General features: G+C 46.4%; 8 protein-coding genes across 8 annotated transcripts; 7 read left to right on the top strand and 1 right to left on the bottom strand.

Annotated features, from left to right (window-relative positions):
- Window positions 1-11,885: 11,885 nt before the first annotated feature.
- Window positions 11,886-12,839, top strand: LOC123346961 (olfactory receptor 6N1-like). The gene has a single exon (XM_044984396.1). It carries the CDS (start codon window positions 11,958-11,960, stop codon window positions 12,837-12,839), a length of 882 nt encoding a protein of 293 aa, XP_044840331.1. The 5' UTR covers window positions 11,886-11,957.
- A 25,001-nt stretch (window positions 12,840-37,840) lies between these two features.
- Window positions 37,841-44,563, bottom strand: LOC123346960 (olfactory receptor 6C4-like). The gene is made up of 2 exons (XM_044984395.1): window positions 43,677-44,563; window positions 37,841-37,877 (listed from the first exon to the last, which is right to left on the bottom strand). The coding sequence occupies exons 1-2, from the start codon at window positions 44,489-44,491 to the stop codon at window positions 37,841-37,843; spliced, it is 852 nt and encodes a 283-aa protein (XP_044840330.1). The 5' UTR covers window positions 44,492-44,563.
- Window positions 44,564-69,809: 25,246 nt separating this feature from the next.
- On the top strand, window positions 69,810-70,744 carry LOC123344831 (olfactory receptor 6P1-like). Its single transcript, XM_044981308.1, has one exon. It carries the CDS (start codon window positions 69,825-69,827, stop codon window positions 70,707-70,709), a length of 885 nt encoding a protein of 294 aa, XP_044837243.1. The 5' UTR covers window positions 69,810-69,824; the 3' UTR covers window positions 70,710-70,744.
- Window positions 70,745-79,132: 8,388 nt separating this feature from the next.
- LOC123346958 (olfactory receptor 6N1-like) lies at window positions 79,133-80,104 on the top strand. The gene has a single exon (XM_044984394.1). The coding sequence runs from the start codon at window positions 79,133-79,135 to the stop codon at window positions 80,102-80,104; it is 972 nt and encodes a 323-aa protein (XP_044840329.1).
- A 9,772-nt stretch (window positions 80,105-89,876) lies between these two features.
- On the top strand, window positions 89,877-134,838 carry LOC123346954 (olfactory receptor 2AP1-like). The gene is made up of 2 exons (XM_044984390.1): window positions 89,877-89,969; window positions 133,845-134,838. Exon 2 carries the CDS (start codon window positions 133,873-133,875, stop codon window positions 134,836-134,838), a length of 966 nt encoding a protein of 321 aa, XP_044840325.1. The 5' UTR covers window positions 89,877-89,969; window positions 133,845-133,872.
- Window positions 93,620-94,516, top strand: LOC123346957 (olfactory receptor 6N1-like). Its single transcript, XM_044984393.1, has one exon. The coding sequence runs from the start codon at window positions 93,635-93,637 to the stop codon at window positions 94,514-94,516; it is 882 nt and encodes a 293-aa protein (XP_044840328.1). The 5' UTR covers window positions 93,620-93,634.
- Window positions 114,938-115,834, top strand: LOC123346956 (olfactory receptor 6B1-like). Its single transcript, XM_044984392.1, has one exon. It carries the CDS (start codon window positions 114,953-114,955, stop codon window positions 115,832-115,834), a length of 882 nt encoding a protein of 293 aa, XP_044840327.1. The 5' UTR covers window positions 114,938-114,952.
- Window positions 119,974-120,951, top strand: LOC123346955 (olfactory receptor 6N1-like). Its single transcript, XM_044984391.1, has one exon. It carries the CDS (start codon window positions 119,974-119,976, stop codon window positions 120,949-120,951), a length of 978 nt encoding a protein of 325 aa, XP_044840326.1.
- Window positions 134,839-143,797: the final 8,959 nt, after the last annotated feature.

Here is a 143,797-nt window from a genome sequence, read left to right as displayed (position 1 = left end):
AGAAACTGAACAGTCACAGGTCACGCTGCTCGCTGAGGAACCTAGCTTTCAAAGCCTCCCGGATGCACAGCGCTTCCCGCTGGGCTCTTCTAAGCGCACGGCTGTCTGGCTGAGCGTAATCAGCAGCCAGGCGATTTGCCTCAACCTCCCATCCCGCCATAAAGGTCTCCCCCTTGCTCTCACAGAGATTGTGGAGCACACAGCAAGCTGCAATAACAATGGGGATATTGGTTTCGCTGAGATCAGAGCGAGTCAGTAAGCTTCGCCATCTCCCCTTGAGACAGGGGTGAGCTGCAGACGGTTCGCAACGGTTTGCGCGAACCGTTTGCTAAAATTAGACGCCGGACAGCGAACCGCTTGCTAAAGTTCTCTGTCCGGCGTCTAATTAATTCTGCCTCCACCTCCTGCCATGAAGCTCCTCCTTGCTTCTCCTCCCCCACGGCTTCCCAGCGAATCAGCTGTTCGCTCGGGAAGCCTGGGAGGGCTGAGAAGCAGGCAGGCTTCCCCGGCCCAGGAAGACGACCCTAAGGTAGGAAACTGGGGGGGGGGGGCGTGTGCCCCGCCGGTCCCTGGCCGTGGCCCGTTCCCGCCTCCCCGGCCGCGACCCTGCCCGGCCCCGCGTCCCCGACTCCCACCGAATCCCTCCCCGGCCGCCCGGCTCCGGCCGCACCCCCCCCCGCCCTGCCGTGCCCCCACCTACCGTCCCCGGGTCCCCGCCCGACCCTCCCTGGCCGCGTCCCCCCCCCCGCGTTCCCGGCCGCGACCCTGCCCGGCCCCCCCCCGGCCCCGGGTCCCCGCCCGACCCTCACCGGCCTCCCTGGCCGCGTCCCCCCCCCCGCGTTCCCGGCCGCGCCCCTGCCCGGCCACCCGCCCTCCCGGGGCCCCGCCCGACCCTCCCTGGCCGCATTCCCCCCCCCCGCGGCCCTGCCCGTCCCCCCCCATCCCCGGGCCCCCCCCCCCGTCGCGGCCCCGCCCGGCCCCCCCCGTCCCCGGGTCCCCGCCCCCCCCCGCGTTCCCGGCCCCGCGTTCGCGGCCCTGTCCGCCCCCCCCCCGCGTTCCCGGCCCCGCGTTCCCGGCCCTGCCCCGCCCCCCCCCCGCGTTCCCGGCCCCGCGTTCGCAGCCCTGCCCGGCCCCCCCCCGCGCGTTCGCTGCCCCGCGTTCGCGGCCCTGCCCGGCCCCGCCCCGTGTTCCCGGCCCTGCCCCCCCCCGGCCCTGCCGTGCCCCCACCTACCGGGATGCTCGGCTCTGGACACGGCCCCCCACCTCCAGCCCGGCCTGGCCCCGTGGCTCCAGCCGCCCCTGCTGTTTTGCCAGGGGGCCGGGCTCCGGCAGCGCGGGTCTGGGCATGGCGGCGGCCCCGGCTGCCCGGCTCCAGCTCTGGCCGCAGCCCTCCCTGGCTCCACCCAGCCAGCCACCTGGCTCCGGCCGCCGGGCTCCCTCCGCATCCTCCGGCTCCGGCCGCGCGACTCCTTTCCTGGCCCAGCCATGTCCAGGCAGCGCGGTAAGGGGGCAGGGAGGGGGTGTTGGAGAGAGGGTAGGGGAGTTTGGGGGTGGGGGGGTCAGAGGGCAGGGAACAGGGGGATTGAATGGGGGCAAGGGTCCCGGGGAGCAGTCAGGAAAGAGCAGGGTTGGATGAGGTGGTGGGGGCACTCAGGGACAGAGAGAAGGGGTAGTTGTATGGGGTAGGGGTTCTGGGGGGCCATTGAGAATGAGAGGAGGGGTTGGGTGGGGCAGCAAGGGGTTAGTCAGGGGACAGGGAAGGGGGGGATGGGTCAGGGGTTTCGGAGTGTGTGTGTCAAGGAACATGAGGGGTTGGATGGGGCACGACCCCCCCCCCGGAGGGGGGGGGGGAGGGAACCCGTTGTTAAAATTTTGGAGGGAGGAGGGAACCCGTTGTTAAAAATTTGGCAGCTCATCACTGCCTTGAGAGGTCCGAAAGCACACTCCACCACCATTCTGCACTTGCTCAGCCGGTAGTTGAAGAGTTCCTTGTCACTGTCCAAGGCGCCTGTATAGGGCTTCATGAGGCAGGGCATTAGCGGGTAGGCTGGATCCCCGAGGATCACTATAGGCATCTGCACATCCCCAACAGTTATTTTGTGGTCCGGGAAGAAACTACCTTCCTGCAGGCGTCTAAACAGACCAGAGTTCCTAAAAACACGCGTGTCATGAACCTTGCCCGGCCATCTGACGTTGATGTTGGTAAAACGTCCCCTATGGTCCACCAGTGCTTGCAGCACCATTGAAAAGTAGCCCTTTCGGTTAATATACTGGCTGGCCTGGTGGTCCGGTCCCAGGATAGGGATGTGATTTCCATCTATATCCCCACCGCAGTTTGGGAATCCCATCGCGGCGAAGTCATCTATGACGACCTGGACGTTTCCCAGGGTCACTACCTTTGAGAGCAGTAGCTCAACGATTGCGTGGGCTACTTGCATCACAGCAACCCCCACGGTAGATTTGCCCACGCCAAAGTGGTTCGCTACTACCGGTAGCTGTCTGGCGTTGCAAGTTTCCAGAGGGCTATGGCCACTCGCTTCTGCACACTCAGGGCTGCTCGCATCCGGGTGTCCTTGCGCTTCAGGGCAGGGGACAGCAAGTCACACAGTTCAAGGAAAGTGCCCTTACGCATCCTGAAGTTTCGCAGCCACTGTGATTCATCCCAGACCTGCAGCACTATGTGGTCCCACCAGTCCGTGCTTGTTTCCCGGGCCCAGAATCGCCGTTCCACAGCATGAACATGACCCATTGCCACCATGATCTTCGCTGCGCGGGATCCCATGCTTTCTGAGAGGTCTGTGCCACTCTGAGACTTCATGTCCTCACCTTGCTGCCGGAGCCTCCTCGCCCGATTTCTCAGCAGCTGACTGTGGAAGAGGTGGACGATAAGGTGTGAGGAGTTGACAACGGCCATAAGTGCAGCGATGATCGCAGCGGGCTCCATGCTCGCAGTGCTGTGGCATCCGCGCTGTCACTGACCAGAAAAGTGCGCGAACAGATTGCCCGCCGGCACTTTCAGAGAGGGAGGGCGAGAGTGATGGTTGAATGATGACAGTTACCCAAAACCTTCCTCGACACATTTTTCCCCCAGCAGGCATTGGGGGCTCTACCCAGCATTCCAATGGGCAGCGGGGACTGCGGGAACTGTGGGATAGCTGCCCACAGTGCACCGTTTCCAAAGTCGACGCTTGCCCCGTTAGTATGGACTCACAAAGTCGAATTAGTGTCCTTAGTGTGGATACACAAATTCGACTTCGTAAGGTCGATTCCACAAATTCGACTTAAGTTGAATCGAACTACTCTTGTAGTGTAGACATACCCTAAAAAGGCCAGGGAAGCCAGAAGGGTCAGTCTCCATCTGCAGAGGGAGATGGGCCTGGCTGCAGGGAGCTAGAGACAGGGTACCTGAGTGGAGCAGGGCTGGGGAACTCCAGCCTGGAAAGCCACAGGCTGCGGCCTAGCACAAGGCTAACAGGTACTGGGTGTTTCAGGGGAGAGCCCAAGGGTAGTCAAAGCCAGTGGGTCCAAACCTAACCTTGCCAGTGATGAGTAGGCTGATACGGCAGTCTGCCCCAGGGCGTGGGCACTAGACGATTACTGGCAGTAGCCTGATACTGAGGCGAGGTGGGGATAGTGGGTTGGGGGTTCCCCTGGGAGGGGGAGACCCAGAACTGTGGGGGTACTGCCAAAGGGCAGCACCCCAGTTAAAGGGGAACCGGGATCCAGGTATGGACAAGGGGACCAGAGAGCAGGTGAATCACCGGCCTGCAGAGGGTGCCCCTGGCTGGTAAAAGAGCTAATTCCCTGAGAGACCAGCAGGAGGCGCCGCAGGGGTGAGTCCACATGTCTACACCATGATCTAAAATATTTTCCTCAAAAGATCATTACACAAAAAATGATGTACGATGGTAGTTGTATAATTGCAAGTCACGCTGGGCATTGTTAGCTACAAAGCTTTGGAGGCACAAAATGAACCAAGTGGGAGAAAGGTTGAAGTGGGACCATATTGAAAAGCATGAAGAATACAAATATGAGAGAGCATTTACACTGATTAAATCGAGGGGGAAGCCCATTTTCCAAAGGTAGATCACATGCACCAGCTCATCAGTGTTCTAAGACAGATCACAGCAGCTGCTTGTCCATTCAGGTAAATGCAGGTGTCTTTGCTGAGCAGTTTCTACTGAATGATGAGACCCAGTTACTTCAGTGGAAGAAACTGAGTCCTGGCCACCAAACACTGAGAAATAAGAGGTCATCACTCAAAACTTGAGCTGTCCTGTGGTTACAGGTGAGCACCCTCTTCCGGATTGCGTTTCTACATCACCTGCCAAACAGGGGCATAAATGTGCTTTGTGAATATTGTTTGCAGTGTTGTTGTAACCGTGTTGGTCCCAGTATATTAGAGACACAAGGTGGGTGAGGTGATATCTTTTACTGGACCAACTTTGGTTGCAGAGAGAGGTGAAGCCTGGATTAGAATAATGGAAATCAAAACTAAGTGAAACTGATAAAAAGGAACATTAAAATGGGTTGTTAAGTGGGTAAAGTGTAAGAATGAAATTAGGAGGATGAGAGGGAATTTGAAAAATAAATGATTTTAGTTAAAAGTAAATAAACTGTTTCACTGTATCTGAGTCAGGCAGGTTGCAAGAGAATCCATGAGTCAGCTGAACCCATGTAATAAACAAGATATAGGCATTGCTTAGGTGCTGTGGGTGAGATTTTGAAGCCACCTAGGAATTGGGTGTCCCACTCTCCTATTAAAATTAATGTTGCAATCCTATAGACAGTTTGACATCTCCTCTCAAATGATTTTTGTATCGATCTTCACCAAAAAGCATTATGAAGTAATCTGCACCAGTTCAGCTGTTTTTTTTTCAGGGAACAGCCTGGCAGAAGCTGAAATATCAAAAGAGCACATTATTGAACTAACTGGAATTTGGGGTTTCTCTGTACTGCTTTAGGAGAATGTAGTAATATACGAATTCCCAGATTAGATCAGACCCAAGGGCCAACCTGGCGAGTATTTTTCTCAGAGAGCAAACAGTACTAGATGTTTCAGAGGCAAATGTAAGAACACTGCAATAGCAGTTCTGGGATAATCTCCCCTCACATGTGTCGTGTTGGTCTATAATAGTTAGTTTTGGAATGGATATTAAACCTCATGGTTTGGGGGTTAAGCCAATCTCTATTGTTGCCATTAAGTCTGGATATTTATATGACTATCAGGAACAACCAATCTCTTCTGGAATCTAGTTAAGTCCTTCATATCAGTGACTTCCTGTGGCAGTGAGTGTGATGCTCTCAGTGAGGATGCAAGAGTGTGAGTGCCAAACCAGGGCACAAAACCCTCATTGGTTGTCAGGTCTAAACTTAGATTTCACCTACCAACTTCACTGAGTGCAAACACCTCAGGTACTTTAACAGCTTTGAGAGAGTCCCCCCAGAAATTCCCCCCAGTTATTTACAAGGTTAAAGCAAGAAAACAGACCCATGAATGAGTCACAGTCTCAGCTTTCAAAAGGTAATACAGGCTTCTCTCAGCAGCAAGCTGTATTTACCTTTAGGACTAACCCAGGCTAAGCAGCTGAGGATCTCTTGCTAATGTCTAGAAACTCTCTGCCCCAAACGTCCAATCAGCATTGAGATCCCGAGTTCCTTTTGCTTGGGTTTTTTCTCCCCCTCCTGCCATCTGCTCTGAGCTGCAAACTCAATCCACTTCCATGACTCATCTTCACAGGGAGGAGAGCAGAAGAATAAGTCTCTAGTCCTTTTGTTGATTGTTTCTCAATCCAGTTGTAGGGAGATTATAGTTGCAATATCCACCCATTGCCCACCCAGTATTAGGGTGACCAGATGTCCCATTTTATAGGGACAGTCCCGATATTTGGGGCTTTGTCTTATACAGGTGTCTATTAACCCCCACACCCCGATCAACTGTCCTGATTTTTCACACTTGCTATCTGGTCATCCTATCTGTTACTGATGGGTTTCCTTTTTCATGAGAGGCTTCATGTCTGTGGAAGAGCAACTCTTCACACTCATTAACATCCCTCTTCTGTGTGGTGATTCATACTCACGTAAGCTCACTACAATTGCTCAAATATTAAATTACAATATGTAACAGACGTTACAAGGAGATTAATGCAGGCAGCAACCAGGGGCGGCTCTAAGTATCCGGCTGCCCGTGGGGGGCGCACAGCCGGTCGCCGGTCCCGCTGCTCCGGTGAAGCTTCCGCAGGCATGCCTGCGAGGGGTCCACCCGAGCCGCGGGACCAGCGGACACTCCGCAGTCATGCCTGAGGGAGGTCCACTGGAGCCGCGGGACTAGCGGACCCTCCACAGTCATGCCTGCGGGAGGTCCGCTGGTCCGCGGCTCTGGTGGACCTCCCGCAGGCATGACTGCGGAAAGTCCGCCGGAGCCGCCTGCCATCCTGCCGGCAAAATGCTGCCCCAGGCACGCGCTTGGCGCCCTGGAGTCTGGAGCTGGCCCTGGCAGCAACTGACCAGCATTCAACAGAGTCCAAACATTAAACCCTTTTTTATAATTCTAGTACCATTTTATTAATATTAACCCACAAGTGAGCCAGACTGATTCCACCTTTGTATCTGTTAGTGTCTTGCTGAAACAGGGGGGACCTTGGCATGACCTAGCACTTGATCTGCCAGCATCCCTGTGAGTTACACAGTTTAATTACAATTGGGGTGAAAAAGTATTTCACTTTATAGATTTTAAGTTGCCCACTGTGTGTGTGGCGGGGGGAGGCAATGGCTCACCATCAAGGTGCCTCATGCTGGTTGTCTTGGGAATTAGCTCTTCCAGCCCAGAGCGCCCTCTGCAGGCTGGTGTCTCGCCTGCCGCTAGCCCCTGTATCCCTCTCAGACCATGGTGCCCCTTTATCTGGGGGTGTTGCCCCCTGGCAGTGCCCCCACTCTCTGGGTTTCCCCTCCCAAAGGAACCCCCACCCTCTATCCCCACCTTGCCTCAGTGTTACTGCCAGTCATCGTGTATCCCCCACTCCCTGGGGCAGACTGCAGTCTGTAAATCACTCATCATCGGCAAGGGGGTTAGGACCTGCTGCCTTTGCCTATCTCTGGGCTGCCTCTCTGCAGCCCCGGTATCTATTTGGCCCTTTTAGCAAGACCTGCAGCCTGGGTTTTACTTGGCTGGAGTTCCCCAGCTCCCTCTGCCCTTCCCCAGCTCTGCTCCACCACAGGTGCCTGTCTCAGCTCCCAGGCAGCCAGGTCCTTCTCTCTCAAGAAGCTAGAGAGAGTGGGTGTTTTTCTTCTGGCCCACATCCCTCTTATAAGGGCCAGCTGGGCCCTGATTGAGCTGGCCACAGCTGTGGTCAGCGAATCACTCAGCTTCCCCAGCTGTTCTGAATCCCTTTTACCCAGACGCAGCCCTCTCCAGGACTGCTTTTAACCCCTTCAGGGCAGGAATGGGGCAGCCGCCCCACTACACCCACCTTTTAATTCTGTTGTAAGTTCCCCTTGTTCTTGGAGTAAGGGTCAGGGAAATCAGAAGTTCCCCATTCTACCTTCTTCCAGTTTCTGCAGAAGGAGAGCATCAAGAACCTCAGCTGAGAATCCTGAGTCCTGGCTGCCGAACCCTGAGAAACAAGAGCTCATCACTTCAAGCTTGGATTGTCTTGTAGTTACAGGTGAGCACGGTCTTCCTGACTGCATTTCTATACCACCTTCTAAACAGTGGCATGACTTTGATTTGTGAATATTAGAGGGACAAGGTGGGTGAGGTAATATATTTTATTGGACCAACTTTTGGTGGTGAACGAGAGACGCTTTTGAGCTACACAGAGCTCTTCTTCAGGTGAAGAACAGTTTTAGCCTCTCCTTCCCACAGCAGTGCCAGTCAGCGTTCATAGCACCATTTCACAGACATGGACTGTGAGATCCATTTCTTTTGACAGGTCCTAAGTTGAGTATCTACTCCACTGACACAAATGAAGATACCTTGATTTACACCAGCTGAGGATCTGGCTTTGTGTGAGCACCAATCATAGAATCAGAGAACTGGAAGGGACCTCGAGAGGTCATCTAGTCCAGTCCCCTGCACTCAAGGCAGGACTAAGTATTATCTAGCCCAGTGGTTCTTAACCTGGGGTGCACGCACCCCCTGGGGGTGTGCGATGTCCTTTCTGAGGATGCCAGATTTTTTTAGAAGGCAAATCATCGAAAACACAAATTAAGCACAGGCACGTAAATACAACTACTTTGTTTCATCAAACCTTTGGTATTTATTAACATTATACATTATTAACGATCACTGTAATATACAAACAAAATATATTTTCACGTTTTTAAGCTAATTGTGGTAAAATTATTGAGACAATTCAGCTTGAGAATATCTTGTGTGCTCAACTAGCACTGTTTCCACAAGTGGCGAAGACAGCGCTGGAGATCCTTGTGCCATTTGCGACTTTCATCACTCTTACATATCAAAACAAAGATCAGAAGCTGCGTAAATGCAAGAGATGACATGTGTGGCTATTGCAAAAAAAGTTCCTTGTTTCTCACGCATCATTGAACAAAAGCAACAGCAGAAGAGTCACTGAGCTTATAAAATTATAAAAAGTGTGTAATTTTTCACATATTCTTAATTTTACTGCAAAATTAGAATAAATATATAATTCTCTTTCATGCTATAGTTAGGATACATCTAGGTTTAAAGAACTGACCTACTTCAGTGATTTTTCATAAGGGGTGCGAGAATATATTTTGAGAACCAAAGGGGTGCTGGCTGCAATACAGGTTAAGAACCACTAATCTAGACAATCCCTGAGAGGTGTTTGTCCAATCTGCTCTTCAAAATCTCCAATGATGGAGATTCCACAACCTCTCTTGGCAATTTATTCTAGTGCTTAACCACTCTGACTGTTAGGAAGTTTTTCCTGATGTCGAACCTTAACTGCCATTGCTAAAATTTAAGAACATTGCTTCTTGTCCTATCCTCAGAGGTTAAGGAGAACAATTTTTCTTCCTCCTCCTTGTAGTAACCTTTAAAATACTTGAAAACTGTTATATGCCCTTTCAGTCTTCTCTTCTCCAGACTAAACAAACCCAATCTTTTCAAACTTCCTTCATAGGTCATGTTTTCTAAACTTTTAATTATTTTTGTTGCTCTTCTCTAAAATTTCTCCAATTTGTGCACATCCTTCCTGAAGTGTGGTGCCCAGAACTGGATACAATACTCCAGTAGAGGCCTAATCAGCGCAGAGTAGAGTAGAAGAATTACTTCTCATGTCTTGCTTACAACACTCTTCCTAATACATCCCAGAATGAGGTTTTTTTTTTTTTTTGCAAGAATGTTACACTGACTCATATTTAGCTTGTGATCCGCTCTGACTCCCAGATCCATGTCTGCAGTACTCCTTCCTAGGCCGTCATTTCCCATTTTGTATGTGTACACAGGGCCGCCCAGAGGATTCCGGAGGCCTGGTGTCTTCGGCGGAGGGGGGGCCCTTCCCTTCCGGGACCCGCCGCCGAAGTGCCCCGAAGACCCGCGGCGGGAGCCCCCTGCCGCCGAATTACCGCCGAAGCGGGACCCGCCGCTGAAGTGCGGCGGGGGGGGGGTCCCCTCTGTGGGTCTTCGGGGCACTTTGGCGGCGGGTCCCGGAACGGAAGGGCCCCCCGCCGCTGAAGACCGGGCTGCGCTTTTGCGGCGGGTCCCGCTTCCCCCCCGCCCCGGCCCCGGCCCCAGCCCCAGCCCCAGCCTCTTACCCCCGGCTTCCTCCTCAGCCGGAGTCTCAGCGCCTCGCCGGAACAGCCGCAGCGTGTCCCCGGCGGGGCCTGAGCTCCATCCCGCTTAGAGCCGCGTGGTAAGGGGGTGGGGCTGCGAGCTCCACGCCAAGCGGAGGCAGCTGAGCTCACCCCAGAGCTCCCATCCCCATCCCCTCACCACGCAGCTCTGGCCGGGGCGGGGCTCAGGGGCCCCAGCGGAGACAGGGCGCTTGATGCGCTGAGGCTCTAGGAGAGGGGCGGAGGCGGGAGCCTCCGCTGTTCTCTTGGGGGCCCCTGCGGAGCCCAGGGCCCGGGGCAAATTGCCCCCTTTGCCCCCCCCCTCTGGACGGCCCTGTGTGTACAACTGATTGAATCCTTCCTAAGTGGAGTACTTTGCATTTGTCCTTATTGAATTTCATCTGATTTACTTTAGACCATTTCTTCAGTTTGTCCAGATCATTCTGAATTTTAATCCTATCCTCCAAAGCACTCGCAACCCCTCCCAGATTGGTATCATCCGGAAACTTTATAAGCGTACTCTCTGTGCCATTATATAAATAAATGAAGATATTGAACAGAACCAGACCCAGAACCGATCCCTGTGGGAGCCCACTCGTTATGCCCATCCAGCATGACTGTGAACCACTGATAACTGCTCTCTGGGAAAAGTTTTCCAATCAGTTTTGCACCCACTACATAGTAGCTCCATCTAGGTTGTATTTCCCTAGTTTGTTTATGAGAAGGTCATGTGAGACAGTATCAAAACAAGGCTTGTTACTCTGTGAAAGAAAGCTATCAGGTTGGTTTGACTCAATTTGTTCTTGACAAATCCATACTGACTGTTACTTATCACCTCATTATCTTCTAGGTGTTTGCAAATCTATTGCTTAATTATTTACTCCATTATCTTTCAGGGTACAGAAGTTAAGCTGATTGGTCTGTAATTCCCCAGCTTGTCCTTATTTCCCTTTTTATAGATGGGCACTATATTTGCCATTTTCCAGTCTTCTGGAATGTCTCCCATCTTCCATGACTTTTCAATGGGGTGGTGAGTGGTGATAGAGTCTTACTGAATCATACATTCCAGATTGTTTCTAGACTCCGAGTTCAGGGACAGCATCTTCCCCCCACCACCTCAGTGCCTTTCTTGCTCCTCTATTATCATCCCACATTTATTATGGAGTGAGGAGGGTTGCACATCAGCCTGGTTGTGCCTCTTCCTAAGACCCACCCTCTAGATAGCTGTATTTTATTACTGCTACATAACTAATGTTGGGAAAAAGAAAATTGATTGTCATTCCCTCACTGCATCACCATCACAGGAACTATGGGAGAATTTACACTATTTCATTATATAACAAACTGATCTCTTGTGAAGGGGTGAAAATTGTTCCTTTTCTACATGTACTGAAAGTCTGAATATACCAGGATATATTATTCAATCTATAGCGGTAGGGATAGCTCAGTGGTCTGAGCATTGGCCTACTGAGTCCAATATTATGAGCTCAATCCTTGAGTGGGCCATTTCAGGGTCTGGGGCAAAAAAGAAAAAGTTGAGGATTGAGCAGGTGGTTGGACTAGATGACCTCCTGAGGTCCCTTCAAACCCTTATATTCTATGATTTATTTCCATTAATTCTAACAGATGATCAGTGCCTACAGACACTAGACCACAATGGAAATCTCAGTCCAAGATTTCAGTTGATGTATTTATTTATTTTGACTCGTAAGGCATGGCACGATTCTGAGCATTGTCCGAAGTGAAATACAGCATTTAAGCATCAGTGTTACGCTCTGGTACGTCACCAGATGGGATATTATATGACAGATCATTTCTCTGTCTATCAGTACTTCACTGCCAGAGAACCGGGCTGTTATAGTAATCATTGGTATCCACATACACGCCCTCTTCCCCATCAGAGCAGTGTTCTGTCCTCAGACTGAGACTCCTGGCACTTTGCTCTGAAATCTACATTTAATTTTAAAATTTCAGCCCATAACCAGAAGAGGGAGTGAGTTTCTGAATATTTATGGAATTAATTCATGAGATTTGATTAACTTTTAACTCTATGTTCTTTCAATTCAATTGAACAGGGTGTTTTATTTTCCTGGACTAAAACCATGGCAGAGAGAGACTGGGGAAACCAAACGGCCATCACAGAATTCATCATTCTGGGATTTGGGGATCTCCCTAACCTGCAAATTCTTCTCTTCCTGATGTTCCAAGTGATCTACATGGCAACCGTGGCTGGGAACACCCTCATCGTGGTGCTCGTTGTGGCTGACCAGCACCTTCACACCCCCATGTACTTCTTCCTGGGCAACTTGTCCTGCTTGGAGACCTGCTACACCTCAACCATCCTGCCCAGGTTGCTGACCAGTCTCCTGACTGGGGACAAAACCATCTCAGTCAATGGCTGCTTCACACAACTGTATTTCTTTGGTTCTCTGGGATGTATAGAATGCTATCTCCTAGCAGTGATGTCTTATGATCGGTATTTAGCGATATGTAAACCCCTGCACTATTCAACTCTTATGAATAGTAGGTTTTGCCTCCAATTGGCTGCTGGGTCATGGTTAAATGGTTTTTTGGCTGTTACCATCGTTTTCTTATTCCTATCACAGTTAATATTCTGTGGCCCAAATGAAATTGACCATTTCTATTGTGATCCCATCCCACTGATGGAACTCTCCTGCAGTGACACCAACCTGGTCATATTGCTGGATTTCATATTAGTCTCTGTATTCACCCTGCCGCCATTCCTACTTACCTTGATATCCTATGTGTGCATTATCGCCACCATCCTTAGAATCCCTTCCACCAGTGGGAGGCAAAAGGCCTTTTCCACTTGCTCCTCTCACCTGATTGTGGTGACAATTTTCTATGGATCCATAATGATTGTATACCTGCTGCCGAAACATGATACACTGCGAGACCTGAACAAAGTGGTCTCTCTTTGCTACACAGTCCTGACTCCGCTGGTAAACCCCCTCATCTACAGCCTGAGAAACAGAGAGGTCAAGGAAGCCTTGTGCAAAGCAATCAGTAAATATGTGGCTTTCACCGAAACGTGCAGAGACTGCAAGAGAATAACTTAGCCTGAGGTTTTCAAAGCTGCCTGGGTGATTTAAGCAATCAGCCCCCATTAAAATTAACTTGAAATCTCCCATTAAAAATCTCAGCACTAATGTGAAAAAGAAAAGGAAAAAGAAAAGGAGATGATCTGCATGCAGTTACCGAGACAGTCTTTATGATTCCCTGCTGTGTGATCCAGGAAAGAGAGGATGTTGACAGCTCTGTCACTCTCTCATGTTCAGCACTTATACACACAGTATGAGTGTATTTTTCTCCAGGGTGTTGGCTAAGTGTTCACCCTCTGTGAGGAGTGTGTACAGCTTCTGAAACTACACAGAGCTGACATTGTGTAAGGCAGAAAATCCACTAACAAAGAAAATAAATCCCTGAGTATATCCCTTGTTCATTGTTTCTCTACGTAAGATAATAAAGTCTTGTATTCAAATTCAGCCTTTCTTAAGTTTCCATAGCAATATTTCTGAGTAGGGCTAAGGTTTCAAAGAATCATAGAAGTTTAGGGTTAGAAGAGACAAAAGAAGGTCATCTAGTCCAACCCCCTGCTCAAATCAGGACCAACACCAACTAAATCATCCCATCCAGGGCTTTGTCAATCCAGACCTTAAAGACGTCTAAGGGTGGAGATTCCACCACCTCCCTAGGTAACTCATTCCAGTGCTTCACCACCCTGCTAGTGAAATAGTGTTTCCTAATATTCAACCACTGCTTCATGTTCTGTCATCTGCCACCACTGAGAACAGCCAAGCTCCAGTCTCTTTGGAACCCCCCAGTTCCTGCAGCCTCTCCTCAGAAGTCATGTGCCCCAGCACCCTAATTATTTTCATTGCCCTCTGCTGAACTAATGCTCTTCAATTTGTCCACATCCTTTCTGTAGTGAGGGGCCCAAAACTGGATGCAATACTCCAGATGTGGCCTCACCAGTGCCAAATATAAGGGAATAATCATTTTTCTTGATCTGCTGGCAATGCTACTACTAATGCAGCCCAATATGCCATCAGTCTTCTTGGCAACAAGGGCACACTGCTGACTCATTTCCAGCTTCTCGTCCACTGTAATCCCCAGGTCCTTTTCTGCAGAACTGCCACTTAGCCAGTTGGTCCCCAGCCTGTAGCGGTGCATGGGATCCTTTCATCCTAAGTGCAGGACTTTGCACTTTTCCTTGTTGGACCTCATCAGATTTATTTTGGCCCAATCCTCCAATTTGTCTTGGTCACTCTGAACCCTATCCCTACCCTCCAGCATATCTACCTCTCCTCCTAGCTTAGTTTCATCTGCAAATTTGCTGAGTGTACAATCACTCCCATTATTCAGACCATTTATTTTGTCACAGATATTTATAGTAAAAGTCAGGGACAGGTCACAGGCAATAAAGAAAAATTCATCGAAGCCCGTGACCTGTCCCTGACTTTTACTATAATTATTGTGACAATGTGGAGGTATTGTGCAGCTGTTGAGCTAGCTCTGCCCCCACCCCCCACTGTTGCGGGCTTGGAGGTCCAGGGTCTCCCGCCACCCATGTCTGGCACGTCTCCCCTGCCACTCTGCCCCCCGCCCCCATCCTACAGTGTCAAGGAGCGATGAAGTCTGACTCACAAAGGCCTCCTCCCCCACCCCCTCCTTGAACCAAAACTGATCAGAAGAAAGACAGTGGGAGACACATCTAAGCCCCTCCAGACAAGAGTGATATGATTAAGGAACTCCCCAGCCTCATTTGCTTCAAAGATGGGAAAGGGAGGCATCTCTATTAGCATAGAGAATGGAGAACAGAGATTCCAAGGCAAGAACTGCACCAAACTCTGGGATCAGAAAAGCAGAGAAGCATTGCATGATGGGAAATCTGTGCTCCAGATGGAAATTAACCCATGCCTGCATACACCTAGCTCAGTAATTATCAGACCAATTCTAGTAATAAATCCTCTATTGATATTCAAAATACTGAAACGACCTAATTGCATTAGGAGCTCCCGTGAAGGAACACCGCCCATAGCCAGGAATGATCAGTTCTTATTGTGTAGCCTGGACCAAACGACTTTGTTATAGTCCCTTGAATCATCAATTTACCCATAAACAAATCTAGTGTTCATTGTTATTTCCCTACAAAAACCCTTTACCACCACCCAAGTAAATGTTCTGATGCCTGTATCCAAACTCTGCAACAGTTCCATTGGAACTTCATCTTTCTGATTCATTGTGCTGTGGTCTCTCTTCCTGTCTCCAGCACTCCGGACCACCCACGACTAACATCACCTGGGAACCCTGAGATTCAAGCTTCAGAGAGTGGTGAGATCTCTCTCTCTCACTCTCTCTCTCTCTGTATAGCCTCCTGACCATAGGCATGTGAAGCACATTTCATTAGGGTGTGCACCCAGGGAATTTTTTTAAATTATTTTTTAAAAGGAGAACATTTAGTGATATTCAATCATAAAGGACATTATTTTTATTCATCAAACAAACTAAAGAAACTAAAGCTTAACTAAACTTATTTTCTTTTAAAATTAACAACTAAACTTTAGTTAAAAAACACAAACTTAAAAAACGAGACACAAAATATGAAATTTTTGCTGTAGTGATAACCAGGTGTATACAAAGATAAAGATCATGAAAATTCACTGTATCTTTAACCAGTTAATGAGCTAACCCAAATTGACCAAAACAGGTTAAGGTTTCCTAGAGAAGGAGGCGTCGCTCACCAGGTGTTATGGACTTAAATTCTTCAATCACATCATTTTAATTAACTGACAAAGCCAATTCTTGTTCAATGTCCAAAATCATGAGTGAGTTGAGGTGCTGTTGGGACACTGTACTTCTTAGTTTGTTTTTTACATGTGCTAGTTTCAAAAAGTCTCTTTCACATGAACAGCTTGTAACAGGTAAGACTGCAAAGCACTGAATAGATTTGTAAAAGGCCTGGAATATGGAAGACCGATCCGATTCCTTTAGCTCAAGGTTCGGTGACCTTTCAGAAGCAGTGTGACGAGTCTTCATTCATTCACTTTAATTTAAGGTTTCATGTGCTGGTAATACATTTTAATATTTTTTAGAAAGTCTCTCTCTATAAGCCTATATATATCTAAGTAAGTGATTGTTGTATTGTAAAATAAACAAGGTTTTCAAAATGTTTAAGAAGCTTCATTTAAAATTAAATTAAAATGTTGCTCTTACGCCGCCGGCCTGCTCAGCCCGCTGCTGGTCTGGGATTCTGTTCACCTAGGCCGGCAGCAGGCTGAGCTGAGGGTGGGTGCGCACTGAGCACAGGGCTGGGGGTGATGGAGCGGGCTGGCGGTTGGGGTGTAGGGTCTGGCCAGGAGCTAGAATGAGGGAGGGAGCTCAGGGTTGGGGCAGGAGGTTTAGGTGTGGAGCGCGTACCTGGGCAGCTCCAATTTGGTGTGAGGGGTGCAGGTGGGAATGTGGGGAGGGAGTGAAGGAGCTTCCGTTTGGTGCTCAGGGTGGGGGTGGAGATGTGGGGGGTGCAAGAGTCAGGATGTGGGGGGTGCATGGGGTGGGGGTCTGGGTATGTGTGGGGGTGCCAGAGTCAGGACTGGGGCTGTGGGGGGGTGAAGGAGTCAAGCAGAGGACTGGGTGTGTGTGGGGGGTACAGGGCTCAGAGCAGGGGCCTAAGGTAATAATAGGAGATATACCAATCTCCTAGAACTGGAAGGGACCTCAAAAGGTCATTGAGTCCAGCCCCCTGCCTTCACTAGCAGGACCAATTTTTGCCCCAAATCCCTAAGTGGCCTCTTCAAAGATTGAGCTCACAACCCTGGGTTTAGCAGGCCAACGCTCAAACCACTGAGCTATCCCTCCCCCCACGCCTGGGGAGTGTGCGGGGTGTAGGGCTCAGGGCAGAGGGCTGGGTGTGTGGGGGTGGGGTCAGAGCAGCGGGCTGGGGGTGTGTGAGCGGGGGTCAGGGTAGAGGAAAGAGGCCTGGGGTGTGTGCGGGGCTTCAGGGCTCAGGGCAGAGGGCTGGGTGTGTGTGAGGTGGGGGTCAGGGCACAGGGCTGGGTGTGTGTGTGGGAGGATCAGGGCAGAGGGCAGGGGCCTAGGGGGGTTGCGGGGCTGCAGGGCTCAGGGCAGAGGGCTGTGTGTGTGTGAAGGGGGGCTCAGGGCAGAGGCCTGGTTGTGTGTGAGTGGGGGTCAGGGCAGAGGGCTGGGGGTGTGGGCTGGGGACGTGGGGTGCTCATGACAGGGGTCTGGAGGGGATATGCCCCTATTCCACCCCCTGCTTCCCCAAGGCCCTCCTCTGCTTCTTCTCTGCCTCAGCCGGGAGCTCCTCCCCGACCCCCTCCCTCGCAATGGCCATCAGCTGATCGGCCAGCTGGGAGGGAGGGACAGAGAACAGAAGGAGGGGCAGGAACCCAGCACACTGCAGGAAGAGGCAGGGGAGCCGGAAGAACCAAGCTTCTGCCCCCTTCCCCTTGCCCCCGCGGGAGGGAGTGGGGGGAGTGGAGGGCAGAGAAGAGTGGGCCGGGCCGGGCTGGACTTTTAATGGCACGCGGCTGCCTGCCAGGACTCCGGCAGGCAGCAGCATGCCATTAAAAATCCTCGTGCCGTCTTTGGCACGTGTGCCATAGGTTTCCGCTTCCTGCTTTAGCTAATCAAGACACTCTCTGGTGGTGTTCGTAGTGCTACCTTTAGGAACCGAGCCGTCATGACCCTGAAGCAATCCGACTTCATCTTCCAACTCATCCAAGGACACTTTCCATTTGTTGGCAATGATTCTCATATCCTCTAAGCTCGGCAGTTTTCCCATTGCAGTCACAATTTTACAAGTCTCCTCTTCAAATTGCTGGTCAATGCTGGTAATCATTGAGTCTAGGAGTGGGTAAAATGAAGTTATTCTCTCCTGCTCCTCAAAGTGATGCTGGGACTCAAATGTGTCATCAATACGAGTGGATGTTTTTCGCTTCTTAACTGGGGGAATCGATATATCATTCCTTTCACACTGTCATTGAGAAGAGATTGAAAATGTTCTTGGCCAATTCTCATCGCAGCCAAAGAGTTAACGCAAGCTTTTCACCCCTGTCATTGCAGTAAGTAAGTTGAGCTCTGGAGCTTGAAGAGCCTTACTGACTTTTACCACCATCTGGAGAATAGGGTGCATCATGTGAAGGGTAAAGGTGAACTTGAATGAGTTTAGTTCATGGATAAGGCCCCTGGCTTTTATTTTAGTGTCAGCAAGGTGAGTTGTTTCGGTAATCTCTTGTAAAGCTTGTAAAATGAAGGAGTAGTTTTGTTTTACAGCAGCCGCTGCTTCTGCTCTGCATGCCCATCTTGTGTTTGACAGTGACTTCAAAGTCTTCAGCTGGGATCCTACTTCTTGTGAAATATTCTCCATTACTGCATGTTGCACAGCACTCCCCTCCATGAAGGCAAGGATGTCATTTAACTGGTCAAAAATTGACTGAGCATCAACTGTTAATAATCTCTGAACAGACACAAAATGTTGAACTGCACTATATTTTTCATTGTCAAAATACTGCACCACAACGGATATCTGTTCATGGTGTCCACAGTCAGTAGTGTCGTCGGCAATTATTGAGACCATATTCCATTTAGTGAAGACACAATCTTTTGTTGCACAACGTTGTGCAATGCCACAATTAAATCATTTTGGATGCGATTACTCAGATAGGTAGCGTTTTGAGGAGATTGTTGCACATGCTTTGCCATTACAGGATCCTATTATTGGAGCATATTGACAAGATTTAAAAATAAACCTTTCTCAAAACTGTCAGTTTTTTCATTGTGACCCCGAATGGTCTCCCACCTTTCGCAAAACACAGAACAATGTCAGTCAGTCACTCCATTACACTTCGGTTATGGCACCGTTCTTCTTCTTGTTTAGACAGATAAGCCTGCTTGCCCTCATCCAACAAAACACCAATAGGTTTCCCTTGATTAAAACTTGACCATGAAGAACAGCTGAAAATATGAGATTTTGACAGTTGGTGGTTTTTAAAACATTCGTTAGCCCTATGCCAGTTTCTGAATCCTTTATCAATAAATGCTGGATCAATGTGACCTTGATTTGCTGCATCATTAGAGGAGAAGAAACGGCAGTAAAAGCAAAATGCTGCGTCCTTTGAGGGCTATATTCTAACCACCTATACTTTTCATACCATACAAATGATCTTTAACAATATGTTCTGACTAATCATACTAATCTCCTGGAGTGTGTTCACACACATACCCGGTGTCTGTTGCTTCTTAGGAGTTCCTGTGTATTAGCAATGCTAGTAATACCTTTGCCAAGGTCATGTACTGGACAGTGAACTTGTAAGCATCTGCTGTAATACATGGCCTGACTTTGGTTCATGGCGTGGCTGGACTATGGTTCAGGCCTCAAATCTTATATCAGGCTCAGTGTCCCAAGCTCTCTCTCTTGCCTACACAAACCAACCACCTCCATTGCATTTACATGGCCGGATGCAATCCGCTAGGCCCAGCAGTGACCCCTTGACACATCACCAGGAACAGCTTCATAGCTCTTATCTTGGCTACGCGTGGCTGTGACCAGCTCCAGCAAAGCAATAGCTCCAGGCTCACAGGGCTCTTGGAGGTGTGGAGGTTGGGCAAACAAAGAGGTAGACTCACAAGCCAGGGGCACAGGGACTGCCGAGACCCAAAGATAGTTTAATGAAGGATAGGTCCATCAATGGCTATTAGCCAGATTGGGCAGGGATAGTGTCCCTAGCCAATGGCACTGGCCACTGTTGGAAGACAGGATACTGGGCTAGATGGACCATTGATTGGACCCAGAACGACTGTTTTTTTGACCCTGCTGGGGTTTTTGCCAGGGTATCTGAGGCTGTTCCTAGGGTCAGGTCTGTCAAACAGTCATCAGGAGGTTATTTTATTAAAAAAAACTGGTTAAAATTTTGTCTCCACTCTGCCTGATACCCAGCTAAAAACTCCATGATGTGACCATGGTTATAGCCACTTCCGTCCCTGGTCCTTCCACTTAAACAGACAAAACTGACCCAATGGACACCAGCCAAAGTGGAAGGGCAAGAAAGGGGACATTATGTTGCCAAATGACCAACAGAGGGAAGTGAAAAGTGAGGTGAAGTTGTATAATGCTGTATAAGTGTTGAGCAGAGAGCCCTGAAGAGAAGAGGACCTCTGTGCTGCGTAATGAGCTGTGGCTAGTAGCAGATGTTATGGAGTGAGTTATGGGCTGTTAGTTATACTAAATAACGGCTACCAGGTGCCATGAGAGTCAAGAACAGGTAAGAGTCAGCTATAGCAAGAAGAATCCATAGAGGAAAGGAGAGCAATAGGCTGTTATTCTGGGAAATCTACACTAGATGGCAGCAGAGTAGAGGAAATGAGATGGGGGTGTCGGAAATACTGTCCAGTACCAAGACTTCAGTAGCCAATATAATAATGGGAAAGTTAATACTGTAAAATGGCCACTAGGTGGCAGCATGTTGTAGGCGTGAGATATAGGCAGCTACTTTCAAAAATGCCCATTTCAAAAATGCCCATTAGATGGCAGCATCTCTTGAATACTAATAAAGGGGCAGTGCAAGTACATTATAAGTGGCCATCACCTTGGACAGGCATCTCCCAAAAATGTGAGCTGGTGTTTGTCCATGTGTAGCGGGGTGACCACCCGCTCCAGCCTGAAAGGGGTTGGAAAAGCCATGCAAAGGGCTGGGGCTGGGCAAGGTAAAACGCTGGCTGATTAGGGGAAGTGGCTGCAGTTGGGGCCATGCACCAAGCTGAGCAACGGGGCCTTCTAAGAAGGCCAGGGAAGCCGGAAGGGTCAGTCTCCCTCTGCCTGAAGAGGGAGATGGGCCTGGCTGCAGGGAGCTAGAGACAGGGTACCTGAGTTGAGCAGGGCTGGGAAAGAATACAAATATGAGAGAGCATTTACACTTCTTAAATCAAAGGGGAAGCCCATTTTCCAAGGTAGATCACATTCACCAGCTCATCAACGTTCTAAGACAGATCGCAGCAGCAGCTCGTCCATTCAGGTAAATGCAGGTGTCTTCGCTGAGCAGATCCAGTTTCTACTGAATAAAGAGACCCAGTTACCTCAGCGGAAGAAACTGAGTTCTGGCCACCAAACCCTGAAAAATAAGAGGTCATCTCTCAAAACTTGAGCTGTCCTGTGGTTACAGGTGAGCACCCTCTTCCTCATTGCGTTTCTATACCACCTTCCAAACAGGGGCATGAATGTGCTTTGTGAATATTATTAGCAGTGTTGTTGTAGCTGTGTTGGTCCCAGGATATTAGAGAGACAAGGTAGGTGAGGTGATATCTTTTACTGGACCACGTTTGGTTGGAGAGAGAGACAAGTTCTCTAGCTCTCAAAAGCTTGTCCCTCTCACCAGCAGAGGTTGATCCAATAAAAGATATTATCTCACTCACCTTGTCTCTATGAATATTAGCAGTTTTAACCTCACCTTCCCACACCAGTGCCAATCGGTGTTAATAGCACCATTTCTCAATGGGGAAATTGAGATATATGCCTTGTGAAAGGTCCTCTGCTAAGGATCTGGCTCAGGATAACGAGGGTGAAGCCTGGAATAGAATAATGGAAATAAAAACTAAGTGAAGCTGATAAAAATGAACATTAAAATGGGTTGTGAAGTGGGTAAAGTGTAAGAACGAAATTAGGAGGCTGAGAGGGAATTTGAAAAATAGATGGTTTTAGTTAAAAGTAAATAACAAACTGTTTCACTGTATCTGAGTCAGGCAGGTTGCAAGAGAATCCATGAGTCAGCTGAACCCAGAGAATAAACAAGATATAGACATCACTTAGGTGCTATGGTTCAGATTTTGAAGCCAGTTAGGAATTGGATGTCCTAATATTTTATTAGAATTAATGTTGCAATCCTATAGACAGTTTGACAACCTCCTCTCAAATGATTTTTGTATCGATCTTCACCAAAAAGTGTTATGAAGTAATCTGAACCAGGTCAGCTTTTTTTCAGGGAACAGCCTGTCAGAGGCTGAAATATCAAAAGAGCAGATTATTGAACTAACTGGAATTTAGGGTTTCTCTGTATCGCTCTAGGAGAATGTAGTAATATAGGAATTGCCAGATTAGATCAGACCCAAGGGCCATTCTCTCCAGTATTGCTCTCAGAGAGCAGGCAGTACCAGATGTTTCAGAGGCAAATGTAAGAACACTGCAATATCAGTTCTGGGATAATCTCCCTTCACATGTGTCATATTGGTCTATAATATTTAGTTTTGGAATGGTTATTAAACCTCATGGTTTGGGGGTTAAGCCAATCTCTATTGTTGTTATTATTATGATAAGTCTGGATATTTATACGGCTATCAAGAACATCCAATCTCTTCTGGAATCCAGTTAAGTCCTTGATATAAATGACTTCCTGTGGCAGTCAGTGTGATGCTCCCAATGGGGATGCAAGAGTGTGAGTGCCAAGCTGAGGACAGACAGTTACAAACCAGGGCACAAAGCCCTCACTGGTTGTCAGGTCTAAACTTAGATTTCACCAACCAACTGCACCTAGTGCAAACTCCTCAGGAACTTTAATAGCCTTGAGATAGTCCCCCCAAAAATTCCGCTTGGATTCGCCACTCTGTCCTGCCACCCAGGTGAGCGTATCTGTGTTACACGACTCCCTATGCCAAGGATCAAGCAATATTCAGGTTACTCCTGACATCCCCCAGGTCAATTGCACTTTAGGCCTCACACCAAAGAGGACACTTGGAGCCAATCCTATAGTGAACTCCTGTATAGGAAGTTGTATTAAATAGGAAAAGGAAATGAGAGTTATTTACAAGGTTAAAGCAAGAAAACAGACTCATGAATGAGTCACAGTCTCAGGTTTCAAAAGGTAATACAGGCTTCTCTCAGCAGCAAGCTGTATTTGACTTTTAGGACTAACACAGGCTAAGCAGCTGGGGATCTCTTGCTAATGTCTAGAAACACCCTGCCCCAAGTGTCCAATCAGCATAGAGATCCCTAGTTCCTTTTGTTTGGGGTTTTTCTCCCCCTCCTGCCATCTGCTCTGATCTGCAAACTCAATCCACTTCCTTGACTCATCTTCATAGGGAGGAGAGCAGAACAATAACTTCTAATATTCAATAACAACTTGATTATTTCTCAAGGAGTAATGGTCTCAAGTTGCAGAGGGGGAGGTTTAGGTTGGACATTAGGAAAAACTTTTTCACTAGTAGGGTGGTGAAGAACTGGAATGGGTTACCTAAGGAGGTAGTGGAATCTCCTTCCTTAGAGGTTTTTAAGGTCAGGCTTGACAAAGCCCTGGCTGGGATGATTTAGTTGGGTTTGGTACTGTTTTGAGCAGGGGGTTGGACTAGATGACCTCCTGAGGTCCCTTCCAACCCTGAGATTCTATGATTCTATGATTCAATCAAGTTGTACGGAGATTATAGTTGCAATATCCACCCATTGCCCACCCGGTATTAGGATGACCAGATGTCCCATTTTATAGGGACAGTACTGATATTTGGGGCTTTCTCTTATACAGGTGTCTATTCCCCCCTCACCCTCTCATCTCCTATCCTGATTTTTCACACTTGTATCTGGTCACCCTATCTGGTACTGATGGGTTTCCTTTTTCAGGAGAGGCTTCATGTCTGTGGAAGAGCAGCTCTTCACACTCATTAATGTCCCTCTCCTGTGTGGTGATCATACTCACAGAAGCTCTCTACAACCGCTCAAATATTAAATTACAATATGGAACAAACATTACAGGGAGATCAATGCAGGCAGCAACTGACCAGCATTCAGCAGAGTCCAAACATTAAACCCTTTTTTATAATTCTAGTTCCCATTTTATTAATATTAACCCACAAGTGAGCCAGACTGTTTCCACCTTTGTGTCTGTTATTGTCCTGCTGAAAATGGGGGGACCTTGGTATGAGCTAGCACTTGATCTGCCAGCATCCCTGTGAGTTCCACCGTTTAATTACAATTGGGGTGAAGAAGTATTTCACTTTATAGATTTTAAATTGCCCTCTGTGGGCGGCAGAGGGGGGGCAATGACCCACTGGCACAGCGCCTCCTGCTGGTTGTTTCGGGCATTAGCTCTTCCAGCCTAGCACGCCCTCTGCAGGCTAGTGTCTCACCTGGTGTCTCGCCCTCTGCTAGCTGGTGTCTCGGACCCTGGTGCCCCTTTAACTTGGGGTGCTGCCCCCTGGCAGTGCCCCCGCACTTTGGGTCTCCCCTCCCAAGGGAACCCCCACCCTTTATCCCCACCTTGCCTCAGTGGCTACTGCCCGTCATCGTGTAGCCCCCACTCCCTGGGGCAGACTACAGTCTGTAAACCACTCATCATCGGCAAGGAGGTTAGGTGGTTAGGACCTGCTTCCTTTGCCTATCTCTGGGCTGCCCCTCTGCAGCCCCAGTACCTATTTGACCCTTTTAGCAAGGCCTGCAGCCTGGGGTTTTACCTGGCTGGACTTCCCCAGCTCCCTCTGCCCTTCCCCAGCTCTGCTCCACCACAGGTACCTGTCTCAGCTCCCAGGCAGCCAGGTCCTTCTCTCTTTCAAGAAGCTAAAGTGAGTGGGTGTTTTGCTTCTGGCCCACATCCCTCTTATAAGGGCCAGCTGGGCCCTGATTGAGCTGGCCACAGCTGTGGTCAGCTACTCACTCAGCTTCCCCAGCTGTTCTTAATCCCTTTTACCCAGGCGCAGCCCTCTCCAGGACTGCTTTTAACACCTTCAGGGCAGGAATGGGGCAGCCACTCCACTACACCCAACTCTTGTATGTTCTCCTTGTTTTTGCAATATGGGGCAGGGAAATCAGAAGTTCCCCATTCTACCTTCTCCCAGTTTCTACAGAAAGAGGAGCATCAAGAACCTCAGCTGAGAATTCTGAGTCCTGGCTGCCGAACCCTGAGAAACAAGAGCTCATCACTTCAAGCTTGGATTGTCTTGTAGTTACAGGTGAGCACCGTCTTCCTGACTGCATCTCTATACCGCCTTCTAAACAGGGGCATGAATGTGATTTGTGAATATTAGAGGGACAAGGTGGGTGAGGTAATATCTTTTATTGAACCAACTTTTGGTGGTGAACAAGAGAAACTTTTGAGCTACACAGAGCTCTTCTTCAGATGAATGTTAACAGTTTTATCCTCTCCTTCCCACTGCAGTGCCAGTCAGCGTTCATAGCACAATTTCACAGAGATGGAGTGTGAGATCCATATCTTGTGACAGGTCCTCAGTTGAGGATCTGCTCGACTGACACAAATGAAGCTACCTTGATTTACACCGCCTGAGGATCCAGCTTTGTGTGAAACTGAAAGGGATCTCGAGAGGTCATCTAGTCCAGTCCCCTGCACTCAAGGCAGAACTAAGTATTATCTAGGCCAGTGGTTCTTAACCTGGGGTGCACGCACCCCCTGGGGGTGTGCTATGCCCTTTCTGGGGATGCCTTTTTAGAAGGCAAATCATCGAAAACACAAATTAAGCACAGGCACGTAAGTACAACTACTTTGTTTAATCAAATCTATGGTATTTATTAACATTATACATTTATTAACGATTACTGTAATATACAAACAAAAATATTTTCAAGTTTTTAAGCTAATTGTGGTAAAATTATTGAGATAATTCAGCTTGAGAATATCTTGTGTGCTCAACTAGCACTGTTTCCACAACTGGCGAAGACAGTGCTGGAGATCCTTGTGCCATTTGCGACTTTCATCACTCTTACATATCAAAACAAAGGCCAGAAACTGCCTAAATGCAAGTGATAACATGTGTGGCTATTGCAAAAAAACTTCCTTGTTTCTCACACATCATTGAACAAAAGCAACAGCAGAAGAGTCACTGAGCTTGTAAACTTAAAAAAAAGTGTGTAATTTTTCATGTATTCTTAATTTTACTGCAAAATTAAAATAAATATATTATTCTCTTTCATTCTATAGTTAGGATACATCTAGGTTTAAAGAACTGACCTACTTCAGTGATTTTTCATAAGGGGTGCGAGAATATATTTTGAGAACCAAAGGGGTGCAGGCTGCAGTACAGGTTAAGAACCGTTAATCTAGACAATCCCTGTTTGTCCAATCTGCTCTTAAAAATCTCCAATGATGGAGATACCACAATCTCCCTTGGCAATTTATTCTAGTGCTTAACCCCTCTGACGGTTAGGAAGTTTTTCCAGATGTCAGACCTTAACCACCGTTGCTGAAATTTAAGATCATTGCTTCTTGTCCTATCCTCAGAGCTTAAGGAGATGAATTTTTCTTCCTCCTCCTTGTAGCAACCTTTTAAATACTTGAAAACTGTTATGTCCTCTGTCATAAAACAGTTAGTTAAGGGTTAAGGTCTCTTTTACCTGTAAAGGGTTAACAAGCAGTAACCTGATGAACACCTGACCAAAGGACCAATCAAGGGACAAGATAATTTCAAATCTCTGGGGCGGGAAGGCTTTGTCTAAGTTCTTTGTTTGGATTACCGTTCTCTCTTTGGATTTAAGAGAGGCCAGACATATTCTTCAAGTTCTCCAAGGTTTCCTGAAGTATTTTCTTCTATTCAGTATAGTGAGCATTAGAAGGCGGTTTAGTCTTATAATTGATTTCTCCATTTGCAATTGTGTGTTTGCTGAAGAAATATCTTTATTTCTGTTTGCTGTTACTTTGATTATTCTGAGAAAGGAGGGCAGGGGGGAGAGCCTCTCAAGGTTTATAAGTTAGACCCTGTATTTTTGCATCCTGGTAATACAGAGATAGTGTATTTTTTTTCTTTCTTTAATAAAATCTTTTGGTTTTAGAACTTGATTGATTTCTTCCCTTGTTTGGATTTTCAGGGGAAGGGGAGGGGGAAAAGTGAATCCCTCTTTGTTTGATTCAAGGAGTTTGAATCAAGGAATCTCTCCCAAGGACAAGGGGAGGGGGAAGAAGATGGGGGAATGGATTATTTTCCTTTGTGTTAAGATGAAAGGAAGTTGGGATCTGTGTTCCCCAGGGAAAGTTTGGGGGAATAGGGAGTGTACTAAACACTGGAATTTCTAGTTGGTGGCAGCTTTAACAGATCTAAACTAGGATTTAAGTTTAGAGGAGTCCATGCAGGTCCCCATCTTGTGGACGCTAAAGTTCAAAGTGAGGAATAAACCTATGACATACCCTTTCAGTCTTCTCTTCTCCAGACTAAACAAACCCAATTTTTTCAAACTTCCTTCATAGGTCATGTTTTCTAAACTTTTAATTATTTTTGTTGCTCTTCTCTAAACTTTCTCCAATTTGTGCACATCCTTCCTGACGTGTGGCACCCAGAACTGGATACAATACACCAGTTGAGGACTAATCAGCGCAGAGTAGAGCAGAATTACTTCTCGTATCTTGCTTAGAACACTCTTGCTAATACATCCCAGAATGAGGTTTGCTTTTTTTTTTTGCAACAGTGTTACACTGACTCATATTTAGCTTGTGATCCACTCTGACCCCCAGATCCATTTCTTCAGTACTCCTTCCTAGGCCATCATTTCCCATTTTGTTTGTGTGTAACTGATTGTTCCTTCCTAAGTGGAGTACTTTGCATTTGTCCTTATTGAATTTCATCTGATTTACTTTAGACCATTTCTTCAGTTTGTCCAGATCATTCTGAATTTTAATCCTATCCTCCAGAGCACTCGCAACCCCTCCCAGATTGGTATTATCCGTAAACTTTATAAGCGTACTCTCTGTGCCATTATATAAATAAATGAAGATATTGAACAGAACCAGACCCAGAACCGATCCTTGTGGGAGCCCACTCGTTATGCCCATCCAGCATGACTGTGAACCACTGATAACTAGTCTCTGGGAAAAGTTTTCCAATCAGTTTTGCACCCACCTTATAGTAGCTCCATCTAGGTTGTATTTCCCTGGTTTGTTTATGAGAAGGTCATGCAAGACAGTATCAAAAGCCTTACTAAAGTCAAGATATAGCACATCTACCACTTCCCCCCATCAACAAGGCTTGTTACTCTGTGAAAGAAAGCTATCAGGTTGGTTTGACATGATTGGTTCTTGACAAATCCATGCTGATTGTTACTTATCACCTCATTATCTTCTAGGTGTTTGCAAATTGATTGCTTAATTATTTGCTCTATTTTCTTTTTCCAGATACCGAAGTTAAGCTGACTGGTCTGTAATTCCCCAGGTTGTCCTTATTTCCCTTTTTATAGATGGGCACTATATTTGCCCTTTTCCAGTCTTCTGGAATGTCTCCCATCTTCCATGACTTTTCAATGGGGTGGTGAGTAGTGATAGAGTCTCACTAGCCTGGATCACACATGCCAGATTGTTTCTAGACTCTGAGTTCAGGGACACCATCTTCCCCCCACCACCTCAGTGCCTTTCTTGCTCCTCTATTATCATCCCACATTTATTATGGAGCGAGGTGGGTCACTCCCCAGTTAGGGTTGCACATCAGCCTGGTTTTGCCTCTTCCTAACACCCACCCTTGAAAGAGCTGTATTTTATTACTGCTACATAGCTAATGTCGGGAAACAGAAAAGGGATTGTCATTTCCTCACCACATCATCATCACAGGAACTAAGGGAGAATTTACACCACTTCATATTTTATGGCATAAACTGATCTCTTGTGAGGGGGCGAAAATTGTTCTTTTTCCTACAGGGCATTGAAATGCTGCATATACCAGGATATATTGTTAGAATTAATGGAAATAAATCTAACAGAAGGTCAGTGCCTAAGAACTCTAGACCACATTGACAAATCTCAGTCCAAGATTTTAGTTGTTTGATTTTGACTCCTAAGACATAGCATGATTCTGGTCATTGCCAGAAATTAAATACAGCATTTATGCATCATTGCTAAGCTCTAAGCAGGGCCGGCTCCGGAGCCCAGCGCGCCAAGCGCGCGCATGGGGCGGCATTTTGCCGGCAGGGCGGCAGGCGGATCTGGCGGACCTTCCGCAGTCATCCCTGCGGGAGGTCCACCGGAGCCGCGGGACCAGCGGACCTCCCGCAGGGATGACAGTGGACGGGGGCTGGTCCCGCGGCTCCAGTGGACCTCCCGCAGGCATGACTGCAGAGGGTTCGCTGGTACCGCGGCTTGGGGGACCCTCCACAGGCACGTCTGCAAGAGGTCCTCCGTAGCCGCGGGAACCGCGACCGGCAGCGCGCCCCCCGCGGCATGCCGCTGTGCTTGGGGCAGCCGGATTCCTAGAGCCGCCCCTGGCTCTAATATGTCACGAAAGGGATATAATGTCAGAAAAAGAAATAGTCTAATCCGTTATATCAGTACTCGTCTACCAGAGATATGGGCTGTTCCAGTAGTGATTGTTCTGATCATGGCAGAGGCTGTTCTGCATGGCTACAAATGTTCGGTTCTCAAATTGAGACTTCTGGCACTTTGCTCTGAACTCTACTTTTAGGTTTCAAATTTCAGTGTAATCTGAGTTCAGGGACAGCATCTTCCCCCCACCCCAGTGTCTTTCTTGTTCCTGTATTATCATCTCACACTCATTATGGAGTGGGGAGGGTCACTCCCAAGTTAGAGCTGAACATCAGCCTGGTTCTGCCTCTTCCTAAGACCCACCCCTCAAAGAGCTGTATTTTATTACTGCTACATAGCTAATGTTGGGAAACAGAAGAGGGATTGTCATTCCCTCACCACATCACCATCACAGGAACTAAGGGAGAATTTGCACCACTTCATAAATTATAACAAACTGATCTCTTGTGAGGGGGTGAAAATTGTTCTTTTTCTACATGTACTGAAAGGCTAAATATATCAGGATATATTAGTTAATCTGTCAGGGGAGGGATAGCTCAGTGGTCTGAGCATTGGTTTGCTAAGCCCAGGGTTATAAACTCACTTCTTGAGTGGGCCATTTCAGGTTCTAGAGCAAAAAAAAAAAGTTGAGGATTGGTTCTGCTTTGAGCAGGCAGTTGGGCTAGATAACCTTCTGAGGTCTCTTCCAACCCTCATATTCTATGATTTATTTCCATTAATACTAACAGAAGATCAGTGCCTACAGACCCTAGATCATACTGGAAATCCCAGTCCAAGATTTCAGTTGATGTATTTATTGATTTTGACTCGTAAGATATGTCATGATTCTGAGCATTGTCAGAAGTGAAATACAGCATTTAAGCATCAGTGTTACACTCTGATATGTCACCAGATGGGATATGATATTACAGATAAGATCATTTCTCTGTCTATCATTACTTGACTGCCAGAGAACTGTGCTGTTATAGTAATCATTGGTATCCACATACACACTCTCTTCCCCATCAGAGCAGTGTTTTGTCCTCAGATTGAGACTCCTGGCACTTTGCTCTGAAATCTACATTTAGTTTTAAAATTTCATCCCGTAACCAGGAGAGGGAGTGAGTTTCTGAATATTTATGGCATTATTTAACAAGATTTGATTAACTTTTAACTCTATGTTCTTTCAGTTCAATTGCACAGGGTGTTTTATTGTTCCTGGACTCAAACCATGGCAGACAGAGACTGGGGAAACCAAACGGCCATCAAAGAATTCATCATTCTGGGATTCGGGGATCTCCCTGACCTGCAAATTCTTCTCTTCCTGATGTTCCAAGTGATCTACATGGCAAACGTGTCTGGGAACACCCTCATTGTGGTGCTCATTGTGGCTGGCCAGCACCTTCACACCCCCATGTACTTCTTCCTGGGCAACTTGTCCTGCTTGGAGACCTGCTACACCTCAACCATCCTGCCCCGGATGCTGGCCAGTCTCCTGACTGCGGACTAAACCGTCTCAGTCAGTGGCTGCTTCACACAACTGTATTTCTTTGGTTCTCTGGGATGTACAGAATGCTATCTCCTAGCAGCGATGTCTTATGATCGGTATTTAGCGATATGTACACCCCTGCACTATTCAACTCTTAGGAATAGCAAGTTTTGCCTCCAATTGGCTGCTGGGTCATGGTTAAATGGTTGTTTGAGTGTAATTATTTTAATCTCATTTTTATCACAGTTATTATTCAGTGGTCCAAATGAAATTGATAATTTCTATTGTGATGCCATCCCACTGATGGAACTCTCCTGCAGTGACACGCACTAGGTCATACTGGTGGTTTTCACAATAGCCTGTGTATTCACCCTGCCTCCATTCCAACTAACCCTGACATCCTACATGTGCATCATCTCCACTATCCTGAGAATCTCTTCCACCACTGGGAAACAAAACGCCTTTTCCACCTGCTCCTCTCATCTAATTGTGGTGACAATTTTCTATGGATCCATAATGACTGTGTATCTGCTACCGAAATGTGATACACTGAAAGACCTGAGCAAAGGATTTTCCAAGGGACCTAATGGAGCTAGGCACCAAATCATTTTGAAATGGGAGTTGGACTCTTAACTTTCATAAAAAGAACAGGAGTACTTGTGGAACCTTAGGGTAAGTCTACACTATGGGATTATTCTGATTTTACAGAAACCGTTTTCTAAAGACAGATTGTATAAAGTCGAGTGCATGCGGCCACACTAAGCACATTACTTCGGCGGTGTGCGTCCATATACCGAGGCTAGTGTCAATTTCCGGAACGTTGCACTGTGGGTAGCTATCCCATAGTTCCCGCAGTCTCCCGCATCTATTGGAATTCTGGGTTGAGATCCCAGTGCCTGATGGGGCAAAAAACATTGTCGCGGGTGGTTCTGGGTACAGCCTCACCCCTCCCTCCGTGCAAGCAGCAGACAACCGTTTCGCGCCTTTTTCCCTTGGTGAACTGTGCAGAGGCCATAGCACGGCAAGCATGGACCCTGCTGAGCTCAAGACAGCAGTCATGGATGTTGTAAACACCTCATGCATTCTTGTGCAGTCAATGCTGAACCAGGACCTGCAAAACCAGTTGAGGAGGAGGTGGCTATGGCAGCATGGCGACGAGAGTGATGAGGACATGGACACAGAATTCTCTCAAACCGTGGGCCCCTGCGCTTTGGAGAGCATGCTGGTAATGGGTCAAGTTCCAACCATTGAACACTGATTTTGGGCCCGGGAAACAAGCACAGACTGGTGGGACTGCAAAGTGTTGCAGGTGTGGGACGATTCCCAGTGGCTGCGAAACTTTCGCATGCGTAAGGGCACTTTCATGGAACTTTGTGACTTGATTTCCCCTGCCCTGAAACACCAGAATACCAAGATGAGAGCAGCCCTTACAGTTGAGAAGCGAGTGGCAATAGCCCTCTGGAAGCTTGCAACACCAGACAGCTACCGGTCAGTCGGGAATCAATTTGGAGTGGGCAAATCTACTGTGGGGGCCGCTGTGATGCAAGTAGCCAAAGCAATCATTAAGCTACTGCTACGAAAGGTTGTGACTCTTGGAAATGTGCAGGTCATAGTGGATGGCTTTGTTGCAATGGGATTCCCTAACTGTGGTGGGGCGATAGATGGAACCCATATCCCAATCTTGGCACCGGAGCACCAGGGCACCCACTACATAAACCGCAAGGGGTACTTTTCCATGGTGCTGCAAGCACTGGTGGATGACAAGGGACATTTCACCAACATCCACGTGGGATGGCCAGGAAGGGTTCATGACGCTCGCGTCTTCAGGAACACTACTCTGTTTAAATGGCTGCAGCAAGGGAATTACTTCCCAGACCAGAAAATAACAGTTAGGGATGTCGAAATGCCTGTCGTTATCCTGGGGGAACCAGCCTACCCCTTGATGCCATGGCTCATGAAGCCATACACAGGCAGCCTGGACAGTAGTCAGGAGTTGTTCAACTACAGGCTGAGCAAGTGCAGAATGGTGGTAGAATGTGCATTTGGCCATTTAAAGGCGCGCTGGCGCACATTACTGACTCGCTCAGACCTCAGCCAAACTAATATCCTCTTTGTTATTGCTGCTTGCTGTGTGCTCCACAATCTCTGTGAGAGTAAGGGGGAGACCTTTATGGCGCAGTGGGAGACTGGGGCAAATCACCTGGCCACTGATTACGCGCAGCCAGACACCTGGGTGATTAGAAGAGCACACCAGGAAGCAGTGCACATCAGAGAAGCTTTGAAAACCAGTTTCATCACTGGCCAGGGTATGGTGTGACTGATCTTCCTGCCGCCACCTCTCATCTCGAGCGTCCCTCCTGTCCTCATGGTCACTGGCATCTTTCCTGTAATTTGATACCACGTCCTTCCGCTCATTCAGATGAGCTCTTTCATTGCGGGTCACTTCCATGATTTCCGAGAACATTTCGTCTCGCGTCCTTTTTTTTCCGCCGCCTTATCTGAGATAGCCTTCGGGACGGAGGAGGGAGACTTGAAAAATTTGCAGCTGCAGGAGGGAGGGAATTAAAGGGAGAGAAGTATTTAAAAAGATACATTTTACAGAACAATGATTATACTTTTTCACGGTGAACAACACTATTCATCTTACATAGCACATGTGATCTCACTACAAGGTCGCATTTTGCTTCTTAATACTCAGTGCCTGCGGCTTTGGTGTTAGAAATCACAGACGCAGGTCCGGGCATCAGAATTCAGCTTGCATGCGGCCATGGTAAGCCATTGTCTTTCGGCTTCTGCAGCCTTCATCTATTCAGCGCCCTTCTTTCCCAAATAGCAAGCAAAGCCTGTTGAGTGCTGCTTCTTTCCTGTTAATGTGCAGCACCAGAACGCCCCCATCCAGTTCTCTGGGATGATCGCTTTACCCCTCCCTCCCACCGCGTGGCTGGTATCATGGAAGATCGCTGCTAGCCAAACGCAAAAAAGCTCAGCGCCAGTCACCCTCCCCTCCTCCCACTGCTTGGCTAAATGCAGGGAAGGATTTCTTTTAAGCCACAGGCAAACAGCCCAACCATCTCTGTCCCCTTAATTAAATTCCTGAATTTCAACCAGGTTACCATGAACGATATCACTCTCCTGAGGATAACACAGCAAGATAAAGAACGGATGTTGCTTGAATGCCAGCAAACACCGGGACCATACGCAGCTAGGCTTTGTCATACAATGATACCAGATTACTTGCTACATGCATGATGTGGTCAAGTGTCCTACCATGGAGGACGGAATAAAGCTGCGCTGCCCAGAAACCTTCTGCAAAGGCTTTTGGAGTACCTCCAGGAGAGCTTCATGGAGATGTCCGTGGAGGATTTCCGCTCCATCCCCAGACATGTTAACAGACTTTTCCAGTATCTGTACTGGCCATGAATGCATCCCAAGTCCTCAGGGTAAATTAATCATTAAAAAAACGCTTGCTTTTAAACCATGCTTTATATTTACAAAGGTACACTCACCAGAGGTCCCTTCCATGGCTTCATTGTCTGGGATAGTGGGCTTGGAAGGACTGGGAGGGTAATTCCGTCAGGGTGAGAAAAAGCTCCTGTCTATTGGGGAGAACGGAGTGCTGTGTGCTCTCTGCAAGCTCGTCCTCCTCTTCCTCCTCTTTCTCTTCCCCGTCCGCAGAATCTTCAGGCATGGGTGAGATTACCAGCCCCACCTCGGAATCCATGGACGGGGTGGGGTAGTGGTGGCAGACCCCCCTAGAATTGCATGCAGCTCGGCATAGAAGCAGCATGTTTTCGGCCCTGCCCCGGACCTTCCATTTGCTTCTTTGGTTTTCTGGTAGGCTTGTCTGAGCACCTTAACTTTACGTGGCACTGTACTGAGTCCATGCTGTGGCCTCTCTCCATCATGGCCTTGGAAATTTTTTCAAATGTTTTTTCATTTCATCTTTTGGAACGGAGTTCTGTTTAGCACGGAATCCTCTCCCCATGTAGCGATCAGATCCAGTATCTCCCGTGCCGTCCATGCTGTAGCTCTTTTTCGATTCTCAGACTCCATGCTTACCTGTGCTGATGAGCTCTGCATGGTCACCTGTGCTGGTGAGCTCTCCGCGCTGGCCAAACAGGAAATGAAATTCAAAAGTTCACGGGGCTTTTTCTAACTACCTGGCCAGTGCATCCGAGTTCAGATGGCTTTCCAGAGCGGTCACAATGGTGCACTGTGGGATACCACCCGAAGGCCAATACCATCGAATTGCGGCCACACTAACCCCAATCCGACATGGCAATACTGATTTCAGCGCTACTCCCCTCGTCGGGGACGAGTACAGAAATCGGTTTTAAGAGCCCTTTATTTTGATATAAAGGGCTTCGCTGTGTGGACAGGTGCAGGGTGAAATCGGTTTAACGCTGCTAAATTCGGTACAAACGTGTAGTGTAGACCAGGCCTTAGATACTAACAAATTTATTTGAGCATAAGTTTTCATGGGCTAAAACCCACTTCTTAGATGCAGATACAGACAAACACGACTGCTACTATGAAACTTAACTTCCATAGACGCCTCTGAGAATTTCAGCCTGGAGAGCAATGGGGATTCGGTCATGGTAGGGTCAATCTACGCTTTTCCATTGGAAACAGATGCAGAGGATGGATGGAAAACCCCTGCTAATACTTTGAAAGCTGCTGCTGTTGTACGTGCTCTTGTTGTAACCTCTAATGTTGCAATCATGATGTGTGATTTGGTTCCTAGTGGCTATAATTTGGAACAGTGCTCATCCAGCAGTAGATAAGAAATGAGACAAGATGAGATTATGCTGTGTAGGGCCACTAGAGGGCAGAGGAATGGGACAGGTGTAGCGGTGCTGCCCAGTGGACAGCAGCCAAAGTGGAAGGGCAAGAAAGGAGATGTTATGTTGCTAAATGACCAACCGAGGGAAGTGAAAAGGGAGGTGAAGCTGTATCATGGTGTATAAGTGGTGAGTAAAGAGCACTGAAGAGAAAAGGACCTCTGTGTTATGTAATGAATGTGGGTAGAAGCATATGTTAAATAGTGAGAAATGGGCTGTTCGACTAAATAATGGGCACCAGGTGAAATAAAATGCAAGAATGGGAAAGCAAAAAGAATGCACTACAGGATAGCAGAGTAACAGGCTGTCATGCTAGGAAATGGACACTAAATGGCATCATAGTAGAGGAAGTGTTGGAGGGACGAGGTCAGAAAGACTGATTAGTGACCAACAGATTTCAGTGACCAATACAATAATGAGAAAGTGGGTGGTAGCAAGCTGCAAGGCTGAGATATGGGCAGCTATTTCCAAAATTGCCCACTAGATGGCAGCATATCTTGAATACTAATAATGGGGTGGTACAAGTACAGGAGAACCTCAGAACTAGGAGCACCTTTGGAATGGAGGTTGTTCCTAACTTTGGAATGTTTGTAACTGAACAAATGTTATGGTGGTTCCTTCAGAAGTTTCCACCTGAACATTGACTTAATACAGCTTTGAAACTTTACTATGCAGAAGATAAAGGCTGCTTTTAATCATCTTAATTTAAATGAAACAAGCACAGAAAGTTTCCTTGTCACATTTTTTTTAATCATTCCCTTTAGTTTTTTTAGTAGTTTATGTTTAACACAGTACTGTACTGTATTGGCTCTTTATTATTATTATTTATTATTGTTATTATTATTATTATTATTATTAGGCTTTACTGCTGCTTGATTGTGTAGTTCTGGTTCTAAATGAGGTATGTGGTTGACTGGTCAGTTCGTAACTCTGAGGTTCTACTGTACATTATAACAGTCATAGGAGTGGGTAAAATAAACTTATTCTCTCCTGCTTCTCTTTTGTATCAAAGTGATGCTGGGACTCAAACACGTCATCAATACGTGTGGACGTTTTTCGCTTCTTAACTGGGGGAATCGATATATCATTCTCTACACACATTTTGACCCTCTCATTGAGAAGAGATTGAAAATATTCTGGGCCACTTCTCATTGCAGCCAAAGAGTTATGTAAGCTTTTCACCCCTGTTATTGCAGTAAGTAAGCTGAGCTCTGGAGCTTGAAGAGCCTTACTCACTTTTACCACCATCTGGAGAATAGGGTGCATCATGTGAAGGGCAAAGCTGAACTTGAATGAGTTTAGTTCATGGATAAGGCCCCTGGCTTTTATTTTAGTGTCAGCAAGGTGAGTTATTTCGATAATCTCTTGTAAAGCTTGTAAAATGAAAGAGTAGTTTTGTTTGACAGCAGCCGCTGCTTCTGCTCTGCATGCCCATCTTGTGTTTGACAGTGACTTCAAAGTCTTCAACTGAGATCCTACTTCTTGTGAAATCTTCTCCATTACTGCATGTTTCACAGGACTCCCCTCCATGAAGGCATAAAGAGTCTGAATAACACCAAAAGAATCAAAGACAGTTCTGATTTGTTGAAGTGCATTCATCTACTCGGACGAGGTTCAAACAATGTGCATAGCAATGTACATAGAGTATTTCACTGCTCCTTTCTTTACATTTCATTTAAACTCCTGCAGGACATCCAGACATAGTGGATGCTCCATCAAAAGAGACAGACATCACTGATGACCAATCAATTTTAAGAATGCCAAGGATGTCATTTAACTGCTCAAAAATAGACTGAGCATCAACTGTTAATAGTTTCTGAACAGACACAAAATGTTCAACTGGACTATATTTTTCATTGTCAAAATACTGCATGACAATTAACATCTGTTCATGGTGTCCACAGTCAGTAGTGTTGTCAGCAATTATTGAGACCATTTTTCCATTTAGTGAAGACAGTCTTTTATTGCACAACGTTGTGCAAGGCCACAATTCAATCATTTTGGATGCAATTACTCAGATAGGTAGCGTTTTGAGGAGATTGTTGCACATGCTTTGCCATTACGGGATCCTATTTTTGGAGCATATTGACAAGATTTAGAAATAAACCTTTCTCAAAACTCTCAGCTTTTTCATTGTGACCCCTGAATGGTATCCCAGTTTTCGCCAGACACAGAACAATGTCAATCAGTCGCTCCATTACACTTCGGTTATGGCACCGTTCTTCTTCTTGTTTAGACAGATAAGCCTGCTTGCCCTCATCCAACAAAACACTAATAGGTTTCCCTTCATTAAAACTTGACTATGAAGAACAGCTCAACACATGAGATTTTGGCAGTTGGTGGTTTTGAAAACATTCGTTGGCCCTATGCCAGTTTCTGAATCCTTCTTCAATAAATGCTGGATCAGTGTGACCTTTGTTTGCTGCATCATTAGAGGAGAAGAAACGGCAGTAAAAGCAAAATGCTGCGTCCTTTGAGGGCTATATTCTAACCACCTATACTTTTCATACCATACTAATGATCTTTAACAATATGTTCTGACTAATCATACTAATCTCCTGGAGTGTGTTCACACACATACCCAGTGTCTGTTGCTTCTTAGGAGTTCCTGTGTGTTAGCAACGCTAGTAAAACCTTTGCAAACATCACATATTGGACAGTGAACTTGTAAGTATCTGCTGTAATACATGGCCTGACTTAGGTTCACAGCGTAGCTGGACTTTGCTGACTATGGTTCAGGCCTCAGATCTTACACCAGGTCCAGTGCCCCAAGCTCTCTCTCTCGCCTACACATAAGAACATAAGAACGGCCGTACCGGGTCAGACCAAAGGTCCATCTAGCCCAGTATCTGTCTACCGACAGTGGCCAATGCCAGGTGCCCCAGAGGGAGTGAATCTAACAGGCAATGATCAAGTGATCTCTCTCCTGCCATCCATCTCGATCCTCTGACGAACAGAGGCTAGGGACACCATTCTTACCCGTCCTAGCTAATAGCCATTTATGGACTTAGCCACCATGAATTTATACAGTTCCCTTTTAAACATTGTTATAGTCCTAGCCTTCACAACCTCCTCAGGTAAGAAGTTCCACAAGTTGACTGTGCGCAGTGTGAAGAAGAACTTCCTTTTATTTGTTTTAAATCTGCTGCCTATTAATTTCATTTGGTGACCCCTAGTTCTTGTATTATGGGAATAAGTAAATAACTTTTCCTTATCCACTTTCTCAACATCACTCATGATTTTATATACCTCTATCATGTCCCCCCTTAGTCTTCTCTTTTCCAAGCTGAAGAGTCCTAGCCTCTTTAATCTTTCCTCGTATGGGACCCTCTCTAAACCCCTAATCATTTTAGTTGCCCTTTTCTGAATCTTTTCTAGTGCTAGAATATCTTTTTTGAGGTGAGGAGACCACATCTGTACACAGTATTCGAGATGTGGGCGTACCATGGATTTATATAAGGGCAATAATATATTCTCAGTCTTATTCTCTATCCCCTTTTTAATGATTCCTAACATCCTGTTTGCTTTTTTGACCGCCTCTGCACACTGCGTGAACACCTTCAGAGAACTATCCACGATGACGCCAAGATCTTTTTCCTGACTCGTTGTAGCTAAATTAGCCCCCATCATGTTGTATGTATAGTTGGGGTTATTTTTTCCAATGTGCATTACTTTACATTTATCCACATTAAATTTCATTTGACATTTTGTTGCCCAATCACTTAGTTTTGTGAGATCTTTTTGAAGTTCTTCACAATCTGCTTTGGTCTTAACTATCTTGAGCAGTTTAGTATCATCTGCAAACTTGGCCACCTCACTGTTTACCCCTTTCTCCAGATCATTTATGAATAAATTGAATAGGATTGGTCCGAGGACTGACCCTTGGGGAACACCACTAGTTACCCCTCTCCATTCTGAGAATTTGCCATTAATTCCTACCCTTTGTTCCCTGTCCTTTAACCAGTTCTCAATCCATGAAAGGACCTTCACTTTTATCAGCTTAATTTACGTAAGAGCCTTTGGTGAGGGACCTTGTCAAAGGCTTTCTGGAAATCCAAGTACACTATGTCCACCGGATCCCCCTTGTCCACATGTTTGTTGACCCCTTCAAAGAATTCTAATAGATTAGTAAGACACGATGTCCCTTTACAGAAACCATGTTGACTATTGCTCAACAGTTTATGTTTTTCTATGTGTCTGACAATTTCATTCTTTACTATTGTTTCGACTAATTTCCCCGGTACCGATGTTAGACTTACCGGTCTGTAATTGCCGGGATCACCCCTAGAGCCCTTTTTAAATGTTGGCGTTACATTAGCTAACTTCCAGTCATTGGGTACCGAAGCCGATTTAAAGGACAGGTTACAAACCTTAGTTAATAGTTCTGCAACTTCACATTTGAGTTCTTTCAGAACTCTTGGGTGAATGCCATCTGGTCCCGGTGACTTGTTAATGTTGAGTTTATCAATTAATTCCAAAACCTCCTCTAGTGACATTTCAGTCTGTGACAGTTCCTCAAATTTGTCACCTACAAAAGCCAGCTCAGGTTTGGGAATCTCCCTAACATCCTCAGCCGTGAAGACTGAAGCAAAGAATCCATTTAGTTTCTCCGCAATGACTTTATCGTCTTTAAGCACTCCTTTTGTATTTCGATCGTCAAGGGGCCCCACTGGTTGTTTAGCATGCTTTCTGCTTCTGATGTACTTAAAAAACAATTTGTTATTACATTTGGAGTTTTTGGCTAGCCGTTCTTCAAACTCCTCTTTGACTTTTCTTATTACACTCTTGCACTTAAGTTGGCAGTGTTTGTGCTCCTTTCTATTTGCCTCACTAGGCTTTGACTTCCACTTTTTAAAGGAAGTCTTTTTATCTCTCACTGCTTCTTTTACATGGTTGTTAAGCCACGGTGGCTCTTTTTTAGTTCTTTTACTATTTTTCTTAATTTGGGGTATACATTGAAGTTGGGCCTCTATTATGATGTCTTTAAAAAGGGCACACGCAACTTGCAGGGATTTCACTTTAGTCACTGTACCTTTTAACTTTTGTTTAACTAACCCCCTCTTTTTTGTATAGTTCCCCCTTTTGAAATTAAATGCCACAGTGTTGGGCAGTTGAGGTGTTCTTCCCACCACAGGGATGTTGAATGCTATTGTATTATGGTCACTATTTCCAAGCGGTCCTGCTATATTTACCTCTTGGACCAGATCCTGAGCTCCACTCAGGATTAAATCTAGAGTCGCCTCTCCCCTTGTGGGTTCCCGTACCAGCTGCTCCATGAAGCAGTCATTTAAAGTATCGAGAAATTTTATCTCTGCATTTCGTCCTAAAGTGAAATGTTCACAGTCAATATGGGGATAATTGAAATCCCCCACTATTATTGTGTTCTTAATTTTGATAGCCTCTCTAATTTCCCTTAGCATTTCATCATCACTATTACTGTCCTGGTCAGGTGGTCGATAATAGATCCCTAATGTTACATTTTTACTAGAGCATGAAATTTCTCTCCATAGAGATTCTATGGAACATGTGGATTCGCTTACGATTTTTACTTCATTTGAATCTACACTTTCTTTCACATATAGTGCCACTCCTCCCCCTGCACGACCTGTTCTGTCCTTCCGATATATTTGTACCCCGGAATGATTGTTTCCCATTGGTTGCTCTCAGTCCACCAGGTTTCTGTGATGCCTATTATATCTATATCCTCCTTTATCACAAGGCACTCTAGTTCACCCATCTTATTATTTAGACTTCTGGCATTTGTGTACAAGCACTTTAAAAACGTGTCCCTGTTTATTAGCCTGCCTTTTTCTGATGTGCCAGATTCTTTTTTATGTGACTGTTTATCATCTGATCCGGCCCTTACATTATACTTTTCAGTCCTCTGCTCCTGACTATAACCTGGAGATTCTCTATCATCAGACTCTCCCCTAAGAGAAGTCTGTGTCCGATCCACATGCTCCTCTGCAGCAGTCGGCTTTCCCCCATCTCCTAGTTTAAAAACTGCTCTACAACCTTTTTAATATTTAGTGCCAGCAGTCTGGTTCCACTTTGGTTTAGGTGGAGCCCATCTCTCCTGTATAGGCTCCTCTCATCCCAGAAGTTTCCCCAGTTCCTAATGAACGTGAACCCCTCCTCTCTACACCATCGTCTCATCCACGCATTGAGACTCTGAAGCTCTGCCTGCCTACCTGGCCCTGCCCGTGGAACTGGGAGCATTTCCGAAAATGCCACCATAGAGGTCCTGGATTTCAGTCTCTTCCCTAGCAGCCTAAATTTGGCTTCCAGGACATCTCTCCTACCCTTCCCTATGTCATTGGTACCTACATGTACCACGACCACCGGCTCCTCCCCAGCACTACACATAAGTCTATCTAGATACCTCGAGAGATCCGCAGCCTTCGCACCAGGCAGACAAGTCACCATATAGTTCTCCCGGTCATCACAGACCCAGCTATCTACATTTCTAATAATCGAATCTCCCATTACTAACACCTGCCTTTTCCTAGAAACTGGAGTTCCCTCCCCCGGAGAGGCAACCTCAGTGCGAGAGGCAACCCCAGCACCATCTGGAAGGAGGGTCCCAACTATGGTAAGGTTTCCCTCTGCTCCCATTGACTGCTCTGCTTCCCTGGGCCGTTCTTCCTCCTCAACAGCACAGGAGCTGTCTGAGCGGAGGTGGGACAATTCTACAGTGTCCCGGAAATCCTCATCAACATACCTCTCTGCCTCTCTTAGCTCTTCCAGTTCCGCCACCCTGGCCTCCAAAGTCCGTACATGGTCTCTGAGGGCCAGGAGCTCCTTGCACCGACTGCACACATACGCCACCCGCCCACAGGGCAGGTAATCATACATGCTACACTCAGTGCAATAAACTGGATAGCCCCCACCCTGCTGCTGGGCTTCTGCCTGCATTGTCTCCTAGATAATGTAAGGGTGGTTTACAGACAGGGGTTTTGAATGTAGATTGGTTTATAGGTTTTAGGGTTTGGGGGGGGGGGCACAGGGAAGGGGTTAAGGCTGGCGAGGGAATCCCACTCCCTTCCCACTCCCACACCCTTCCCACTCCCCTTCTAAACTCCCTGGACTGGGCAAAAATAAATCTGATGAGGTCCAACAAGGACAAGAGCAAAGTCCTGCACTTAGGACGAAAGGATACCATGCACCGCTACAAGCTGGGGACCAACTCGCTAAGTGGCAGTTCTGCAGAAAAGGACCTGGGGATTATGGTGGATGAGAAGCTGGATATGAGTCAGCAGTGTGCTCTTGTTGCCAAGAAAACTGATGGCATATTGGGCTGCATTAGTAGGAGCATTGCCAGCAGATTGACAAAAGTGATTATTCCCCTCTATTTAGCACTGGTGAGGCCACATCTGGAATATTGCATCCAGTTTTGGGCCCCTCACTACAGAAAGGATGTGGACAAATTGAAGAGTGTTAGCTCAGCAGAGGGAAATAAATATAATTGGGGTGCTGGGGCACATGACTTCTGAGGAGAGACTGCAGGAACTGGGGGGTTCCAAAGAGACTGGAGCTTGGCTGTTCTCAGTGGTGGCAGATGACAGAATGTGAAGCAGTGATTGAATATTAGGAAACACTATTTCACTAGAAGGGTGGTGAAGCACAGGAATGAGTTACCTAGGGAGGTGGTGGAATCTCCACCCTTAGACGTCTTTAAGGCCTGGCTTGACAATGCCCTGGCTGGGATGATTTAGTTGATGTTGTTCCTGATTTGAGCAGGGGGTTGGACTAGATGACCTCCTTTTGTCTCTTCTAACCCTAAACTTCTATGATTCTGTGAAACCTTAGCCCTACTCAGAAATATTGCTATGGAAACTTAAGAAAGTCTGAATTTGAATACAAGACTTTATAATCTTACGTAGAGAAACAAGGAACAGGGGAGATATCCAGGGATTTATTTTCATTGTTAGTGGATTTTATGCCTTACACAATGTCAGCTCTGTGTGGTTTCAGAAGCTGTACACACTCCTCACAGAGGGTGAACACTTAGCCAACACCCTGGAGAAAAATACCCTCATACTGTGTGTATCACTGCTGAACATTAGAGGGTGACAGAGCTGTCAACATCCTCACCTTCCTGGATCACACAGCAGGGGATCATAAAGACTGTCTCAGTAACTCCATGCAGATCATCTCCTTTTCTTTTTCTTTTCTTTTTCACATTAGTGCTGAGATTTTCAATGGGAGATTTCAAGATAATTTTAATGGGGGCTGATTGCTAAAATCACCCAGGCAGCTTTGAAAACCTCAGGCTAAGTTATTCTCTTGCAGTCTCTGCACATTTCGGTGAAAGCCACATATTTACTGACTGCTTTGCACAAGGCTTCCTTGACCTCTCTGTTTCTCAGGCTGTAGATGAGGGGGTTTACCAGGGGAGTCAGGACCGTGTAGCAAAGGGAGACCACTTTGTTCAGGTCTCTCAGTGTATCATGTTTCGGTAGCAGGTACACAATCATTGCGGATCCATAGAAAATTGTCACCACAATCAGGTGAGAGGAGCAGGTGGAAAAGGCCTTTTGCCTCCCACCGGTGGAAGGGATTCTCAGGATGGTGGCGATGATGCACACATATGATATCAGGGTTAGCAGGAATGGCGGCATGGTGAATACAGAGACTAATATGAAATCCAGCAATACGACCAGGTGGGTGTCACTGCAGGATAGTTCCATCAGTGGGATGGAATCACAATAGAAATGGTCAATTTCATTTGGGCTACAGAATATTAACTGTGATAGGAATAAGACAAAGATGGTAATAGCCAAAAAACCATTTAACCAAGACCCACCAGCCAATTGGAGGCAAAACCTACTATTCATAAGAGTTGAATAGTGCAGGGGTTTACATATCGCTAAATACCGATCATAAGACATCGCTGCTAGGAGATAGCATTCTGTACATCCCAGAGAACCACAGAAATACAGTTGTGTGAAGCAGCCACTGACTGAGATGGTTTTGTCCCCAGTCAGGAGACTGGCCAGAAACCTGGGCAGGATGGTTGAGGTGTAGCAGGTTTCCAAGCAGGACAAGTTGCCCAGGAAGAAGTACATGGGGGTGTGAAGGTGCTGGTCAGCCACAATGAGCACAACGATGAGGGTGTTCCCAGCCACGGTTGCCATGTAGATCACTTGGAACATCAGGAAGAGAAGAATTTGCAGGTCAGGGAGATCCCCGAATCCCAGAATGATGAATTCTGTGATGGCCGTTTGATTTCCCCAGTCTCTGTCTGCCATGGTTTGAGTCCAGGAACAATAACACACGCTGTGCAATTGCATTGAAAGAACACAGAGTTAAAAGTTAATCAAATCTCATGAATTAATTCCACAAATATTCAGAAACTCACTCCCTCTCCTGGTTATGGGCTGAAATTTTAAAACTAAATGTAGATTTCAGAGCAGAGTGCCAGGAGTCTCAGTCTGAGGACAGAACACTGCTCTGATGGGGAAGAGGGGGTGTATGTGGATACCAATGATTACTATAACAGCCAGGTTCTCTGGTCGTCAAGTACTGATAGTCAGAGAAAAGATCTTATCTGTCATATCATATCCCATCCGGTCACATACCAGAGCGTAACACTGATGCTTAAATGCTGTATTTCACTTCTGACAATGCTCAGAATCATGCCATGTCTTACGAAGCAAAATCAATAAATACATCAACTGAAATCTTGGACTGAGATTTCCAATGTGGTCTAGTGTCTGTAGGCACTGATCTTCTGTTAGAATTAATGGAAATAAATAATAAAATAGCAGGGTTTGAAGGGACCTCAGGAAGTCATCTAGTCCAACCGCCTGCTCAAAGCAGGACCACTCCCCAACTTTTTTTTTTTGGCCCTAAACCCGAAATGGCCCACTCAAGGATTGAGCTCATAATATCGGGCTCAGCAGGCCAATGCTCAGACCACTGAGCTATCCCTCCCCCTTTACATTAAACAATATATCATGGTATATTCAACCTTTCAGTACATGTAGAAAAGGAACAATTTTCACCCCTTCACAAGAGATCAGTTTGTGACAGATCAATTTATGAAGTGGTGTAAATTCTCCCATAGTTCCTGTGATGGTGATGTGGTGAGGGAATGACAATCCCTCTTCTGTTTCCCGACATTAGCTATGTAGCAGTAATAAAATACTGCTCTTTGGAGGGTGGGTTTTAGGAAGAGGCAGAACCAGGCAGATGTGCAACCCTCCTCACTCCATAATAAATGTGGGATGATAATAGAGGAGCAAGAAAGGCACTGGGGTGTTGGGAGGAAGATGCTGTCCCTGAACTCAGAGTCTAGAAACAATCTGGCATGTGTGATCCAGGCTAGTAAGACTCTATCACCACTCACCACCCCATTGAAAAGTCATGGAAGATGGGAGACATTCCAGAAGACTGGAAAATGGCAAATATAGTGCCCATCTATAAAAAGGGAAATAAGGACAACCTGGGGAATTACAGACCAGTCAGCTTAACTTCTGTACCCAGAAAGATAATGGAGCAAATAATTAAGCAATAGATTTGCAAACACCTAGAAGATAATGAGGTGATAAATAACAGTCAGTATGGATTTGTCAAGAACAAATTGAGTCAAACCAACCTGATAGCTTTCTTTCACAGAGTAACAAGCCTTGTTTTGATACTCGCATGACCTTCTCATAAACAAACTAGGGAAATACAACCTAGATGGAACTACTATAAGGTGGGTGCATAACTGATGGGAAAACTTTTCCCAGAGAGTAGTAATCAGTGATTCACAGTCATGCTGGATGGGCATAACAAGTGGGCTCCTGCAGGGATTGGTTCTGGGTCTGTTCTGTTCAATATCTTCATCATTGATTTAGACAATGGCACAGAGAGTACGCTTATAAAGTTTATGGATGACACCAATCTGGGAGGAGAAGCGAGTGCTTTGGAGGATAGGATTGAAATTCAGAATGATCTGACAATCTGAAGAAATGGTCTAAAGTAAATCAGATGAAATTCAGAAACGACAAATGCAAAGTACTCCACTTAGGAAGGAACAATCAGTTGCACACATACAAAATGGGAAATGACTGCCTAGGAAAGAGTATTGCAGAAAGGGGTCTGGGGGTCATAGTGGATCACAAGCTAAATTTTAGTCAGTGTAACACTGTTGCAAAAAAAAAGAAGCAAACCTCATTCTGGGATGTAATAGCAAGAGTGTTGTTAGCAAGACACGAGAAGTAATTCTTCTGTTCTACTCTGCGCTAATTAGGCCTCAACTAGAGTATTGTATCCAGTTCTGGGAACCACATTTCAGGAAAGATGTGGACAAATTGGAGAAAGTTTAGAGAAGAGCAAAAAAATAATTAAAGGTCTAGAAAACATGATCTATGAAAGAAAATTGAAAAAATTGGGTTTGTTTCATCTGGAGAAGAGAAGAATGAAAGGGGGCATAACAGTTTTCAAGTATTTAAAAGGTTGCTACAAGGAGGAGGGAGAAAAATTGTTCTCCTTAACCTCTGAGGATAGGACAAGAAGCAATTTCAGCAATGGCGGTTTAGGTTCGACATCAGGAAAAACTTCCTAACAGTCAGAGTGGTTAAGCACTGGAATAAATTGCCAAAGGAGGTTGTGGAATCTCCATCGTTGGAAATTTTTAAGAGCAGATTAAATAAACATCTCTCAGGGATTGTCGAGATTAGTGATTCTTAAACTTTACTGCAGCCTGCACCCTGTGATTCTCAAAATATATTCTCGCTCCCCTTATCAAAAATCGCTGAAGAAGGTCAATTCTTTAAACCTACATGTATCATTACTATAGAATGAAGAGAATTATATATTTATTTTAATTTTGCAGTAAAATTAAGAATACACGTAAAATTACATGTATTTTAAGTTTACAAGCTGAGTGACTCTTCTGCCCTTGCTTTTGTTCAATGATGTGTGAGAAACAAGGAACTTTTTTTGAAATAGCCACACACGTCATCACTTGAATTTAGGCAGTTTCTGGCCTTTGTTTTGATGTGTAAGAGTGATGAAAGTCGCAAATGGCACAAGGATCTCCAGCGCTGTCTTCGCCACTTGTGGAAACAGTGCTAGTTGAGCACACAAGAAATTCACAAGCTTCATTGTCTCAATAATTTTACTACAATTAGCTTAAAACTTGAAAATATTTTTTGTTTGTATATTACAGTAATCGTTAATAAATGTATAATGCTAATAAATATATAGGCTTGATTAAACAAAGTAGTTGTACTTACCTGCCTGTACTTAATTTGTGTTTTTGATGATTTACCTTCTAATAAAATCTGGCATCCCCAGAAAGGGCATCTCACACCCCCAGGGGATGCGTGCACCCCAGGTTAAGAACCTGGGGTCTAGATAATACTTAGTCCTGCCTTCAGTGCAGGGGACTGGACTAGATGACCTCTCGAGGTCCCTTCCAATTGTCTGATTCTATGACTGGGGATCAGACTAAGCCGGATCCTCAGCCGGTGTAAATCAAGGTAGCTTCATTTGTGTCAGTCGAGCAGATCCTCAACTGAGGATCTGTCACAAGACATGACTGTCACACTCCAGCTCTGTGAAATGGTGCTATGAACGCTGACTGTCACTGCGGTGGGAAGGAGAGGCTAAAACTGTTAATATTCACCTGAAGAAGAGCTCCGTGAAGCTCAAAAGCATCTCTCCTTCACCACCAAAAGTTGGTTCAATAAAAGATATTATCTCACCCACCTTATCCCTCTAATATTCACAAATCAAAGTCATGCCCCTGTTTAGAAGGTGGTATAGAAATGCAGTCAGGAAGACGGTGCTCACCTGTAACTACAAGACAACCCAAGCTTGAAGTGATGAGCTCTTGTTTCTCAGGGTTCAGTGGCCAGGACTCAGAATTCTCAGCTGAGGTTCTTGATGCTCCTCTTTCTGCAGGAACTGGGAGAAGGTAGAATGGGGAACTTCTGTTTTCCCTGCCCCTTACTGCAAGAACAAGGGGAACATACAACTAAAAGAAAAGGTGGATGTAGTGGGGCGGCTGCCCCATTCCTGCCCTGGAGGGGTTAAAAGCAGTCCTGGAGAGGGCTGTGTCTGGGTAAAAAGGATTAAGAACAGCTGGGGAAGCTGAGTGAGTAGCTGACCACTGCTGTGGCCAGCTCAATCAGGGCCCAGCTGGCCTTTATAAGAGGGCTGTGGGCCGGAAGCAAAACACCCACTCTCTCTAGATTGAGAGAGAAGGACCTGGCTGCCTGGGAGCTGAGGTAATAAAGGTAATAATTGGAGAAATACCAATCTCCTAGAACTGGAAGGGACCTTGAAAGGTCATAGAGTCCAGCCCCCTGCCTTCACTAGCAGGATCAATTTTTGCCTCAGATCCTTAAGGGCCAAATAGATACCGGGGCTGCAGAGAGGCAGCCCAGAGATAGGCAAAAGCAGCAGGTCCTAACCCCCTTGCCGATGATGAGTGATTTACAGACTGCAGTCTGCCCCAGGGAGTGGGGGCTACACAATGACTGGCAGAGCCACTGAGGCAAGGTGGGGATAGAGGGTGGGGTTCCCTTGGGGGGGGAAACCCAGAGAGTGGGGGCACTTCCAGGGGGCAGCACCCTAAGATAAAGGGGCATCAGGGTCCCAGAGGGACATGGAGGGGCTAGCAGCAGGGGAGACACCAGCCTGCAGAGGGCGCTCTGGGCTGGAAGAGTTAATTCCCGAGACAACCAGCAGGAGGCGCTGTGCCAGTGGGTCATGGCCCCCCTGCCCCAAGTGGGCAACTTAAAATCTATAAAGTGAATTACTTGTTCACCCCAATTGTAATTAAACTGTGGAACTCACAGGGATGCTGGCAGATGAAGTGCTAGGTCATGCCAAGGTCCCCCCTATTTCAGCAAGACACTAACACATACAAAGGTGGAATCAGTCTAGCTCACTTGTGGGTTAATATTAATAAAATGGGAACTAGAATTATAAAAAAGGGTTTAATGTTTGGACTCTGTTGAAAGCTTGTCAGCTGCTGCCTGCATTAATCTTCCCTGTAATGTCTGTTCCATATTGTAATTTAATATTTGAGCAGTTGTAGTGAGCGTCTCTGAGTATGAATCACCACTCAGGAGAGGAACGTTAATGCGTGTGAAGTGTTGCTTTTCTACAGGATCTAAGCCTCTCCTGAAAAAGGAAACCCATCAGTAACAAATAGGGTGACCAGATAGCAAGTGTGAAAAATCAGGACAGGAGATGCGGGTGCGGGGGGTTAATAGACACCTGTATAAGACAAAGTCCCAAATATCGGGACGGTCCCTATAAAATTGGGACATCTGGTCACCCTAATACTGATTGGGCAATGTAGGAAGATTACAGTTGGAATATCCACCCAACCGTATTGAGAAACAATCAACAAAAGGACTAGAGACTTATTATTCTGGTCTTCTACCTATGAAGATGAGTCATGGAAGTGGATTGAGTTTGCAGCTCAGAGCAGATGGCAGGATGGGGGAAAAAAACCCAAACAAAAGTAACTAGGGATCTTTATGCTGATTGGACGCTTGGGGCAGGGTGTTTCTAGACTTTAGCAAGAGATCCCCAGCTGCTTAGCCTGGGTTAGTCCTATAGGTCAAATACAGCTTGCTGCTGAGAGAAGCCTGTATTACCTTTTGAAACCTGAGATTGTGACTCATTCATGGGTCTGTTTGCTTGCATTAACTTTGTAAATAACTCTCATTTCCTTTTCCTATTTAATAAATCTTCCTACACAGTAGTTCACTATAGGATTGGCTCCAAGTGTCCTCTTTGGTGTGAGACCTAAAGTGCAAATGACCTGGGGGAAGTCAGGAGTAACCTGTATATTGCTGTGATCCTTGGCATAAGGGGTCGTGTACAACAGATTCGCTCACCTGGGTGGCAGCACAGAGCGGCACAGCCAAGAGGAATTTCTGGGGGGACTCTTTCAAGGCTGTTAAAGTGCCTGAGGTGTTTCCACTTGGCACAGTTGGTTGGTGAAATCTAAGGTTAGAACTGACAACCAATGAGGGGTTTGTGCCCTGGTTTGTAACTGTCTGTCCTGAGTTTGGCACTCACACTCTTGCATCCCCATTGGGAGCATCACACTCACTGCCACAGGAAGTCATTGATATGAAGGACTTAACTAGATTCCAGAAGAGACTGGATGTTCCTGATAGTCATATAAATATCCAGACATCATAATAATGGCAACAATAGAGATTGGCTTAAGCCCCAAATCATGAGTTTTAATAACCATTCCAAAACTAACTATTATACACCAGTATGACACATGTGATGGGAGATTACCCCAGAACTGATATTGCAGTGTTCTTACATTTGCCTCTGAAACATCTAGTACTGCCTGCTCTCGGGGAATGATACTGGCCAGGATGGCCCTTGGGTCTGATCTAATCTGGCAATTCCTATATTACTACATTCTCCTAGAGCGATACAGAGAAACCCCAAATTCCAGTTAGTTCAATTATCTGCTCTTTTGATATTTCAGCTTCTGACAGGCTGTTCCCTAAAAAAAATTGACCTGGCACAGATAACTTGTAACAATTTTTGCTGAAGATCGATACAAATAAATCATTTGAGAGGAGGTTGTCAAACTGTCTATAGGATTGCAACATTAATTCTAATAGGAGATTAGGACACCCAGTTCCTAGGTGGCTTCAAAATCTCAACCATAGCACCTAAGCGATGTCTATATCTTGTTTATTCCCTGGGTTCAGCTGACTCATGGATTCTCTTGCAACTTGCCTGACCCAGATACAGTGAAACAGTTTGTTGATTACTTTTAACTAAAACCATTTATTTTTCAAATTCCCTCTCATTCTCCTAATTTCATTCTTACACTTTACCCACTTAACCCATTTTAATGTTCCTTTCTATCAGCTTCACTTAGGTTTGATTTCCATTATTCTATTCCAGGCTTCACCCTCGTTATCCTGAGCCAGATCCTTAGCTGATGACATTTCACAAGGCATATATCTCAATTTCGCTATTGTTAAATGGTGCCATTAACACCAACTGGCACTGCTGTGGGAACTTGTCTCTCTCTCCAGCCAAAGTTGGTACAGTAAAAGATATCACCCCACCCACCTTGTGTCTCTAATATCCTGGGGCCAACACGGTTACAACAACACTGCTAACAATATTCACAAAGCACATTCATGCCCCTGTTTGGAAGGTAGTGTTAGAAACACAATCAGGAAGAGGGTGCTCACCTGTAACCACAGGACAGCTCAAGTCTTGAGTGATGACCTCTTATTTCTGAGGGGATTGGTGGCCAGGAATCAGTTTCTTCCACTGAGGTAATTGGCTCTCATCATTCACTAGAAACTGGATCTGCTCAGCAAAGACACCTGCATTAACCTGAATGGACGAACAGCTGCTGCGATCTGTCTTAGAACATTGATGAACTGGTGCATCTGATCTACCTCTGCAAAATGGGCTTCCCCTTCAATTTAATAAGTGTAAATACTCTCACATATTTGTATTCTTTCTTTATGCTTTTCAATATGGTCCCACTTCAGCCTTTCTCCCACTTGGTTCATTTTGTGCCTCCAAAGTTTGTAGCTAACAATACCCACTGTGACTTGCAATTATACAACTCCCATTGTACATCATTTTTTGTGTAATGATCCTTTTAGGAAAATATTTTAGATCATGGTGTAGACGTCTGGACTGATGCCTGCGTTGCCTCCTGCAGGTCTCTCAGGGAATTGTAAAAGCAGAAAAGAATCCTGTGGCACCTTATAGACTAACAGACGTTTTAGAGCATGAGCTTTCGTGGGTGAATACCCACTTCGTCGGATGCAAGTAGTGGAAATTTCCAGGGGCAGGTATATATATGCAAGCAAAAAGCAAGCTAGAGATAACGAGGTTAGTTCAATCAGGGAGGATGAGGCCCTGTTCTAGCAGTCGATGTATGAAAACCAAGGACGGAGAAACTGGTTTTGTAATTGGCAAGCCATTCAAAGTCTTTGTTTAATCCTGAGCTGGTGGTGTCAAATTTACAGATGAACTGAAGCTCAGCAGTTTCTCTCTGAAGTCTGGTCCTGAAGTTTTTTTCCTGCACAATGGCCACCTTAAGATCTGCTATTGTGTGGCCAGGGAGGTTGAAGTGTTCTCCTACAGGTTTTTGTATATTGACATTCCTAATATCTGATTTCTGTCCATTTATCCTTTTCTGTAGAGACTGTCCAGTTTGGCCAATGTACATAGCAGAGGGGCATTGCTGGCATATGATGGCATATGGCAGACTGTGAATGGCTTGCCAACTACAAAACCAGTTTATCCTCCCTTGGTTTTCACACCTCGACTGCTAGAACAGGGCCTCATCCTCCCTGATTGAACTAACCTCGTTATCTCTAGATTGCTTCTTGCTTGCATATATATACCTGCCCCTGGAAATTTCCACTACTTGCATCCGACAAAGTGGGTATTCACCCACAAAAGCTCATGCTCTAAAATGTCTGTTAGTCTATAAGGTGCCTCAGGATTCTTTGCTGCTTTTACAGACCCAGACTAACATGCAGGGGCAGCTTTAGGATTTGCGCCGCCCCAAGCAGGGCGGCACGAGGTGGGGGGCGCTCTGGCGGTCGCCGGTCCCGCGACTCCGGTGGACCTCCTGCAGATGTGCCTGCGGAGGGTCCGCTGGTCCCGTGGCTCCAGTGCACCTCCCGCAGGCACGCCTGTGGATGCTCCAGCAAAGCCCCGGGACCAGCAGACCTTCCGCAGGCATGCCTGTGGGAGGTGCACTGGAGCCGCCTGCCGCCCTCCCATGGGAAGCTGCCCCAAGTGCTTGCTTGGCGTGCTGGGGTCTGGAACAGGCCCTGCTAACATGGCTACCCCTCTGATACTCTCAGGGAATTAGCTTTTTTACCAGCCAGGAGCGTCCTCTGCAGGCCTGTGATCCACCTGTCCTCTGACCCCTGTGTCCTTCCCCAGGGGAACCCCCAACCCACTATCCCCACCTCACCTCAGTATCAGGCCCCAGCTGCAGCCACTTCCCCCAATCAGCCAATGTTTTACCTTGCACAGCCCCAGCCCCCTGCATGGCTTTTCCAACCCCTTCCAGGCTGGAGCGGGTGGTCACCCCGCTACACATGGACAAACACCAGCTCACATTTTTGGGAGATGCCTGTCCAAGGTGATGGCCACTTATAACATACTTGCACTGCCCCTTTATTAGTATTCAAGAGATGCTGCCATCTAATGGGCATTTTTGAAAGTTGCCACCTATTGGCCATTTTACAGTATCACTTTCCCATTAGTGTATTACCTACTGAAATCTTGGTCACTGGTCAGTATTTCTGACACCACCCCCGTCCTCATCTCCTCTACTCTGCTGCTGTCGAGTGTCAATTTCCCAGAATGGCAGTCTGTTGCTCTTCTTTCCTCTATGGATTCTTCTTGCTATAGCTTGACTCTTATGGCACCTGGTAGCCGTTATTTAGTATAACTAACAGCCAGGGGCGGCTCTAGGAATTTGGCCGCCCGAAGCAGGGCGGCATGCCTCAGGGGGCGCGTGCCGGTCGCTGGTCCCGCGGCTCCGGGGGACCTGTTGCAGACATGCCTGCGGAGGGTCCGCTGGTCCCGTGGCTCGGGTGGACCATCCGCAGTCATGCCTGCGGGAGGTCCACCGGAGCCGCCGGACCAGCGCACCCTCCGCAGTCATGCCTGCCGGAGGTCCACCGGAGCCGCGGGACCAGTGCACCCTCCGCAGTCATGCCTGCGGGAGGTCCGCTGGTCCCGCGGCGCCCGGGGGCCGCCCACAGGCATGACTGCAGAAGGTCCACCGGAGCCGCCTGCCGCCCTCCCGGCAAAATGCCACCCCACGCGCACGCTTGGCGTGCTGGTGTCTGGAGCCGGCCCTGCTAACAGCCCATACCTAACTCCATAACAACTGCTACTAGCCACAGCTCATTACGCAGCACAGAGGTCCTCTTCTCTACAGTGCTCTCTGCTCAACACTTATACACCATTATACAACTTCACCGCACTTTCCACTTCCCTCTGTTGGTCATTTGGCAACATAATGTCCCCTTTCTTGCCCTTCCACAGAGGGTCCCATACGAGGAAAGAATAAAGAGGCTAGGACTCTTCAGCTTGGAAAAGAGAAGACTAAGGGGGGACATGATAGAGGTATATAAAATCATGAGTGATGTTGAGAAAGTGGATAAGGAAAAGTTATTTACTTATTCCCATAATACAAGAACTAGGGATCACCAAATGAAATTAATAGGCAGCAGGTTTAAAACAAATAAAAGGAAGTTCTTCTTCACGCAGCACACAGTCAACTTGTAGAACTCCTTACCTGAGGAGGTTGTGAAGGCTAGGACTATAACAATGTTTAAAAGGGGACTGGATAAATTCATGGTGGCTAAGTCCATAAATGGCTATTAGCCAGGATGGGTAAGAATGGTGTCCCTAGCCTCTGTTCGTCAGAGGATGGAGATGGATGGCAGGAGAGAGATCACTTGATCATTGCCTTTTAGGTTCACTCCCTCTGGGGCACCTGGCATTGGCCACTGTCGGTAGACAGATACTGGGCTAGATGGACCTTTGGTCTGACCCGGTATGGCCTTTCTTATGTTCTTATGTTCCTCCAATTTCTCTTGGTAACTCTGGACCCTAGCCCTACACTCCAGCATATCTACCTCTCCTCCTAGTTTAGTGTCATCTGCAAATTTGCTGAGTGTACAATCATTCCCATTATTCAGATTATTTATTTTGTCACAGATATTTATAGTAAAAGTCAGGGACAGGTCACAGGCAAAAAAAGAAAAATTCATGGAAGCCCGTGACCTGTCCCTGACTTTTACTATAAATATTGTGAAAATGTGGAGGTATTGTGCAGCTCTTGAGCTGGCTCTGCTCCCCTCCCCGCCCACCACCACTGTTGGGGGCTTGCAGGTCAAGGGTCTCCCTCCACCCATGTCTGGCAGGTCTCCCCTGCCACTCTGCCCCCCGCCCCCATCCCACAGTGTCAAGGAGCTCTGCAGTCTCACTCATGAAGGCCTCCTCCCCCAGCCCCTCCTTGAACCAAAACTGATCAGAAGAAAGACAGTGGGAGACACACCTAAGCCCCTCCAGACAAGAGTGATATGATTAAGGAAACTCCCCAGCCTCATTTGCTTCAAAGATGGGAAACAGAGGCATCTCCATTAGCATACATAATGGAGAACAGAGATTCCAAGGCAAGAACCGCACCGAACTCTGGGATCAGAAAAGCAGGGAAGCATTGCATGATGGAAAATCTCTGCTCCAGATGGAAATTAACCAATGCCTGCACACACCCAGCTCAGAAATTATCAGACCAATTCTAGTAATAAATCCTCTATTGATATCCAAAATAGTGAAGCAACCTAATTGCATTAGGAGCTCCCTCGAAGGAACACCGCCGATAGCCAGGAATGATCAGTTCTTACTGTGTAGCCTGGACCAAACAACTTTGTTATACTCCCTTAAATCATCGGTTTACCCATAAAAAAATCTAGTGTTCATTGTTCTTTCCTTACAAAAACCCCTTACCACAGCCCAAGTAAATGTTCTGATGCCTGGATCCAAACTCTACATCAGATCCATTGGAACTTCATCTTTCTGACTGATTGTGCTGTGGTCTCTCTACCTGTCTCCAGCACTCCGGACCCCACATGACCAACACCATCTGGGAACCCTGAGATTCAAGCTTCAGATAGTGGTGATCTCTCTCTCGCTCTCTCGCTCTCTCTGTATAGCCTCCTGACCATAGGCATGTGCAGCACATTTCATTAGGGTGTGCACCCAGGGAATTTTTATTTTTTAATTTTTTTTAAAGGCGAACATTTATTGAATATTCAATCATAAAGGACATTATTTTTATTCATCAAACTAAAGAAACCGAAACTTAATTTAAAAAAAAAGTTTAGTTAACAACTAAACTTTACTTAAAATATAAACTTAAAAAATGAGACACAAAATACCAAATTTGTGCTGTAGAGATAACCAGGTGTATGGAAAAATACAGTCAATTTTCATGATCTTTAACCAGATAATGAGCTAAACCATATTGACCAAAACAGATTAAGGGTTCTTCATTTTCCTGTCCTAGAGAATGAGGTGTCGCTCACCAGGTGTAATGAACTTAAATTCCTAAATCACATCGTTGTAATTAACTGACAAAGTTGTACAAAATCATGAGTGAGTCGAGGTGCTTTTGGGACATTGTATTTCTTAGTTTGTTTTTTACATGTGCTAGTTTCAAAAAGTCTCTTTCACATGAACAGCTTTTAACAGGTAAGACTGCAAAGCATTGAATAGATTTGTAAAAGGCCTAGAACGTGGAAGACCGATCCGATTCCTTTAGCCAATCAAGCCACTCTCTGGTGGTGTTCGTAGTGCTACCTTTAGGAACAGATCCGTCATGACTCCAAAGCAACCCGACTTCAGCTTCCAACTCATCCAAGGACACTTTACATTTGTTGGCAATGATTCTCATATCATCCCTGCCAATGTCTAAGCTTGGCAGTTTTCCCATTGCAGTCACAATTTTACAAGTCTCCTCTTCAAATCGCTGGTCAATGCCGGTAATCATTGAGTCTAGGAGTGGGTAAAATAATCATATTCTCTCCTGCTTCTCTTTTGTATCAAAGTGATGCTGGGACTCAAACACGTCATCAATACGAGTGGACGTTTTTCGCTTCTTAACTGGGGGAATCGATATATCATTCTCTACACACATTTTGACCCTGTCATTGAGAAGAGATTGAAAATATTCTGGGCCACTTCTCATCGCAGCCAAAGAGTTATGTAAGCTTTTCACCCCTGTTATTGCAGTAAGTAAGCTTAGCTCTGGAGCTTGAAGAGCCTTACTCACTTTTACCACCATCTGGAGAATAGGGTGCATCATGTGAAGGGCAAAGCTGAACTTGAATGAGTTTAGTTCATGAATAAGGCCCCTGGCTTTTATTATAGCGTCAGCAAGGCGAGTTGTTTCGATAATCTCTTGTAAAGCTTGTAAAATGAATGAGTAGTTTTGTTTGACAGCAGCCGCTGCTTCTGCTCTGCATGCCCATCTTGTGTTTGACAGTGACTTCAAAGTCTTCAACTGAGATCCTACTTCTTGTGAAATCTTCTCCATTACTGCATGTTGCACAGGACTCCCCTCCATGAAGGCATAAAGAGTCTGAATAACACCAAAAAAATCAAAGACAGTTCTGTTTTGTTTACTTGAAGTGCATTCATCTACTAGGACGAGGTTCAAACAATGCGCATAGCAATATACATAGTGTATTTCACTGTATTTTACATTTCATTTGAACTCCTGCAGGACATCCAGACATAGTGGATGCTCCATCAAAACAGACAGACATCACTGATGACCAATCAATTTTAAGAATGCCAAGGATGTCATTTAACTGCTCAAAAATAGACTGAGCATCAACTGTTAATAGTTTCTGAACAAAATGTTCAACTGGACTATATTTTTCATTGTCAAAATATTGCACAACAATTAACATCTGTTCATGGTGTCCACAGTCAGTAATGTTGTCAGCAATTATTGAGACCATTTTTCCATTTAGTGAAGACACTGTCTTTTGTTGCACAATTTTGTGCAAGGCCACAATTAAATCATTTTGGATGCGATTACTCAGATAGGTAGCGTTTTGAGGAGATTCTTGCACATGCTTTGCCATTACACGATCCTATTTTTGGAGCATATTGACAAGATTTAGAAATAAACCTTTCTCAAAACTCTCAGCTTTTTCATTGTGGGACCCCTGAATGGTCTCCCAGTTTTCACCAGACACAGAACAATGTCAATCAGGCGCTCCATTACACTTCGGTTATGGCACCATTCTTCTTCTTGTTTAGACAGATAAGCCTGCTTGCCCTCATCCAACAAAACACCAATAGGTTTCCCTTCATTAAAACTTGACTGTTAAGAACGGCTGAACACATGAGATTTTGACCGTTGGTGGTTTTGAAAACATTCCTTGGCTCTATGCCAGTTTCTGAATCCTTCTTCAATAAATGCTGGATCAGTGTGACCTTTGTTTGCTGCATCATTAGAGGAGAAGAAACGGCAGTAAAAGCAAAATGCTGCGTCCTTTGAGGGCTATATTCTAACCACCTATACTTTTCATACCATACTAATCATCTTTAACAATATGTTCTGATTAATCATAATAATCTCTTGGAGTGTGTTTACACACATACCCAGTGTCTGTTGTTTCTTAGGAGTGCCTGTGTGTTAGCGACACTAGTAATACCTTTGCCAAGGTCATGTATCGGACAGCGAACTTGTAAGCATCTGTGTAATACATGGACTGACTTTGGTTCACGGCGTGGCTGGACTTTGCTGACTATGGTTCAGGCTTCAGGTCTTACATCAGGCCCAGTGCCCCAAGCTCTCTCTCTCGCCTACACAAACCAACCTCCTCCATTGCACTCACACAGGCCGGATGCAATCCGCTAGGCCCAGCAGTGACCCCTGGACACGTCACCAGGAAGAGCTTCATAGCTCTTATCTTGGCTACGTATGGCTGTGACCAGCTCCAGCAAAGCAATAGCTCCAGGCTCACTGGGCCCTTGGAGGTGGGGGAGGTTGGGCAAACAAAGAGGTAGACTCACAAGCTGGGGCACAGGGACTGCCCAGACCCAAGGGTAGGTTAATGGAGGATAGGTCCATCAATGGCTATTAGCCAGGATGGGCAGGGATAGTGTCCCTAGCGCAGGGGTCCCCAACCCCCGGTCCGCGGCCCGGTACCGGACCGCGGCCTCTTACAAACCGGGCCGTGAACCGACCGAGTGGACCTCCCGCAGTCATGCCTGCGGGTGGTCCGCTGCTCCCGGGGCTCCGGTAGACCTCCCGCAGGCATGACTGCGGACGGTTCGCTGGTCGCGTGGCTCAGCTGGACCGCCCGCAGGCACGCCTGCGGGAGGTCCACTGGCTCCGGTTGAGCTGCCGCAGCCGTGCCGGCGGGTGGTCCAGCTGAGCCGCGCGACCAGCGAACCGTCCGCAGTCATGCCTGCGGCAGCTCAACCGGAGCCGGTGGACCTCCCGCAGGCACGCCTGCGGGCGGTCCGGCTGAGCCGCGGGACGAGCGCTCCCGACCGGTCCCTGGTCCTCAAAAGGTTGGGGACCCCTGCCCTAGCGTATGGCACTGGCCACTGTCGGAAGAAAGGATACTGGGCTAGATGAACCATTGATCTGAACCAGAACAGCAGTTCTTTTGACCAAGCTGTGGGTTATGCCAGGGTAACTGAGGCTTTTCCTAGGGTCAGGTCTGTCAAACAGTCATCAGGAGGTGTTTTTTATGGATATAAAAAAACTGGTTAAAATTTTGTCTCCACCCCGCCTCATACCCAGTTAAAAACTCCATGATGTGACCATGATTATAGCCACTTCCGTCCCTGGTCCTTCCACTTAAACAGACAACACTGACCCAATGGACACCAGCCAAAGTGGAAGCAAGAAAGGAGATATTATGTTGCCAAATGACCAACAGAGGAGGTGGAGGGAAGGGAGGTGAAGCTGTATAATGGTGTATAAGTGTTGAGCAGAGAGCACTGAAGAGAAGTGCTGTGTAATGAACTGCAGCTAGTAGCAGATGTCATGGAGTAAGTTATGGGCTGTTAGTTATACTAAATAACGGCTACCAGGTACCATGAGAGTCAAGAACGGGTAAGAGTCAGCTATTATAGCAAGAAGAATCCATAGAGGAAAGGAGAGCATCAGGCTGTCTTTCTGGGAAATTGACACTAGATGGCAGCAGAGAAGAGGAAATGAGAGCGGGGTGTCAGAAATACTGACTAGTGACCAAGGTTTCAGTAGCTATGCATCCGAAGAAGTGAGCTGTAGCCCACGAAAGCGTATGCTGAAATAATTTGTTATTCTCTAAGGAGCCAATAGTACTCCTTGTCTTTTTAATAATAGGAAAGTTATAGTGTAAAATGGCCACTAGGTGGCAGCATGTTATAAGCGTGAGATATAGGCAGCTACTTTCAACAATGCCCAAAAGATGGCAGCATCTCTTGATTACTAACAAAGGGGCAGTGCACGTACATTATAAGTGGCCATCACCTTGGACAGGCATCTCCCAAAAATGTAAGCTGGTGTTTGTCCATGTGTAGCGGGGTGACCACCGGCTCCAGCCTGAAAGGGGTTGGAAAAGCCCTGCAGAGGGCTGGGGCTGGGCAAGGTAAAACCCTGGCTGATTGGGGGATGTGGCTGCAGCTGGGGCCATGCACCAAACTGAGCAACAGAGCCTTATAAGAAGTCCAGGGAAGCTGGAAGGGTCAATCTCTGCCTGTAGAGGGAGATGGGCCTGGCTGCAGGGATCTAGAGACAGGGTACTTGAGTGGAGCATGGCTGGGGAACTTCAGCCTGGAAAGCCCCAGGCTTTGGCCTAGCACAAGGCCAACAGGTACTGGGTGCTGCAGGGGGCAGCCCAGGGATCGGCAAAGGCAGCAGGTCCAAACCCAACCTTACCAGTGAGGAGTAGGCTGATACTGCAGTCTGCCCCAGGGCGTGGGGGCTAGATGATGATTGGCAGTAGCCTGATAGTGAGGTGAGGTGGGGATGGTGGGTGGGGGTTCCCCTGGGAGGGGGAGACCCAGAACTGTGGAGATACTGCCAGGGGGTAGCACCCCAGTTAAAGGGGCACCAGGGTCCAGGGAGGGACATAGGGGCCAGAGGACAGGTGAATCACCGGCCTGCAGAGAATGCTCCTGGTTGGTAAAAGAGCTAATTCCCTGAGGGACCAGCAGGAGGCGCCACAGGGGTGAGTCTGCGTGTCTATACCCTGATCAAAAATATTTTCCTCAGAGGATTATTGCACTAAAAATGATGTACAATGGGAGTTGTGTAATTGCAAGTCACGCTGGGCATTGTTAGCTACAAAGCTTTGGAGGCACAAAATGAACCAAGAGGGAGAAAGGTTGAAATGGGACCATATTGAAAAGCATGAAGAAAGAATACAAATATGAGAGAGTATTTACACTTATTAAATCAAAGTGGAAGCCCATTTTCCAAAGGTAGATCACATGCACCAACTCATCAATGTTCTAAGACAGATCGCAGCAGCTGCTCATCCATTCAGGTAAATGCAGGTGTCTTTGCTGAGCAGATCCAGTTTCTACTGAATGATGAGAGCCAATTACCTCAGTGGAAGAAACTGAATACTGGCCACTAAACCCTGAGAAATAAGAGGTCATCACTCAAAACTTGAGCTGTCCTGTGGTTACAGGTGAGCACCCTCTTTCTGATTGCATTTCTACACCACCTTTCCAACAGGGGCATGAATGTGCTTTGTGAATATTGTTAGCAGTGTTGTTGTATGCGTGTTGGTCCCAGGATATTAGAGACACAAAGTGGGTATATCTTTTACTGGACCAAGTTTTGTTGGAGAGAGAGATAAGTTCTCTAGCTCTCAAAAGCTTGTCCTTCTCACCAGCAGAAGTTGATCCAATAAAAGATATTACCTCACTCACCTTGTCTCTGTGAATATTAGCAGTTTTAGCCTCACCTTCCCACAGCAATGCCAGTCGGTGTTAATGGCACCATTTAACAATGGGGAAACTCAGATATATGCCTTATGAAAGGTCCTCCGCTAAGGATCTGGCTCAGGATAACGAGGTGAAGCCTGGAATAGAATAATAGAAATCAAAACTAAGTGAAGCTGATAAAAATGAACATTAAAATGGGTTGTAAAGGGGGTGAAGTGTAAGAAAGAAATTAGGAGGCTGAGAGGGAATTTGAAAAATAGATGGTTTTAGTTAAAAGTAAACAACAAACTGTTTCACTGTATCTGAGTCAGGCAGGTTGCAAGAGAATCCATGAGTCAGCTGAACCCAGGGAATAAAGAAGATTTAGACATCGCTTAGGTGCTATGGCTGAGATTTTGGAAGCCACCTAGGAACTGGGTGTCCTAATATTTTATTAGAATTAATGTTGCAATCCTATAGACAGTTTGACAATCTCCTCTCAAAAGATTATTGTATCGATCTTCACCAAAAAATGTTACAAGTTATCTGTGCCAGGTCAACTTTTTTTAGGGAACAGCCTGTCAGAGGCTGAAATATCAAAAGAGCAGATAATTGAACTAACTGGAATTTGGGGTTTCTCTGTATAGCTCTAGGAGAATGTAGTAATATAGGAATTGCCAGATTAGATCAGAACCAAGGGCCATCCTGGCCAGTATCGTTCCCCGAGAGCAGGCAGTACTAGATGTTTCAGAGGCAAATGTAAGAACACTGCAATAGCAGTTCTGGGATAATCTCCCCTCACATATGTCATGTTCATCTATAATAGCTCGGTTTGGAATGGTTATTAATCCTCATGGTTTGGGGGTTAAGCCAATCTCTATTGTTGCCATTATGATAACTCGGGATATTTATATGGCTAACAGGAACATCCAATCTCTTCTGGAATCTAGTTAAGTCCTTCATATCAATGACTTCCTGTGGCAGTGAGTGTGATGCTCCCAATGGGGATGCAAGAGTGTGAATGCCAAGCTCAGGACAGACAGTTACAAACCAGGGCACAGACCCCTCATTGGTTGTCAGGTCTAAACTTAGATTTCACCAACCAACTGCACTGAGTGCAAACTCCTCAGACACTTTAACAGCCTTGAGAGAGTCCCCCCAGAAATTCCCCTTGGCTGCGCCGCTCTTTCCTGCCACCCAGGTGAGCGAATATGTTGTACACGACCCCTTATGCCAAGGATCACAGCAATATTCAGGTTACTCCTGACTTCCCCGAGGTCAATTGCACTTTAGGTCTCACACCAAAGAGGACACTTGGAGCCAATCCTATAGTGAACTACTGTATAGGAAGATTTATTAAATAGGAAAAGGAAATGAGAGTTTTTTACAAAGTTAAAGGAAGCAAACAGACCCATGAATGAGTCACAGTCTCAGGTTTCAAAAGGTAATACAGGCTTCTCTCAGCAGCAAGCTGTATTTGACCTTTTGGACTATCCCAGGCTAAGCAGTAGGCATTTCTTGTGAATGCCTAGAAACACACTGCCCCAAGCATCCAAGCAGCCTAGAGATCCCTAGTTGCTTTTGCGTGAAGTTTTTATCCCGCTCCCGCCATCTGCGCTGAGCTGCAAACTAAATCTACTCGCATGAATCATCTTCATAGGGAGGAGAGCAGAATAATAAGTGTCTAGTCCAGGGGTAGGCAACCTATGGCGAGCGTATGGTCCTGGCCACCGGTCCGGGGTGCTCTGCATTTTAATTTAATTTTAAATGAAGCTTCTTAAACATTTTAAAAACCTTATTTACTTTACATACAACAATAGTTTAGTTATATAGTATAGACTTATAGAAAGACCTTCTAAAAACGTTAAAATGTATGAATGGCACGCAGAACCTTAAATCAGAGTGAATAAATGAAGACTCTGCACACCACTTCTGAAAGGTTGCTAACCCCTGTGCTAGTCCTTTTGTTGATTGTTTCTCAATCCAGTTGTAGGGAGTTTCCAGTTGTAATATCCACCCATAGCCCACCCGGTGTTAGGGTGACCAGATGTCCCGATTTTATAGGGACAGTCCTGATATTTGGGACTTTGTCTTATACAGGTGTCTATTAACATCCCCACCCACCCCCATCTCCTGTCCTGATTTTTCACACTTGCTATCTGGTCACCCAATCTGGTACTGATGGGTTTCCTTTTTCAGGAGAGGCTTCATGTCTGTGGAAGAACAACTCTTCGCACTCATTAACGTCCCTCTTCTGTGTGGTGATTCATACTCACAGAAGCTCACCACAACCGCTCAAATATTAAATTACAATATGGAACAGACATTACAAGGGAGATTAATGCAGGCAGCAACTGACAAGCATTGAAGGGAGTCCAAATATAAACCCCTTTTTATAATTCTAGTATCCATTTTATTAATATTAAACCACAAGTGAGCCAGACTGATTCCACCTTTGTATGTGTTAGTGTCCTGCTGAAACAGGGGGACCTTGGCATGAGTTAGCACTTGATCTGCCAGCATCCCTGTGAGTTCCACAGTTTAATTACAATAGGGGTGAAAAAGTATTTCACTTAATAGATTTTAAATTGCCTACTGTGGGGGGGGGGGCAATGACCCACTGGCACGGCGCCTCCTGCTGGTTGTCTCGGGAATTTGCTCTTCCAGCCCAGAGCGCCCTCTGCAGGCTGGTGTCTCGCCTGCCACTAGCCCCCCATGTCCCTCTCGCACCCCGGTGCCCCTGTATCTGGGGTGTTGCCCCCTGGCAATGCCCCCACTCTCTGGGTTTCCCCTCCCAAGGGAACCCCCACCCTCTATCCCCACCTTGCCTCAGTGGCTACTGCCAGTCATTGTGTAGCCCCCACTCCCTGGGGCAGACTGCAGTCTGTCAACCACTCATGATCGGCAAGGGGGTTAGGACCTGCTGCCTTTGCCTATCTCTGGGCTGCCCCTCTGGAGCCCCAGTACCTATTTGTCCCTTTTAGCAAGGCCTGCAGCCTGGGGTTTTACCTGTCTGGAGTTCCCCAGCGCCTTCTGCCCTTCCCCAGCTCTGTTCCACCACAGGTGCCTGTCTCAGCTCCCAGGCAGCCAGGCCCTTCTCTCTCAAGAAGCTAGAGAGAGTGGGTGTTTTGCTTCTGGCCCACAGCCCTCTTATAAGGGCCAGCTGGGCCCTGTTTGAGCTGGCCACAGCTGTGGTCAGCTACTCACTCATCTTCCACAGCTGTTCTTTATCCCTTTTACCCAGGTGCAGCCCTCTCCAGGACTGCTTTTAACCCCTTTAGGGCAGGAATGGGGCAGCTGCCCCACTACACCCACCTTTTAATTCTCTTGTATGTTCCCCTTGTTCTTGGAGTAAGGGGCAGGGAAAACAGAAGTTCCCCATTCTACCTTCTCCCAGTTCCTGCAGAAAGAGGAGCATCAAGAACCTGAGCTGAGAATCCTGAGTCCTGGCCACTGAACCCTGAGAAACAAGAGCTCATCACTTCAAGCTTGGGTTGTCTTGTAGTTACAGGTGAGCACCGTCTTCCTGACTGCATTTCTATACCTCCTTCTAAACAGGGGCATGACTTTGATTCGTAAATATTAGATGGACAAGGTGGGTGAGGTAATATCTTTTATTGGACAAACTTTTGGTGGTGAATGAGAGATGCTTTTGAGCAACACAGAGCTCTTCTTCAGGTGAATATTAACAGTTTTAATCTCTCCGTCCCACTGCAGTGACAGTCAGCGTTCATAGCACCATTTCACAGAGATGGAGTGTGAGAGCCATGTCTTGTGACAGGTCCTCAGTTGAGGATCTGCTCCACTGACACAAATGAAGCTAACTTGATTTACACCAGCTGAGGATCCGGCTTTTTGTGAGCCCCAATCATAGAATCAGAGAACTGGAAGGGACCTCGAGAGGTCATCTAATCCAGTCCCCTGCACTCAAGGCAGGACTAAGTATTATCTAGGCCGGTGGTTCTTAGCCTGGGGTGCACGCACCCCCTGGGGGTGTGCGATGTCCTTTCTGAGGATGCCAGATCTTTTTAGAAGGCAAATCATCGAAAACACAAATTAAGCACAGGCACGTAAGTACAACTACTTTGTTTCATCAAACCTATATATTTATTAACATTATACATTTATTAACGATTACTGTAATATGCAAACAAAAAATATTTTCAAGTTTTTAAGCTAATTGTGGTAAAATTATTGAGATAATGAAGCTTTAGATTATCTTGTGTGCTCAACTAGCACTGTTTCCACAAGTGGCGAAGACAGCACTGGAGATCCTTGTGCCATTTGCAACTTTCATCACTCTTACACATCAAAACAAAGGCCAGAAACTGCCTACATGCAAGTGATGACATGTGTGGCTATTGCAAGAAAACTTCCTTGTTTCTCATACATCATTGAACAAAAGCAACAGTAGAAGAGTCACTGAGCTTGTAAACTTAAAAAAAAGTGCGTAATTTTACATTTAGTATTAATTTTACTGCAAAATTGAAATAAATATATAATTCTCTTTCATTCTATAGTTATGATACATCTAGGTTTAAAGAACTTACCTAGTTCAGTGATTTTTCATAAGGGGTGCGAGAATATATTTTGAGAACCAAAGGGGTGCAGGCTGCAGTACAGGTTAAGAACCACTAATCTAGACAATCCCTGAGAAGTGTTTGTCCAATCTGCTCTTAAAAATCTCCAATGATGGAGATTCCACAACCTCCCTTGGCAATTTATTCTAGTGCTTAACCACTCTGACTGTTAGGAAGTTTTTCCTGATGTCGAACCTTAACCGCCATTGCTGAAATTTAAGCCCATTGTTTTTTGTCCTATCCTCAGAGTTAAGAAGAACAATTTTTCTTCCTCCTCCTTGTAGCAACCTTTTAAATACTTGAAAACTGTTATGTCCCCTTTCAGTCTTCTCTTCTCCAGACTAAACAAACCCAATTTTTTCAAACTTCCTTCATAGGTCCTGTTTTCTAAACTTTTAATTATTTTTGTTGCTCTTCTCTAAACTTTCTCCAATTTGTGCACATCCTTCCTGAAGTGTGGTGCCTAGAACTGGATACAATACTCCAGTTGAGGCCTAATCAGCGCAGAGTAGAGCAGAAGAATTACTTCTCGTGTCTTGCTAATACATCCCAGAATGAGGCTTGCTTTTATTTTTTTGCAACAGTGTTACACTGACTCATATTTAGCTTGTGATCCATTCTGACCCCCAGATCCATTTCTGCGGTACTCCTTCTTAGGCCGTCATTTCCCATTTTGTATGTGTGCAACTGATTGTTCCTTCCTAAGTGGAGTACTTTGCATTTGTCCTTATTGAATTTCATCTGATTTACTTTAGACCATTTCTTCAGTTTGTCCAGATCATTCTGAATTTTAATCCTATCCTCCAAAGCGCTAGCAACCACTCCCAGATCGGTATCATCTGTAAACTTTATAAGCGTTCTTTCTGTGCCATTATGTAAATCATTGATGAAGATATTGAACAGAACCAGACCCAGAACCGATCCCTGTGGGAGCCCACTCATTATGCCCATCCAACATGACTGTGAACCACTGATAACTACTCTCTGGGAAATGTTTTCCAATCAGTTATGCACCCACCTTATAGTAGCTCCATCTAGGTTATATTTCCCTAATGTGTTTATGAGAAGGTCATGCGAGACAGTATCAAAAGCCTTACTAAAGTCAAGATATACCACTTCTACCAGTTCCCCCCATCAACAAGGCTTGTTACTCTGTCAAAGAAAGCTATCAAGTTGGTTTGATTCAAATTTGTTCTTAACAAATCAATTCTGACTGTTACTTATCACCTCATTATCTTGTAGGTGTTTGCAAATATATTGCTTAATTATTTGCTCCATTATCTTTCTGGGTAAAGAAGTTAAGCTGACTGGTCTGTAATTCCATTTTTATAGATGGGCACTATTTTTGCCCTTTTCCAGTCTTCTGGAATGTCTCCCATCTTCCATGACTTTTCAATGGGGTGGTGAGTGGTGATAGAGTCTTACTAGCCTGGATCACACATGCCAGATTGTTTCTAGACTCCGAGTTCAGGGACACCATCTTCCCCCCGCCACCTCAGTGCCTTTCTTGCTCCTCTATTATCATCCCACATTTATTATGGAGCAAGGAGGGTCACTCCCCAGTTAGGGTTGCACATCAGCCTGGTTCTGCCTCTTCCTAAGACCCACCCTCGAAAGAGCTGTATTTTATTACTGCTTCATAGCTAATGTCGGGAAACAGAAAAGGGAATGTCATTTCCTCACCACATCATCATCACAGGAACTGAAGGAGAATTTACAACACTTCATATTTTATGGCATAAACTGATCTCTTGTGAGGGGGCGAAAATTGTTCTTTTTCCTATGGGGCATTGAAATCCTGCATATGCCAGGATATATTGTTAGAATTAATGGAAATAAATCTAACAGAAGGTCAGTGCCTAAGAACTCTAGATTGCATGGAAAAATCTCAGTCCAAGATTTATTTGTTTGATTTTGACTCCTAAGACATAGCATGATTCTGGTCATTGCCAGAAAGGAAATACAGCATTTAAGCATCATTGTTAAGCTCTAAGATGTCACTAAAGGGATATAATGTTAGAAAAAGAAATAGTCTGATCCGTTATATCAGTACTCGTCTACCAGAGATATGTGCTGTTCTAGTAGTGATTGCTCTGATCATGGCAGAGGCTGGTCTATATGGCTACAAATGTTCGGTTCTCAAATTGAGACTTCTGGCACTTTGCTCTGAACTCTACATTTAGGTTTCAAATTACAGTGTGTAATCTGGACAGGAACGGGAGTCTCTGAATACTTATGGAATTAATTGAAACTTTACTAAAATGAAACTTGACTATCTTTTAAGTCTATGTTCTTCCAATTCAACTGCACAGGGTGTTTCTAGACTCTGAGTTCAGGGACAGCATCTTCCCCCTGCCCCAGTGTCTTTCTTGTTCCTGTATTATCATCTCACACTCATTATGGAGTGGGGAGGGTCACTCCCAAGTTAGAGTTGAACATCAGCCTGGTTCTGCCTCTTCCTAAGACCCACCCCACAAAGAGCTGTATTTTATTACTGCTACATAGCTAATGTCGGGAAACAGAAGAGGGATTGTCATTCCCTCACCACATCACCATCACAGGAACGAAGGGAGAATTTACATCACTTCATAAATTATAACAAACTGATCTCTTGCGAGGGAGTGAAAATTGTTCCTTTTCTACATATTTAGAAAGTCTAAATATACCAGGATATATTAGTCAATCTATAGGGGGAGGGATAGCTCAGGGTCTGAGGATTCGTTTGCTAATCCCAGGGTTATGAGCTCCCTTCTTGAGTGGGCCATTTCAGGTTCAAGAGCAAAAAAAAAAAGTTGAGGATTGGTTCTGCTTTGAGCAGGCAGTTGGGCTAGATAACCTCCTGAGGTCTCTTCCAACCCTCATATTCTATGATTTATTTCCATTAATTCTAACAGAACATCAGTGCCTACAGATGCTAGATCACACTGGAAATCCCAGTCCAAGATTTCAGTTGATGTATTTATTGATTTTGACTCGTAAGACATGGCATGATTCTGAGCATTGTCAGAAGTGAAATACAGCATTTAAGCATCAGTGTTACACTCTGATATGTCTCCAGATGGGATATGATATGACAGATCAGGTAATTTCTCTGTCTATCAGTACTTGACTGCCAGAGAACCAGGCTGTTATAGTAATCATTGGTATCCACATACACCCCCTCTTCCCCATCAGAGCAGTGTTTTGTCCTCAGACTGAGACTCCTGGCACTTTTCTCTTAAATCTACATTTAGTTTTAAAATTTCATCCTGTAACCAGGAGAGGGAGTGAGTTTCTGAATATTTATGGCATTATTTAACAAGATTTGATCAACTTTTAACTCTATGTTCTTTCAGTTCAATTGCACAGGGTGTTTCATTGTTCCTGGACTCAAACCATGGCAGAGAGAGACTGGGGAAACCAAACGGCCATCGAAGAATTCATCATTCTGGGATTTGGGGATCTCCCTGACCTGCAAATTCTTCTCTTCCTGATGTTCCAAGTGATCTACATGGCAACCGCGGCTGGGAACACCCTCATCGTGGTGCTCATTGTGGCTGACCAGCACCTTCACACCCCCATGTACTTCTTCCTGGGCAACTTGTCCTGCTTGGAGACCTGCTACACCTCAACCATCCTGCCCAGGATGCTGGCCAGTCTCCTGACTGGGGACAAAACCATCTCAGTCAGTGGCTGCTTCACACAAATGTATTTCTTTGGTTCTCTGGCAGCTACAGAATGCTATCTCCTAGCAGCAATGTCTTATGATCGGTATTTAGCGATATGTAAACCCCTGCACTATTCAACTCTTATCAATAGCAAGTTTTGCCTCCAATTGGCTGCTGGGTCATGGTTAAATGGTTTTTTGACTATTACCATCTTTGTCTTATTCCTATCGCAGTTAATATTCTGTGGCCCAAATGAAATTGACCATTTCTATTGTGATGTCATCCCACTGATGGAACTCTCCTGCAGTGACACGCACCAGGTCATATTGGTGGATTTCATAATAGCCTGTGTATTCACCCTGCCTCCATTCCTACTAACCCTGACATCCTACATGTGCATCATCTCCACCATCCTGAGAATCTCTTCCACCACTGGGAGACAAAAGGCCTTTTCCACCTGCTCCTCTCACCTGATTGTGGTGACAATTTTCTATGGATCCATAATGACTGTGTATCTGCTACCGAAATGCGATACACTGAAAAACCTGAACAAAGTGGTCTCTCTTTGCTACACGATCCTGACTCCCCTGGTAAACCCCCTCATCTACAGCCTGAGAAACAGAGAGGTCAAGGAAGCCTTGTGCAAAGCAGTCAGTAAATGTGGCTTTCACAACAACGTGCAGATACACCTACATAATAATGTAACTTGAGGTTTTCAAAGCTACCTGGGTGATTTCAGCCATCAGCCCCCATTAAAATTAAGTTGAAAACTCCCTTTGAAAATCTCAGCACTCAGTGTTGTCCATCTCAGCGGAAGGATCAGGGTGGGATATGGCCATAACCATGTTTCCTTCATGGAGTTTTTAACTGGGCAGTAGGCAGAGTGGAGACAAAATTTTATCCATAAAACAGCCATTTTTGATCTAAATAAAAGTTTGGACAATAGAAATAGTAACTCCTGGTGTTGCATATGTGGGGACGTAAGCTTGGGAAATCTGCCACCCCTGAAATTGTGCTTATTGCCTGCATAGCCCTCTGCAAACTGACCACCTTCACTGCGCTCACACAGGCCGGACACAAACAACCAGGCCCTAGCCCCTTCAGTAGGAACAGTATTATAGCTCTTACCTGTGACCAGCTCCGGCAAAGCAACTGCTCCAGGCTCACTGGGCCCTTAGAGGCAGGAGGTTGGGCAACCACAGAGAAGTAGATGCACGTGCCATGTCCACTGGGATTGTCCAGATCAAGATTGTGGTTTTCCAGGGCACACATGGAACTGAGACCAACTCTGCAGTTGGGTCTGTCAAATGGTCACTTATTAGGGACTCTGCCTGCAGCCCTTCAGGGCACCAGCTGCTTTTCTTCCACTAACTGCACAGAGAAGTTCAAAGGGAGGGGACCTGTTTCAATGAGTATCCCCAAAATTCACTGCAACAAGCACATGCCCCGAGAGGGCTAGTTCTCAAGTGCCTTGCAAAGCTACCACTTACCAACGGGCAGAACTCCTGTGCTGCCTAACACGGCAGTGCTGGCTCAGTCACTGGGAGCACGTCAGGGCTTGGACAGATGTAGGGGACCTGCGCCACGGTGATGACGGAAGGGTTCCAACGCAATGGAAAGGATTTTCCAAGGGACCTAATGGAGTTAGGCACCAAATCACTTTGAAATGGGATTAACTTCCATAAAAAGAACAGGAGTACTTGTGGAACCTTAGGGTATGTCTACACTACGGGATTATTCCAATTTTACAGAAACCGTTTTTTAAAGACAGATTGTATAAATTCGAGTGCACACGGCCACACTAAGCACATTAATTTGGCGGTGTGCGTCCATGTACCGAGGCTAGTGTCGATTTCTGGAACATTGCACTGTGAGTAGCTATCCCATAGTTCCCGCAGTCTCCCCCACCTATTAGAATTCTGGGTTGAGATCCCAGTGCCTGATGGGGCAAAAAACATTGTCGCGGGTGGTTCTGGGTACAGCCTCACCCCTCCCTCCGTGCAAGCAGCAGACAACTGTTTTGCGCCTTTTTCCCTGGGTGAACTGTTCAGACGCCATAGCACGGCAAGCATGGACCCTGCTGAGCTCAAGACAGCAATCATGGACGTTGTAAACACCTCATGCATTCTTGTGCAGTCAATGCTGAACCAGAACCTGTGAAACCAGTCGAGGAGGAGGAGGCTATGGCAGCGTGGCGACGAGAGTGATGAGGACATGGACACAGAATTCTCTCAAACTGTGGGCCCCTGCGCTTTGGAGAGCATGCTGGTAATGGGGCAGGTTCTAGCCATTGAACACCGATTTTGGGCCCGGGAAACAAACACAGACTGGTGGGACCGCAAAGTGTTGCAGGTGTGGGACGATTCCCAGTGGCTGTGAAACTTTTGCATGCGTAAGGGCACTTTCATGGAACTTTGTGACTTGCTTTCCCCTGAATACCAGAATACCAAAATCAGAGCATCCCTCACAGTTGAGAAGCGAGTGGCGATAGCCCTCTGGAAGCTTGCAATGCCAGACAGCTACTGGTCAGTCAGGAATCAATTTGGAGTGGGCAGATCTACTGTGGGGGCCGCTGTGATGCAAGTAGCCAAAGCAATCATTAAGCTGCTGCTATGAAAGGTTGTGACTCTTGGAAATGTGCAGGTCATAGTGGATGGCTTTGCTGCAATGGGATTCCCTAACTGTGGTGGGGCAATAGATGGAACCCATATCCCAATCTTGGCACCGGAGCGCCAGGGCACCCACTACATAAACCGCAAGGGGTACTTTTCCATGGTGCTGCAAGCACTGGTGGATGACAAGGGACATTTCACCAACATCCACGTGGGATGGCCAGGAAGGGTTCATGACGCTCGCGTCTTCAGGAACACTACTCTGTTTAAATGGCTGCAGCAAGGGAATTACTTCCAAGACCAGAAAATAACAGTTGGGGATGTTGAAATGCCTGGAGTTATCCTGGGGGACCCAGCCTACCCCTTGATGCCATGGCTCATGAAGCCATACACAGGCAGCCTGGACAGTAGTCAGGAGTTGTTCAACTACAGGCTGAGCAAGTGCAGAATGGTGGTAGAATGTGCATTTGGCCATTTAAAGGCACGCTGGTGCACATTACTGACTCACTCAGACCTCAGCCAAACCAATGTCCCTATTGTTATTGCTGCTTGCTGTGTGCTCCACAATCTCTGTGAGAGTAAGGGGGAGACCTTTATGGCGCGGTGGGAGACTGAGGCAAATCACCTGGCCGCTGATTACGCTCAGCCAGACACCTGGGTGATTAGAAGAGCACACCAGGAAGCAGTGCACATCAGAGAAGCTTTGAAAACCAGTTTCATCACTGGCCAGGGTATGGTGTGACTGTTGTGTTTGTTTCTCCTTGATGAACCCGCCCCCCGCCTTGATCGACTCATTCCCTGTAAGTCACCCACCCTCCCCCTTCGATTACCGCTAGCTTCCTAAGGAAATAAAGTCACTCTCAGTTAAAAACCATGTATTCTTTATTAATTAATTATAAAAAGAGGGAGAGAACTGACAAGGTAGCCCAGGTGCGGTTTGGGAGGAGGATAGGAGGGAAGGAAAAAGCCACTAAAAAGTTTCAAAATAATGACAGCCTTGTGGTTGGGCTGTCCACTGGGGTGGAATGGGTGGGTGCATGGAGCCTCCCCCAACGCGTTCTTAGTCATCTGGTGGGTGAGGAGGCTAAGGAACATGGTGAGGGGGGAAGGCGGTTATACAGGGGCTGCAGCGGCACTCTGTGATCCTGCTGCTGTTCCTGAGGCTCCACCAGATGCTGGAGTATGTCCGTTTGATCACGCAGCAGCCCCAGCATTGCATCATGCCTCCTCTGATCTTCCTGCTGCCACCTCTCATCTCGAGCGTCCCTCCTGTCCTCACGGTCACTGGCATCTTTCCTGTAATTTGATACCACGTCCTTCCACTCATTCAGATGAGCTCTTTTATTGCGGGTCACTTCCATGATTTCCGAGAACATTTCGTCTCGCGTCTTTTTTTTCCGCCGTCTTATCTGAGATAGCCTTCGGGACGGAGAAGGGAGACTTGAAAAATTTGCAGCTGCAGGAGGGAGGGAAAAAAGGGAGAGAAGTATTTAAAAAGATACATTTTACAGAACAATGATTATACTTTTTCACGGTGAACAACACTATTCACCTTACATAGCACATGTGATCTCACTACAAATTCGCATTTTTCATCTTAATATTCAGTGCCTGCAGCTTTGGTGTTAGAAATCACAGACGCAGGTCCGGGCATCAGAATTTGGCTTGCATGCGGCCATGGTAAGCCATTGTCTTTCGGCTTCTGCAGCCTTCATCTATCCAGCGCCCTCCTTTCCCAAATAGCAAGCAAAGCCCGTTGAGTGCTGCTTCTTTCCTGTTAATGTGCAGCACCAGAACTGCCCCCATCCAATTCTCTGGGATGATCGCTTTACCCCTCCCCCCGCCCCCCCACCGCGTGGCTGGTATCATGGAAGATCGCTGCTAGCCACCCTCCCCCGCACCGCGTGGCTGGTAGCAGGGAAGATCCCAGCTAGCCAAACGCAAAAAAGCTCAGCGCCCGTCACCCTCTCCTCCTCCCACTGCTTGGCTAAATGCAGGGAAGGATTTCTTTTAAACCATAGGCAAACAGCCCAACCATCTCTGTCCCCTTAATTAAATTCCTGAATTTCAACCAGGTTACCATGAATGATATCACTCGCCTGAGGATAACACAGCGAGATAAAGAACGGATGTTGCTTGAGTGCCAGCAAACACCGGGACCATACGCAGCTAGGCTTTGTCATACAATGATACCAGATTACTTGCTACATGCATGATGTGGTCAAGTGTCCTACCATGGAGGACGGAATAAAGCTGCGCTGCCCAGAAACCTTCTGCAAAGGCTTTTGGAGTACCTCCAGGAGAGCTTCATGGAGATGTCCATGGAGGATTTCCGCTCCATCCCCAGACAAGTTAACAGACTTTTCCAGTATCTGTGCTGGCCATGAATGCATCCCAAGTCCTCAGGGTAAATTAATCATTAAAAAACACTTGCTTTTAAACCATGTTTTATATTTACAAAGGTACACTCACCAGAGGTCCCTTCCATGGCTTCATTGTCTGGGATAGTGGGCTTGGGAGGGCTGGGAGGGTAATTCCGTCAGGGTGAGAAAAAGCTCCTGGCTATTGGGGAGAATGGAGTGCTGTGTGCTCTCTGCAAGCTCGTCCTCCTCTTCCTCCTCTTTCTCTTCCCCATCTGCAGAATCCTCAGGCATGGCTGCGATTACCACCCCCACCTCGGAATCCACGGACGGGGTGGGGTAGTGGTGGCAGACCCCCCTAGAATTGCATGCAGCTCGGCATAGAAGCAGCATGTTTTCGGCCCTGCCCCGGACCTTCTGTTTGCTTCTTTGGTTTTCTGGTAGGCTTGTCTGAGCGCCTTAACTTTCACACGGCACTGTACTGAGTCCCTGATGTGGCCTCTCTGCATCATGGCCTTGGAAATTTTTTCAAATATTTTTTCATTTGGTCTTTTGGAACAGAGTTCTGTTAGCACAGAATCCTCTCCCCATTCAGCGATCAGATCCAGTACCTCCCATGCAGTCCATGCCGGAGCTCTTTTTCGATTCTCAGGAGACTGCATTGTTACCTGTGCTGATGAGCTCTGCGTGGTCACCTGTGCTGGTGAGCTCTCCACACTGGCCAAACAGGAAATGAAATTCAAAAGTTCACGGGGCTTTTCCTATCTACCTGGCCAGTGCATCCGAGTTCAGATGGCTTTCCAGAGCGGTCACAATGGTGCACTGTGGGATACCACCTGGAGGCCAATACCGTCGAATTGCGTCCACACTAACCCTAATCCGATATGGCAATACCGATTTCAGCGCTACTCCCCTCGTCGGGGAGGAGTACAGAAATCGGTTTTAAGAGCCCTTTGTTTTGATATAAAGGGCTTTGCTGTGTGGACAGGTGCAGGGTTAAATCGGTTTAACGTTGCTAAATTCAGTATAAACGTGTAGTGTAGACCATGCCTTAGAGACTAACAAATTTATTTGAGCATAAGTTTTCATGGGCTAAAACCCACTTCTTAGATGCAGATACAGACTAACACGGCTGCTACTCTGAAACTTAACTTCCATAGACGCCTCTGAGAATCTCAGCCTGGAGAGCAATGGGGATTCGATGGTAGGGTCAATCTACGCTTTTACATTGGAAACAGATGCAGGGGATGGATGGGAAACCCCTGCTAATACTTTGAAAGCTGCTGCTGTTGTACGTGCTCTTGTAACCACTAATGTTGCAATCATGATGTGTGATTTGGTTGCTAGTGGCTATAATTTGGAACAGTGCTCATCCAGCAGTAGATAAGAAATGAGACAAGATGAGATTATGCTGTGTAGGGCCACTAGAGGGCAGAGGAATGGGACAGGTGTAGCGGTGCTGCCCAGTGGACAGCAGCCAAAGTGGAAGGGCAAGAAAGGAGATGTTAGGTTGCTAAATGACCAACCGAGGGAAGTGAAAAGGGAGGTGAAGCTGTATCATGGTGTATAAGTGGTGAGTAAAGAGCACTGAAGAGAAAAGGACCTCTGTGCTATGTAATGAATGTGGATAGAAGCAGATGTTAAATAGTGAGAAATGGGCTGTTCTACTAAATAATGGGCACCAGGTGAAATAAGAGGCAAGAATGGGAAAGCAAAAAGAAGAATGCACTACAGGATAGCAGAGTAACAGGCTGTCATGCTGGGAAATGGACACTAAATGGCATCATAGTAGAGGAAGTGAGGGAGGGGAGAGGTCAGAAAGACTGACTAGTGACCGACAGGTTTCAGCGACCGATACAATAATGGGAAAGTGGGTGGTAGCAAGCCGTATGGTTGAGTTATGGGCAGCTATTTCAAAAATGCCCACTAGATGGCAGCATATCTTGAATACTAATAAAGGGGCGGTACAAGTACAGGAGAAGCTCAGAACTAGGAGCACCATGGGAATGGAGGTTGTTCCTAACTTAGGAATGTTTGTAACTGAACAAATATTATGGTGGTTCCTTCAGAAGTTTCCACCTGAACATTGACTTAATGCAGCTTTGAAACTTTACTATGCAGAAGAAAAAGGCTGCTTTTAATCATCTTAATTTAAATGAAACAAGCACAGAAAGTTTTCTTTTCACATTTTTTAATCATTCTCTTTAGTTTTTTTAGTAGTTTATGTTTAACACAGTACTGTACTGTATTGGCTTTTAATTTTTATTATTATTATTATCATTATTATTATTATTGGTCTTTACTGCTGCTTGATTGTGTAGCTCTGGTTCTAAATGAGGTGTGTGGTTGACTGGTCAGTTCGTAACTCTGAGGTTCTACTGTACATTATAACAGCCCATCACCTTGGACAAGCATCACCCAAGAATGGAAGCTGGTGTTTGTTCATGATATAAAATATTTTCCACAAAGGATCGTTAGACTAAAAAATTATGTACAATGGGACTTGTATAATTGCAAGTCACATGGGGCATTGTTAGCTACAAAGCTTTGGAGACACAAAATGAACCAAGTGGGAGAAAGGTTAGAGAGAGGCCATATTAAAAAGCATGAAGACAGAATACAAATATGAGGGAGCATTTATACTTGGTAAATCAAAGGGGAAGCCCCATTTCCAAACAAAGATCAAATGCACCAGTTTATCCCTTCAGGTAACTGCAGGTCTCTTCACTGAGAAAATCCAGTTCCTGCAAAAAGAGGAGAGACAAGAACCTCTGCTGAGTATCATGAGTCCTGGCTGCCGACCCCTGAGAAACAAGAGCTCATCACTTCAAGCTTGGGCTGTTCTGTGGTTACAGGTGAGCACTATCTTCCTGACTGCATTTCTATACCACCTTCTGAACAGGGACATGAATGTGCTTTGTGAATATTAGAGGGATGAGGCGGGTGAGGTAATATCTTTTATTTGACCAACTGCTGTTGATGAATGAGAGAAGTTTTTGAGCTATACAGAGCTCTTCTATAGGTGAATTCAAACAGTTTTAGCATCACCTTCCCACCACAGTGCCTGTCAGTGTTCATAGCACCTTTTCACAGAGTTGGAGCTTGAGATCCATGTCTTGTTACAGGTCTTCAGTTGGGGATCTGCTCCACTGACAAAAATGGAGCTGCCTTGATTTAAACCAGCAGAAGATCTGGCTCATGTGTGCCCCAATGGGGGGGGGTGAGTGGTGATAGAGTCTTATTACCCCAGATCACACATGCCAGATTGTTTCTAGACACCGAGGTCAGGGACAGCATCTTTTCCCCCTTCCCCTCCTCTGCCCCAGCACTTTCTTCTTCCTGTATTATCATCCCACAATCATTATGGAGTGGGGAGGGTCAGTCCCCAGTTAGGGTTGCACATCAGCCTGGTTCTGCTCCTTCCTAAGACCCACCCTCCAAAGAGCTGTATTTTATTACTGCTACATAGTCAATGTCAGGAAACAGTGAAGGCACTGCCAGTCCCTCACCACATCAGCATCACCACCAGAGGAACTAAGGGAGAATTTACACCACTTCATATTTTATGACATAAACTGATCTCTTGTGAGGGGGCAGAAAATTGTTCTTTTTCCTACAAGGCACTGAAATGCTGAATATATCAGGATATATTGTTAGAAGTAATGGAAATAAATCTAACAGAAGGTTGGTGCCTAAGATCTCTACACTGCATTGAAAAAACTCAGTCCAAGATTTTAGTTGTTTGATTTTGACTCCTAACACACGGTGTGATTCTGGTCATTGTCAAAAATGAAATACAGCATTTAAGCATAATTGTTAAGCTCTATGATGTCACTAAAGGCATATAATGGTGGATGAAGAAATAGTCTGATCTGTTATATCAGTACTCAGGTACCAGAGATATGGGCTGTTCCAGTAGTGATTGCTCTGATCATGGCAGAGGCTGGTCTACAGGACTACAAATGTTCTGTTCTCAAATTGAGACTTCTGGCACTTTGCTCTGAACTCTACATTTAGGTTTAAAATTGCAGCCTATAATCAGGACAGGAAGGAGAGTTTCCGAATACTTATGGAATTAATTAATAAAACTTGACTAACTTTTAACTCTATGTTCTTCCAATTCAATTGCACAGAGTGTGTTATTGTTCCTGGACTAAAACCATGGCAGACAGAGACTGGGGAAACCAAACGGCCATCACAGAATTCATCATTCTGGGATTTGGGGATCTCCCTGACCTGCAAATTCTTCTCTTCCTGATGTTCCAAGTGATCTACATGGCAACCGTGGCTGGGAACACCTTCATCGTGGTGCTCGTTGTGGCTTACCAGCACCTGCACACCCCCATGTACTTCTTCCTGGGCAACTTGTCCTGCCTGGAGACCTGCTACATCTCAACCATCTTGCCCCGGATGCTGGCCAGTCTCCTGACTGGGGACAAAACCATCTCAGTCAGTGGCTGCTTCACACAACTGTATTTCTGTGGTTCTCTGGTATGTACAGAATGCTATCTCCTAGCAGCGATGTCTTATGATCGGTATTTAGCGATATGTAAACCCCTGCACTATTCAACTCTTATGAATAGCAGGGTTTGCTTCCAGCTGGCTGCTGGGTCATGGTTAAATGGCTGTTTGGTTACTGCCATCTTTGTCTTATTCCTATCACACTTAATATTCTGTGGCCCAAATGAAATTGACCATTTCTATTGTGATACCATCCCATTGATGGAACTCTCCTGCAGTGACACCCACCTGGTCATATTGCTGGCTTTCATAATAGCCTCCATATTCACCCTGCCTCCATTCCTACTAACCCTGACATCCTATGTGTACATCATCGCCACCATCCTGAGAATCCCTTCCACCACCGGGAAACAAAAGGCCTTTTCCACCTGCTCTTCTCACCTCATTGTGGTGACAATTTTCTATGGATCCATAATGATTGCGTACCTGCTACCAAAACATGATACACTGCGAGATCTGAACAAAGTGGTCTCTCTTTGCTACACGGTCCTGACTCCCCTGGTAAACCCCGTCATCTACAGCCTGAGAAACAGAGAGGTCAAGGAAGCCTTGTGCAAAGCAGTCAGTAAATTTGTTCCTATCACCAAATGTGCAGAGACTCCTAGAGAATAACTTAGCCTGAGGTTTTCAAAGCTGCCCGGCAATCAGCCCCCATTAAAATTAAGTTGAAATCTCCCATTGAAAATCTCAGCACTAATGTGAAAAACAAAAGGAATAAGAAAAGAAAAAGAAAAGGCTATGATCTGCATGGAGTTACTGAGACAGTCTTTATTGTCCCCCGCTGTGTCCATGTAACACATCTTCCAGGAAAGTGAGGAGCTGACAGCTCTGTCACTCTCTCATGTTCAGCACTGATACACACAGTATGAGGGTATTTTTCTCCAGGGTGTTGGCTAAATGTTCAGCCTCTGTGAGGAGTGTACAGTGTCTGAAACCACACAGAGCTGACATTGTGTAAGGCAGAAAATCCACTAACAATGAAAATAAATCCCTGGGTATATCCCTTGTTCATTGTTTCTCTACGTAAGATAATAAAGTCTTGTATTCGAATTCAGACTTTCTTAAGTTTCCATAGTAATATTTCTGAGTAAGGCTAAGGTTTCAAAGAATCATAGAAGTTTAGGGTTAGAAGAGACAACAGGAGGTCATCTAGTCCAACCCCTGCTCAAAGCAGGACCAACACCAACTTAATCATCCCAGCTAGGGCTTTGTCAAGCCGTGCCTTAAAAACCTCTAAGGGTGGAGATTCCACCACCATCCTAGGTAACCCATTCCTCTGCTTCACCACCGTCCTCATGAAATAGTGTTTCCTAATATTCAACCACTGCTCCGTGTTCTGTCATCTGCCACCACTGAGAACAGCCAAGCTCCATTCTCTTTGGAACCCCCCTTCAGGTAGTTGAAGGCTGCTATCAAATCCCACCTCACTCTTCTCTTCTGCAGACTAAATAAGCGCACTTCCCGCAGCCTCTCCTCAGAGGTCATGTTCCCCTGCACCCTAATTATTTTCATTGCCCTCTTCTGAACCAACTCTCTCCAATTCGTTCACATCCTTTCTGTAGTGAGGGGCCCAAAACTGGATGTAATACTCCAGATGTTGCTTCACCAGTGCTAAATAGAGGGGAATAATCACTTTCCTTGATCTGTTGGCAATGCTCCTACTAATGCAGCCCAATATGCCATCAGTCTTCTTGGCAAGAAGGGCACACTGCTGACTCATATCCAGCTTCTCGTGCACCGTAATCCCCAGGTCCTTTTCTGCAGAATTGCCACTTAACCAGTTGGTCCCCAGCCTGGGGCAGTGCATGGGATCCTTTCGTCCTAAGGGCAGGACTTTGCACTTGTCCTTGTTGGACCTCATCAGATTTCTTTTGGCCCAATCCTCTAATTTGTCTTGGTCACTCTGGACCCTAGCCCTACCCTCCAGCGTATCTACCTCTCCTCCTAGCTTAGAGTCATCTGCAAACTTGCTGTGAGTGAAATCGCTCCCATTATCCAGATCATTAATTTTGTCACAGGTATTTATAGTAAAAGTCAGGGACAGGTCACAGGCAATAAAGAAATGAGGGAGGGGGCTTAGGGTTGGGGCAGGAGGTTTGGGTGTGGAGCTCTTACCTGGGCAGCTCCCATTTGGGGTCGTGGGGTGCTCATGGCAGGGGTCTGGAGGGGATATGCCCCTATTCCACCCCCTGCTTCCCCAAGGCCCTCCTCTGCTTCTTCTCTGCCTCAGCCGGGAGCTCCTCCCCGACCCCCTCCCTTGCAATGGCCATCAGCTGATCGGCCAGCTGGGAGGGAGGGACAGAGAACAGAAGGAGGGGCAGGAACCCAGCACACTGCAGGAAGAGGCAGGGGAGCCGGTAGAACCAAGCTTCTGCCCCCTTCCCCTTGCCCCCGCGGGAGGGAGTGGGGGGAGTGGAGGGCAGAGAAGAGTGGGCCGGGCCGGGCCCGACTGGACTTTTAATGGCACGCGGCTGCCTGCCAGGACTCCGGCAGGCAGCAGCGTGCCATTAAAAATCGGTTCTCGTGCCGTCTTTGGCACGTGTGCCATAGGTTTCCGCCCCCTGCTTTAGCCAATCAAGACACTCTCTGGTGGTGTTCGTAGTGCTACCTTTAGGAACAGATCCGTCATGACCCCAAAGCGACCCGACTTCAGCTTCCAACTCATCCAAGGACACTTTACATTTGTTGGCAATGATTCTCATATCGTCCCTGCCAACGTCTAAGCTCGGCAGTTTTCCCATTGCAGTCACAATTTTACAAGTCTCCTCTTCAAATTGCTGGTCAATGCTGGTAATCATTGAGTCTAGGAGTGGGTAAAATGAAGTTATTCTCTCCTGCTCCTCTATTGTATCAAAGTGATGCTGGGACTCAAATGTGTCATCAATACGAGTGGATGTTTTTCGCTTCTTAACTGGGGGAATCAATATATCATTCCTTTCACACTGTCATTGAGAAGAGATTGAAAATGTTCTTGGCCACTTCTCATCGCAGCCAAAGAGTTAACGCAAGCTTTTCACCCCTGTCATTGCAGTAAGTACGTTGAGCTCTGGAGCTTGAAGAGCCTTACTCACTTTTACCACCATCTGGAGAATAGGGTGCATCATGTGAAGGGCAAAGCTGAACTTGAATGAGTTTAGTTCATGGATAAGGCCCCTGGCTTTTATTTTAGTGTCAGCAAGGTGAGTTATTTCGATAATCTCTTGTAAAGCTTGTAAAATGAAGGAGTAATTTTGTTTTACAGCAGCCGCTGCTTGTGCTCTGCATGCCCATCTTGTGTTTGACAGTGACTTCAAAGTCTTCAGCTGGGATCTTACTTCTTGTGAAATATTCTCCATTACTGCATGTTGCACAGCACTCCCCTCCATGAAGGCAAGGATGTCATTTAACTGGTCAAAAATTGACTGAGCATCAACTGTTAATAGTCTCTGAACAGACACAAAATGTTCAACTGGACTATATTTTTCATTGTCAAAATACTGAACCACAACGGACAACTGTTCATGGTGTCCACAGTCAGAAGTGTCGTCGGCAATTATTGAGACCATGTTTCCATTTAGTGAAGACACAATCTTTTGTTGCACAACGTTGTGCAATGCCACAATTAAATCATTTTGGATGCGATTACTCAGATAGGTAGCGTTTCGAGGAGATTATTGCACATGCTTTGCCATTACGGGATCCTATTTTTGGAGCATATTGACAAGATTTAGAAATAAACCTTTCTCAAAACTGTCAGCTTTTTCACTGTGACCCATGAATGGTCTCCCACCTTTTGCCAGACACATAACAATGTCAGTCAGTCACTCCATTACACTTCGGTTATGGCACCGTTCTTCTTCTTGTTTAGACAGATAAGCCTGCTTGCACTCATCCAACAAAACACCAATAGGTTTCCCTTCATTAAAACTTGACTGTGAAGAACGGTTCAACACATGAGATTTTGACAGTTGGTGCTTTTTAAAACATTTGTCAGCACTATGCCAGTTTCTGAATCCTTTATCAATAAATGCTGGATCAGTGTGACCTTTGTTTGCTGCATCATTAAAGGAGAAGAAAAGGCAGTAAAAGCAAAATGCTGCGTCCTTTGAGGGCTATATTCTAACCACCTATACTTTTCATACCATACTAATGATCTTTAACAATATGTTCTGACTAATCATACTAATCTCCTGGAGTGTGTTCACACACATACCCAGTGTCTGTTGCTTCTTAGGAGTGCCTGTGTATTAGCAACGCTAGTAATACCTTTGCCAACGTCATGTACTGGACAGTAAACTTGTAAGCATCTTCTGTAATACATGGCCTGACTTTGGTTCATGGCGTGGCTGGACTTTGCTGACTATGGTTCGGGCCTCAAGACTTACATCAGGCTCAGTGGCCCAAGCTCTCTCTCTTGCCTACACAAACCAACCACCTCCATTGCACTCACACAGGCCGGATGCAATCCGCTAGGTCCAGCAGTGACCCTTTGACACGTCACCAGGAACAGCTTCATAGCTCTTATCTTGGCTACGCGTGGCTGTGACCAGCTCCAGCAAAGCAATAGCTCCAGGCTCACTGGCCCCTTGGAGGTGAGGAGGTTGGGCAAACAAAGAGGTAGACTCACAAGCCAGAGCACAGGGACTGCCGAGACCCAAAGATAGTTTAATGAAGGATAGATTCATCAATGGGTATTAGCCAGATTGGGCAGGAATACTGTTCCTAGCCAATGGCACTGGCCACTGTTGGAAGACAGGATACTGGGCTAGATGGACCATTGATCGGACCCAGAACGTCTGTTCTTTTGACCCAGCTGGGGTTTTTGACAGGGTATCTGAGGCTGTTCCTAGGGTCAGGTCTGTCAAACAGCTGATAGTTGGTTTTTTTATTGATATAAAAACACTGGTTAAAATTTTGTCTCCGCTCCACCTGATACCCAGCTAAAAACTCCATGATGTGACCATGGTTATAGCCATTTCCGTCCCTTCCACTTAAACAGACAACACTGACCCAATGGACACCAGCCAAAGTGGAAGGGCAAGAAAGGAGACATTATGTTGCCAAATGACCAACAGAGGGAAGTGGAAAGTGAGGTGAAGTTGTATAATGGTGTATAAGTGTTGAGCAGAGAGCACTGGAGAGAAGAGGACCTCTGTGCTGCGTAGTGAACTGTGGCTAGTAGCAGATGTTATGGAGTGAGTTATGGGCTGTTAGTTATACTAAATAACGGCTAACAGGTGCCATGAGAGTCAAGAAAGTGTAAGAGTCAGCTATAGCAAGAAGAATCCATAGAGGAAAGGAGAGCAACAGGCTGTCATTCTGGAACATCTTCACTAGATGGTAGCAGAGTAGAGGAAATGAGAGAGGGATGTCAGAAATACTGACCAGTGACCAAGATTTCAGTAGGCAATATAATAATGGGAAAGTTTATACTTTAAAATGGCCACTAGGTGGCAGCATGTTGTAAGCGTGAGATATGGGCAGCTACTTTCAAAAATGCCCATTAGATGGCAGCATCTCTTGACTACTAATAAAGGGGCAGTGCAAGTACATTATAAATGGCCATCACCTTGGACAGGCATCTCCCAAAAATGTAAGCTGGTGTTTGTCCATGTGTAGCGGGGTGACCACCCGCTCCAGCCTGAAAGGGGTTGGAAAAGCCCTGCAGAGGGCTGGGGCTGGGCAAGGTAAAATGCTGGCTGAGTGGGGGAAGTGGCTGCAGCTGGGGCCATGCACCAAACTGAGCAACAGGGCCTTATAAGAAGGCCAGGGAAGCCGGAAGTGTCATTCTCCCTCTGCCTGTAGAGGGAGATGGGCCTGGCTGCAGGGTACCTGAGTAGAACAGTGCTGGGGAGCTCCAGCCTGGAAAGCCCCAGGCTGCGGCCTAGCACAAGACCAACAGGTACTGGGTATTGCAGGGGGCAGCCCAGGGATAGGCAAAGGCAGCAGGTCCAAACCCAACCTTGCCAGTGATGAGTAGGCTGATACTGCACTCTGCCCAAGAGCATGGGGGCTAGATAATGACTGGCAGTAGCCTGATAGTGAGGCGAGGTGGGGATAGTGGGTTGGGGGTTCCCCTGTAAGGGGGAGACCCAGAACTGTGGCGGTAATGCCAGGGGGCAGCACTCCAGTTAAAGGAGCACCGGGGTCGAGGGAGGGACACAGGAGTCAGAGGACCCGGCCTGCAGAGTGTCACCGGCCTGCAGAGGGTGCTCCTGGCTGGTAAAAGAGCTAATTCCCTGAGAGACCAGCAGGAGGCGCCACAGAGGTGAGTCCGCATGTCTACACCATGATCTAAAATATTTTCCTCGAAGGATCATTACACTAAAAATGATGTTCAGTGGGAGTTGCATAATTGCAAATCACGCTGGGCATTGTTAGCTACAAAGCTTTGGAGGCACAAAATGAACCAAGTGGGAGAAAGGTTGAAGTGGGACCATATGAAAAGCATGAAGAAAGAATACAAATATGAGAGAGCATTTACACTTATTAAATCAAAGGAAAGCCCTTTTTCCAAAGATAGATCACATGCACCAGCTCATCAATGTTCTAAGACAGATTGCAGCAGCTGCTCGTCCATTCAGGTAAATGCAGGTGTCTTTGCTGAGCAGATCCGGTTTCTACTGAATAATAAGACCCAGTTACCCCAGTGGAAGAAACTGAGTCCTGGCCACCAAACCCTGAAAAATAAGAGGTCATCCCTCAAAACTTGAGCTGTCGTGTGGTTACAGGTGAGCACCCTCTTCCTCATTGCATTTCTATACCAACTTCCAAACAGGGGCATGAATGTGCTTTGTGAATATTGTTTGCAGTGTTGTTGTAGCCGTGTTGGTCCCAGGATATTAGAGAGACAAGGTAGGTGAGGTGATATCTTTTACTGCAGGGGTCCCCAACCTTTTGAGGACCAGGGACCGGCAGAGGGAGCGCTCGTCCCGCGGCTCAGCTGGACCGCCCGCAGGCGTGCCTGCGGGAGGTCCACCGGCTCCGGTTGAGCTGCCGCAGGCATGACTGCGGACGGTTCACTGGTCGCGCGGCTCAGCTGGACCGCCCGCAGGCATGCCTGCGGCGGCTCAGCTGGACCGCCCGCAGGCATGCCTGCGGCAGCTCAACCGGAGCCGGTGGACCTCCCGCAGGCGTGCCTGCGGGCGGTCCAGCTGAGCCGCGCAACCAGCGAACCGTCCGCAGTCATGCCTGCGGGAGGTCCACCGGAGCCCCGGGAGCAGCGGACCTCCCGCAGGCATGACTGCGGAGGGAGCGCTCGTCCCGCAGCTCGGGTAGACCTCCCGCAGGCATGCCTGCGGGAGGTCCACTGGGTCGGTTCGCGGCCCGGTTTGTAAGAGGCTGCGGCCCGGTATCGGGCCGCGGACCGGGGGTTGGGGACCCCTGTTTTACTGGACCAACTTTGGTTGGAGAGAGACACAGGTGAAGCCTGGAATAGAATGATGGAAATCAAAACTAAGTTAAGCTGATAAAAAGGAATATTAAAATGGGTTGTGAAGTGGGTAAAGTGTAAGAACGAAATTAGGAGGATGAGAGGGAATTTGAAAAATAGATGATTTTAGTTAAAAGTAAATAACAAACTCTTTCACTGTATCTGAGTCAGGCAGTTTGCAAGAGAATCCATGAGTCAGCTGAACCCAGGGAATAAACAAGATATAGACATTGCTTAGGTGCTATGGTTGAGATTTTGAAGCCACTTAGGAATTGGGTGTCCTAATATTTTATTAGAATTAATGTTGCAATCCTATAGACAGTTTGACAACATCCTCTCAAATGATTTTTGTATCGATCTTCACCAAAAAGCGTTATGAAGTAATCTGCGCCAGGTCAGCTTTTTTTCATGGAACAGCCTGTGAGAGACTGAAATATCAAAAGAGCAGATTATTGAACTAACTGTAATTTGGGGTTTCTCTGAATTGCTCTAGGAGAATGTAGTAATATAGGAATTGCCAGATTAGATCAGACCCAAGGGCCATTCTCTCCAGTATCGCTCTCTGAGAGCAGGCAGTACTAGATGTTTCAGAGGCAAATGTAAGAACACTGCAATAGCAGTTCTGGGGTAATCTCCCCTCACATGTGTCATATTGGTCTATAATAGTTAGTTTTGAAATGGATATTAAACCTCATGCTTTGGGGCTTAAGCCAATCTCTATTGTTGCCATTATTATGATAACTCTGGATATTCATATGGCTATCAGGAACATCCAATCTCTTCTGGAATATAGTTAAGTCCTTCATATCAATGACTTCCTGTGGCAGTGAGTGTGATGCTCCCAATGGGGATGCAAGAGTGTGAGTGCCAAACTCAGGACAGACAGTTCCAAACCAGGGCACAAAGCCCTCATTGGTTGTCAGATCTAAACTTAGATTTCACCTACCAACTGCACCGAGTGCAAACTCCTCAGACACTTTAACAGCCTTGAGAGAGTCTCCCCAGAAATTCCCCTTAGCTGCGCTGCTCTGTCCTTCCACCCAGGTGAGCGTATCTTTGTTACACGACCCCTTATGGCAAGGATCACAGCAATATTCAGGTTACTCCTGACATCCCCCAGGTCAATCGCTCTTTAGGCCTCACACCAAAGAGGACACTTGGAGCCAATCCTATAGTGAACTCCTGTATAGGAAGTTGTATTGAATAGGAAAAGGAAATGAGAGTTATTTACAAGGTTAAAGCAAGCAAACAGACCCATGAATGAGTCACAGTCTCAGGTTTCAAGAGGTAATACAGGCTTCTCTCAGCAGCAAGCTGTATTTGACCTTTAGGACTAACTCAGGCTAAGGAGCTGGGGATCTCTTGCTAATGTCTAGAAAAACCCTGCCCCAAGTATCCAATCAGCATAGAGATCCCTAATTCCTTTTGTTTGGGGATTTTCTCCCCCTCCTGCCATCTGCTCTGAGCTGCAAACTCAATCCACTTCCAAGATTCATCTTCATAGGAAGGAGAGCAGAACAATAAGTCTCTAGTCCTTTTGTTGATTGTTTCTCAATCCAGTTGTAGGGAGATTACAGTTGCAATATCCACCCATTGCCCACCCAGTATTAGGGTGACCAGATGTCCCATTTTATAGGGACAGTCCCGATATTTGGGGCTTTGTCTTATACAGGTGTCTATTCCCCTCCCGCACCCCTCCATCTCCTGTCCTGATTTTTCACACTTGTATCTGGTCACCCTATCTGGTACTGATGAGTTTCCTTTTTCAGGAGAGGCTTAATGTCTGTGGAAGAGCAACTCTTCACACTCGTTAACGTCCCTCTCCTGTGTGGTGATTCATACTCACAGAAGCTCACTACAACCGCTCAAATATTAAATTACAATATGGAACAGACATTACAGGGGAGATTAATGCAGGCAGCAACTGACCAGCATTCAAGAGAGTCCAAACATTATACCCTTTTTAAATAATTCTAGTACCTATTTTATTAATATTAACACACAAGTGAGCCAGACTGATTCCACCTTTGTATGTGTTAGTGTCCTGCTGAAAAAGGGGGTACCTTGGCATGAGCTAGAACTTGATCTGCCAGCATCCCTGTGAGTTCCACAGTTTAATTGCAATTGGGCTGAACAAGTATTTCACTTTATAGATTTTAAATTGCCCGCTGTGGGGGGCGGGGGGCGGAAGACCCACTGGCACGGCACCTCCTGCTGGTTGTTTCGGGCATTAGCTCTTCCAGCCCAGAGCGCCCTCTGCAGGCTAGTGTCTCGCCCTCTGCTAGCTGGTGTCTGAGACCCTGGTGCTCCTTTTTCTTGGGGTGCTGCCCCCTGGAAGTGCCCCCACACTCTGGGTCTCCCCTCCCAAGGGAACCCCCACCCTCTATCGTCACCTTGCCTCAGTGGCTATTGCCAGTCCTCCCTGGGGCAGACTGCAATCTGTAAACCACTCATCATCGGCAAGGGGGTTAGGACCTGCTGCCTTTGCCTGTCTCTGGGCTGCCCCTCTGCAGCCCCGGTACCTATTTGGCCCTTTTAGCAAGGCCTGCAGCCTGGGGTTTTACCTGGCTGGAGTTCCCCAGCTCCCTCTGCCCTTCCCCAGCTCTGCTCCACCGCAGGTGCCCTTCTCAGCTCCCAGGCAGCCAGGTTCTTCTCTCTCAAGAAGCTAGAGAGAGTGGGTGTTTTGCTTCTGGCCCACAGCCCTCTTATAAGGGCCAGTTGGACCCTGACTGAGCTGTCCACAGCTGTGGTAGGCGATTCACTCAGCTTCCCCAGCTGTTCTTAATCCCTTTTACCCAGGCGCAGCCCTCTCCAGGACTGCTTTTAACCCCTTCAGGGCAGAAATGGGGCAGCCACCCCACTACACCCACCTTTTAATTCTCTTGTATGTTCTCCCTGTTTTTGGAGTAAGGATTAGGGAAATCAGAAGTTCCCCATTCTACCTTCTCCCAGTTTCTGCAGAAAGAGGAGCATCAAGAACCTCAGCTGAGAATCCTGAGTCCTGGCTGCCGAACCCTGAGAAACAAGGGCTCATCACTTCAAGCTTGGGTTGTCTTGTAGTTACAGGTGAGCACCGTCTTCTTGACTGCATTTCTATACCACCTTCTAAACAGGGGCATGACTTTGATTTGTGAATATTAGAGGGACAAGGTGGGTGAGGTAATATCTTTTATTGGACCAACTTTTGGTGGTGAATGAGAGACACTTTTGAGCTACACAGAGCTCTTCTTCAGGTGAATATTAACACTTTTAGCCTCTCCTTCCCACCGCAGTGCCAGTCAGTGTTCATAGCACAATTTCACAGACATGGACTGTGAGAGCCACATCTTTTGACAGGTCCTAAGTTGAGTATCTACTCCACTGACACAAATGAAGCTACCTTGATTTACACCGGCTGAGGATCCGGCTTAGAGTGAGCCCCAATCATAGAATCAGAGAACTGGAAGAGAACTCGAGAGGTCATCTAGTCCAGCCCCCTGCACTCAAAGCAGGACTAAGTATTACCTAGACCAGTGGTTCTTAACCTGGGGTGCATGCCCCACGTGGGGGTGTGAGGTGTCCTTTCTGGGGATGCCAGATCTTTTTAGAAGGTAAATCATTGAAATTAAGCACAGGCACGTAAGTACAATTACTTTGTTTCATCAAACCTATGTATTTATTAACATTATACATTTATTAAAGATTACTGTAATATACAAACAAAAAATTATTTTCAAGTTTTTAAGCTAATTGCAGTACAATTATTGAGACAATGACGCTTGAGAATTTCTTGTGTGCTCAAATAGCACTGTTTCCACAAGTGGCGAAGACAGCTCGGGAGATCCTTGTGCCATTTGAACTTTCATCACTCTTACACATCAAAACAAAGGCCAGAAACTGCCTAAATGCAAGTGATAGCGTGTGTGGCTATTTCAAAAAAAGTTCCTTCTTTCTCACACATCATTGAACAAAAGCAACAGCAGAAGAGTCACTGAGCTTGTAAACTTAAAAAACATGTATTTTTTCATGTATTCTTAATTTTACTGCGAAATTAAAATAAATATATAATTCTCTTTCATTCTCTAGTTATGATTCATCTAGGTTTAAAGAATTGACCTACTTCAGCAATTTTTGATAAGGGGTGCGAGAGTATATGTTGAGAACCACAGTGGTTCTGGCTGTAGTAAATTTTAAGAACCACTAATCTAGACAATCCCTGAGAGATGTTTTTCCAATCTGCTCTTAAAAATTTCCAACGATGGAGATTCCACAACCTCCCTTGGCAATTTATTCCAGTGCTTAAGCACTCTGACTATTAGGAAGTTTTTCGAGATGTCGAACCTAAACCTCCATTGCTGAAATTGCTTCTTGTCCTATCCTCAGAGTTTAAGGAGAACAATTTTTCTCCCTCCTCCTTGTAGCAACCTTTTAAACACTTGAAAACTGTTATGTCCCTTTCAGTCTTCTCTTCTCCAGACGAAACAAACCCAATTTTTTCAATTTTCCTTCATAAGTCATGTTTTCTAGACCTTTAATTATTTTTTTACTCTTCTCTAAAATTTCTCCAATTTGTGCACATCTTTCCTGAAATGTGGCACCCAGAACTGGATACAGTACTCCAGTTGAGGCCTAATTAGCGCAGAGTAGAACAGAAGAATTATTTCTCATGTTTTGCTTACAACACTCTTGCTATTACATCCCAGAATGAGGTTTGCTTTCTTTTTTTGCAACAGTGTTACACTGACTCATATATAGTTTGTGATCCACTCTGATCCCCAGATCCCTTTCTGCAATACTCTTTCCTAGGCAGTCATTTCCCATTTTGTATGTGTGCAACTGATTTTTCCTTCCTAAGTGGAGTACTTTGCATTTGTCCTTATTGAATTTCATCTGATTTACTTTAGACCATTTCTTCAGATTGTCCAGATCATTCTGAATTTTAATCCTATCCTCCAAAGAACTCGCTTCTCCTCCCAGATTGGTATCATCGGTAAACTTTTTAAGCGTACTCTCTATGCCATTGTCTAAATCATTGATGAAGATATTGAACAGAACAGACCCAGAACCGATCCCTGAGGGATCCCACTCGTTATGCCCATCCAGCATGACTGTGAACCACTGATTACTACTCTCTGGGAAAAGTTTTCCCATCACTTATGCACCCACCTTATAGTAACTCCATCTAGGTTGTATTTCCCTAGTTTGTTTATGAGAAAGTCATGCGAGACAGTATCAAAAGCCTTACTAAAGTCAAGATATACCACATCTACCACTTCCCCCCATCAACAAGGCTTGTTACTCTGTCAAAGAAAGCTATCAGGTTGGTTTGACTCAATTTGTTCTTGACAAATCCATACTGACTGTTACTTATCACCTCATTATCTTCTAGGTGTTTGCAAATTGATTGCTTAATTATTTGCTCTATTATTTTTTTCCAGATACCGAAGTTAAGCTAACTGGTGTGTAATTCCCCAGGTTGTCCTTATTTCCCTTTTTATAGATGGGCACTATATTTGCCCTTTTCCAGTCTTCTGGAATGTCTCCCATCTTCCATGACTTTTCAGTGGGGTGGTGAGTGGTGATAGAGTCTTACTAGCATGGATCACACATGCCAGATTGTTTCTAGACTCTGAGTTCAGGGACAACATCTTCCTCCCACCACCCCAGTGCCTTTCTTGCTCCTCTATTATCATCCCACATTTATTATGGGGTGAGAAGGGTTGCACATCAGCCTGGTTATGCCTCTTCCTAAGACCCACCCTCCAGAGAGCTGTATTTTATTACTGCTACATAGCTAATGTCGGGAAACAGAAAAGGGATTGTCATTCCCTCACCACATCACCATCACAGGAACTAAGGGAGAATTTACACCACTTCATAAATTATAACAAACTGATCTCTTGTGAAGGGTTGAAAATTGTTCCTTTTCTACATGTACTGAAAGGCTGAATATACCAGGATATATTGTTCAGTCTATAGCGGTAGGGATAGCTCAGTGGTCTGAGCATTGGCTGCTGAGCCCAATATTATGAGCTCAATCCTTGGGTGGGCCATTTCGGCTTCTGGGGCAAAAAAAAAAGTTGGGGATTGGTTCTGTTTTGAGCAGGCGGTTGGACTAGATGACTTCCTGAGGTCCCTTCAATCCCTGATATTCTATGATTTATTTCCATTAATTCTAACAGAAGATCAGTGCCTACAGACACTAGACCACATTGGAAATCTCAGTCCAAGATTTCAGTTGATGTATTTATTGATTTTGACTGGTAAGACATGGCATGATTCTGAGCATTGTCAGAAGTGAGATACAGCATTTAAGCATCAGTGTTACGCTCTGGTATGTCACCAGATGGGATATGATATGACAGATAAGATTGTTTCTCTGTCTATCATTACTTGACTACCAGAGAACCTGGCTGTTATAGTAATCATTGGTATCCACATACACCCCCTCTTCCCCATCAGAGCAGTGTTCTGTCCTCACACTGAGACTCATGGCACTTTGCTCTGAAATCTACATTTAGTTTCATCCCATAACCAGGAGAGGGAGTGAGTTTCTGAATATTTATGGAATTAATTCATGAGATTTGATTAACTTTTAACTCTATGTTCTTTCAATTCAATTGAACAGGGTGTTTTATTATTCCTGGACTAAAACCATGGCAGAGAGAGACTGGGGAAACCTAACGGCCATCACAGAATTCATCATTCTGGGATTCGGGGATCTCCCTGACCTGCAAATTCTTCTCTTCCTGATGTTCCAAGTGATCTACATGGCAACCGTGGCTGGGAACACCCTCATCGTGGTGCTCGTTGTGGCTGACCAGCACCTGCACACCCCCATGTACCTCTTCCTGGGCAACTTGTCCTGCCTGGAGACCTGCTACTCCTCAACCATCCTGCCCAGGTTGCTGGCCAGTCTGCTGACTGGGGACAAAACTATCTCAGTCAGTGGCTGCTTCACACAACTGTATTTCTATGGTTCTCTGGGATGTACAGAATGCTATCTCCTAGCAGCGATGTCTTATGATCGGTATTTAGCAATATGTAAACCCCTGCACTATTCAACTCTTATGAATAGCAGGGTTTGCCTCCAGTTGGCTGCTGGGTCATGGTTAAATGGTTTTTTGGCTATTACCATCTTTGTCTTATTTCTATTGCAGTTAATATTCTGTGGCCCAAATGAAATTGACCATTTCTATTGTGATTCCATCCTACTGATGGAACTCTCCTGCAGTGACACCCACCAAGTCATATTGCTGGATTTCATATTAGTCTCTGTATTCACCATGCCACCATTTCTACTAATCCTGATATCCTATGTGTGCATCATCACCACCATCCTGAGAATCCCTTCCACCTCTGGGAGGCAAAAGGCCTTTTCCACCTGCTCCTCTCACCTGGTTGTGGTGACAATTTTCTATGGATCCATAATGATTGTGTACCTGCTACCGAAACATGATACACTGAGAGACCTGAACAAAGTGGTCTCTCTTTGCTACACGGTCCTGACTCCCCTGGTAAACCCCCTCATCTACAGCCTGAGAAACAGAGAGGTCAAGGAAGCCTTGTGCAAAGCAGTCAGTAAATATGTGGCTTTCACCGAAACGTGCAGAGACTGCAAGAGAATAACTTAGCCTTAGGTTTTCAAAGCTGCCTGGGTGATTTAAGCAATCAGCCTCCATTAAAATTAACTTGAAATCTCCCACTGAAAATCTCAGCACTAATGTGAAAAAGAAAAGAAAAAGAAAAGGAGATGATCTGCATGGAGTTACTGAGACAGTCCTTATGGTCCCCTGCTGTGTGATCCAGGAAAGTGAGGATGTTGACAGCTCTGTCACTCTCTCATGTTCAGCACTGATACACACAGTATGAGGGCATTTTTCTCCAGGGTGTTGGCTAAGTGTTCACCCTCTGTGAGGAGTGTGTACAGCATCTGAAACCACACAGAGCTGACATTGTGTAAGGCAGAAAATCCACTAACAATGAAAATAAATCTCTGGGTATCTCCCCTGTTCCTTGTTTCTCTACGTAACATAATAAAGTCTTGTATTCAAATTCAGACTTTCTAAAATTTCCATAGCAATATTTCTGAGTAGGGCTAAGTTTTCACAGAATCATAGAAGTTTAGGGTTAGAAGAGACAACAGGAGGTCATCTAGTCCAACCCCCTGCTCAAATCAGGACCAACACCAACTAAATCATCCCAGCCAGGGCTTTGTCAAGCCAGGCCTTAAAGACATCTAAGGGTAGAGATTCCGCCACCTCCCTAGGTAACTCATTCCTCTGCTTCACCACCCTCCTAGTTAAATAGTGTTTCCTAATATTCAACCACTCAGGGCCATCCTTAGCCATAGGCAGAACAGGCAGCTGCCTAGGGCACCACTAGGTCTGGGGGCACCGCTCTACTGGGGGCCCGGACAGATGGGAAACAGTGGAGCATGTAAGAGCAGGGCTTCTGGGTCCTAGAAAGAACCGAATGCAGCACAATCTGAGGGAGGGGATTGTGTCATAAACAGATAAGTTAAGAGTTAATTTCTTTTTTACCTGTAAAGGGTTAACAAGCTCAGTAAACCTGAGGGACACCTGACCAGAGGACCAATCAAGGGACAAGATAATTTCAAATCTCTGTGGAGGGAAGTCTTTGTTTGTGTTCTTTGTTTTGGGGGCTGTTCTCTCTTTGGATCTAAGAGGGGCCAGACGTATATCCAGGCTCTCCAAGCTTCCTGAAATATTCTCTTCTATTCAGTATAGTGAGTATTAGAAAGGCGGATTAGTCTTTTGATTGATTTCTGTATTTGCAAATGCGTGTTTGCTGGGACAATATTTTACCTCTTTGCTGTATTTGTACTTATGCTAGTTCTATAGGTTCATAAGCTGTACCCTGTAAACTTCCATCCGGATTTTACAGAGCTAAATTTTACCTTTTCTTTTTTTTCTTTAATTAAAAGCTTTTCTTTTTAAGAACCTGTTTGATTTTTCCCTTGTTTGAGACCAGGGGATTAGTCTGACTCACCAGGGCTAGGTGGGGGGAAGAGAGGAGGGGGGAAGGTGAATCCCTCTTTGTTTAGATTCAAGGAGTTGAATCAAGGTATCTCTCCCAATGACTAGGGGACGAGGAAGAAGGTGGGGGAATGGTTTATTTCCCTTTGTGTTAAGACCCAAGGAGTTTGGATCTGGGTTCCCCCTGGGAAAGGTTTGGGGGAACAGAGAGTATGCCAGACACTAAAACCTGGCTGGTGGCAGTGGTACCAGATCTAAGCTAGGATTTAAGATTAGAAGGATCCATGCAGGCCCCCATCTTTTGGACGCTAAAGTTCAAAGTGGGGAATAAACCTATGATAACCACCCTCCTAGTGAAATAGTGTTTCCTAATATTCAACCACTCAGGGCCGTCCTTAGCCATAAGCAGAACAGGCAGCCGCCTAGGGCACCACTAGGTCTGGGGGCACCGCTCTACTGGGGGCCCGGACAGATGGGAAGCAGTGGAGCATGTAAGAGCAGGGCTTCTGGGTCCTAGAAAGAGCCGAATGCAGCACAGTCTGAGGGAGGAGATTGGATGCTGGGGTCTCTGGGAAGGGGTGGGGGAAGGAACTCACCTGTAGGGTGACCAGATGTCCTGATTTTATAGGGCCAGTCCCGATTTTTGGGTTTTTCTTATATAGGCTCCTATTCCCCCCCACCCCCGTCCTGATTTTTCACATTTGCTGTCTGGTCACCCCAGGTGGGGGTAATTGGTACCTATATAAGACAAAGCTCCAAATATTGGGACTGGCCCTATAAAATCAGGACATCTGGATCTGCTCACCCTAGCTGGGGAACGCGTCTCTCCCCCGGGCTGGCAGTGATCCATCTCATCCGAGCATAGCTGCACAGGGCAGGATGAGCTGCTGTGGCTCCGTGGGTGCCCCATCCCTGAGATCAGATGCTGTGCTAACTTCACCATGGTCTGTTGGGCTGGCGGTGGTGCCCATTGGTGTGTGATCAGACCTGAGGGTTTGCTGCTGCTGTTGCCACTGTGCATCCCAAGAGGTGGATTTTGGGGTCCTGCAGTTTTCCACCTATCTTCTCCTCTACTGCAGCTGTTGGACCAGCAGGCTGGGGGGTGAGCCAAGCATGAAAGCAGTACCGCGTTGCCATTTAGATTGTCATTTAACAAATTTGTTCGCCAAAAATGCTTGCTGACAATCCTGAATTCAATTTCAATATTTTTTTAAAAAAAAATCAATATCTTAGCCAAAAACAGAAAATTAAGTTGTTGACAATTATTTGTGACAAGTTTGGTATGGGGAAGGGAGTAGGCCAGTTTTCATCAGAGAAACAAAAAATGTTGACTGACTTTCCTATAGCCCTGTTACTGCTAAATAGAGCCCTCCAACAATTGTAATATGCTCATCTCCTTACTAATGTATAGAGCAGGGGTCGTCAATCGACGGCACATGTGCCAAAGGTGGCACGTGAGTTGATTTTTGATGGCACGCAGCAGTGGGCTGAGTGGCTCAGCCCAGCACTGCTCTGGGGTTCTGGCTGCTGCCCCATTGCCACCTGGGGTCCCGGCCACCAGCCCCACTCAGCACCCACTGCTGGCCTGGGCACCCCTAATGAACCTCAGGCTGGCAGCAGGCTGAGCAGGCCGGTGGCTGATACCCCAGATGAGCCACTCAACCGGCTGTCGGCCTGGGGTTCTATTCATTCAGCTGGTAGCAGGCTGAGCTGGACTAAATTCAATGAAATAGGAAAACAAGAGCAACTAATGACAAAGTGCAAGAACCTAGAGCAGTGGTCCCCAACCTTTTTCGTCTGGCGGTCACCAGATGAAGGACCGTGGCAGTGGATGAGCATCCACTGAAATGCCGCCGAATTTCGGCGGCATTTCAGCAGTGACACCTCTGGATGACGCTGCTTATTGGCGGCAAGCAGTGTCATCCAGAGGCTTCACTGCCGAAATGCCGCCGAATTTCGGTGGCATTTTGGCAGATGCTCGTCTGCTGGCCACTACGCAGGCGCACTGAGAGGCCTCTGTGGGAGCCATGGCACCCACAGGCACCACGTTGGGGACCCCTGACCTAGAGAGCGTACGGAAGCACTGCGATCGTTTTGATTTAAATGGATTTGAACTATACGAAGAATTGAGTACACTGTCATCAATGTTGCCACATGCAAAATCGATGATGTACATTGTACAGTTTACTCATACCAGAAAACTTGTTGACACATATCCTAATGTGTATGTTGCCACTCGTATTCTACTGACAATTCCTGTAACAGTAGCATCAGGAGAATGGAGTTTCTCAAAACTAAAGCTCATTAAAAACTATCTCCGCTCTACAAGGAGTCAGGAACACTAGATTGGTCTTGCTATTCTTGCAATCAAACAAGACATCACTTTGTCTTTGTCATACAATGACATTATTACTGATTTTGCAGCCAAAAAAGCCAGAAAGATTGCTTTTAATTAAAAACAAATCCTTGTTTCAATACCTCTTCATATACATTTCCAATAAAATGTTGACAAATAAAAAAATTATATTATTTGCATCATTCTATCAAATCAGAATTTTTTCTATAGTGCTACCACTTTAGTGCTAATCCATCAGCATTACAGTGTGCTTCATAAAGTTAAACTGGTTTTAATAACATGCATGTGGCAAGTTTTCCAATAGTGTAAGCTTATGTTTGTGTTGCTAAGAGCAAGACAGGAACAGGGGCACCAATTTAATAATCCCACCTAGAGCACCATAAATCCTAAGGACGGCCCTGCACAACCACTGCTCCATGTTCTGTCATATGCCACCACTGAGAACAGCTAAGCTCCAGTCTCTTTGGAACCCCCCAGTTCCTGCAGCCTCTCTTCAGAAGTCATGTGCCCCAGCACCCTAATTATTTTGCCCTCTGCTGAACTAACTGTCTTCAATTTGTCCACATCCTTTCTGTAGTGAGGGGCCCAAAACTGGATGCAATACTCCAGATGTGGCCCCACCAGTGCTAAATAGAGGGGAATAATCACTTTTCTCAATCTGCTGGCAATGCTCCTACTAATTCAGCTCAATATGCCATCAGTCTTCTTGGCAACAAGGGCACACTGCTGACTCATATCCAGCTTCTCGTCCACTGCAATCCCCAGGTCCTTTTCTGCAGAACTGCCACTTAGCCAGTTGGTGCCCAGCCTGTAGCGGTGCATGGGATCCTTTCGTCCTAAGTGCAGGACTTTGCACTTTTCCTTGTTGGACCTCATCAGATTTATTTTGGCCCAATCCTCCAATTTGTCTTGGTCATTTTGGACCCTATCCCTACACCCCAGCATATCTACCTCTCCTCCTAGCTTAGTGTCATCTGCAAATTTGCTGAGTGTACAATCGCTTCCATTATTCAGATCATTTATTTTGTCACAGATATTTATAGTAAAAGTCAGGGACAGGTCACAGGCAATAAAGAAAAATTCATGGAAGCCCGTGACCTGTCTCTGACTTTTACTATAAATATTGTGACAATGTGGAGGTATTGTGCAGCTGTTGAGCTGGCTCTGCCCTCACCACCACCACCACTGTTGGGGGCTTGGAGGTCCAGGGTCTCCCTCCACCCATGTCTGGCACGTCTCCCCTGCCACTCTGCCCCACGCCCCCATCCCACAGTGTCAAGGAGCTCTGCAGTCTGACTCAGGAAGTCCTCCTCCCCAAGCCTCCGCTTGAACCAAAACTCATCAGAAGAAAGACAGTGGGAGACACACCTAAGCCCCTCCAGACAAGGGTGATATTATTAAGGAAACTCCCCAGCCTCATTTGCTTCAAAGATGGGACAGGGAGGCATCTCCATTAGCATACAGAATGGAGAACAGAGATTCCAAGGCAAGAACCGCACCGATCTCTGGGATCGGGAAAGCATGGAAGCATTGCATGATGGGAAATCTCCGCTCCAGATGGAAATTAACCCAGGCCTGCACACACCCAGCTCAGAAATTATCAGATCCATTCTAGTAATAAATCCTCTATTGATATCCAAAATACTGAAACGACCTAATTGCATTAGGAGGCCCCGCGAAGGAACACCGCCCATAGCCAGGAATGATCAGTTCTTATTGTGTAGCCTGGACCAAACAACTTTGTTATACTACCTTAAATCATCGGTTTACCCATAAACAAATCTAGTGTTCATTGTTATTTCCCTACAAAACCCCCTTACCACCTCCCAAGTAAATGTTCTAATGCCTGGATCCAAACTCTGCATCAGTTCCATTGTTTCTGACTGATTGTGCTGTGGTCTCTCTACCTGTCTCCAGCACTCTGGACCCCCCAAGACCAACAACAGTTGGGAACCCTGAGATTCAAGCTTCAGAGAGTGATGAGATCTCTCTCTCTCTCTCTCTCTCTCTTACTCTCTCTCTCTCTGTATAGCCTCCTGACCATAGGCATGTGCAGCACATTTCATTAGGGTGTGTACCCAAGGATTTTTTTTTAAAGGCGAACATTTAGTGAATACTCACTCAGAAAGGACATTATTTTTATTCCTCAAACAAACTGAAGAAACTAAAGCTTAACTAAACTTAATTTTTTTAAAAATTATCAACTAACCTCCACTTAACAAATACAAACTTAAAAAATGAGACACACAATACCAAATTTTTGCTGTAGTGATAACCAGGTGAATACAAAGATACAGTCAGTTTTCATGATTTAAACCAGATAATGAGCTAAACCAAATTGACCAAAACAGATTAAGGTTTCTTCATCTTCCTGTCCTAGAGAATGAGACGTCGCTCACCAGGTGTTATGGACTTAAATTCCTCAGTCATATCATTGTAATTAACTGACAATTCTTGTTCAATGTAGAAAATCATGAGCAGGGCAGGCTCCAGGCACCAGATGAGAAAGCACGTGCCTGGGGAGGCACATTGTAAGGGGCAGCATTCCGGCCAATCTTGGGGCAGCACATTCCGGCCACCCTGCCGTGGTTCTTTATTTTTTTATTTTCCCTTTGGCAGCCCGGTCCGCAGCTGGCTCCCCATGCTCCACCAGTCCCAGGCCAGCCAGGGCACAAACCCCGGCCCAGGGGGCGGGCTCCCCGGGACGTGCCACTCCCCGCTACCTGCACTGGCCTCTGCCTCCTGCGCCGCTCTGAGCCTGGCCCAAACAAGCCGCCTTTAAAGGAGCGGCTGAGCCAGCACCTCCTGCAGCCCCCGGGGGCTCCGCCTGCCCACCTGGGAGAACCACCCCAAGGCTGGAGGGGGGAGCCCCTCTCTCCCAGTTGTGAGCGGGCTGCAGTGCCACCCTTCACCCCCCGCGAGAGCTGCCTTGACCTCCCTCCACACGCTCCCTGGGGCTGCCTTTTTTTTTTTCCCTTCGGCAGTCGGGCCGCTGTTTTTTTTGTGTGTTTGACAGTGACTTCAAAGTCTTCAACTGGATCCTACTTCTTGTGAAATCTTCTCCATTACTGCATGTTGCACAGGACTCCCCTCCATGAAAGCATAAAGAGTCTGAATAACACCAAAAAAAATCAACATCAGTTCTGTTTTGTTTACTTGAAGTGCATGCACCTACTAGGATGAGGTTTAAACAATACACATAGCAGCGTACATAGAGTATTTCACTGTTTTTTCCTTTACAATTCATTTGAACTCTGTGATGGGCCAGGTGCCCCAGCGCCCCCTCATGGCAGGGGCGGGTTGGGGCCTAGCGCTGCACCACTCGCTTGTCCTTCGGTCTGCCCCTGGTAGCCGGCGTATTACGGCCTAACGGCCAGAGTCTATGGACACCCCCTCCGGGGTGGAGTAGCTCGGCCTAGCGGCCGGAGTCCGTAAGCACCCCCTTCGGGGCGAGGTAGCACGGCCTAGCGGCCGGAGGCCGCAAGCGCCCCCTTCGGGGCGAGGTAGCACGGCCTAGCGGCCGGAGTCCATACACACCCCTTCGGGGTGGGGTAGCGCGGCCTAGCGGCCGGAGTCCATAAGCGCCCCCTTCGGGGCGGGGTAGCACGGCCTGGTGGCCGGAGTCCATAAACACCCCTTCGGGGTGGGGTAGCGCGGCCTAGCGGCCGGAGTCCATAAACACCCCTTTGGGGTGGGGTAGCGCGGCCTAGCGGCCGGAGTCCACAAGCGCCCCCTTCGGGGTGGGGTAGCGCGGCCTAGCGGCCGGAGTCCATAAAGCCCCCCCTTTGGGGCGGGGTAGCGTGGCCTAGCGGCCGGAGTCCATAAACCCCCCCCTTCGGGGTGGGGTAGCACGGCCTAGCAGCCTGAGTCCCTACACACCCCCTTCGGGGTGGGGTAGCGCGGCCTAGCGGCCTGAGTCCATAAATACCCCCTTCGGGGTGGGGTATTACGGGGTGGGGTAGGGGGACTCGGGCCCTCCCTCTCCACCGAGCCCCGACCCAGGGCCCTGTTTGTGGCAAGTTCTCCTTGCCTCCCGCTCGGCGGGGATCCGCCCGCAACACGCCGAGCGGTACTGCAGCTTTAAGGCTGTCAGTCTCTACAATGCCCCTGGGTCACTTCCTACCCTGCCTGGCCGGACGTCGGCGTTGTGGGAGCGGCTCCCCCGTAGGTCCTTCACTGCCGGCGTCCCTCCCCGGGGGCTCCGGGTCGGCCCCGGCTTGGCTGGCGCTCCGGTTCGAGCTCCTGGGCTCTCCCTCTGCAGAGGCTGACGGTCTGCGTCCTCCTTCCCCGGTGGCCAGCCCAGACTGAGCAGACCTGCAGGCTTTTATACTGGTCTGCCAGTTGGAACATGCCCAGCAGAACTTCCTGGGCGTGGCCTCCTCTGCTAGTAAAGAAGGGTTAACCCCTGCTGTACCAGTGCGGGGCTGCCCTGCCCCGTCACACACCCTCCCCCTTAAGACAGCCGCCAAGGCCGGCCGACCCTGGACTCCCGCCTCCCCTTCCTCCTCCCCGATGCGGGAGAAGAAGTCCGCGTTCCCATGAGCCCTGCCTGGCCGATGTGACACGCGGAAGGCGTAGGTTTGGAGGGACAGGTACCACCGCATGATCCGGTTATTTGTCTCCTTCATACTATTAATCCATCGGAGGGGCGCGTGATCAGTCACCAAGGAAAAGGGGTTCCCCAATAGGTATTACCTTAGTGCCTCAACCGCCCACTTTACTGCCAAGGCCTCGCGTTCTATGGTGGAGTACCGGGTTTCGCGGGGGAACAGCTTGCAGCTGAGGTACAAGACCAGGTGTTCTTCGTCCCCTACCTCCTGTGACAGTACGGCCCCCAGTCCCACCTCCGAGGCATCTATCTGTAGGATAAAGGGCTTTGAAAAATCCGGTTGGACTAGTACCGGTTCCCGGGTTAATTGTTCCTTCAGGGCGCGAAAGGCCTTTTCGCAGCCCTCCGTCCAACGTACTTTCTGGGGTTGTGAACTGCGTGTCAATTCCGTTAGTGGGGCCGCGAGTGTGGCGAAGTTAGGCACAAACCGCCGATAGTACCCGGCCAGCCCCAAGAACTGTCGGACTTGCCGCTTGGTTGTGGGCGTGGGGTACGTCCTCAACGCTTCCACCTTATCTACGAGGGGACGGATCTGACCCCGACCTACCGTGTAGCCCAGGTAAGTCACCTCCTTCTGGCCCAGGTGACATTTCGCCGGGTTCGCGGTGAGGCCGGCTTCGCCTAATGCCTGCAGAACTTCAGTCAGGTGTTGTAGATGTTCCTCCCAAGTGCTACTGTAGATGACAATGTCATCGATGTACGCTGCGGCGTATTCGTTGTGGGCGTTCAGCACCTGGTTCACGAGTCGCTGGAAGGTCGCCGCGGCCCCGTGTAATCCGAACGGCATCATCGTAAACTGGTAGAGTCCGAACGGTGTTGGAAATGCTGTCTTTTCTCGTGAGGCCGGTGTCAACGGGATCTGCCAATATCCCTTCGTCAAGTCCAGGGTGGAGATGAACTCGGCTTTTCCTAGCCGCTCTAGCAGCTCGTCCACCCGGGGCATGGGATAGGCATCAAACCGTGAAATTGCATTTACCTTACGGAAGTCGATGCAAAACCTGACTGTTCCGTCTGGCTTGGGGACCAATACTATGGGACTCCTCCATTCACTCCGCGACTCTTCCACCACCCCTAAGGCTAGCATCAGCCCGAGCTCCTCCTTCACTGTCTCCCACATCTTCCTGGGGAGCGGGCGGTGTGTGTCCCGCACTTTGTGTCCTGGAATGGTAGCGATGTGGTGGTTTGCTAACGTGGTCCGCCCGGGTCGCGTCGACAAAACCACGGGGAACGCCGCCACCAGTCGTTCTACCTGGTCCCGCTGGGTTGGGGTAAGCTCGCGGCCTATGTCCGCCGTCCCGGCTGCCTCGGGCTCTCCCACCAGCGGCCCCAATTCCGGTTCTGGCGGGTATGGGGCTATCAGCAGGCCCTCTCGGTCCCTCCAGGCCTTAAGGAGGTTCACGTGGTAGATCTGGGTATCCCTCCTCCGCCTGGACAACCGTACCTCATAATCGACCGGCCCCATCCGCCTGACCACTTCAAAGGGGCCCTGCCACTTGGCTAGCAGCTTGGACTCTGAGGAAGGAAGTAGCAAGAGGACCCGATCCCCCGGCCCGAAAGTTCGTACCTTGGCCCCCTTGTTATACTGAGCCTCCTGGGTCTGCTGAGCTCTCACCAGATTTTCGCGAGCCAAGGCCCCTAGCTCCCGGAGACGTTCCCGCAGATGGAGGATATACTGCACCGATCCCCGAACACGGGTCTCCTGCTCTTCCCAGGTTTCCCTTAGGAGATCGAGGATACCCCTAGGCTTCCTCCCGTAGAGGAGTTCAAAGGGGGAGAACCCCGTAGACGCCTGGGGTACCTCTCGCACCGCGAAGAGGAGTGCGGGGAGTAGTTTATCCCAGTGTCGTGGGTCGTCTTCTACAAACTTCCTCAGCATGGCCTTCAAAGTGCCGTTGAATCGCTCGACCACGCCATCCGTCTGGGGGTGGTAGACGGAGGTCTTTAGTGCCCGGATGTTCAGCAGCCTGCACAGCTCTGCCATCAACCTAGAGGTCACGTTCGTCCCTTGATCCGTTAATATCTCCCTCGGGATACCTACCCGAGCCCGTTCCCCAGTTCTCCTCCCTGGCGGCGTAGCCCCTTCCCTCAAGAGGCTTGTGAAGCCCGGCCAGTCACGCCCTAGGACCACGGGGTACGCCAATTTGGGAGCCACCCCCACTAGACACCGCGCCCGGTGTTGGGCCGCCTTCAGCTGTACCCAGACAGTGGGGTAAGGCTTCACATCCCCATGGATGCACTGTAGCTGGATGGGGGCCCCGGCAGGGCCGGTGGGTTTGATCAGTCCCTCGGGATACCTACCCGAGCGAAAATTTGTAATAGTTCGTTAGCAATGACCGGTGCCGTGGTGGACCTCAGTGGCACCGCTTCGGGATAGTGTGTGGCGTAATCGACCACCACCATGATGTACTTATGACCCGTGCCGCTCTTTTCCAGGGGTCCCACGAGATCTAGGCCTATCCGGTCAAAAGGCGTCCCCACCACGGGCAAGGGTACGAGGGGGGCTCTTGGTACACCTTTTGGGCCGGCTCTCTGGCATTCTGGGCAGGAGGCGCAATAGTCTCGTACCTCTGCATGGATGCCCGGCCAAAAGAACCTCTGGGCCACCCTTTGTAACGTCTTCTCTCTGCCTAGGTGTCCGGCCCACGGCACCGAATGTGCCAGACGGAGCAAGTCGCGACGGAACCGCCGCGGGACCAATAGCTGGCGTAGTTCTTCTTTTGTCTGTGGTTCGGGCACCACCCGATAGAGTAAGTCCCGATGAATCTCAAATCGGGGCCCTTGTGGCTGGCGGTGGGGCGGGTCGTCCTCCCCTGGTGGACTAGTCGCCTGTTCCCAAGCCCGGCTGAGAGTGGCATCCCCTCGTTGCTCCTCGAGGAAGTCGGTGTCCACATCTAGCCAGCCCGGGCCCTCTGTTGCCGGTGCTTCGGTAGGGACTTGGCTCCTTACCCCTCTCCCGGAGCTCCCCGAGGGTCCCTCTAGGGGGTCCTCTGCCGTTGGCTGGCCTAGAAATCCCGGCCGTCTAGCCCGTTCCCCAGTTCTCCTCCCTGGCGGCGTAGCCCCTTCCCTCAAGAGGCTTGTGAAGCCCGGCCAGTCACGCCCTAGGACCATGGGGTACGCCAATTTGGGAGCCACCCCCACTAGACACCGCGCCCGGTGTTGGGCCGCCTTCAGCTGTACCCAGACAGTGGGGTAAGGCTTCACATCCCCATGGATGCACTGTAGCTGGATGGGGGCCCCGGCAGGGCCGGTGGGTTTGATCAGTCCCTCCCGAATAACCGTCTGGCTACACCCGGAGTCCACTAAGGCCCAGGCAGACGTCCCATCCACCTTCACCGGCAGAACAATTTTCCCCGGCTCCCAAGCCCGGGCCCGGTGACCCGCCGTCAACACTTGCCCATAATTGCAATCCATGTACGGGCACTCCCTCCTGAAGTGCCCTACCTGGCCGCACTCGTAGCAGCGGTGCCGCCTCCCTTCTTCGGTAGGGTTGTGGCGGGGGCTGCCAGGCCTTGCGGGGGCCTCCTCCGAGCGTCGTGGGATATCGTCCCGGGGTGTCGCCCTAGGGCCCCGGGTTACTGGTATTTCGGGGGGCTGGGGAAGCCGCCGAGGGCCCCCCCCGTCCCCTTTACGTGGGCCCTGGGCCTGTTCTGGGCCCCATCTACTGGGCTCACCCCCCCTGGGGTTGGCCTTCACGTCCCCATCTGCCGCCTGGTAGTCCTCCATCAGGGAAATCGTGTCAGCGAGGGTCTTGGGGCGGTGTCGCTGTACCCATTCCTTCCCTCCCGGGGGCAGGGCTTGAAGGAACTGTTCTAAGGCTACCATCTCAGCCACCTGAGCGCCCGTCCGCCCTTCCGGTTCCAGCCACCGCCAACAGAGGTCCCGGATTCGCTGGGCCACGGCCCGCGGCCGGGCCCCGGGCGTGTATCGTTCCCGGTGGAGTCGCTGGCGGTAGGTCTCAGGGCTGACGCCAACTTCGTCTAAGATGGCGGCCTTAACCTTTGGGTAGTCCAGTGCATCCTGGGAGCCCAAGTTCCGGTACGCCGCTTGGGCTGGGCCCGTCAGGTAGGGTGCCAGTATCGTGGCCCAATGAGCGAGGGGCCACTGCATGGCGGTCGCGACCCTTTCAAAGGTCACGAGGAAGGCCTCGGGATCATCCCCCGGCCCCATCTTAGCTAGGCGCACGGGTAATCTCCCGAGACCCTCGTCGGGGTTGCCCCCGACGGCCCCTAGAGGCGCACCCGGTGCAGGTCCGATTAGCGCTGCCATCTGTTGAACCAGCCGCTCCTGGTTCGTCTGTTGCTGGGCCGTCAGTTCCCGGACCAACTGCTGCTGCTGTTCCTGTCGCTGGGCAGCTTGTGCCTGCTGTTGGGCCGCCAGCTGCTGGAGCAGCTGCGCTTGCTGTTGCTGCTGTTGTGCCATCTGCTGCTGCTGATTCTCCAGCAGCCACTGCAAAAGTTTTTCGGGGTCCATCTTGGGCCCTGCGGCCTTATCTCAGGCCCGTTCAAGTCCCTGGTCAGGTGCCAATTGTGATGGGCCAGGTGCCCCAGCGCCCCCTCGTGGCAGGGGCGGGTTGGGGCCTAGCGCTGCACCACTCGCTTGTCCTTCGGTCTGCCCCTGGTAGCCGGCGTATTACGGCCTAACGGCCAGAGTCTATGGACACCCCCTCCGGAGTGGAGTAGCTCGGCCTAGCGGCCGGAGTCCGTAAGCACCCCCTTCGGGGCGAGGTAGCACGGCCTAGCGGCCGGAGTCCGCAAGTGCCCCTTCGGGGCGAGGTAGCACGGCCTAGCGGCCGGAGTCCATACACACCCCTTCGGGGTGGGGTAGCGCGGCCTAGCGGCCGGAGTCCACAAGCGCCCCCTTCGGGGCGCGGTAGCGCGGCCTAGCAGCCAGAGTCCATAAACCCCCCCCTTCGGGGCGGGGTAGCGCGGCCTAGCGGCCGGAGTCCATAAACCCCCCCCTTCGGGGCGGGGTAGCGCGGCCTAGCTTCCAGAGTCCATAAACCCCCCCCTTCGGGGCGGGGTAGCGCGGCCTAGCGGCCGGAGTCCATAAACCCCCCCCTTCGGGGCGGGGTAGCGCGGCCTAGCTTCCAGAGTCCATAAACCCCCCCCTTCGGGGCGGGGTAGCGCGGCCTAGCGGCCTGAGTCCCTACACACCCCCTTCGGGGTGGGGTAGCGCGGCCTAGCGGCCTGAGTCCATAAATACCCCCTTCGGGGTGGGGTATTACGGGGTGGGGTAGGGGGACTCGGGCCCTCCCTCTCCACCGAGCCCCGACCCAGGGCCCTGTTTGTGGCAAGTTCTCCTTGCCTCCCGCTCGGGTTAACCCCTGCTGTACCAGTGCGGGGCTGCCCTGCCCCGTCACAAACTCCCACAGTACATCCAGACACAGAAGATGCGCCATCAAAACAGACAGACATCACTGATGACCAGTCAATTTTAAGAATGCCAAGGACGTCATTTAACAGGTCAAAAATAGACTGAGCATCAACTGTTAATAGTCTCTGAACACACACAAAATGTTCAACTGGACTATATTTTCAATTGTCAAAATACCGCATCACAACGGACATCTGTTTATGGTGTCCACAGTCAGTAGTGTCGTCGGCAATTATTGAGACCATGTTTCCATTTAGTGAAGACACAATCTTTTTTTGCACAACGTTGTGGAAGGCCACAATTAAATCATTTTGGATGCAATTACTCAGATAGGTAGCGTTTTGAGGAGATTGTTGCACATGCTTTGACATTACAGCATCCTGTTTTTGGAGCATATTGACAAGATTTAGAAATAAACCTTTCTCAAAACTGTCAGCTTTTTCATTGTAACCCCTGAATGGTCCCCCACCTTTTGCCAAAGACAGAACAATGTCAATCAGTCGCTCCATTACACTTCGGTTATGGCACCGTTCTTCTTCTTGTTTAGACAGATAAGCCTGCTTGCACTCATCCAACAATATATCAATAGGTTTCCCTTCATTAAAAGTTGACCATGAAGAACAGCACAACATATGAGATTTTTACAGTTGGTGGTTTTTAGATCATTCATTAGCCCTATGCCAGTTTCTGAATCCCTTATCAATAAATGCTGGATCAGTGTGACCTTTGTATTAGAGGAGAAGAAAAGGCAGTAAAAGCAAAATGCTGCGTCCTTTGAGGGGCTGTATTCCAACTACCTATACTTTTCATACCATACTAATGATCTTTAATCATATGTTCTGACTAATCATGCTAATCTCCAGGAGTGTGTTCACACACATACCCAGTGTCTGTTGCTTCTTAGGAGTTCCTGTGTGTTAGCAACACTAGTAATACCTTTGCCAACGTCATGTACTGGACAGTAAACTTGTAAGTATCTGCTGTAATACATGGCCTGACTTTGGTTCATGGCGTGGCTGGACTTTGCTGACTATGGTTCAGGCCTCAAGACTTACATCAGGCTCAGTGCCCCAAGCTCTCTCTCTTGCCTACACAAACCAACCACCTCCATTGCACTCACACAGGCCGGATGCAATCCGCTAGGCCCAGCAGTGACCATTTGACACGTCACCAGGAACAGCTTCATAGCTCTTATCTTGGCTACGCGTGGCTGTGACCAGCTCCAGCAAAGCAATAGCTCCAGGCTCACAGGGCTCTTGGAGGTGGGGAGATTGGGCAAACAAAGAGGTAGACTCACAAGCCAGGGGCACAGGGACTGCCCAGACCCAAGGGTAGGTTAATGGAGGATAGGTCCATCAATGGGTATTAGCCAGATTGGGCAGGGATAGTGTCCCTAGCCAATGGCACTGTTGGAAGACAGGATACTGGGCTAGATGGACCATTGATCTGACCCAGAATGGCTGTCCTTTTGACCCAGCTGGGGATTATACCAGGGTAACTGAGGCTGTTCCTAGGGTCAGGTCTGTCAAATAGTCATCAGGAGGTTTTTTTTATGGATATAAAAAAAACTGGTTAAAATTTTGTCTCCACTCCGCCTGATACCCAGTTAAAAACTCCATGATGTGACCATGGTTATAGCCACTTCCGTCCCTGGTCCTTCCACTTAAACAGACAACACTGACCCAATGGACACTAGCCAAAGTGGAAGGGCAGGAAAGAAGACATTATGTTGCCAAATCACCAACAGAGGGAAGTGGAAAGTGAGGTGAAGTTGTATAATGGTGTATAAGTGTTGAGCAGAGAGCACTGAAGAGAAGAGGACCTCTGTGCTGCGCAATGAGCTGTGGCTAGTAGCAGATGTTATGGAGTGAGTTATGGGCTGTTAGTTATACTAAATAACGGCTACCAGGTGCCATGAGAGTCAAGCTATAGCAAGAAGAATCCATAGAGGAAAGGAGAGCAACAGGCTGCCATTCTGGGAAATTGACACTTGAGAGCCGCAGAGTAGAGGAAATGGGAGGAGGGGGGTGGTGTCAGAAATACTGACCAGTGACCAAGATTTCTGTAGCCAATACAATAATGCGAAAGTTATACTGTAAAATGGCCATTAGATGGCAGCATGTCTTGAATACTAATAAAGGGGCAGTGCAAGTACATTATAAGTGGCCATCACCTTGGACAGGCATCTCTCTAACATGTAAGCTGGTGTTTGTCCATGTGTAGCAGGGTGACCACCCGTTCCAGCCTGGAAGGGGTTGGAAAAGCCCTGCGGAGGGCTGAGGCTGGGCAAGGTAAAACGCTGGCTGATTGGGGGAAGTGGCTGCAGCTGGGGCCACCCCCCAAACTTAGGAACAGAGCCTTCTAAGAAGGCCAGGGAAGCCAGAAGGGTCAGTCTCTGCCTGTAGAGGGAGATGGGCCTGGCTGCAGGGAGCTAGAGACAGGGTACCTGAGTGGAGCAGGGCTGGGGAACTCCAGCCTGGAAAGCCCCAGGCTGCGGCCTAGCACAAAGCCATCAGGTACTGGGTGTTGCAGGGGACAGCCCAGGGGTAAGCAAAGGCAGCACGTCCAAACCCAACCTTGCCAGTGATGAGTAGGCTGTTACTGCAGTCTGCCCAAAGTGTGAGCGCTAGACGATGACTGGCGGTAGCCTGATAGTGAGGCGAGGTGGGGATAGTGGGTTGGGGGTTCCCCTGGGATGGGGAGACCCAGAACTGTGGGGGTACTGCCAGGGGGAAGCACCCCAGTTAAAGGGGCACCGGGGTTCAGGGAGGGACACGGGGGCCAGAGAACAGGTGGATCAGTGGCCTGCAGAGGGCACTGCTGGCTGGCAAAAGAGCTAATTCCCTGAGAGACCAGCAGGAGGTTGCCGCAGGGGTGAGTCCACATGTCTACACCATGATCTAAAATATTTTCCTCAATGGATCATTACACTAACAATGATGTACAATGGGAGTTGTATGATTGCAAGTCACGCTGGGTATTGTTAGCTACAAAGTTTGGAGGCACAAAATGAACCAAGTGGGAGAAAGGTTGAAGTGGGACCATATTGAAAACCATGAAGAAAGAATACAAATATGAGAGAGCATTTACACTTATTAAATCGAAGGGGAAGCCCATTTTCCAAAGGTAGATCACATGCACCAGCTCATCAATGTTCTAAGACAGATTGCAGCAGCTGCTCGTCCATTCAGGTAAATGCAGGTGTCTTCGCTGAGCAGATCCAGTTTCTACTCAATAATGAGACCCAGTTACCTCAGTGGAGGAAACCGAGTCCTCGCCACCAAACCCTGAAAATTAAGAGGTCATCCCTCAAAACGTGAGCTATCCTGTGGTTACAGGTGACCACCCTCTTCCTGATTGCGTTTCTACACCACCTTCCTAACAGGGGCATGAATGATCCAGCTTAGTGTGAGCCCCAATCACAGAATCAGAGAACTGGAAGGGACCTCGAGAGGTCATCTAGTCCAATCCCCTGCACTCAAGGCAGGACTAAGTATTATCTAGACCAGTGGTTCTTAACCTGGGGTTCACGCACCCCCTGGGGGTGTGAGATGTCCTTTCTGTGGATGCCAGTTCTTTTTAGAAGGTAAATCATCTTAAACACAAATTAAGCACAGGCACGTAAGTACAACTACTTTGTTTCATCAAACCTATGTCATTATTAACATTATACATTTATTAACGATTACTGTAATATACAAACAAACAAAATAATTTCAAGTATTTAAGCTAATTGTACTAAAATTATTGAGACAATGAAGCTTGCGAATTTCTTGTGTGCTCAACTAGCACTGTTTCCACAAGTGGCGAAGACAGCTCTGGAGATCCTTGTGCCATTTGCGACTTTCATCACTCTTACACATCAAAACAAAGGCCAGAAACTGCCTACATGCAAGTGATGACGTGTGTGTCTATTTCAAAAAAAGTTCCTTGTTTCTCACACATCATTGAACAAAAGCTACAGCAGAAGAGTCACTGAGCTTGTAAACTTAAAAAAAAGTGTGTAATTTTTCATGTATTCTTAATTTTACTGTGAAATTAAAATAAATATATAATTCTCTTTCATTCTCTAGTTATGATACATCTAGGTTTAAAGAACTGACCTACTTCAGTGATTTTTGATAAGGGGTGCAAGAATATATTTTGAGAACCACAGGGGTGCAGGCTACAGTAAAGGTTAAGAACCACTAATCTAGACAATCCCTGAGAGGTGTTTATCCAATCTGCTCTTAAAAATTTCCAACGATGGAGATTCCACAACCTCCCTTGGCAATTTATTCCAGTGCTTAAGCACTCTGACTGTTAGGAAGTTTTTCCTGATGTCGAACCTAAACCGCCATTGCTGAAATTGCTTCTTGTCCTATCCTCAGAGGTTAAGGAGAACAATTTTTCTCCCTCCTCCTTTTAGCAACCTTTTAAATGCTTGAAAACGCTTATGTCCCCTTTCAGTCTTCTATTCTTCAGAAGAAACAAACCCAATTTTTTCAATTTTCCTTCATAGGTCATGTTTTCTAGACCTTTAATTATTTTTTTGCTCTTCTCTAAACTTTCTCCAATTTGTGCACATCTTTCCTGAAATGTGGCACCCAGAACTGGATACAATACTCCAGTTGAGGCATAATTAGTGCAGATTAGAACAAAAGAATTACTTCTCATGTCTTGCTTACAACACTCTTGCTATTACATCCCAGAATGAGGTTTGCTTTTTTTTTTGCAACAGTGTTACACTGACTCATATTTAGCTTGTGATCCACTCTGACCCCCAGATCCATTTCTGCAGTACTCTTTCCTAGGCAGTCATTTCCCATTTTGTATGTGTGCAACTGATTGTTCCTTCCTAAGTGGAGTACTTTGCATCTGTCCTTATTGAATTTCATCTGATTTACTTTAGACCATTTCTTCAGATTGTCCAGATCATTTTGAATTTTAATCCTATCCTCCAAAGCACTCGCTTCTCCTCCCACGTTGGTATCATCGGTAAATTTCATAAGCGTACTCTCTGTGCTATTATCTAAATAATTGATGAAGATATTGAACAGAACAGGCCCAGAACCGATCCCTGTGGGAGCCCACTCGTTATGCCCATCCAGCATGACTGTGAACCACCGATTACTACTCTCTGGAAAAAGTTTTCCCATCAGTTATGCACCCACCTTATAGTAGCTCCATCTAGGTTGTATTTCCCTAGTTTGTTTATGAGAAGGTCATGTGAGACGGTATCAAAAGCCTTACTAAAGTCAAGATATACCACATCTACCACTTCCCCTCCCATCAAAAAGGCTTGTTATTCTGTCAAAGAAAGCTATCAGGTTGGTTTGACTTAATTTGTTCTTGACAAATCCATACTAACTGTTACTTATCACCTCATTATCTTCTAGGTGTTTGCAAATATATTGCTTAATTATTTGCTCCATTATCTTTCTGGGTACAGAAGTTAAGCTGACTGGTCTGTAATTCTCCAGGTTGTCCTTATTTCCCTTTTTATAGATGGGCACTATATTTGCCCTTTTCCAGTCTTCTGGAATGTCTCCCATCTTCCATGATTTTCAGTGGGGTGGTGAGTGGTGGTAGAGTCTTACTAGACTGGATCACACATGCCAGATTGTTTCTAGACTCTGAGTTCAGGGACAGCATCTTCCCTCCACCACCCCAGTGCCTTTCTTGCTCCTCTATTATCATCCCACATTTATTATGGAGTGAGGAGGGTTGCACATCAGCCTGGTTATGCCTCTTCCTAAGACCCACCCTCCAGAGAGCTGTATTTTATTACTGCTACATAGCTAATGTCGGGAAACAGAAAAGGGATTGTCATTCCCTCACCACATCACCATCACAGGAACTATGGGAGAATTTACACCACTTCATAAATTATAACAAACTGATCTCTTGTGAAGGGTTGAAAATTGATCCTTTTCTACATGCACTGAAAGGCTGAATATACCAGGATATATTGTTCAATCTATAGGGGGAGGGATAGCTCAGTGGTCTGAGCATTGGCCTGCTGAGCTCAATCCTTGAGTGAGCCATTTCGGCTTCTGGGGCAAAAAAAAAAGTTGGGGATTGGTTCTGTTTTGAGCAGGCAGTTGGACTAGATGACCTCCTGAGGTCCGTTCAAACCCTGATATTCTATGATTTATTTCCATTAATTCTAACAGAAGATCAGTGCCTACAGACACTAGACCACATTGGAAATCTCAGTCCAAGATTTCAGTTGATGTATTTATTGATTTTGGCTCGTAAGACATGGCATGATTCTGACCATTGACAGAAGTGAAATACAGCATTTAAGCATCAGTGTTACACTCTGGTATGTCACAGGATGGGATATGATATGACAGATAAGATCATTTCTCTGTCTATCAGTACTTGACTACCAGGGAACCTGGCTGTTATAGTAATCATTGGTATCCACATACACCCCCTCTTCCTCATCAGAGCAGTGTTCTGTCCTCAGACTGAGACTCGTGGCACTTTGCTCTGAAATCTACATTTAGTTTTAAAATTTCATCCCGTAACAAGGAGAGGGAGTGAGTTTCTGAATATTTATGGAATTAATTCATGAGATTTGATTAACTTTTAACTCTATGTTCTTTCAATTCAGTTGCACAGGGTGATTTATTGTTCCTGGACTCAAACCATGGCAGACAGAGACTGGGGAAACCTAATGGCCATCACAGAATTCATCCTTCTGGGATTTGGGGATCTCCCTGACCTGCAAATTCTTCTCTTCCTGATGTTCCAAGTGATCTACATGGCAACCATGGCTGGGAACACCCTCATCGTGGTGCTCATTGTGGCTGATCAGCACCTTCACACCCCTATGTACTTCCTGGGCAACTTGTCCTACTTGGAGACCTGGTACACCTCAACCATCCTGCCCAGGTTGCTGGCCAGTCTCCTGACTGGGGACAGAACCATCTCAGTCAGTGGCTGCTTCACACAACTGTATTTCTGTGGTTCTCTAGGATGTACAGAGTGCTATCTCCTAGCAGCGATGTCTTATGATAGGTATTTAGCAATATGTAAACCCCTGCACTATTCAACTCTTATGAATAGTAGGTTTTGCCTCCAGTTGGCTTCTGGGTCATGGTTAAATGGTTTTTTGGCTATTACTATCTTTGTCTTATTTCTATCGCAGTTAATATTCTGTGGCCCAAATGAAATTGACCATTTCTATTGTGATGCCATCCCACTGATGGAACTCTCCTGTAGTGACACCCACCAGGTCATATTGGTGGATTTCATAATAGCCTGTGTATTCACCCTGCCTCCATTCCTACTAACCCTGACATCCTACATGTGCATCATCTCCACCATCCTGAGAATCCCTTCCACCACTGGGAGACAAAAGGCCTTTTCCACCTGCTCCTCTCACCTGATTGTGGTGACAATTTTCTATGGATCCATAATGATTGTGTATCTGCTACCGAAACATGATACACTGAAAGACCTGAACAAAGTGGTCTCTCTTTGCTACACAATCCTGACTCCCCTGGTAAACCCCCTCATCTACAGCCTGAGAAACAGAGAGGTCAAGGAAGCCTTGTGCAAAGGAGTCAGTAAATGTGGCTTTAACAAAAACCTGCAGATACACCTACATATTAATGTAATTTGAGGTTTTCAAAGTTTTCTGGGTGATTTCAGCAATCAGCCCGCATTAAAATTAAGTTGAAAACTCCCTTTGAAAATGTCAGCACTCAGTGTTGTCCATCTCAGTGGAAGGACTAAGGTGGTTAATGGCCATAACCATGTTTCCATCATGGGCAGTAGGCAAACTGGAGACAAAATTTTAACCATTAAAAAGCCATTTTTGATCTAAGTAAATGTTTGGACAATAAAAATAGTAATTCCTGGTGTTGCATATGTGAGGACGTAAGCCTGGGAAATCTGCCACCCCTGAAATTGTGCTAATTGCCCGCATAGTCCTCTGCAAACCGACCACCTTCACTGCGCTTACACAGGCCGGACACAAACAACCAGGCCCCAGCAATGACCTCTGGACACGTCACTAGGAACAGCGTTATAGCTCTTATCTGTGACCAGCTCTGGCAAAGCAACTGCTCCAGGCTCACTGGGCCCTTAGAGGCGGGAGGTTGGGCAACCACAGAGAAGTAGATGCACATGCCAGGTCCCTGGCATTGTCCAGACCAAGCTAGGGGTTTTCCAGGGCACACATAGAACTGAGACCAGTTCTGCAGTTGGGTCTGTCAAATGGTCACTGATTAGGGACTCTGCCTGCAGCCCTTCAGGGCACCAGCTGCTCTTCTTCCACCAACTGAGAAGTTCAAAGGGAGGGGACCTGTTACAATGAGTATCCCCAAAATTCACTGCAACTCACTGCAACAAGCACATGTCCCGAGAGGGCTAGTTCTCAAGTGCGTTGCAAAGCTACCACTTACCAACGGGCAAAACTCCTGTGGTGCCTAACACAGCAGTGCTGGCTCAGTTACTGAGAGCACGTCAGGGGTTGGCCAGATGAAGGGGACCTGGGCAACGGTGATGACGGTAGGGTTCCAACACAATGGAAAGGATGTTCCAAGGGACCTAATAGAGTTAGGCACCAAATCACTTTGAAATGGGAGTTGGACTCTTAACTTCCATAAAAAGAACAGGAGTACTTGTGGAACCTTAGAGACTAACAAATTTATTTGAGCATAAGTTTTCGTGGGCTAAAACCCACTTCTTAGATGCAGATACAGACTAACATGGCTGCTACTCTGAAACTTAACTTCCATAGACGCCTCTGAGAATCTCAGCCTGGAGAGCAATGGGGATTCGGTCATGGTAGGGTCAATCTACGTTTTTCCATTGGAAACAAATGCAGTGGATGGATGGGAAACCCCTGCTAATACTTTGAAAGCTGCTGCTGTTGTAGGTGCTCTCGTAGCCACTAATGTTGCAATCATGATGTGTGATTTTGTTCCTAGTGGCTATAATTTGGAACAGTGCACACCCAGCAGCAGGTAAGAAATGAGACAAGATGAGATTATGCTGTGTAGGGCCACTAGAGGGCAGAGGAATGGGACAGGTGTAGCGGTGCTGCCCAGTGGACAGCAGCCAAAGTGGAAGGGCAAGAAAGGAGATGTTCTGTTGTCAAATGACCAACCGAGGGAAGTGAAAAGGGAGGTGAAGCTGTATCATGGTGTATAAACGGTGAGTAAAGAGCACTGAAGAGAAAAGGACCTCAATGCTGTGTAATGAATGTGGATAGAAGCAGATGTTAAATAGTGAGAAATGGGCTGTTCTACTAAATAATGGGCACCAGGTGACATAAGAGGCGAGAATGGGAAAGCAAAAAGAAGAATGCACTACAGGATAGCAGAGTAACAGGCTGTCATGCTGGGAAATGGAATCAGAGTAGAGGAAGTGAGGGAGCGGGGAGGTCAGAAATACTGACCAGGGACCAACAGATTTCAGTGACCAATACAATAATGGGAAAGTGGGTGGTAGCAAGCTGTAAGGCTGAGATATGGGCAGCTATTTCCAAAAATGCCCACTAGATGGCAGCATATCTTGAATACTAATAAAGGGGCAGTGCAAGTACAAAAGAACCTCAGATCTAGGAGCACCTTGGGAATGGAGGTTGTTCCTAACTCTGGAATGTTTGTAACTGAACAAATGTTATGGTGGTTCCTTCAGAAGTTTACAACTGAACATTGACTTAATACAGCTTTGAAACTTTACTATGCAGAAGAAAAAGGCTGCTTTTAATCATCTTAATTTAAATGAAACAAGCACAGAAATTTTCCTTGTCACTGTTTTTTAATCATTCCGTTTAGTTTTTTTAGTAGTTTATGTTTAACACAGTACTGTACTGTATTGGCTTTTAATTATTATTATTATTATTATTATTATTATTATTATTATTATTATTGGTCTTTACTGCTGCTTGATTGTGTAGTTCTGGTTCTAAATGAGGTGTGTGGTTGACTGGTCAGTTCGTAACTCTGAAGTTCTACTGTACATTATAACAGCCCATCACCTTGGACAGGCATCTCCCAAGAATGGAAGCTGGTGTTTGTTCATGATCTAAAATATTTTCCACAAAGGATCGTTAGACTAAAAAATGATGCACAATGGGACTTGTATAACTGCAAGTCACATGGGGCATTGTTAGCTACAAAGCTTTGGAGACACAAAATGAACCAAGTGGGAGAAAGGTTAGAGTGGGACCATGTTAAAAAGCATGAAGACAGAATACAAATATGAGGGAGCATTTATACTTGGTAAATCAAAGGGGAAGCCCGATTTACAAACAGAGATCAAATGCACCAGTTCATCCCTTCAGGTAACTGCAGGTCTCGTCACTGAGAAAATCCAGTTTCTCCAGAAAGAGGATAGACAAGAATCTCTGCTGAAGATTGTGAGTCCTGGCTGCTGACCACTGAGAAACAAGAGCTCATCACTTCAAGCTTGGGCTGTCCTATGGTTACAGGTGAGCACCATTTTCCTGACTGCATTTCTATACCACCTTCTAAACAGGGGCATGAATATGCTTTGTGAATATAAGAGGGATGAGGCGGATGAGGTAATATCTTTTATTTGACCAACTCCTGTTGGTGAACGGGAGAAGTTTTTGAGCTATACAGAGCTCTTCTATAGGTGAATTCATACAGTTTTAGCCTCACCTTCCCACCACAGTGCTAGTCAGTGTTCACAGCACCTTTTCACAGAGTTGGAGCTTGAGATCCATGTCTTGTTACAGGTCCGCAGTAGGGGATCTGCTCCAATGACAAAAATGGAGCTGCCTTGATTTACACCAGCAGAGGATCTGGCTCATGTGTGCCCCAATGGGGTGGTGAGTGGTGATAGAGTCTTATTGCCCCAGATCACACATGCCAGATTGTTTTTAGACTCCGAATTCAGGGATAGCATCTTTTTCCCCTTTCCCTCTTCTGTCCCAACACCTTTCTTGTTCCGGTATTATCATCCCACAATTATTATGGAGTGAGGATGGTCACTCCCCAGTTAGGGTTGTACATCAGGCTGGTTCTGCTCCTTCGTAAGACCCACCTTCCAAAGCACTGTATTTTATTACTGCTACATAGTCAATGTCGGGAAACAGAGAAGGCACTGCCAGTCCCTCACCACGTCACCATCTCCACCACAGGAACTAAGGGAGAATTTACTCCACTTCATAATATGTGGCATGAACTGATCTCTTGTGAGGGGGCGAAAATTGTTCTTTTTCCTACAGGGCACTGAAATGCTGCATATACCAGGATATATTGTTAGAAGTAATGGAAATAAATCTAACAGAAGGTCGGTGCCTAAGATCTCTAGACCACATTGAATAAACTCAGTCCAAGCTTTTAGTTGTTTGATTTTGACTCCTAAGACATGGCGTGATTCTGGTCATTGCCAAAAAATGAAATATAGCATTTAAGCATCATTGTTAAGCTCTATGATGTCACTAAAGGCATATAATGGTGTATAAAGAAATAGTCTGAACCGTTATATCAGTACTCGGCTACTGTATGGGCTGTTCCAGTAGTGATTGCTCTGATCATGGCAGAGGCTGGTCTACATGGATACAAATGCTCTGTTCTCAAACTGAGACTTCTGGCACTTTGCTCTGAACTCTAGATTTTAAATTTAAATTTAAACTAGGTTTAAAATTGCAGCCTGTAATCAGGACAGGAAGGAGAGTTTCCAAATAGTTATGGAATTAATTAATGAAACTTGACTAACTTTTAACTCTATGTTCTTCCAATTCAATTGCACAGCGTGTGTTATTGTTCCTGGACTCAAACCATGGCAGACAGAGACCGGGGAAACCAAACGGCCATCACAGAATTCATCCTTCTGGGATTCGGGGATCTCCCTGACCTGCAAATTCTTCTCTTCCTCATTTTCCAAGTGACCTACATGGCAACCATGGCTGGGAACACCCTCATCGTGGTGCTCGTTGTGGCTGACCAGCACCTGCACACCCCCATGTACTTCTTCCTGGGCAACTTGTCCTGCCTGGAGACCTGCTACATCTCAACCACCTTGCCCCGGATGCTGGCCAGTCTCCTGAATGGGGACAAAACCATATCAGTCAGTGGCTGCTTCACACAACTGTATTTCTGTGGTTCTCTGGCATGTACAGAATGTTATCTCCTAGCAGCGATGTCTTATGATCGGTATTTAGCAATATGTAAACCCCTGCACTATTCAACTCTTATGAATTGCAGGGTTTGCTTCCAGCTGGCTGCTGGGTCATGGTTAAATGGCTGTTTGGTTACTGCCATCTTTGTCTTATTCCTATCACAGTTAATATTCTGTGGCCCAAATGAAATTGACCATTTCTATTGTGATTCCATCCCACTGATGGAACTATCCTGCAGTGACACCCACCTGGTCATATTGCTAGATTTCATATTAGTCTCTGTATTCACCCTGCCTCCATTCCTACTAACCCTGGTATCCTATGTGTGCATCATCGCCACCATCCTGAGAATCCCTTCCACCACCGGGAGGCAAAAGGCCTTTTCTACCTGCTCCTCTCACCTGATTGTGGTGACAATTTTCTATGGCTCCATAATGATTGTGTACCTGCTACTGAAACATGATACACTGAGAGACCTGAACAAAGTGGTCTCTCTTTGCTACACGGTCCTGACTCCCCTGGTAAACCCCCTCATCTACAGCCTGAGAAACAGAGAGGTCAAGGAAGCCTTGTGCAAAGCTGTCAGTAAATATGTGGCTTTTACCAAAACGTGCAGAGACTCCAAGAGAATAACTTAACTTGAGGTTTTCAAAGCTGCCTGGGTGATTTAAGCAATCAGCCCCCATTAAAATTAACTTGAAATCTCCCATTGAAAATCTCAATACTAATGTGAAAAAGAAAAGGAGACGATCTGCATGGAGTTACTGAGACAGTCTTTATGATCCCCTGCTGTGTGATCCAGGAAAGTGAGGATGTTGACAGCTCTGTCACTCTCTCATGTTCAGCGCTGATACACACAGTATGAGGGTATTTTTCTCCAGGGTGTTGGCTAAGTGTTCTCCTTCTGTGAGGAATGTGTACAGCTTCTGAAACCACACAGAGCTGACATTGTGTAAGGCAGAAAATCCACTAACAATGAAAATAAATCCCTGGGTATATCCCCTGTTCATTTTCTCTACGTAAGATAATAAAATCTTGTATTCAAATTCAGACTTTCTTAAGTCTCCATAGCAATATTTCTGAGTAGGGCTAAGGTTTCACAGAATCATAGAAGTTTAGGGTTAGAAGAGACAACAGGAGGTCATCTAGTCCAACCCCCTGCTCAAATCAGGACCAACACCAACTAAATCATCCCAGCCAGGGCATTGTCAAGCCAGGCCTTAAAGATGTCTAAGGGTGGAGATTCCACCACCTCCCTAGGTAACTCATTCCTGTGCTTCACCACCCTCCTAGTGAAATAGTGTTTCCTAATATTCAACCACTGCTTCATGTTCTGTCATCTGCCAACACTGAGAACAGCCAAGCTCCAGTCTCTTTGGAACCCCCCTTCAGGTAGTTGAAGGCTGCTATCAAATCCCACCTCACTCTTCTCTTCTGCAGACTAAATAACTGCTGCTTGGCCAGTTGGTGCCCAGCCTGTAGTGGTTCATGGGATCCTTTCGTCCTAAGTGCAGGACTTTGCACTTTTCCTTGTTGGACCTCATCAGATTTATTTTGGCCCAATCCTCCAATTTGTCTTGGTCACTCTGGACCCTATCCCTACACTCCAGCATATCTACCTCTCCACCTAGCTTAGTGTCATCTGCAAATTTGCTGAGTGTACAATAGTTCCCATTATTCAGATCATTTATTTTGTCACAGGTATTTATAGTAAAAGTCAGGTACATGTCACAGGCAAAAAAGAAAAATTCATGGAAGCCCGTGACCTGTCTCTGACTTTTACTATAAATATTGTGACAATGTGGAGTTATTGTGCAGCTGTTGAGCTGGCTCTGCCCCCACCTCCCACTGTTGGGGGCTTGCAGGTCCAGGGTCTCCCTCCACCCATGTCTGGAATGTCTCCCCTGCCACTCTGCCCCACGCCCCCATCCCACAGTGTCAAGGAGCGCTGCAGTCTGACTCACAAAGGCCTCCTCCCCCACCCCCTACTTGAACCAAAACTGATCAGAAGAAAGACAGTGGGAGACACATCTAAGCCCCTCCAGACAAGGGTGATATGACTAAGGAAACTCCCCAGCCTCATTTGCTTCAAAGATGGGAAAGGGAGGAATCTCCATTAGCATACAGAATGGAGAACAGAGATTCCAAGGCAAGAACCGCACCGAACTCTGGGATCAGGAAAGCAGGGAAGCATTGCATGATGGGAAATCTCTGCTCCAGATGGAAATTAACCCATGCCTGCACACACCCAGCTCAGTAATTATCAGATTAATTCTAGTAATAAATCCTCTATTGATATTCAAAATACTGAAACGACCTAATTGCATTAGGAGTTCCCGAGAAGGAACACCGCCCATAGCCAGGAATGATCAGTTCTTATTGTGTAGCCTGGACCAAACAACTTTGTTATAGTCCCTTAAATCATCGGTTTACCCATAAACAAATCTAGTGTTCATTGTTATTTCCCTACAAAAACCCCTTACCACCGCCCAAGTAAATGTTCTGGTGCCTGGATCCAAACTCTGCATCATTTCCATTGTTTCTGACTGATTGTGCTGTGGTCTCTCTACCTGTCTCCAACACTCCGGACCCCACATGACCAACACCACCTGGGAACCCTGAGATTCAAGCTTTACAGAATGGTGAGATCTCTCTCTGTATAGCCTCCTGACCATAGGCATGTGCAGCACATTTCATTAGAGTGTGCATCCAGGGAATTTTTATTTTTTTATTTTTTTTGAAGGCGAACATTTATTGAATATTCAATCATAAAGGACATTATTTTTATTCATCAAACTAAAGAAACCGAAACTTAATTTAAAAAAAAAATAAGTTTAGTTAACAACTAAACTTTACTTAAAAATATAAACTTAAAAAATGAGACACACAATACCAAATTTTTGCTGTAGTGATAACCAGGTGTATACAAAGATACAGTCAATTTTCATGATCTTTAACCAGATAATGAGCTAAACCATATTGACCAAAACAGATTAAGGTTTCTTCATTTTCCTGTCCTAGGAAATGAGACGTCGCTCACCAGGTGTTATGGACTTAAATTCCTAAATCACATCATTGTAATTAACTAACAAAGTTGTACAAAATCATGAGTGAGTCGAGGTGCTTTTGGGACATTGTATTTCTTAGTTTGTTTTTTACATGTGCTAGTTTCAAAAAGTCTCTTTCACATGAACAGCTTGTAACAGGTAAGACTGCAAAGCATTGAATAGATTTGTAAAAGGCCTAGAACGTGGAAGACCGATCCGATTCCTTTAGCCAATCAAGCCACTCTGTGGTGGTGTTCGTAGTGCTACCTTTAGGAACAGATCTGTCATGACCCCAAAGCAACCCGACTTCAGCTTTCAACTCATCCAAGGACACTTTACATTTGTTGGCAATGATTCTCATATACTCCCTGCCAATGTCTAAGCTTGGCAGTTTTCCCATTGCAGTCACAATTTTACAAATCTCCTCTTCAAATCGCTGGTCAATGCTGGTAATCATGGAGTCTAGGAGTGGGTAAAATAAAGTTATTCTCTCCTGCTCCTCTTTTGTATCAAAGTGATGCTGGGACTCAAACACATCATCAATACGAGTGGACGTTTTTCGCTTCTTAACTGGGGGAATCGATATATCATTCCTTACACACATTTTCGCACTGTCATTGAAAATAGATTGAAAATATTCTGGGCCACTTCTCATCGCATCCAAAGAGTTATGCAAGCTTTTCACCCCTGTCATTGCAGTAAGTAAGCTTAGCTCTGGAGCTTGAAGAGCCTTACTCACTTTTACCACCATCTGGAGAATAGGGTGCATCATGTTAAGGGCAAAGCTGAACTTGAATGAGTTTAGTCCATGGATAAGGCCCCTGGCTTTTCTTATAGCGTCAGCAAGGTGAGTTGTTTCGATAATCTCTTGTAAAGCTTGTAAAATGAAGGAGTAGTTTTGTTTGACAGCAGCTGCTGCTTCTGCTCTGCATTCCCATCTTGTGTTTGACAGTGACTTCAAAGTCTTCAATTGAGATCCTACTTCTTCTCCATTACTGCATGTTGCACAGGACTCCCCTCCATGAAGGCATAAAGAGTCTGAATAACACCAAAAAAATCAAAGACAGTTCTGTTTTGTTTACTTGAAGTGCATTCATCTACTAGGACGAGGTTCAAACAATGCGCATAGCAATGTACATAGAATATTTCACTGTTTCTTTCTTTACATTTCATTTGAACTCCTGCAGGACATCCAGACATAGTGGATGCTCCATCAAAACAGACAGATATCACTGATGACCAGTCAATTTTAAGAATGCGAAGGATGTCATTTAACTGGTCAAAAATAGACTGAGCATCAACTGTTAATAGTCTCTGAACAGACACAAAATGTTCAACTGGATCAGTGTGACCTTTGTTTGCTGCATCATTAGAGGAGAAGAAACGGCAGTAAAAGCAAAATGCTGCGTCCTTTGAAGGTTATAGATGGTTATATTCTAACCACCTATACTTTTCATACCATACTAATGATCTTTAACAATATGTTCTGACTAATCATACTAATCTCCTGGAGTGTGGTCACACACATACCCAGTGTCTGTTGTTTCTTAGGAGTGCCTTTGTGTTGCGACACTAGTAATACCTATGCCAAGGTCATGTATCGGACAGCGAACTTGTAAGCATCTGCTGTAACACATGGCCTGACTTTGGTTCACGGCGTGGCTGGACTTTGCTGACTATGGTTCAGGCTTCAGGTCTTACATCAGGGCCAGTGCCCCAAGCTCTCTCTTTCGTCTACACAAACCAACCACCTCCATTGCACTCACACAGGCTGGATGCAATCCGCTAGGCCCAGCAGTGAGCCCAGGACACGTCACCAGGAACAGCTTCATAGCTCTTATCTTGGCTTCGCGTGGCTGTGACCAGCTCCAGCAAAGCAATAGCTCCAGGGTCACTGGGCCCATGGAGGTGGGGGAGGTTGGGCAAACAAAGAGGTAGACTCACAAGCCAGGGGCACAGGGACTGCCCAGACCCAAGGATAGGTTAATGGAGGATAGGTCCATCAATGGCTATTAGCCAGGATCGGCAGGCATAGTGTCCCTAGCCTATGGCACTGGCCACTGTCGGAAGACAGGATACTGGGCTAGATGGACCATTGATCTGACCCAGAACAGCAGTTCTTTTGACCCAGCTGGGGGTTTTGCCAGGGTAACTGAGGCTTTTCCTAGGGTCAGGTCTGTCAAACAGTCATTAGGAGGTTTTTTTATGGATATAAAAAAACTGGTTAAATTTTTTTTTCCACTCCGCCTGATACCCAGTTAAAAACTCCGTGATGTGACCATGATTATAGCCACTTACATCCCTGGTCCTTCCACTTAAACAGACAACACTGACCCAATGGACACCAGCCAAAGTGGAAGAGCAAGAAAGGAGACATTATGTTGCCAAATGACCAACAGAGGAGGTGGAGGGAAGGGAGGGAAGCTGTATAATGGTGTATAAGTGTTGAGCAGAGAGCACTGAAGAGAAGTGCAGCATAATGAACTGTGGCTAGTAGCAGATGTTATGGAGTGAGTTATGGGCTGTTAGTTATACTAAATAATGGCTACCAGGTGCCATGAGAGTCAAGAATGGGTAAGAGTCAGCTATAGCAAGAAGAATCCATAGGGGAAAGGAGAGCATCAGGCTGTCATTCTGGGAAATTGACACTAGATGGCAGCAGAGTAGAGGGTATCAGAAATCCTGACTAGTGACCAAGATTTCAGTAGCTATGCATCCGAAGAAGTGAGCTGTAGCCCACGAAAGCTTATGTGGAAATAATTTTTTAGTCTCTAAGATGCCACAAATACACCTGTTCTTTTTAATAATGGGAAAGTTATACTGTAAAATAGCCACTAGCTGGCAGCATGTAGTAAGCGTGAGATATGGGCAGATACTTTCAAAAATGCCCATTAGATGGCAGCATCTCTTGACTAATAATAAAGGGGCAGTGCAAGTATATTATAAGTGGTCATCGCCTTGGACAGGCATCTCCCAAAAATATAAGCTGGTGTTTGTCCATGTGTAGCGGGGTGACCACCGGCTCCAGCCTGAAAGGGGTTGGAAAAGCCCTGCAGAGGTCTGGGGCTGGGCAAGGTAAAATGCTGGCTGATTAGGGGAAGTGGCTGAAGCTGGGGCCATGCACCAAACTGAGCAACAGGGCCTTATAAGAAGGCCAGGGAAGCTGGAAGGGTCCGTCTCTGCCTGTAGAGGGAGATGGGCCTGGCTGCAGGGAGCTAGAGACAGGGTACCTGAGTGGAGCAGGGCTGAGGAGATCCAGACTGGAAAGTCCCAGGCTGCGGCCTAGCACAAGGCCAACAGGTACTGGGTGTTGCAGGGGGCAGCCCAGGGGTAGGCAAACAGCAGGTCCAAACCCAACCTTGCCAGTGATGAGTAGGCTGATACTGCAGTCTGCCCCAGGGCGTGGGGGCTAGATGATGATTGGCAGTAGCCTGATAGTGAGGTGAAGTAGGGATAGTGGGTTGGGGGTTCCCCTGGGAGGGGGAGACCCAGAACTGTGGAGGTACTGCCGGGGGTAGCACCCCAGTTAAAGGGGCACCGGGGTCCAGGGAGGGACATAGCGGCCAAAGGACAGGGGGCTCACCAGCCTACAGAGAGTGCTCCGGGCTGGTAAAAGAGCTAATTCCCTGAGAGACCAGCAGGAGGCGCCACAGGGATGAATCTGCACGTCTACACCCTGATCAAAAGTATTTTCCACAGAGGATCATTGCACTAAAAATGATGTACAATGGGAGTTGTATAATTGCAAGTCACGCTGGGCATTGTTAGCCACAAAGCTTTGGAGGCACAAAATGAACCAAGAGGGAGAAAGGTTGAAGTGGGACCATATTGAAAATCATGAAGAAAGAATACAAATATGAGAGAGCATTTACACTTATTAAATCAAAGGGGAAGCCCATTTTCCAAAGGTAGATCACATACACCAGCTCATCAATGTTCTAAGACAGATCACAGCAGCTGCTCGTCCATTCAGGTAAATGCAGGTGTCTTCGCTGAGCAGATCGTTTCTACTGAATGATGAGACTCAATTATCTCAGTGGAAGAAACCGAGTCCTGGCCACTAAACCCTGAGAAATAAGAGGTCATCACTCAAAACTTGAGCTGTCCTGTGGTTACAGGTGAGCACCCTCTTCCTGACTGCGTTTCTATACCACCTTTCCAAAAGGGGCATGAATGTGCTGTGTGAATATTGTTAGCAGTGTTGTTGTAACCGTGTTGATCCCAGGATATTAGAGAGACGAGGTGGGTGAGGTGATATCTTTTACTGGACCAACTTCGGTTGGAGAGAGAGAGAAGTTCTCTAGCTCTCAAAAGCTTGACCCTCTCACCAGCAGAAGTTGATCCATTAAAATATATTACCTCACTCACCTTGTCTCTGTGAATATTAGCAGTTTTAGCCTCACTTTCCCACAGCAGTGCCAGTCGGTGTTAATAGCACCATTTAACAATGGGGAAATTGAGATATATGCTTTGTGAAAGGTCCTCAGCTAAGGATCTGGCTCAAGATAACGAGGGTGAAGCCTGGAATAGAATAATGGAAATCAAAATTAAGTGAAGCTGATAAAAATGAACATTAAAATGGGTTGTGAAGTGGGTAAAGTGTAAGAACGAAATTAGGAGGCTGAGAGGGAATTTGAAAAATAAATGGTTTTAATTAAAAGTAAACAACAAACTGTTTCACTGTATCTGAGTCAGGCAGGTTGCAAGAGAATCCATGAGTCAGCTGAACCCAGGGAATAAACAAAATATAGACATCACTTAGGTGCTATGGTTGAAATTTTGAAAGGAATTGGGTGTCCTAATCTCCTATTAAAATTAATGTTGCAATCCTATAGACAGTTTGACAACCTCCTCTCAAATGATTATTGTATCGATCTTCACCAAAAAGTGTTACAAGTTATCCGTGCCAGTTCAGCTGTTTTTTTTCAGGGAACAGCCTGTCAGAGGCTGAAATATAAAAAGAGCAGATTATTGAACTAACTGGAATTTGGGGTAACTCTGTATCGCTCTAGAAGAATGTAGTAATATAGGAATTGCCAGATTAGATCAGACCCAAGGGCCATTCTGGCCAGTATCGCTCTCCGAGAGCAGGGAGTACTAGATGTTTCAGAGGCAAATGTAAGAACACTGCAATAGCAGTTCTGGGATAATCTCCACTGACATCTGTCATATTGGTCTATAATAGTTAGTTTTGGAATGGTTATTAAACCTCATGGTTTGGGGCTTAAGCCAATCTCTATTGTTGCCTTTATTATGATAACTCTGGATATTTATATGGCTAACAGGAACATCCAATCTCTTCTGGAATCTAGTTAAGTCTTTCATATCAATGACTTCCTGTGGCAGTGAGTGTGATGCTCCCAATGGGGATGCAAGAGTGTGAGTGCCAGACTCAGGACAGACAGTTACAAACCAGGGCACAAAGCCCTCATTGGTTGTCAGATCTAAACTTAGATTTCACCAACCAACTGCACTGAGTGCAAACTCCTCAGACCAGTGATGAGCTGCCAAAATCTTAACAACTGGTTCCCTATAAATAGTTCTGATTTAAGGGGCCGGGGCAGGGGGAGACATACTTGTGGGGCCAGGGGCTCCTGCAGGGCCTGGGGAAAATTGCCCTACTTGCCCACCCGGCAGCCCTAGAGCTTGCAGCCCCCTCCCCCCTTACCTTTCCCGCAGCTCAAAGCAGCAGGACAACTCCGGAACTCAGCTGAGCTGCGCAGCTGATGCCAGCGGCTGGCCACGCTGCAGCTGGGGAAGGGCCGGGGGAGCCTCAGCCTCCCCAGCTGGGAATCCTGGGAGCAACAGAATGGTCCATCCCACGGACCGGAGTTCTTTGCCCACTCCCTGGTCCTTTAACAACCGGTTCTCCATGGAGGTCTAATTTTAGCAACCGGTTCTTGAGAACCTGTGGGAACTGGCTTCAGCTCACCACTGCCTCAGACCCTTTAACAGCCTTGAGAGAGTCCCCCCAGAAATTCCCCTTGGCTGTGCTGCTCTGTCCTGCCACCCAGGTGAGCGTATCTGGGGTACACGACCCCTTACGGCAAGGATCACAGCAATATTCAGGTTACTCCTGACTTCCCCCAGGTCAATTGCACTTTACGTCTCACACCAAAGAGGACACTTAGAGCCAATCCTATAGTGAACTACTGTATAGGAAGATTTATTAAATAGGAAAAGGAAATGAGAGTTATTTACAAAGTTAAAGCAAGAAAACAGACCCATGAATGAGTCACAGTCTCATGTTTCAAAAGGTAATACAGGCTTCTCTCAGCAGCAAGCTGTATTTGACCTTTAGGACTAACCCAGGCTAAGCAGCAGGCATCTCTTGTGAATGCCTAGAAACACACTGCCCTGAGCATCCAAGCAGCCTAGAGATCCCTAGTTCCTTTTTCTTGGAGTTTTTATTCCCCCTCCTGAAATCTCCTCTGAGCTGCAAACCAAATCTACTCGCATGAATCATCTTTATAGGGAGGAGAGCAGAATAGGGAGTTCCAAAGAGGACGGATCTAGACTGTTCTCAGTGCTAGAAGAAGACAGAACAAGGAGTAATGGTCTCAAGTTGCAGAGGGGGAGGTTTAGGTTGGACATTAGGAAAAACTTTTTCACTAGTAGGGTGGTGAAGAACTGGAATGGGTTACCTAGGGAGGTGGTGGAAACTCCTTCCTTACAGGTTTTTAAGATCAGGCTTGACAAAGCCCTGGCTGGGATGATTTAGTTGGGTTTGGTCCTGCTTTGAGCAGGGGGTTGGACTAGATGACCTCCTGAGGTCCCTTCCAACCCTGAGATTCTATGATTCTATGATTCTATGAACAATAAGTCTCTAGTCCAGGGCTAGGCAACCTATGGCGAGCCTATCGTCCTGGCCACCGGTCTTGGGTGCTCTGCATTTTAATTTAATTTTAAATGAAGCTTCTTAAACATTTTAAATACCTTATTTACTTTACATACAACAGTAGTTTAGTTATATATTATAGACTTATAGAAAGACCTTCTAAAAACGTTAAAATGTATGACTGGCATGCAAAACCTTAAATCAGAGCGAATAAATGAAGACTCAGCACCCCCCTTCTGAAAGGTTGCCAACCCCTGTGCTAGTCCTTTTGTTGATTGTTTCTCAATCCAGTTGTAGGGAGTTTCCAGTTGTAATATCCACCCATAGCCCACCCGGTTGTCTTGGGTTGTCTTGTAGTTACAGGTGAGCACCGTCTTCCTGACTGCATTTCTATACCACCTTCTAAACAGGGGCATGACTTTGATTTGTGAATATTAGAGGGACAAGGTGGGTGTGGTAATATCTTTTATTGGACCAACTTTTGGTGGTGAACGAGAGACGCTTTTCAGCTACACAGAGCTCTTCTTCAGGTGAATATTAACAGTTTTAGCGTCTCCTTCCCACCGCAGTGACAGTCAGCGTTCATAGCACCATTTCACAGAGATGGAGTGTGAGATCCATGTCTTGTGACAGGTCCTCAGTTGACGATCTGCTCGACTGACACAAATGAAGCTACCTTGATTTACACCTGCTGAGGATCCAGCTTAGTGTGAGCCCCAATCATAGAATCCAAGAACTGGAAGGGACCTCGAGAGGTCATCTAGTCCAGTCCCCTGCACTCAAGGCAGGACTAAGTATTATCTAGGCCAGTGTTTCTTAACCTGGGGAGCACTCACCCCCGGGGGGTGTGAGATGCCCTTTCTGGGTATGCCAGTTCTTTTTAGAAGGTAAATCATCTTAAACACAAATTAAGCACAGGCACGTAAGTACAACTACTTTGTTTCATCAAACCTATATATTTATTAACATTATACATTTATTAACGATTACTGTAATATACAAACAAAAAATAATTTCAAGTTTTTATGCTAGTTGTAGTAAAATTATTGAAACAATGAAACTTGCGAATTTCTTGTGTGCTCAACTAGCACTTTTTCCACAACTGGTGAAGACAGAGCTGGAGATCCTTGTGCCATTTGCGACTTTCATCACTCTTACATATCAAAACAAAGGCCAGAAACTACCTAAATGCAAGTGATAACGTGTGTGGCTATTTCAAAAAAAGTTCCTTGTTTCTCACACATCATTGAACAAAAGCAACAGCAAAAGAGTCACTGAGCTTGTAAACTTAAAAAACATATAATTTTTCATGTATTCTTAATTTTACTGTGAAATTAAAATAAATATATAATTCTGTTTCATTCTCTAGTTATGATACATCTAGGTTTAAAGAACTGACCTACTTCAGTGATTTTTCATAAGGAGTGCGAAAATCTATTTTGAGAACCAAAGCGGTGCAGGCTGCAGTAAAGGTTAAGAACCACTAATCTAGACAATCCCTGAGAGGTGTTTGTCCAATCTGTCTTAAAAATATCCAATGATGGAGATTCCACAACCTCCCTTGGAAATTTATTCTAGCGCTTAACCACTCTGACTGTTAAGAAGTTTTTCCTGATGTCGAAACTTAACCTCCATTGCTGAAATTTAAGCCCATTGCTTCTTGTCCTATCCTCAGAGTTTAAGGAGAACATTTTTTCTCCCTCCTCCTTGTAGTAACCTTTTAAATACTTGAAAACTGTTATGTCCCTTTCAGTTTTCTCTTCTCCAGACTAAACAAACCCAATTTTTTCAAACTTCCTTCATAGGTCATGTTTTCTAAACTTTTAATTATTTTTGTTGCTCTTCTCTAAACTTTCTCCAATTTGTGCACATCCTTCCTGACGTGTGGCACCCAGAACTGGATACAATACTCCAGTTGAGGCCTAATCAGCGCAGAGTAGAGCAGAAGAATTACTTCTCGTGTCTTGCTTACAACAATCTTGCTAATACATCCCAGAATGAAGTTTGCTTTTTTTTTTGCAACAGTGTTACACTGACTCATATTTAGCTTGTGATCCACTCTGACCCACAGATCCCTTTCTACAGTACTCTTTCCTAAGCAGTCATTTCCCATTTTTTATGTGTGCAACTGATTGTTCCTTCCTAAGTGGAGTACTTTGCATTTGTCATTATTGAATTTCATCAGATTTACTTTAGACCATTTCTTCAGTTTGTCCAGATCATTCTGAATTTTAATCCTATCCTCCAAAGCACTCGCAACCCTTCCCAGATTGGTATCATCTGAAAGCTTTATAAGCGTACTCTCTGTGCCATTATCTATATCGTTGATGAAGATATTGAACGGAACCAGACCCAGAACCGATCCCTGCGGGAGCCCACTCATTATGCCCATCCAGCATGACTGTGAACGACTGAAAACTACTCTCTGGGAAAAGTTTTCCAATCAGTTTTGCACCCACCTTATAGTAGCTCCATCTAGGTTGTATTTCCCTAGTTTGTTTATGAGAAGGTCATGCGAGACAATATCAAAAGCCTTACTAAAGTCAAGATATACCACATCTACCACTTCCCCTCCCATCAACAAGGCTTGTTACTCTGTCAAAGAAAGCTATCAGGTTGGTTTGACTCAATTTGTTCTTGACAAATCCATACTGATTGTTACTTATCACCTCATTAACTTCTAGGTATTTGCAAATTGATTGCTTAATTATTTGCTCCATTATTTTTTTCCAGATACAGAAGTTAAGCTGACTGGTCTGTAATTCCCCAGGTTGTCCTTATTTCCCTTTTTATAGACGTGCACTATATTTGCCCTTTTCCAGTCTTCTGGAATGTCTCCCATCTTCCATGACTTTTCAATGGGATGGTGAGTGGTGATAGAGTCTTACTAACCTGGATCACACATGCCAGATTGTTTCTAGACTCTGAGTTGCGAGACAGCATCTTTCCCCCACCACCCATCACTCCAACTTCATAGCTAATGTCGGGAAACAGAAAAGGGAATGTCATTTCCTCCCCACATCACCCTCACAGGAACTAAGGAAGAATTTACACCACTGTATATTTTATGGCATAAACTGATCTCTTGTGAGGGGTGAAAATTGTTCTTTTTCCTACAGGGCATTGAAATGCTGCATATACCAGAATATATTGTTAGAATTAATGGAAATAAATCTAACAGAAGGTCGATGCCTAAGAACTCTAGACTGTATTGAAAAATCTCAGTCCAAGATTTTAGTTGTTTGATTTTGACTCCTAAGACATAGCATGATTCTGGTCATTGCCAAAAATGAAATACAGCATTTAAGCATCATTGTTAATCTCTAAGATGTCACTAAAGGGATATAATGGTAGATAAAGAAATAGTCTGATCCGTTATATCAGTACTCAGCTACCAGAGATATGGGCTGTTATAGTAGTGATTTCTCTGATCATGGCAGAGGCTGGTCTACATGGATACAAATGTTCGGTTCTCAAATTGAGACTTCTGGCACTTTGCTCTGAACTCTACATTTAGGTTTAAAATTTCAGCCTGTAATTTGGACAGGAACAGGAGTCTCCAAATAGTTATGGAATTAATTGAAACTTTACTAAAATGAAACTTGACTAACTGTTAAGTCTATGTTCTTCCAGTTCAATTGCACAGGGTGTTCTATTGTTCCTGGACTCAAACCATGGCAGACAGAGACTGGGGAAACCAAACGGCCATCACAGAATTCATCATTCTGGGATTCGGGGATCTCCCTGACCTACAAATTCTTCTCTTCCTGTTGTTCCAAGTGATCTACATGGCAACCGTGGCTGGGAACACCCTCATCGTTGTGCTCATTGTGGCTGACCAGCACCTTCACACGCCCATGTACTTCTTCCTGGGCAACTTGTCCTACTTGGAGACCTGCTACACCTCAACCATCCTGCCCAGGTTGCTGGCCAGTCTCCTGACTGGGGACAAAACCATCTCAGTCAGTGGCTGCTTCACACAACAGTATTTCTTTGGTTCTCTGGCATGTGCAGAATGCTATCTCCTAGCAGCGATGTCTTATGATCGGTATTTAGCAATATGTAAACCCCTGCACTATTCAACTCTTATGAATAACAGGGTTTCCCTCCAGTTGGCTGCTGGGTCATGGTTAAATGGTTGTTTGGCTACTGCCACCTTTGTCTTATTTCTATCACAGTTAATATTCTGTGGCCCAAATGAAATTGACCATTTCTATTGTGATGTCATCCCACTGATGGAACTCTCCTGCAGTGACACTCACCAGGTCATATTGCTGGCTTTCATAATAGCCTCCATATTCACCCTGCCTCCATTCTTACTAACCCTGACATCCTACGTGTGCATCATCTCCACCATCCTGAGAATCCCTTCCACGACCGGGAAACAAAAGGCCTTTTCCACCTGCTCCTCTCACCTGATTGTGGTAACGATTTTCTATGGATCCATAATGATTGTGTACCTGCTACCGAAACATGATACACTGAGATACCTGAACAAAGTGGTCTCTCTTTGCTACACGGTCCTGACTCCCCTGGTAAACCCCCTCATCTACAGCCTGAGAAACAGAGAGGTCAAGGAAGCCTTGTGCAAAGCAGTCAGTAAATATGTGGCTTTCACCAAAACATGTAGAGACTCCTAGAGAATAACTTAGCCTGAGGTTTTCAAAGCTGCCTGGGTGATTTAAGCAATCAGCCCCCATTAAAATTAAATTGAAATCTCGCATTGAAAATCTCAGCACTAATGTTAAAAAGAAAAGGAGATGATCTGCATGGAGTTACTGAGACGGTCTTTATGGTCCTCTGCTGTGTCCATGGAACACATCTTCCAGGAAAGTGAGGATGTTGACAGCTCTGTCACTCTCTCATGTTCAGCACTGATACACACAGTATGAGGGTGTTTTTCTCCAGGGTGTTGACTAAATGTTCACTCTCTGTATATTGACTGGTCATCAGTGATGTCTGTCTCTAGGTCCACTGCTATGCGCATTGTTTGAACCTCGTTCTAGTAGATGCATGCACTTCAAGTAAACAAAACAGAACTGTCTTTGATTTTTTTGGTGTTATTCAGACTCTTTATGCCTTCATGCAGGGGAATCCTGTGCAACATGCGGTAATGGAGAAGATTTTCTCTAAATCTTCCTATACAGTAGTTCACTGTCTGTGAGGAGTGTGTACAGCTTCTGAAACCACACACAGCTGACATTGTGTAAGGCACAAAATTCACTAACAAGGCTCTTCACGCTCCAGAGCTCCAACACTCCCTTCCTGCAATGACAACTTACGTACTGCAATGAGAGGGGGGAAAAGCTTGCGTAACTCTTTGGCTGCGATGAGAAGTGGTCCAGAATATTTTCAATCTATTTTCAATGACAGTGTGAAAATGTGTGTAAGGAATGATATATTGATTCCCCCAGTTAAGAGGCGAAAAACGTCCACTCGTTTTGATCACGTGTTCGAGTCCCAGCATCACTTTGATACAAAAGAGGAGCAGGAGAGAATAACTTCATTTTACCCAGTCCTAGACTCAATGATTACCAGCATTGACCAGCGATTTGAAGAGGAGACTTGTAAAATTGTGACTGCAATGGGAAAACTGCCGAGCTTAGACATTGGAAGGGATGATATGAGAATCATTGCCAACAAATGTAAAGTGTCCTTGGATGAGTTGGAAGCTGAAGTCGGGTTGCTTCGGGGTTATGATGGATCTGTTCCTAAAGGTAGCACTACGAATACCACCAGAGAGTGGCTTGATTGGCTAAAAGAATCAGATCGGTCTTCCATGTTCCAGACCTTTTACAAATCTATTCAATGCTTTGCAGTCTTACCTGTTACAAGCTGTTCATGTGAAAGAGCCTTTTTTAAACTAGAACATGTAAAAAAACAAACTAAGAAGTACAGTGTCCCAACAATGCCTCCACTCACTCATGATTTTGTACATTGAACAAGAAGAATTGGCTTTGTTAGTTAATTAAAATGATGTGATTGAGGATTTTAAGTCCATAACACCTGGTGAGTGACGTGTCATTCTCTAGGACTGGAAGATGAAGAAACCTTAATCTGTTTTGGTCAATTTGGTTTAGCTCATTATCTGGTTAAAGATCATGAAAATTGACTGTATCTTTGAATACACCTGGTTATCACTACAGCAAAAATTTGGTATTTTGTGTCTCATTTTTTAAGTTTACCTTTTTAAGTACAGTTTAGTTGTTAATTTTAAAAAAATAGTTTACTTAAGTTTTAGTTTCTTTAGTTTGTTTGATGAATAAAAATAATGTCCTTTATGATTGAATATTCAAGAAACTGCTGAACTCGAATTAATATGCAAACTAGATACAATTAACTGTGGCCTAAACAGAGACTGGGAATGGTTGGGTCATTACACTAATTGAATCTATTTCCCTATGTTAAGTTCTCCTCACACTTTCTATGGGCCATGTTAATTATCACTTCAAAAAGTTTTTTTTCCTCCTGCTGATGATAGCTCATCTCAATTGATTAGATTCTTCCTGTTAGTATGCATACTTCCACCTTTTCATGTTCTCTGTATGTATAAATATCTCCTGTCTGTGTGTTCCATTCCATGCATCCGAAGAAGTGAGCTGTAACTCACGAAAGCTCATGCTAAAATAAATTTGTTAGTCTTTAAGGTGCCACAAGTACTCCTGTTCTTTATTCAATGAATGTTAGCCTTTAAAAAAAATAAAAAATAAAAATTCCCTGGATGCACACCCTAATAAAATCTGCTGCACATGCCTATGGTCAGGAGGCTATACAGAGAGAGAGAGAGAGAGAGAGAGACAGATCTCATCACTCTGTGAAGCTTGAATCTCAGGGTTCCCAGGTGGTGTTGGTCGTGTGGGGTCCAGAGTGCTGGAGACAGGTAGAGAGACCACAGCACAATCAGTCAGAAAGATGAAGTTCCAATGGAACTGATGCAGAGTTTGGATCCAGGCATTAGAACATTTACTTGGGAGGTGGTAAGGGGGTTTTGTAGGGAAATAACAATGAACACTAGATTTGTTTATGGGTAAACCGATGATTTAAGGTAGTATAACAAAGTTGGTTGGTCCAGGCTACAAAATAAGAACTGATCATTCCTGGCTATGGGCGGTGTTCATTCGCGGGGGCTCCTAATGCAATTAGATCGTTTCAGTATTTAGGATATCAATAGAGGATTTATTACTAGAATTGGTTTGATAATTTCTGAGCCGGGTGTGTGCAGGCATGGGTTAATTTCCATCTGGAGCAGAGATTTCCCATCATGCAATGCTTCCCTGCTTTCCTGATCCCAGAGTTCGGTGCGGTTCTTGCCTTGGAATCTCTGTTCTCCATTCTGTATGCTAATGGAGATTCCTCCCTTTCCCATCTTTGAAGCAAATGAGGTTGGGGAGTTTCCTTAATCACATCACCCTTGTCTGGAGGGGCTTAGGTGCGTCTCCCACTGCCTTTTCATTGCTTTTTGTAAGTCTTTCTTCTGATCAGCTTTGGTTCAAGCAGAGGCTGGGGGAGGAGGCCTTCGTGAGTCAGACTGCAGAGCTCCTTGACACTGTGGGATGGGGGCGGGGAGCAGAGTGGCAGGGGAGACATGCCAGACATGGGTGGAGGGAGACCCTGGACCTCCAAGATCCCAACAGTGGTGGTGGTGGGGGGGGAGGGAGGCAGAGCCAGCTCAAGAGCTGCACAATACCTCCACATTGTCACAATATTTATAGTAAAACTCAGGGAGAAGTCACGGGCTTCCATGAATTTTCCTTATTGCCTGTGACCTGTCCCTAACTTTTACTATAATTATCTGTGACAAAATTAAAGATCTGAATAATGGGAGCGATTTCACCCTCAGCAAGTTTGCAGATGACACTAAGCTAGGAGGAGAGGAAGATATGCTGGAGTGTAGGGCTAGGGTCCAGAGGGACCAAGACAAATTGGAGGATTGGGCCAAAATAAATCTGATGAGGTCCAACAAGGACAAGTGCAGAGTCCTGCGCTTAGGACGAAAGGATCCCATGCACCGCTACAGGCTGGGCACCAACTGGCTAAGTGGCAGTTCTGCAGAAATGGACTTGGGGATTACGGTAGATGAGAAGCTGGATATGAGTCAGCAGTGTGCCCTTCTTGCTAAGAAGACTAACGGCATATTGGGCTGCATTAGTAGGAGCATTGCCAGCAGATCGAGGAAAGTGATTATTCCCCTCTATTTAGCACTGGTGAGGACACAACTGAAGTATTGCATCCAGTTTTGGGCCCCTCACTACAGAAAGGATGTGGACAAATTGAAGAGAGTTAGTTCAGCAGAGGGCAATGAAAATAATTAGGGTGCTGGGGCACATGACCTCTGAGGAGAGGCTGCGGGAACTGGGCTTATTTAGTCTGCAGAAGAGAAGAGTGTGTGAGTGTGGGGGGGTTGATAGCAGCCTTCAACTACCTGAAGGGGGGGTTCCAAAGAGAATGGAGTTTGGCTGTTCTCAGTGGTGGTAGATGACAGAACACGGAGCAATGGTTGAATATTAGGAAACACTCTTTCACGAGGAGAGTGGTGAAGCACAGGAATGGGTTACCTAGGGAAGTGGTGGAATCTCCACCCTTAGAGGTTTTTAAGGCCCGGCTTGACAAAGCCCTGGCTGGGATGATTTAGTTGGTGTTGGTCCTGCTTTGAGCAGGCGGTTGGACTAGATGACCTCCTGTTATCTCTTCTAACCCTAAACTTCTATGATTCTGTGAAACCTTAGCCTTACTCAGAAATATTGCTATGGAAACTTAAGAAAGTTGTAAGAGACAACAGTCTGAAACCCAGTAACACTGCTTTGTTGTTCTGTGACTGCAGAGGTGTTAACAGGGCATTGAACATGAAATGATCTTTAACAATATGTTGTGACTACTTGCATTAAAGAAATCCATTCCACCTTGGTTTAGTAGAGAGATCTCTGATTGACCAATAAGAATCTGGTGTTGAAGGTCATAGAATCATAGAATATCAGGGTTGGAAGGGACCTCAGGAGGTCATCTAGTCCAACCCCCTGCTCAGAGCAGGACAAATCCCCAGAGATATTTTTTTTTATGCCAGTAAAAAAAAACCATTTTTTTTACCCCAGGTCCCCATAGTGCAATCTATATTTGCTTCTCCATTGTTAGTACAGCTTTTATTTTGCTGAGTTTTGCACACAGATGCAGAAATGTGGACTTGTGCGTCCAAAAGTTCTGCAGCCACTGATCATCAGTCCAGATCTTCATTGACGCAGAAGGTTTTTGCCCTTTGGAAGGATGTAAGATGACACAATATAATACACTTACTGAATATTTGTGAATCAACTTCTACACACAAGCAATGACGTGTGAACATGGGACACTAAGGGCTGGATTCACAGGCAAGATAAATGCAGCAAAAGGCAATCCTCATTGGTGGATCAAATGCAAAGGAATTGCTGAAAACAGGACAGGAAATCAGTCATACTGGAAGTCACATGACCCAACAAAATAAACTTGTACTATAAAAAGAAAAAGAAAAAAAGGTAGAATTAAAACCTCCAAATTACAAATCAAAGTACAAAAACCATAGCAAGTGCTAGAATAGAAACATAGATGGAATTCTTAAAACTAATTATGACTACTTACTTAAAAAATTTTTGATGAGCATTAGCTATGCAAATAAAAAATAAACAGCACAATGACATGCATTGCACAATGATAATACAGATAAATAACAAAGTGTTCAGAGTAATAAGCATAATAGATAACATTTTTAAAGGAGCAAAACTATAATTAAAATGAATTACAAGGAAGAGAGCAGGTAATCACAGCAGCAGATAAGACCAATTTTTGAACTGTTATGAGACTTCATGTAGACATATAATGATAAGACTCTTTTAAATACTCAAAATGTGTGATGCAGAGTTTGAGGGAATGTAGGTAAAATATTTCACTGCATCAAGTCTCCTGTAGCAGTAAAGTAGCACCAGGGGCAGCAGGTTTGTATATTTTTTTGATGACATCCAGAAGAGGTCTAAGGGAGTTTTGCTGTGGGAGGAGATTTGAGGTGCAGGCTCTGGGAGGAAGTTTGAGTGAGGGGTGCAGGCTCTGACCTGGGGCAGGGGACTGGGGTGCAGGAGGGGGTGCAGACGTGTGGGCTCTGGGAGGGGGTTTAGTGCCTCAGCACATTATATAAGAGAAAGGAGCTGCAATGACTTCATATAGACATAGAAACTGATAGAAAACTCTTTTAAATACTCAAAATGTGTGAGGCAGAGTTTGAGGGAGGGAGTGTATGTACAATATTTCACAGCATTAAGTCTCCTGCCTGTAACAGTAAAGTAGCACCTCAGCACTTATATAAGATAGAGAGAAGCTGTGGTGTCTCAACATTGACAGTCTAGGAATTGGGATGCCTGTGCCTTTAAGACCAAGCCCCAGGAATCTGCCCTCTTCTCCTGCACTGGCATGCAGTGTCCTGTGAGGAGAACTAAAAAGCCTCTGCCCTCCCCCCACACCCTATATTTGCAAGCACAGCAGGCGGCTCATCCCGCAGGGTAACTCTTAGCCCCTCTCCCCCTTCCTGGATGCGGGTTTTGTCCCTGCACAGAGTCTGGCAGAGTCTCCCCCATGGGCTCCCACCCCCCATCCCGATTTTTCCCCTCCAGCCCCTCTTCTGCTGCTACCTACAGTAGCTTGATCCCACCGGCTAGTAAATTTCTGCCCCCTGCTCAGACCCTGATCCCTCCCCCCGGTGTGATTTGCCCCCTTTGCCCCTTTTTAATACCTCCAAAGAGCAGGCCACAAAGTCTGCCTCCAAGTAAGGGCAGAGTGAGGGCAGCTGCAACAGCGGATGTTACTGCACCTGCTCAGTTCCGGTGAGCATGCTCAGTAGGGAATTCTGAGAGGGAGCTTTTTGTGTTGTCACCGGCCATGCCGTGAACCAAAGTCAGGCCCTGTATTGGAGCAGATGCTTACAAGTTCACTGTCCGATACGTGACCTAGGCAAAGGTATTACTAGCGTTGCTAACACACAGGCACTCCTAAGAAGCAACAGACACTGGGTATGTGTGTGAACACACTCCAGGAGATTAGCCCATGCACATCCTGACCTAACACCAGATAAGAGGGTTTGACAGAAGTGATGAATAGGGATGTTTGGCCCGAGACACCTGGAGCAAGGTACAAGGGGAGGTAACAAGCAGATGTCATGAAACATGTGAGGTGGGACTAAGTTGTTTGTCTCAGTCTATAAATGTCGGGGTACTTCAATTTAACCCTTTGTGTGGTTCAGGGGACACAGAAATTCCCGCAGCTGACTGAGCTGCTCCTTGGCACTGGGCACTGTCAAAGTTAGAATCAAGACTCACAATTTGTCAGACCACTCTGTTTTATTAGCACAGCGCTCTGCCAATAACACACAGATAATGTGAGTGGCCATGCAAGACCCAAACAGTCTTATTTATACAGATAAAAGAGCGGGAATTAAACAAAGGGACAAAGAGAGAAAAACAGCAAAATTCACCTGGGGCCCAGCATGCATATCCTACTTCCTTACTAACTCTTATCAATCTAAGGCTAATGCTTCACCAATTGCCCTTAAAAGGTGCTATTGTTCTATGTTAATGTCTGTATTCCTGACACCTGGACTGCAGCTTCCAGCGATTTTCCTTAAAGGTACAGACAGCATTTCTTTAATCCTATCTATTTTTGTAATATAATTCATTCTACTTTCACAATCCCTCCTTTTGGTCACGCTTCGCCATGACCAACAATGGACTGGGTTCCACATATTAATCGTTCTTTATCTTTTTGTTCATGAGCGATATTTAAAATCATTATATTAGCACTCTGTTTTGGGGCAGTCACCTGGGTGGCATATTTTACACAATTCTGGATACAACAGGAGATTAAGTGAAAACATACAAAAATCACTAGGATTCCAAACAGGATAGTCAAGGCTCCCTGAAACAACCAGTTTCCTATGCCAGAGAAATTGAACAGGTTACTTAGCCACTTCCATAAAGAACTCGGCTCTTCATGGGGAAGATATGCGATTTGTTCTAAGTGGCTAGTGCGATCTATTACCTCATTGGTATTGTCAGGTATAAACACACAACATTCTTTTCCAATGAGAGCACAGGTCCCACCTTTGGCCGCCAGCACTATGTCCAATGCCTGACAGTTTTGGAGGGCCATCTGTCGGATCGCCCCTGTTTCTTTGGCCAGGGTTTTTAAACTCTCTCCGGTTTCATTTGCCATTATTTCAACTACTGCTTGTAACCTCAGGAGCCTTTTTGCATGGTGTATTACTCCCCCAAGTGGGATAAGGGAACCGCCAATGGCATCTTCCCAGGTTAAGGGTCTTATGTTATTTATATACCATTGGGCATCTGGTAAGTCCCTTCTTTTTCGCCTGAAATTACGGAGGCATTCTCATGGGAAGGACCCTAGCACTCGGAATTGTGGGAAGAGTTGGGCGGGATAACAGATACCTGACCAGTTAGCTGGTAATGCGGTATAAGCTTTGGTTCCACAAACCCAATGATGGCCTATTAAGGCCGGGAAGGGTCGATTGCATCCATTTATTATATAGGTGTCTGCAAATGAGGAGTAATATCCTCCAAAGGGAACAGGGTAATTCTCCTTACGAGGAGTGGTAGTGTTTGTATGGCATTGAAAGATTGTATTATTTTTACTAAGATTACTGTAGGGGGAACATGAGATTGATTTTTCTGTTTGATCCCAGGTTGAGAAAAAATTCATATCCCCATACCTGGCCCGCCACTCTTTAGTTTTGTTTGAATAATCCCATACACCATTGGCCACGATATGCTGAAGGCAACGGCTTTTTCCCAGATCCAGCCCTGTCCCATTACACACCCAACACCAGTGACCCTTTCCCTCCACCACACTTATCCATTTAGATACATTTATTCCCACTGCTTCCCAAGTGTCATTGCTGTTCCATGTTTTGTTAAACGGACGAGGTCCTCCAGTGAGGTCTGGGGAATTGAGTGGGATAGCCAGGACAGGAATACCAGCTTGAGAGTGGGTTGGGATGTGGCTGCAGACCCAGCATTTAGAAATATTAAGGGTCTGAGCTATCCACACTTGCTGCTGGATAAAAGAATTGTCATTATGGACTCCCCAGACCTTAAGACACCAGCAGCCGAGGAACAGGCGCCACCAGAGGCGCATGTTGGAGGCAAGGCCCTTCTGGTTCTGACAACCTCAACTGAGGGAACCGCAGTCACGGTTTTACATCCACCAGGCAGCAGGCGCTAGGCTCACTACTGCTTCTTTTGGTGGGCCTTGCTTTGGGTTGTCGTCTGCTTCTGGCAACCCTTATGAGAGCGTAGATTGTAAGGTATTGCAGGCTGTTCCTCTACGTCTTCTTCTGGAGTCAAAATTGACTCTGCGCGGTCCTGAGGTGATAATTGGTTCGCCGGGGAGGGTGTGAAGCATGTATCCACGCTGCGATGCCAGATAGTTTAACAGACGTCTGGGTAGTAAGCAGTACCTGATGAGGACCCTTCCACCGGGGTTCCAAGGCGTGTTTTCGATGATGGTGCCGTACGTAGACCCAGTCATCTGGCTCGAGGTTGTGGCAAGCGTCGGAGGTGGGTTCCGTCG

This window comes from Mauremys mutica, chromosome 12, assembly GCF_020497125.1.
Source record: "Mauremys mutica isolate MM-2020 ecotype Southern chromosome 12, ASM2049712v1, whole genome shotgun sequence".
NCBI classification, from domain to species: domain Eukaryota; kingdom Metazoa; phylum Chordata; order Testudines; family Geoemydidae; genus Mauremys; species Mauremys mutica.
The sequence above is the reverse complement of the archived record's forward strand: the minus strand, read 5'-3'. Positions and strand labels throughout refer to the sequence as shown.

Coding starts and splice junctions, on each gene's coding strand:
- LOC123346961 (XM_044984396.1), top strand. CDS start 11,958: ATGTTCCAAGTGATCTACATGGCAACCGTGGCTGGGAACACCCTCATC.
- LOC123346960 (XM_044984395.1), bottom strand. CDS start 44,491: ATGTTCCAAGTGATCTACATGGCAACCGTGGCTGGGAACACCCTCATC. Junction 37,878..43,676: donor AGAGAGGTCAAGGAAGCCTT/GTGCAAAGCAGT, acceptor TAGTATGATTAG/TCAGAACATATTGTTAAAGA.
- LOC123344831 (XM_044981308.1), top strand. CDS start 69,825: ATGTTCCAAGTGATCTACATGGCAACCGCGGCTGGGAACACCCTCATC.
- LOC123346958 (XM_044984394.1), top strand. CDS start 79,133: ATGGCAGACAGAGACTGGGGAAACCAAACGGCCATCACAGAATTCATC.
- LOC123346957 (XM_044984393.1), top strand. CDS start 93,635: ATGTTCCAAGTGATCTACATGGCAACCGTGGCTGGGAACACCCTCATC.
- LOC123346956 (XM_044984392.1), top strand. CDS start 114,953: ATGTTCCAAGTGATCTACATGGCAACCATGGCTGGGAACACCCTCATC.
- LOC123346955 (XM_044984391.1), top strand. CDS start 119,974: ATGGCAGACAGAGACCGGGGAAACCAAACGGCCATCACAGAATTCATC.
- LOC123346954 (XM_044984390.1), top strand. CDS start 133,873: ATGGCAGACAGAGACTGGGGAAACCAAACGGCCATCACAGAATTCATC.